This window comes from Leucoraja erinacea, unplaced genomic scaffold (genome assembly GCF_028641065.1).
Source record: "Leucoraja erinacea ecotype New England unplaced genomic scaffold, Leri_hhj_1 Leri_98S, whole genome shotgun sequence".
Taxonomy (NCBI): Eukaryota; Metazoa; Chordata; class Chondrichthyes; order Rajiformes; family Rajidae; genus Leucoraja; species Leucoraja erinaceus.
The window spans coordinates 237138-381316 of NW_026576938.1; the positions used below are offsets into that span (position 1 = coordinate 237138).

Consider the following 144179-nt stretch of genomic DNA (forward strand, 5'->3'; position numbering starts at 1 on the left):
AAAAATTTTGCAGTTTTGTATCAGCTAACATAGACACATTCCTTGAAATTAATAAAACTGAGTCCGTATCCTGCTCTTTAATTTGGGAAACTTTAAAAGCCTACTTAAGAGGTCAAATCATATCTTATACTTCATACGCCAATAAAGAACGCAAGTCGGAAATGGAAACCCTGTTAAAATCCATCTTGACTCTGGATGGGGCTAAGGGGATTACTGGTTTACCGGATTAAGGGGACTACTGAGTTGGATGATCAGCCAGGATCATATTGAATGGCGGTGCAGGCTCGAAGGGCCGAATGGCCTACTCCTGCACCTAATTTCTATGTTTCTATGTTTCTATAGGCAATATTCTGAAGCACCCACCACCCAATTATACAAAAGCCGTGCTGATTTACAAACAAAATTCAATCTTTTATCTACTAATCAAACAGAACAACTAATTCTCCGGACTCGTGGTCTTTATTATGAATATGGTGATAAGGCGAGCCGGCTTATGGCTCACCAACTGAAGCATCAATCCGCATCACGGCTTATTCCTCAGATAAGAGACATACACCAAGACATGACAAGCAATCCAAAAGAAATAAACAATACTTTCACAGCTGGAGAAACTCAGCGGGTGCAGCAGCATCTATGGAGCGAAGGAAATAGGCAACGTTTCGGGCCGAAACGTTGCCTATTTCCTTCGCTCCATAGATGACCAAAACTGTACGCAATACTCCAGGTGTGGTTCTCACCAAGACCCTGTACAACTGCAGTGGAACCTCCCTTCGCTCCACAGATGCTGCTGCACCCGCTGAGTTTCTCCAGATTTTTTGTGTAACCTTCGATTCTCCAGCATCTGCAGTTCCTTCTTAAATACTTTCACAGCCTTTTATTCTTCTCTTTACACCTCAGAATTCCCCTTGGATACTATGAATATGGAAACTTTCTTAGACGATTTGGAAATACCCACTCTGTAATTAGAAGACGCAGAAAATCTAGACCAACCCCTTGGGCAGGAAGAGATTAATAATGCCATTATGGCGATGCAGAGTGGTAAAACCCCGGGCCCTGACGGCTACCCATTAGAATTTTATAAGAAATTTAAGGATAAGCTCACACTTGTTCTTTTAGAAATGTTTCAAGAATCTTTGGAAAGGTTAATTACCCCCCACTCTTTCACAGGCTTCTATTTGACTTATTTTTAAAAAAGACAAGGACCCGACTCAATGTGGATCATACCGCCCCATCTCACTTTTGAATGTAGATGTAAAAATTTTGGCGAAGGCGCTGGCTTGCCGTTTAGAATGCCAACTTCACAAAATAATCTCAGAAGATCAAACAGGTTTCAATAAAAATCGTCATTCCTTTTCTAATATCCGCCGATTGGCCAGCGTGGTCCATTCGCCTAGTGCTTCTCCACGCCCAGAGGCTGTTATCTCTTTGGACGCGGAGAAGGCATTCGATCGAGTGGAGTGGCCATATTTGTTCAGAGTCTTGGAGAGATTTGGATTTGGCAAAATATTTGTAGCCTGGGTTAAGCTATTATATCATTCACCCTTAGCATATGTACAGACAAATTATTTGCGATCTGATTATTTTCAATTAACACATGGCACTCGTCAAGGCTGCCCATTGTCACCACTTCTTTTTGCGATTGCAATTGAGCCCCTCTCTATTACACTTAGGTCTACCACATTATTCCAGGGCATTAGGAGAGGAAGCAGGGAACATCGTGTGTCTCTATATGCCGACGACCTTCTTCTTTATGTGAGTGACCCTACAGCCAGTGGCCCTGCAATTGTGTCCTTGTTGGATCAGTTTGGGACTTTTTCCGGCTATAAACTAAACCTCCAAAAAAAAGCAAATGCTTTCCCATCAACCTAGCCCTACAGATCCAACAGGAAACCCTGCCCTTTCCCATATCTCAAGAAGGTTTTGTATATTTAGGAATGCACATCACCCGCTTTTTCACATCCCTGTTTGCAGCTAACTACATGCCTCAAGTTAGCCAAATGAAGGCTGACTGAGAGATAGCGTAGTCTGCCACTCACTATGGCTGGGAGAGTGCAGTCAGTGAAGATGACTGTACTTCCCAGATTTATTTACTTGTTCCAATGTATGCCGGTTTTTCTACCCATCATTTTTTAACTCAGTTAACCAATCTATAACCTCCTTTATATGGCGTAACAAGGTTCCAAGGGTCAATAAGTACACTCTCCAAAGAGGTTGTGATGTAGGTGGACTGGGCCTTCCTAGCTTTATTAATTATTACTGGGCATCCAATATCCAAAAGATATTATTCTGGCTCCACCGACCAGATACAGACTGGTGTCTGCTTGAATCACAATCCTGTTACTCCTCGTCTCTCCCAGCTTTAGTATATTCCTCCCTGCCATTGAAACCTTCTAGATTTACATCCAACCCTGTTGTACTATCCACCATCAAAATGTTTAACCAATTTTGTTGCCATTATAAGCTTACATCAGCTTCAGTTCTGGGTCCCATTCATAGTAACCATTTATTCCCCCCCTCTACACTTGACTCAACCTTTCGACAGTGGGGTTTGAATGGTCTTATGTCCATTAAGGATTTATTCACGAACAACATATTTGATAGTTTCGACAACCTACACAAAAAACATGGCCTCCCACATAATCATGTCTTTAAATATCTTCAGGTCCGCCACTTTGTCATGAAAATATTTCCTTCTTTTCCTGATCTCCCTCCTGTCAGTGTTGGATAAACTCCCTCTTACCGTTGCAAATAAAGGACTGATCTCTGCAGTATAGTCTCAATTGATGTATTTAGGAGATCAAAAGCTGAACAAAGTTAAAGCTAGGTGGGAGGCTGACCTTGGTATGGATCTGTCTGAGGAATGCTGGACAGAAGCGCTGAAAAAAGTCCACTCCTCGTCATCATGTGCTAGATTGGGGCTCATACAATTTAAAGTTTTACACAGGGTTCATTTAAGCAAAGCCAGGCTTGCTAACATATATCCAGGCACGGGCGCTGGCTGTGACAGGTGCTCGTTCTCTCCAGCCAATCTAGCTCATGCGTTCTGGTCTTGCCCCAAACTTGTTGACTACTGGGCAGTGGTTTTTAAAACCATCAGTGAAGTCCTTGGGATGACAGTGAGACCTTGCCCGCTTGTAGCTGTATTTGGTGTAACAGATAAAACCTTGGGTTTAAATACAACCCAGTCTGATATCATTACATTTACATCACTTTTGGCCCGTAGGAGAATCTTGCTGGTCTGGAAATCTACCACTCCTCCATCTGCCGCTGCTTGGCTGGAAGACGTCATGTTTTTTTTTAAGGCTAGAAAAGATTAAATTCACATTGTGAAAAAGTTTTATTTGGAAATGGGAACCCTTTTTATCATACTTTGAGGGTCTAAAGGAACTACCTATTGACTGAGGGCACTTGACAGTAAGTGGTGATCCGCCTTTATTCTGTTTTGTTACTTTATTATTGGTAAAAAGTGCATTTGATTTTGTGAAATTGGATTGTGAAAAAATTTGGATTGTGAAAAAATAAGCTGCCAAGGGGTGTTTAGGGAGGGTGGGTTAGGGGTATTTTGTTTATATTATTATTATTATTATTATTAATAAAAAACAAAATGGAGGAAAATGTAATGCCATACGTCAGATGTACTGTGATTTTTTTTTTTTTTCCCCTCCAATAAAAAACTATTAATGATAAAATAAAAAAACACACAAACTGTTCCCCCGCAACGCTCAATACACGGCGAGACTGAAGTCGGGTTGGGGTTACTGAAATGGCGGATAGTTACGCTCCGGTGCGCACTACACCTCAGTCCATTGTATTTCGCAGAAGTGGACCATCTTGCTCTGCTCTTAGATCTTTGTGATTGGTGGCGTTCCGACCATCCCGACCAGAGGGCTTGAACGTGGCGGCGACTACGGAGGGTCAGGGCCCCGACCATTTACCTGGCAGGGAAGCGACCGTGATCAAAAAGGCGGTTCTGCCTGGAAGAGTCTATCCCATTCGATCCAATTTGAGATACCAGCTACTAAGACAGATGTGTACTGCAATTCATTCTTCCCCCGCACAATTAAAGCATGGAATAGTCTTCACCCTACCATAGTTACCCAACCAGACGCAACTACATTTAAGGTAGCTCTTCTTCTCCAAGGACCCTTTTTTGCTTGTCCACCCTCCGCCACTTCCAGTTTAAATTCCATTTGGAATATTTTGGAAGACCAAGAACCAAGAACACGGGAGGAGGACTGTCTGAACTGTATTGCCTTCAAAGAGATTGTCCCACATATCCATTGGAGAATAAATATCTATAGCCAAATCTCCAGCAGCCATGGCTCATTGATTTTTCAGATCAGCGAGTATTAGCCCAAATATTTTGCACTGATAGTTCACCAGAATTAAACAGATGCAAATGAAACAACCAGTTGAGAACCTGTCGATTGCAATTCCACGCATGTTAAAACATAAAAAGTAGGTGCAGGAGGCAATTCGGCCCTTCGAGCCAGCACCGCCATTCATTGTGATCATGGCTGATCGTCCCCTATCAATAACCCGTGCCTGCCTTCTCCCCATATCCCTTGATTCCACTAGCCCCTAGAGCTCCATCTAACTCTCTTAAATCCATCCAGTGATTTTGGCCTTCACTGCCCTCTGTGGCAGGGAATTCTACAAATTCACAACTCTCTGGGTGAAAAAGTTTCTCACCTCAGTCTTAAATGGCCTCCCCCTTTATTCTAAGACTGTGGCCTCTGGTTCTGGACTCGCCCAACATTGGGAACATTTTTCCTGCATCTAGCTTGTCCAGTCCTTTAATAGTCACTGCCCAACATCCAGAAATGAAAACATACACAGGCCACTGAAATTGCAAAAAAAGGTTTATTCGTCAGTTAAGAAACAGGCTTGCTCGACACTTTTCAATATGAAAAAAAGGAGAATGGATTCAAAGTGGTGAAAAACATGAGAAAAGTCCACAAGACAAAGATTGAAAAGTGCTCAGCAAGTAGTGTAGAAAAAAGCTCGACAGCTTCCTGGTCAAAATTTTAAGCAGTGGAATTTTGGCTCAACAACACGAATCAGGCACCATTTGCAGTGGTTGCAACTCAAAAAATGGCCACAGATCTCGGGTGTCCTTCCGGTAACCTTGTACATCATTCACAACCAAATATCAGATCACTAAAAACAAAGATCTTTTTGCTTTTGCATTGAAGAATCAGATGTCACTCATCTTCACCTCTCACTCAACAGAAGTAATAAACCAAAACATGGAACATGGGAGGAAAAGGAGGAAAAGTACAATGTATGTACTTTGGATTTCAACCACAGGCAGTTCAAGTTAAGAGTACAAAGTTTAAGAACTGGATCGAGGTCAAAGCAAACTTTTGTTGTGTTCGAGGTGATCTGGCAAACATGTTGGACACCAGGCACAATATTACTGGAATTGCAAATATCCGTTCTCTACAAGAAACAATGAGTGAAAACAAACACGGTTAAATTCAGTAGCAAATCAGTCACCTGGCTTTCTATACCCGACATTGAATTTGTAGATGGTCCCATATAAGATTTACAAACATTCATTGGGCAAGACTGTGGGATGATTTGTGGTTAGAGTTAAGGATACAAAGCAGGTGGCATGATGAGGAAAGCAGATTGAAACATCTAAGGCAGGGGTGGGCAACCTTGTTCTGCATAGGGGCCAGGACGCATGTTTGTGAGGGGATGGCGTGCCACATCTATCACGTGTACACATGGATCCCGCACCTTCATACTCGCTTGACCCCGGCCTATTGACAAACCCCGACCAAAGATCGTACAACGGATCTTTGATCCTGACAGTGAAGCCGAGACATCGAAGGTGCGAGGCCATGCCAGCTGCTGTGCTCAGGATGAGGTACAGCCAGAGCTCGGTGCTGCTGGATGGCACCTCCGCCATCACGTCACCGCGGCCTCGTGAGCGACAGGAGACGATGGAAGTCGGCGGGTTGGATAAATTCGGCAAAAAAAAAAAACAGAAAAAAAAAACCGCCTGCAGGCCGGATGATTTCGGATTACGGGCCACATTCGGCCCAGGGGCCTAAGGTTGCCGACCCCCCCCCCATTCGAAGGTGACCTGAGCAATCAATGACTTTGTATGAAAGTGAAGTACCCCAAATGGGAAAAAAAAGCACTGCGACATATCCCAACAATCGAATGCAGGGCTGAATTTGTGAGGTTTACTGAAGGGTAGGATTTAAGTCCCAGCAACAAAGCACACAATGTTTTCTACAAGTGTAGGCCAAAATAAGACTGGTTCATTGGAATCTGAATTATCTTCCACTGAGGCTAGAGGTCGGCAAATCTTTCTGCCAAGGGGCGAGGACACATGTCCTGTGAGCGGATGGAGGGCCACATCTATCACTTGTACGCATGGATCACGCCCCGAATGGCTGGCATCAAACCACGTGTTCACATAGATCCCGCCCCTTCGAGGACACCACCCGGAGCATTGGCCCCTAGTTACGGGCGCTCGCCAACATGGCACATACACGGACCATTGTCTTGGCTGGCTACGCCCTGAAGGCGATGGCTCGAATACCCGTACTCACTCGTCCCCTGCCACTGACAACCCCGATCCCGACAGTGAAGCCCAGATACAGAATGTGCGGGGCCGTGCCGGAGGTTTTGCAGGATGCGATACAGTCAAATCACATTCCAGGTACTGGAGGTAGGAAAAAAAATGGGAGAGACTTGCTCCAGCATTTTTTTTTCCACCATCAATTTTTCCAGTATCTGTAGTACTTCCTTAAACATAGAAACATAGAAATTAGGTGCAGGAGTAGGCCATTCGGCCCTTCGAGCCTGCACCGCCATTCAATATGACCATGGCTGATCATCCAACTCAGTATCCCGTACCTGCCTTCTCTCCATACCCCCTGATCCCCTTAGCCACAAGGGCCACATATAACTCCCTCTTAAATATAGCCAATGAACTGGCCTCAACTACCCTCTGTGGCAGAGAGTTCCAGAGATTCACCACTCTCTGTGTGAAAAAAAGTTCTTCTCATCTCGGTTTTAAAGGATTTCCCCCTTATCCTTAAGCTGTGACCCCTTGTCCTGGACTTCCCCAAAATCGGGAACAATCTTCCTGCATCTAGCCTGTCCAACCCCTTAAGAATGTTGTAAGTTTCTATAAGATCCCCCCTCAATCTCCTAAATTCTAGAGAGTATAAACCAAGTCTATCCAGTCTTTTTCATAAGACAGTCCTGACATCCCAGGAATCAGTCTGGTGAACCTTCTCTGTACTCCCTTTATGGCAATAATGTCCTTCCTCAGATTTGGAGACCAAAACTTTCCACATTCCAGTTACCGGAGATGGCGGAAGTCTGCGAACCGGATGATTGAGGGAGGGAAAAAAAAAAAATGCCTGGGGTTATGAGCCGGATTCGGCCCGGGGGCCGTAGGTTGCCGGCCCCTGACCTAGGCACTAATGATTGGGCAAGGTGACTTCACATGGCCAGCAACAAAGTGACTGTGCAAATATTGATCTCACCATCTCCGTGTTTCCATTCACTAATGTCAAATTAGTATCATTGAAGTGTTTGCCCGAAACCACCGGCATATCCAATGTTTGCCAATCCCACCACACAGCTGTACTAAAGACGTGTCTATTGACCTGAAACAGGGGGGAAAATGGCTCAGAAACAGTCAAAACAAAGACTTGAGGAATACTGCAACACAGGGCTCGAGTTCACCACAGGAGTTGAGGGCCACAGTCTATTTGTACTTGCACTGCGCATGGATATTGGATTTACAGATCAGACTCAGCCCACATCTGTCTGATCTGTAGTTGGCTCCCTGCCTCCTCTGGTGGCTGGGCCGACTCATCTGAATGATTTGAGACTTAAATTTTCTAGTTGGCTCCCTCCCTCTTCCCCCCCACAATGTCAAATTTGCAACATTCTTGTCCCTTCCTCAGATTTGATCGCATCTGATGAATAAGCCACTTTCAAATCATTAAAGGGCCTGTCCCACTTGGCGTTTGTTTCTGCGACAGCCAGAATCATTGACTGACGGAGCAGGTCACGGAAAAATACGTGCGGTGTTTTTTCAAGTGTCGCAACATTTTTTTTGTAGCCGCTGGATTTTTAAATGTTCAATCATTCGGCGACACTGATATGACGTCGGCAGTCACCGAAAATAATCACCAAGTGGAACTGGCCCTTAAAGCTTCAACAACTACACAGCCAATTTCGATTTGTATGTGCGAATGTGGGGCTTGGGATAATAATTTGCTCTGACCTGGGATGGCGGCTCGGGCTTTGGCATTGATGGGGAGTTTCACATTTTATGGACGTTACTCATCAAATTGGCCAATGTTTTGTCACAGGCCGTGATTTTAAACTCGAGTCCTGCAAGAGGCTTCAAAACCCCACGAAATTTGCTCAATTACACAATTTGAAAAAAGGATGCTTTTATGTACAGGATCAAGGGATGAACATGGATTTTTATGTTTAAGCCTCATCGTGCTCGATGTCTTCCTCAAACTCCCCTTCCTCCTCTGCTGTGGCATCTTGGTACTGCTGATACTCGGAGACCAGGTCGTTCATGTTGCTCTCTGCCTCTGTGAACTCCATCTCATCCATTCCCTCTCCCGTGTACCAGTGGAGGAAGGCCTTGCGACGGAACATGGCGGTGAACTGCTCGGAGATGCGTTTGAAGAGCTCCTGGATGGCGGTGCTGTTGCCGATGAAGGTGACCGCCATCTTGAGGCCGCGGGGCGGGATGTCGCAGACGGCCGTCTTGACGTTGTTGGGGATCCACTCCACGAAGTAGCTGGAGTTCTTGTTCTGCACGCTGAGCATCTGCTCGTCCACCTCCTTCATGGACATGCGGCCCCGGAACACGGTGGCCACCGTCAGGTAGCGCCCGTGCCGCGGATCGCAGGCCGCCATCATGTTCTTGGCGTCGAACACCTGCTGGGTGAGCTCGGGCACGGTGAGAGCACGGTACAGCTGGCTGCCTCGGCTGGTCAAGGGGGCAAAGCCGGGCATGAAGAAGTGGAGGCGGGGGAAGGGAACCATGTTGACCGCCAGCTTGCGCAGGTCCGCGTTGAGTTGCCCGGGGAAGCGGAGGCAGGTGGTCACCCCGCTCATGGTGGCCGACACCAGGTGGTTGAGATCACCATAGGTGGGGGTGGTCAGCTTGAGGGTGCGGAAGCAGATGTCGTAGAGGGCCTCGTTGTCGATGCAGTAGGTCTCGTCTGTGTTTTCCACCAGTTGGTGGACCGACAGGGTGGCATTGTAGGGCTCCACCACCGTGTCCGACACCTTGGGCGAAGGCACCACGCTGAAGGTGTTCATGATCCTGTCCGGGTACTCCTCCCGGATCTTGCTGATCAGCAGCGTGCCCATGCCCGACCCAGTGCCCCCGCCCAAAGAGTGGGTGAGCTGGAACCCCTGCAGGCAGTCGCAGCTCTCTGCCTCCTTCCGCACCACATCCAGGACCGAGTCGACCAGTTCCGCACCTTCTGTGTAGTGACCTTTGGCCCAGTTGTTCCCTGCACCACTCTGCCCTGTGAAGCAAGCAAACACGCCATGTTAACAAGATCTGAACTCACCACAAGGCTAGTAACATCACCACATTAGTTTCTAAGGCGGGGTCCTTGTTCATCATTCATATAACCATATAACAATTACAGCACGGAAACAGGCCATCTCGACCCTTCTAGTCCGTGCCGAACACATAATCTCCCCTAGTCCCATATACCTGCGCTCAGACCATAACCCCCCATTCCCTTCCCATCCATATAACTATCCAATTTATTTTTAAATGATAAAAACGAACCTGCCTCCACCACCTTCACTGGAAGCTCATTCCACACAGCTACCACTCTCTGAGTAAAGAAGTTCCCCCTCATGTTACCCCTAAACTTCAGTCCCTTAATTCTCAAGTCATGTCCCCTTGTTTGAATCTTCCCTACTCTCAGTGGGAAAAGCTTTTCCACGTCAACTCTGTCTATCCCTCTCATCATTTTAAAAACCTTCAATGAAAGTAAGCATTCTGGTACAGCAGGCAGGACAGAAAGCAAATGATATGTTGAACGTCATAACAAGAGGAGGAGTATAGAACCAAAGAGGTCCTTCTGCAGCTGTACAGAGCCCTAGTGAGACCACACCAGGAGCACTGTTTGCAGTTTTGGTCCGCTAATTTGAGGAAGGACATTCTTGCTATTGAGGGAGTGCAGTGTAGGTTCACCAGGTTAATTCCCGGGATGGCCGGACTGTCATGTGCTGAGAGCATGGAGCGGCTGGGCTTGTACACTGGAATTTAGAAGGATGAGAGGGTATCTTATGGAAACATAAGATTATTAAGGGTTTGGAGACGCTAGAGGCAGGAAACTTGTTCCCGATGTTGGGGGAGTCCAGAACCAGGGGCCACACAGTTTAAGAATAAGGGGTAAGCCATTTAGAACGGAGACGAGGAAACACTTTTTCACACAGAGAGTGGTGAGTCTGTGGAATTCTCTGCCTCAGAGCGCGGTGGAGGCCGGTTCACTGGATATATTCAAGAGAGAGCTAGATAGGGCTCTTAAAGATAGCGGAGTCAGGGGATATGGGGAGAAGGCAGGAACGGGGTATTGATTGTGGATGATCAGCCATGATCACAATGAATGACGGTGCTGGCTCGAAGGGCCGAATGGCCTACTCCTGCACCTGTTGTCTACATCTATAGACACCTCACTGTCACATCGCTGGAAACAAGTTATTTTTACAAAAACCATTAGCCAACATAATAACTAAACTGCTGCTTCACAGTTCCTGTGACTTGGGATCAATGCTGCGTTCCAGTGCTCCGTGGAATGTCCGTGTGTTCTTGAATAATTTAATACGTTTATTGGCCAAGTATTCACATACAAGGAATTTGCCTTGGTGCTCTGCCCGCAAGTGGCAACATGACATAGTGACAGTTAGGAATGACACATAAAACATTAATAATAAAACATTATTGATTAAACATGTGAATTAAACAAAATACCAGAGCAAAAGGAGGCTACAGGTTTTTAGTTATTGAGTACAGGGTTTCCTTTATTGTCATTCAGACCGAAGTCTGAACGAAATTTCGTGCCTGCAGTCATACATACATACATACAATACAATAAAAAAACAATAAACACATATTAACATCCACCACAGTGAGTCCACCAAGCACCTCCTCACTGTGATGGAGGCAAAAGTCTTAGGGTCTGCAGTCTCTTCCCTCCTCTCTCCCTCTGCGCTGAGGCGATACCCCCCCTGGCGATGTTAAAACAGTCCCGCAGCTCAATCACCGCGGCCCGGGGTGGTTGAAGCTGCCGTCCACCAGTCCTGCTGCCGCAGCCGCTGGCTCGCGGCTGAACCCCGGACTCAAGTCACCGCCGCCAGATCCTTGTTCCAGCCACCGGATCACCGTTCCAGCCCCAAGCCGGATCGCCCTCACGTAAGTACCGTTCTCAGCCTCACGCCAGACCGCCCCGACATGGGCGCCGCTCCTCCCTCGGGCTGTAGAGCTCGTGGAAAAAAGCCGTTTTTATGTCTGGCTGTGGAGACATTGACAGTCCGGAGTCGCCTTCCAGAGGGAAGTGTTTCAAAGAGTTTGTGGCCAGGGTGAGAGGGGGTCAGAGATGATCTTGCCCGCTCGCTTCCGGGCCCTTGCAGTGGACAGTTCATCAATGGAGGGAAGGACAATCTCAGCTGATCGGACAATTCGCTGCAGCCTCCGGGTGTCGTGCTTGGTGGCTGAGCCAAACCAGACCATGATGGAGAAGGTGAGGACAGACTCTACAATGGCCGTGTAGAATTGGACCATCATTGCCTGTGGCAGATTGTGCTTCCTCAGCTGCCGCAGGAAGTACATCCTCTGTTGGGCCTTTTTGACTGTGGAGTCGATGGCAGCCCCTCCACTTAAGGCCATGGAGATAATGGTTCCCAGGAACTTAAAAGACTCCACAGATGTGACTGTGGTGTTGTTGATGGTGAGTGGGGTGTGGGGAGGGGGAGCTCTCCTAAAATCTACAATCAAAATTCCATTGTCATAAGAGCATTGCGAATCTTAAGAGCATTGAAAATCTTCCATCAAATATCCCCTACATGAAAAAGTAAAATGATACCCAAATCCCTCTCCTCACCCCCTCCCCACCAGCACTTGGAATAGAAGGCCGTCACATGAACATCAATGCATTTTTGGAACAGGTGCATTTGAGATATCACAGCGGCCACAGACAAAGCAAAAATGAATGCACAAGAGAGAAAGCTATAATGGACTTGCACTCACCAAACACAAAGTTATCCGGTCTGAAGATCTGCCCAAATGGACCGGAACGAACAGAGTCCATGGTGCCAGGCTCCAGGTCAACCATAATTGCACGGGGAACATATTTACCTCCTGAGCAAGAAGGAAAAAGTCGTTGAGTAAATTATCTTTAACGATTCTCGACATCTTTCGCACCCTCCCATTACCACTGGGTTAAGCAGAAAAGTCCAATAAAACCCACTGTCCCCCCTGTGTAAACCAAAAAAACCCACACACCTTTTCATGCCCATTGCTAGTGAAATAAAAATAACACCAACATATGGTGACTGTACTCCCACCGTAACTACGCAGGGAATTTTCCATGCACGAGCCACAAGTTAGAACTTTTCCAACCAGAGTTGTGAATCTGCGGAATTCTCTGCCACAGAAGGCAGTTGAGGCCAGTTCACTGGGTGTTTTCAAGAGAGTAATGACCCTGTCCCACTTAGGAAAACTGAACGGAAACCTCTGGAGACTTTGTGCCCCACCCAAGGTTTCCGTACAGTTCCCGGAGGTTTTTGTCAGTCTCCCCACCTGCTTCCACTACCTGCAACCTCCGGCAACCACCTGCAACCTCCGGGAACCGCACGGAAACCTTGGGTGGGGTGCAAAGTCTCCAGAGGTTTCCGTTCAGGTTTCCTAAGTGGGACAGGGGCATTAGATTCGGCTCTTAGGGCCTTGTAACTGGCGAAGAGTCCACCAGGGGCTATACTGGAAGTTGGACAATTTTATACATTTATCAAGCCAATTAATCAACCTGTGCATCTTTAGAATGTGGGAGGAGACTGAAGATCTCGGAGAAAACCCATGCAGGTCACGGGGAGAACGTACAAACTCCGCACAGACAGCGCATCACCCGTAGTCAGGATCGAACCTGGGTCTCTGGCGCTGCGTTTTACTGTAAGGCAGCAACTCTACCGCTGCTCCACCGTGACTGACGGATTCAAGGGAATTTGTGGGGGAAAAAAGCAGGAACTGGATACTGATTTTGGATGATCAGCCATGATCATATTGAATGGCGATACTGGCACAGTCTGTTACTGTAGGCTAAATTAGCCCTCAGGTACTGTCAATTACCCACATTTCCAAACCAATCGATGAACAGCATGTCACAGAAATTAACTTGTGCAACAGCTAGTTCTGCCTCCGAATTGCACGAGCCTTCATTCAAGCTCCTAACCACATCCTATGTGGAAGGCAACAGAATGGGCACCTGCTTGAGCTTGCAAGAAACTGCTTGAGTTTGGGGTTTACAAAGAAGAACCAAGAGAGTTCTTCGAGAAGCAAAGAAATGACCAGGCAGAGAAAAAAAAACACCTCCAAAGCATGACGAATGGAGATTATAATAATAATAATAATAATAATTTTATTTATAGAGCACTTTAAAAACAAACATAGCTGCAACAAAGTGCTGTACATCACTAATCATTGACAAAAAAGTTATTACACACCAAAAATAACAATCAAAAGAAATAGTAGGAAAAGACATGTAAAATAAAGAAACATCAAAAACACCACAAACAGAAGCAAAGCCTCAGGCATGGTCAAAAGCCAGGGAGTACAAATGTGTTTTAACACTGGATTTGAAGATTACCACAAACTATTTCCCACCCACTCCCTAAATCACCACCAGAGCTCCCAGATGAAGCTATTCCATGGTCAATAAGATGGACAAACACAGGCATGACATTCACCTCCAGAAAAAAAGTGAGAAGTATTGGCCGGGGGTCCAGGAGGCCGGTTAGGGTCCCCCAGTGGGTGTTCAGGGGGCTCCTGCATTTTCAATAAATTGAAAGTGATTTCCAAGCTTTCTGCTGGTAGTTTACATAGAAGAAGCTTCAAATTTTTCTAACACATAACCCCCAAAAGATAAATATTTCATGAAATAAATGACTTCATACAGCTAAAAAAAATCTCTGTAAAAAATGTTACCCAAAATGTCTCTTTGCAAACAGCACAGAAAAAGTGTTGGCTGCAGCCACCTTCTGCTTCAGTGAGGAAAGCTGGTCGGTGATTGGCCGCAACGCTACTTGGAGACTGCGTTGACCACCGAGTGACCGGCGCATTATGTGATTGGACACAACGCCTTTGGAGACGGCGGCTGATTGGACGGCAGGGGACCGATTTGTTGATTGGATGGGAATTTGGTCGGTGATTGGACGCAACCCCCTTAGAGACAACGGTTGATTGGCCGCCAAATAATCGGGAACAAAAAAATTGAAAAATAGGAAGAAAAAAAAAAAATTCGGAATTCCGATTTAAATGGGAAGAATACCATGCCTGCAAATATTAAGATTACCAGAGAACACAGTACACTTACAAGTTTGTCTACCATCCATAGAACAAGATGAAGCTCTCGGGAGTAATCCTGGATGCAGTGAGCATGGGATTGTACAGTAATCGCACCACCTTTCAGGCACGATATCCCCCATCATTGAACAAGCCCATACCTGTAGCCTCGTTGTAGTAGACGTTGATGCGGTCCAACTGGAGGTCACTATCTCCATGGTAGGTGCCCGTTGGGTCAATGCCATGCTCATCACTGACCACTTCCCAAAACTGTGGAGACAACAAGGGGTGGGTTAAAAAAAAAAGTTGCATAAAAACATTAGACTTGTCTTGGCGGAAAAAACAGATCAATTTCTCAAGACATGGACACCCTTGACCGAATTCTTACAAGAATAGCATGGTGCAACACAAATTTAAATTTAAATCCGATGCCGGGTTGGGTGAGGTGGGCGGGGGGGGGGGGGGGGGGGGGGATGGCAACGAGGGGCAAGGTATATCTCCATCTTTCTTTTTCTTTTTTTATTTCTTATTTATCTTTCGACCACACTACTTTGGTAGTTTAGGGGTCTTTCTTTTGTTCTTTTTCGATCTATCTTTTCACTGTTCACTTTTTCCCTTTGTTAGAAACATAGACAATAGGTGCATGAGTAGAGGCCATTCGGCCCTTCGAGCCTGCACAATTCGCCATTCAATATGATCATGGCTGATCATCCAACTCAGTATCCCATACCTGCCTTCTCTCCATACCCCCTGATCTCTTTAGCCACATCTAACTCCCTCTTAAATATAGCCAATGAACTGTGGCCTCAACTACCTTCTGTGGCAGAGAATTCCACAGATTCACCACTCTCTGTGTAAAAAATGTTTTTTCTCATCTCGGTCCGAAAAGACTTCCCTCTTATCCTTAAACTGTAACCCCTAGTTCTGGACTTCCCCAACATTGGGAATAATCTTACTGCATCTAGCCTGTCCAACCCCTTAAGAATTTTGTAAGTTTCTATAAGATCCCCTCCTCAATCTTCTAAAATCTAGCATGTACAAGCCGAGCCTATCCAGTCTTTCTTCATATGAAAGTCCTGCCATCCCAGGAATCAGTCTGGTGAACCTCTTTCTCTTTCTCTTTCCTCACTCGATCTCTAATCTGTATCTCTAAACTAAACATTTAATTCATTGCTCATGTCAAAGAAATATCAGGCCTCTCAAGAATGATCCAGGAGTCCCTCTGCACAGTTCAATAGTGCTGAATGCATGCATGAATCCGCACCATAGCAGATTTAAATGAATTAAATTGCACCTTAAAACACACACTGGCCGATCCATTTTTAAGGTTCTACCTATTGAAAGGCAACACTGAATGAGATCATTCTTGGCTGTTGTACAGTACCAGGCACACATCCAATACCAGGGAGACACTGAGAGGCTACAATGTTGGCCTTCAGCTCGTGACGGTACAAAGTTGGCATCTTATTGAAACATATAAGATTGTTAAGGGTTTGGACACGCTTGAGGCAGGAAACAAGTTCCCGATGTTGGGAGAGTCCAGAACCAGGGGCCACACAGTTTAAGAATAAGGGGTAAGCCATTTAGAAACATAGAAAATAGGTGCAGGAGTAGGCCATTCGTCCCTTCGAGCCAGCATAGCCATTCAATATGATCATGGCTGATCATCCAACTCAGTATCCCGTACCTGCCTTCTCTCCATACCTCCTGATCCCTTTAGCCACAAGGGCCACATCTAACTCCCTCTTAAATATAGCCAATGAACTGGCCTCAACTATCTTCTGTGGCAGAGAATTCCACAGATTTACCACTGTGCGAAAAATGTTTTTCTCATCTAGGTCCTAAAAGATTTCCCCCTTATCCTTAAACTGCAACTCCTTGTTCTGGAGTTCCCCAACATCGGGAATAATCTTCCTGCATCTAGCCTGTCCAACCACTTAAGAATTTTGTAAGTTTCTGTAAGATCCCCCCTCAATCTTCTAAATTCTAGCGAGTACAAGCCGAGTCTATCCAGTCTTTCTTCATATGAAAGTCCTGCCATCCCTGGAATCATTCTGGTGAACCTTCTCTGTACTCCCTCTATACTCCCTCTGTACTCCCTCTATGTCTATCCTCAGATTAGGTCATTAGAGGCCAGTGGAGGCCCGTTCTCTGGATACTTTCAAGAGAGAGCTAGATAGGGTTCTTAAAGATAGCAGTCAGGGGATATGGGGTGGGGGGGGGGGAGGGAGAGAACAAGTGTGTGTGTACATGGTCTGTAAAAATGTGCCAAATATATAATGTGGCCCTCATGCTAAAAGGTGTGTAGGCCCCTGCCCAAACCGAACTAAATCATCATCCAATGGTCTGTAGGGTTCGAACCCGAAACATTTCTCCAGGGATGATGCTCGACAGTCTGAATGCTCGCAGCATTTTGTGTCCACCAGCTAATGTGCTTAAATCCATCTACAATCAATAGTGAATAAAGGGCAGGGTCGGGGTCAAACAAGCTTGCCTGTCGCAGTTGGGTGGGTAGCGGGAAGGAGCCTGGGAAAGGCTCGCTCGTCTGAATAAGCTCCGTCCCATGGCTGCAGAATCACAGGGAAACAAAAGGCATCTGCAGCCACATTGCTGACTACAGTGTCAATGGCACAGTAAAACAGCATCGAGGACACAACGTTCCAAAAATAATAAGACAAAAGGAATGGAAACTAAAGTCCCCATTCTAATGATCCTGTGCTGTGTAACATCCTGAAGCTAGCAATAATTGAAATGGCTTCACACGACACACACTGGAACGGTCGAGGCTCAGAATTCTTGCGTTTGAACAAAGGAAAGAAGTGAAGGCAGATGGGCTTTGTTTCCTTGGCTCTCGTCCATCCACAGCTCTCCCCCCACCACCCCACCCCACCCCCTACTGCTGTGAGAAACAGATTGGACTTGTGTCGATTTTTGGCATTAGCCTCCAGTTCAGAACAGCCTTCGCAACACATCATCGTGACAAATGCTAACGCTGCTGCCAGCTCATCCACCCCCACCCAGTTGGAAGTCGATACGAGCGCAAGTCAGGGGATTATGTGGAGTAAACGCGCCCTCTTGCCAGAAGCATTGCCTTTTTATCCCAATCTCTCCAGTTATTGTACACCACATATCTCACTCTATCCAGTTGCATACCTTAACCCCATGGCAAATCTACCCATCAATTGTACACTCCAACAAAGCATATGGAAGTGAGAAGCAGGGCTGTGGAATCGATACCCAAAACACCCGACTCCGAGATTTCTTGTGTATCCGATTCCGACCCCGACCCCTAGGTATAATCATTCTAACTCTGCTATGATGGCATTACACAAGATGGCATTTCATAAGAACTACACAAATCATCTGGCTACCCTTTAAACCCTTGTCCTTAACGTTTTGAGCCTAATTGTTGTAGCTATGCTATTCTGGCGTTTTTTTAATTTTCTGTTCTGGAAAAAAAACCATAATTACATTAGCTGTTTAATTTTTTTATTCTTGAAAAAACCCCATAATTCATAATGCTAAAAGAAAAAAAAATGACATACAGGACCACGACAAAATTAAAATTTGAGAGAGTTGCGAGGCTGTGGAATTCTCTGCCTCGGAGGGCGGTGGAGGCTGGTTCTCTGGATACTTTCAAGAGAGAGCTAGATAGGGCTCTTAAAGATAGTGGAGTCAGGGGATATGGGGAGAAGGCAGGAACAGGGTACTGATTGGGGATGATCAGCCATGATCACATTGAATGGAGGTGCTGGCTCAAAGGGCCGAATGGCCTCCTCCTGCACCTATTGTCTAAAATGCCATTGAATTAAATAAAAATTCTAAAAGCATTACTCCAAAATCTATTAAACTAAGGCCACAGGTATGAGCTAAATGGCTAAATTTTGACAAAAAAATAATTCTCGTGCAATAAAAATTAAAATGCATTTTTGTTTACAATAAATTTCAGGTATGTACTTTTAGGTACAAAAATGCATTTTTGTCTACCTTTGATTTTTCCAGCATCTGCAGTTCTTAAACATGCCTGAAATGTATTAATAACTGCTGTGAGAAACAGATTGGACTCGTGTCGATTTTTGGCATTAGCCTCCAGTTCAGAACAGCCTTCGCAACACAGCATCGTGTCAAATGCTAACGCTGCTGCCAGCTCATCCAACCCCAGCCAGTTGGAAGTCGATACGAGCGCAAGTCGGGGGCTTATGTGGAGTAAACGCGCCCTCTTGCCAGAAGCTTTGCCTTTTTATCCTGATCTCTCCAGTTATTGTACACCACATATCTCATCCTATCCAGTTGCATACCTTAACCCCATGGCAAATCTACCCATCAATTGTATACTCCAACAAAGCATATGGAAGTGAGAAGCAGGGCTGTGGAATCGATACCCAAAACACCCGACTCCGAGATTTCTTGTGTATCCGACTCCAACTCCGACCCCTAGGTATAATCATTCTAACTCTGCTATGATGGCATTACACAAGATGGCATTTCATAAGAACTACACAAATCATCAGGCTACCCTTTTAAACCCATGTCCTTAAAGTTTTGAGCCTAATTGTTGTAGCTATGCTATTCTGGCTTTTTTTAAATTGTTTATTCTTGGGAAAAAAACATAATTACATTAGCTTTTTAATTTTTATATTCTTGAAAAAACCCCATAATTCATAATGCTAAAAGAAAAAAAAATTACATATAGGACCACGACAAAATTAAAATTTGAGAGAGTTGCGAATCTGGGGAATTCTCTGCCTCGGAGGGCGGTGGAGGCCGGTTCTCTGGATACTTTCAGGATAGAGCTAGATAGGGCTCTTAAAGATAGCGGAGTCAGGGGATATGGGGAGAAGGCAGGAACAGGGTACTGATTGGGGATGATCAGCCATGATCACATTGAATGGAGGTGCTGGCTCAAAGGGCCGAATGTCCTACTCCTGCACCTACTGTCTAAAATGTCATTGAATTAAATGAAAATTCTAAAAGCATTACTCCAAAATGTATTAAACTAAGGCCACAGGTTTGAGCTAAATGGCTAAATTTTGACAAAAAAAAATCCTCGTGCAATAGAAAATAAAATGCATTTTTGTTTGCAATAAATTTTAGGTATGTACTTTTAGTTACAAAAATGCATTTTTGTCTACCATTGATTTTTCCAGCATCTGCAGTTCTTAAACATGCTTGAAATTGATTACTTTTCCTTAGGAACAGATTTGCTTCTGCCTGATCCTTTCATTGGAGCCCTCAAATATGATTTAATTATTTACAGTGCGGAGAACAGTCTCTCCACGCTGACCCGAGTGGGTGGTATGGCGGTTACTATAATATGCACTGATGTGTTTTCTCATTCTCTCGGGTGGAAATAAAGTGTTTAAAAAGCGGGGTTTTTTTTCCCGATTTACGCAGTCTCTGAAATTTATGTTGAGGCCTGAGTCGGAGTCGAGACTTCTTTTACCGACTCCGACAGTACCAGAATTGCACAGCCCTGGTGAGAAGGCCACACTGCCAGGCTGGTTCTTTATTTAAATTACAGTTTTGTGTAAAGGGAAATATCAATCAATCAATCCGTTTTATTCGTCACATTGCACATAAAGTACAAGTGAAATGAATTTGTCAGCAGCTGTACAATGATAAAGAACACACAATACACAATAAAAATTTAACACAAACATCCACCACAGCATTCATCACCGTGGTGGAAGGCACAGAAATTGGCCAGTCCTCCTCCTTTTTCCCCCGTGGTCGGGACCTCAACCCTCCGCAGCTGTCCCAGCTGTCTCCGCAGGCTCGAAAGGCCGAATGGCCTACTCCTGCACCTAATTTCTATGTTTCTATGTCCCTGCGGGCGTCCAGATGATAAAGGTAAAAGTCTTTGTAAGTCCAGGATCGGCTCTTCCCCTCCTAAGACCGTGGTTCTGGCTGGTGTAGGCCGCAGGCCAGCGGTCGAAGATTTAAAATTTGCGCCGCAGCCAGAAGCACCGCAGACCGTAGGGCTGGCGGTCGAAGCTCCCCTCCAGGGGGGGAAGGTAAGTTCACGCTTGGCCCGCGGTAGAAGTTGGTCGCGGGCCGGCATTCGGAGCTTCTTCTTCCCCACGAGGTATCCCGGGCTGCAGACGCCGCGCCAGCTGGAGCTGTGCAGACCGCGGCTTCAGGCTGCCGGCTGCCGCGGGCCAGCGAAATGGAGCACTCCCCTCCAGCGAGCCCCAGCAAGGGCTCGCCCGCTGCACGCCGAGTCCGCACTGCGCTAAAAGCATGAAGCCCCAAAATGTCCTCCTGGAAAGGCCGTGCACATCCTTGCTGTCAGGCCATGGGACAACAAAAAAAATCCTCGTGCAATAGAAAAAAATGCCTCTCCGTGGAGGAGGCGACCTAAGCGGTTTCCCCCTTACCCCCCCACACACAGAGAAACATCAAAAACATACTGTAAAACATACTAAAAAAAACAAAGAAAAGTAGAAAAAAATACGGGGGTCAATGCAGGCAAGAAACTGAAAATGGTCCCCTAATTTGAGGAAGGAGAATCTTGCTATTGAGGGAATGCAGGGTAGGTTTACAAGATTAATTCCCGGGACAGTCATATGCCGAGAGAATGGAGCAGCTGGGCTTGTACACTCTGGAGTTTAGAAGGATGAGAGGGTATCTTATTGAAGCAGAAAATATTATTAAGGGTTTGGACACGCTAGAGGCAGGAATCATGTTCCCGATGTTGGGAGAGTCCAGAACCAGGGGCCACACAGTTTAAGAATAAGGGATAAGCTATTTAGAACTGAGACAAGGAAACACTTTTTCTCACAGAGAGTTGCTAGTCACATTGAATGGCGATGCTGGCTCGAAGGGCCGAATGGCCTACTCCTGCACCTATTGTCTATTGACTGCAAGATTAGGCAAGTCCAATTACCCACCTTGCTTGCACCCACAGTCCAAAGAAAGGTTTCAATGAAAGACCTTCCCACATCCACCAGCGCGAGATGGAGACCCAGTTTGAGATGGCCCATTTCCGCGTCTTCACCACACGGGCATATGGGAATCCTGGCTCAAGTCCTCGCAGTCACAGGAGGCAACTACTTCCTGGCTGCAATTACACATGCCCAAATCAGGCTGTTGATGCCCAAATGTGCAGGAAGCTATCCTTGCTATTGAGGGAGTGCAGCGTAGGTTCACAAGGTTAATTTCCGGGATGGCGGGACTGTCATATATTGAAAGAATGGAGCGTCTGGTCTTGTACACTCTGGAATTTAGAAGGATCTTATTGAAACATATAAGATTATTAAGGGTTTGAACACACTAGAGGCAAGAAACATGTTCCCGATGTTGGGGGAGTCCAGAACCAGGGGCCACACAGTTTAAGAATAAGGGGTAAGCCATTTAGAATGGAGATGAGGAAAATCTTTTTTACACAGAGAGTTGAGAGTGTGTGGAATTCACTGCCTCAGAGGGCTAGGGTGATGGAGGCTGGTTCTCTGGATGCTTTCAAGAGAGAGTTAGATAGAACTCTAAGGGATAGCGGAGTTTTAACGGGAATAGGGAAGGCAGCAATGGGGTACGGATTGTAGATGATCAGCCATGATCACACTGAATGGCAGTGCTGGCTGGAAGGGCTGAATGGCCTCCTCCTGCACCTATTGTCTATTGAAGGAACTGCAGATGCTGGTTTAAACAGAAGAGACTCAAAAAGTTGCAGTAAGTCAGCGGGACAAAAGGGCCTCAACCCAAAACGTCATCCATTCCTTTTCTGCAGAGATGCGGCCTGCCCCGCTGAGTTACTCCAGCTTTTTGCATCTACTTTTGCTTACACCCAAAGCTTTTTTTTCTCAGCACGTCCTAGCAGAAGTACCCGAGTTGCTCTTGGGCGATGCTGTATCTCAGTAATCCCATTACTCTCCACCTTATATATTAGAAACATAGAAACATAGAAATTAGGTGCAGGAGTAGGCCATTTGGCCCTTCCAGCCAGCACCGCCATTCAACGTGATCATGGCTGATCATCCAACTCAGTATCCCGTACCTGCCTTCTCTCCATACCCCCTGATCCCCTTAGCCACAAGGGCCACATCTAACTCACTCTTAAATATAGCCAATGAACTGGCCTCAACTACCCTCTGTGGCAGAGAGTTCCAGAGATTCACCACTCTCTGTGTGAAAAAAGTTCTTCTCATCTCGGTTTTAAAGGATTTTTTACCCAGAGATCCTTAAGCTGTGACCCCTTGTCCTGGACTTGCCCAACATCGGGAGCAATCTTCCTGCATCTAGCCTGTCCAACCCCTTAAGAATTTTGTAAGTTTCTATAAAATCCCATCTCAGTCTCCTAAATTCTAGAGAGTATAAACCAAGTCTATCCAGTCTTTCTTCATAAGACAGTCCTGACATCACAGGAATCAGTCTGGTGAACCTTCTCTGCACTCCCTCTATGGCAATAATGTCCTTCCTCAGATTTGGAGACCAAAACTGTACGCAATACTCCAGGTGTGGTCTCACCAAGACCCTGTACCTCTGCAGTAAAACCTCCCTGCTCCTTTACTCAAATCCTTTTGCAATGAAAGCTAACATACCATTCGCTTTCTTTACTGCCTGCTGCACTTGCATGCCTACTTTTAATGACTGGTGTACCATGACACCCAGGTCTCGCTGTATCTCCCCCTTTCCCAATCGGCCACCATTTAGATAATATTCCCCTTAACTCAGCGGTGGTCAATAATCTTTTGGCAATCAGAACCCACCCAGCGAAACCCCAGCAGAGGGAGACTGTTCCAAACGGCACACACACAGCTGACAGACGGCGATTAACCCTGGATCACAGGGTTGTCAAACAGCCGCACTACCTGCTGTGTCAATCTGCCACCTGGAATAACAGCCAGCAAGGATCTCGGAACAGGAGTCAGCTTGAACCATTGTAGCAAACACACCATATTCACATGTTATTGAGCTACATTGTTCCATTGGAGAGATCAAAGTTCAACTTGTTATGGGCCTGTCCCACTTACGCAACTTTTGGCACCTGCCATAGGTCGCTGAAAATGTTCAACATGTTGAAAATTCAGCAGCGAGCAGAAAGACGCTACGATTCTTTGGGCGATTAGGAGACTATTCACGACCACACAGGCAACATGTCACCGGGTGAGGCCTGTATGGCCGTGAGTAGTCGCCCAAAGAGTCGTACTTTGTTCTGGTTGCCGCTGGATTTTCAACATGTTAAAAATTTTCAGCGACCTGTAACGAACTATGACGGCTGCCGGCAGTCGCCGAAAAAAATCGCTGCTGTAAAACGGACCCCACGCATACCAAGACAAGTATTCCCTTTGTTCTCGCTTGCCAATAAAAACTGATTGGCAACTAAACGGGCGAGTGAGCCTTTCTCCGTTCTACTAGTCAGATTCTCTGCCTCAGAGGGCGGTGGAGGCCGGTTCTCTGGATGCTTTCAAGAGAGAGCTAGATAGGGCTCTTTAAGGATAGCAGAGTCAGGGGATATGGGGAGAAGGCAGGAACGGGGTACTGATTGGGGATGATCAGCCATGATCACATTGAATTGCTTACACCCAAAGCTTTTTTTTTCTCAGCACGTCCTAGCAGAAGTACCCGAGTGGCTCTTGGGCGATGCTGTATCTCAATAATCCCTCAGTAATCCCTCGAAGGGCCGAATGGCCTCCTCCTGCACCTGTTGTCTACTGTCTATCCCTTGTAACAGCAGGTTAGTGTAGACTTGGTGGGCCTGTTTCCGTGCGGCATCTCTCAGTCTCACATAAACATTGCCCACATACTGTGCAGTCTACTTCTCCCAAATGGACTATGACTGTGTAACTCTATTGGGCAACCAGGCATGCCAATGGCCGGCAATTCACAAGCGCTGAATTCAAGGCTTTTGCTGCCAGGTGGAACGTCCATCACTACACCAGCAGCCCTGAGTACCCACAAAGTAACGGCCTGGCTGAGCGGGCTGTGGGGAGTGCTAAGGGTCTGCTAGAGCGGTCAGATTCAGATTCAGATTCAATTTTAATTGTCATTGTCAGTGTACAGTACAGAGACAACAAAATGCATTTAGCATCTCCCTTGAAGAGCGACATAGCAAACGATTTGAATAAAAAAATAATAAGTGCGTTGTTGGTCCCGCCTGCCCCAACTGCGATTTCTACCTGGGCTTGCTTAACCTACGTAACATCTCCCGGGACCCGGCCATGGGTTCCCCTGCCCAGCGTCTGATGTCGAGGATGACAAGACCACCCATGCTAATCGCCCAACAGGCCCTGCTACCCAAAGTGCTTGAGCCTGTTACTGTCCACCAGCGGATTGAACAGAAGCATGAGGTTCAACGACGGTCGCATGACAAGTCCTGCCACCCGCTGTCGCCCCTACTGCCCGGGCAGGTCGTTCAGATGCAGATTACCACCGGCTATTCCCGCCTCGCGACGGTGGTTGGTGGGGCCGACTCTCCCAGATCTTACCTGGTAGACTACGAGGGGACTGTCCATCGTCAGAGCCGTCAACACCTGCTGGCTGTGAACGAGCCGAAGTCTGCACCTGCGGGTCCTTATGCTCCTCCGTTGCCTTTCCAGCCTGCTACTGCCGATTGCCCTGCTGTTCCCTGCATGCCCCAGACCCCTCGCCTGTTGCGTTCTCCTCCTCCTCCGCTGCCGCCAGGTGTTGGCCGGGTATCTTCCCCCCCCTACACATCCACCTTCCCCTCCTGCCTCTCCCGCTCCGACTGCGTCTCCTCCTGCTTTAACATTCTCGCCTGCTTCCTCTACGCCAATGGTTCCCAATGTGGACTGAGGTCTGGGTCCAAATTTTCGATTTTTATTTTTTAGGATTTTCCATCAGGTAAACATATGTAGTTTATGTTTCAGATGTTATTTTGAGTAAATAATTTTTTTGGGGTAAAAAAGGTCTTTATTGTGTAGTTATTACAACCAAGGTATTGGCGTTTTAAGCTTCTTCAGCTGAAATGGAGTTCACTTTTTAAATGATAAGAATTATATATCACCACATGGGGGGGGGGGGGGGGGGGGGGGGGCATCAGGATTTTAGAGGTGATTAGGTGGGGCATGGCCAAAAAAAGGTTGGGAACCACTGCTCTACGCCTTCTCTTCTTTCCGATGGGGGGGGGTGGGGGGGGGGGAAGGCGCTGTAGGGACGTGTTCGAGTCGCATTGTCAAGCCGCCTGTTCGCTACGGCGACGTTGCTTAAACTCGCATGCTTTGTGTAATCACACTGCCACGGCTCCAATTCTGTTTTTTGATTTCTAAGGGGAAGGGTGTAGATGGTTCATGTATGCAACCAATAATATAGCTACCTCAGTACCACTAACCACGCCTTAGTTATCAAGTATAATAACTCTCTCTCTCTCTCTCTCTTGGTTCCAGCACGGTTATAGACTGTATGCAGTCAATGCTGGAAAGTGTCTAACCTATGTGGTCATTAAACATTAAGTAAAGTTACAAGTGTGTCAGACTAAGCGGAGGTTGGGCGATCGTTTCGCCGAACACCTCCGCCCTGTCCGCAATAACCTACCTGAACTCCCGGTGGCTCAGCACTTCAACTCCCCCTCCCATTCCCAATCCGACATCTCTGTCCTTGGTCTCCTCCATTGCCAGAGTGAGCAACAGCACCTCATATTCCGCCTGGGTTGCTTGCGTCCTGATGGCATGAACGTTGAATTCTCCCAATTTTGCTAGCGCTGGTGTCTCCTCCCCTTCCTTGACCCTCGAGCTGTCTCCTCCCATCCCCCCGCCCTCGGGCTCCTCCTCCTCCCTTTTTCCTTCTTTCTCCCCCTCACCCCCCATCAGTCTGAAGAAGGGTTTCGGCCCGAAACGTCGCCTATTTCCTTCGCTCCATAGATGCTGCTGTGCCCGCTGAGTTTCTCCAGCAATTTTGTGTACCTTCGATCTTCCAGCATCTGCAGTTCCTTCTTGAACACAACAGTGTGTCAGACTTAACTTCTTTACATGGACCATTTCCAACTTGTCCATATGCCTCAAGTGCCACTTGATTAACGCACGCTCACAGTCCCAGGTGTACGCACATTGGCTGGAACAGTTTCCTTGGAGTTGAATGTTCGTGCTCAGGATGGGGGTGGCACAACTGCACTAACAATGGGCTTTGCATTCATGTGCATATTGCCCGACTACAACTTCGTTCAACAGCAGCATTATTAGTATGTCAACATACTGCCCAGTCACAGGAATGTGCTCACTAATGTCCTTTAGGGATTCTCGGTAGAGCTTTCACCTCCACCCCACCAACCCCCCACTCAAAGTGTGCCTCAAGCAATTATCATTTTTCAAATTGCGAATCCGACCTTTCTGTCCTGGGCCTCCTGCATGGCCAGAGTGAGTCCCACCGTAAATTGGAGGAGCAGCACCTCATATTTCCCTTGGGTAGTTTACACCCCAGCGGTATGAACATTGACTTCTCCAATTTCAGGTAGTCCCTGCTTTCTCCCTCCTTCCCCTCCCAGCTCTCGCTCAGACCACTGTCTCCGCCTCTTCCTTTCTTCTTCCCGCCCCCCCCCCCTCCCCCCCCCACATCGGTCTGAAGAAAGGTCTTGAACCGAAACATAGAAAATAGGTGCAGGAGTAGGCCATTCGGCCCTTCGAGCCTGCACCGCCATTCAATATGATCATGGCTGATCATCCAACTCAGTATCCTGCACCTGCCTTCTCTCCATACCCCCCCTGATCCCTTTAGCCACAAGGACCACATCCAACTCCCTCTTAAATATAGCCAATGAACTGGCCTCAACTACCTTCTGTGGCAGAGAATTCCACAGATTCACCACTCTGTGTGAAAAATGTTTTTCTCATCTCGGTCCTAAAAGACTTTCCCCTTATCCTTAAACTGTGACCCCTTGTTCTAGACTTCCCCAACATCGGGAACAATCTTCCTGCATCTAGCCTGTTCAACCCCTTAAAAATGTTGTAAGTTTCAATAAGATCCCCCCTCAATCTTCTAAATTCTAGCGAGTACAAGCCGAGTCTATCCAGCCTTTCTTCATATGAAAGTCCTGACATCCCAGGACTTCACCTATTCCTTCGCTCCATAGATGCTGCCGCACCCGCTGAGTTTCTCCAGCATTTTTATCTACCATCAATTTTCAAATGCAGGTTTGGTGAAACACCAAAAGACCGGTATACATTGTGTAGGAAGGAACTGCAGCTGCTGGTATAAACCAAAGATAGACACAAAAAGCTGGAGTAACTCAGTGGGCCAGGCAGCATCTCTGGAGAGACGGAATGGGTGAGACGTTTAGGGTCGAGACCTTACTTCAGACTGAAAAAAGGGTATTGACCCAAAACATCACCCCTTCCTTCTCTCCAGATATGCTGCCTGTCCCGCTGAGTTACTCCAGCTTTTTGTGCCTATCTTGGGAATTCAATGAGAAACTCAGTGGGTGAGGCAGCATCTATGGACCGAAGGAATAGGTGACGTTTCGGGTCCAGACTCTTCTTCAGACCTACCCAAAATGTCACCTACTCCTTCACTCCATAGATGCTGCCTCACCCGCTGAGTTTCTCCAGCATTTTTGTCTAACTTCAAGCAATAAGATTCATCTTTCTCCAAACTAATAACGACCAGGATTATTTATTGGAGATTAGGAGAAGGTTCAGAATTTAAATTACATTTTTTAACACACAGGGGAAATCCATATTCTCCAACTAGCTCCTTATAAATCATCCCCTAGTTCCAATGAGCAGTTGAAACAAATACAATAATAATGTTAAAAAATAAACTGGTTGTACTCCAAACAGGAAGTATATTGAAATTATACAAAAAAATTAATCTGGAGTTTAGAAGGATGAGAGGGCATCTTATTGAAACATATAAGATTATTAAGGGTTTGGACACGCTAGAGGCAGGAAACATGTTCCCGATGTTGGGGGAGTCCAGAACCAGGGGCCACAGTTTAAGAATAAGGGGTAGGGCATTTAGAGCGGAGACGAGGAAACACTTTTTCACACAGAGAGTTGTGAGTCTATGGAATTCACCGTCTCAGAGGGCGGTGGAGGCCGGTTCTCTGGATACTTTCAAGAGAGCTAGATAGGGCTCTTAAAGATAGCGGAGTCAGGGGATACGGGGAGAAGGCAGGAACGGGGTACTGATTGGGGACGATCAGCCATGGTCACAGTGAAGGGATTGAAGGCTGGCTCGAAGGGCCGAATGGTCTGCTCCTGCGTCTATAAAAACCCAGAAAAAGCGTGGGATTACAAGGATAGACACAAAAAGCTGGACTAATGCAGTGGGACAGGCAGCATCATGGAGAGAAGGAATGGGTGACGTTTCAGATCGAGACTCTAACAAGCAATGCCTTAAGAACCAGTGTGGGACACATTTGAAGGATCTGAGATGAATTGTCATCTGCCCATTTCCCTCGAGTTCCTTCGGTTTTTAACCAGTAGAGAAATGGGCCAAGAGACATGTATTACACATTCGTAGCGTAATAGATACATTACAAGCTTACTATAAAGAACGATAGTACTAGAGGTACTAATCATGGAATGAAGTGTAAATAATGGATGCTCAAATGATACAAGGAACCAGACACTAGAATTTTGAATCTCCCAAACACAAATTCCTTGCCCTGCCACCAGCAACCAGGTGCGGTCTCACCAGGCCCCTATACTAGGAGGTCCTACTGCAGTTGTACAGGGCCCTGGTGAGACTGCACCTGGAGTATTGTGTGCAGTTTTGGTCTCCTAATGAGGAAAGACATTATTGCTAGTGCAGCGCAGGTTAATTCCTGGGATGGCAGGACTGACATCTGATGAAAGAATGGGTCAACTGTGCTTGTATTCATTGGAATTTAGACGGATGAGAGAGGATCTTATGGAAACATGTAAAATTCTTAAAGGATTGGACAGGCTAGATGCAGGAAAAATGGTCCCGCTATTGGGGGAGTCCAGAACCAGGGGGTACAGTTTAAGAATAAGGGGCAGACCATTTAGGACTAAGATGATGGAAACACTTTTTCACCCAGAGTTGTGAATCTGTGGAATTCTCTGCCACACAAGGCAGTGGAGGCCAATTCACAGGACGTTTTCAAGAGAGTTAGATTTAGCTCTTAGCACTCAAGGAATCAAGAGATATGGGGAAACAGCAGGAACAGGGTACTGTTTTTAGATAATCAGCCATGATCATATTGCATCAGTCTGAAGAAGGGCCTCGACCCAAAACGTCACCTATTCCTTCGCCCCATAGATGCTGCCTCACCCGCTGAGTTTCTCCAGCATTTTTGTCTACCTATGATCACATTGAATGGCGGTGCTGGTTCAAAGGGCCGAATTGCCTTTTCCTGCACCTGTTTTTCTATGCTCTAACTAAATAATGGATGCTTAACTGATACAAGGAGCTACAGACAGTATAATTTTGAATTGCTCAAAACACAAAAAGACTGGGCAATGTTCAAGGACTCAGCAACGGACTTGAACGAATACGCCACAGTCGTTACAGACTTCATGAAGAAATGTGTGGTGGACTGCATCCCTACAAAAACCTTCCGAGTGTTTCCCAATCAGAAACCTTGGATGAACTTTGAGATCTGCACTCTCCACAAGTCCATCAGGCTATTAATTCTACCTCGGACAATACAAATCAAACATGAATCCCAGATACGACCTCGGTAAGGCCATCAAAAACCCAAAAGGGACTTCTGCTCCAAACTGGAGGAGAGACAGATGTTCGGCAGCTGTGGCAGGGCCTGAATGCAATCACCTCCTACAAGTCAAAACCAGGAGGGGGGCTTGAATGTCGGTGGTAACATCACTCCCTGACGAGCTCAATGCGGGGGGGGGGGTCGGCTTTGACAGGGGGGAATACTGATGTGCCTTCCCGATCCCAACATTCGCTGTGATGGCATTTCAGTCTCAGTCACAGAGGCCGATGTCAGGAAATCCTTCAGAGGGGTGAACGAAAAGCACCTGTCCTGCTGTTATACCCGGTCATGTTCTAAAAAACCTGTGCGGACCAACTGGGGACTGCACCCTTTCAACCTGAGGTCTGAGGTTTTAAAAGGGCATTAATTATACCGGTGCCCATGAAGAGTAAGGTGACGTGCCTCAATGACTATCGACCTGTGGCACTAACGCCAATGATGAAGTGCTTTGAGAGGTTGATCATGGAGCAAGAACTCAAATACCTGGGACAAAAACCTGGACTTTACTGGCAGTTCGCGTACCGCCACAACAGATCAACGGAGGATGCGATCTTGCTGGCCCTCCACTCCGCACTGGACAACTTGGACAACACAAACTCATATGTCAGGCTGTTATTCATTGATTACAGCTCGGCATTTAACACAATCATCCCCTCCAAACTGGTTACCAAACTCGCAGAACTGGGTCTCTGCGCATCCCTCTGCAACTGGATCCTCGACTTCCTCATCAACAGACCACAGTCTGTTCGTATTGGTGGAAATGTGGCAGCCTCGATAAAGACTCAGCAAAAAGAGCACCTCAAGGCTGCGTGCTCAGCCCCCTGACCTACTCACTCTATCCCATGGGGATTTGCGTAGCCAGTCTCAAAAAGCGAACTCCATCATCATTCGCTGACGACAACACCATTGTGGGGCGTACACTGATGGGGATGAGTCAGACCTATCAAGAGAGATCGAGCAACTGTCCATATGGTGCCAGGCAATAGCCTGGCCCTCAACACCAGCAAAACCAAACTGGTGGACAGGAATAGCTACTTCCCCACAGCCATCAAGCTATTAAACCTGGCTCAGCCAAAACTCTGATTATTAATAACCACTTTCTGTTATTTGCACTTTATCAGTTTATTTATTCATGTGTGTATATATTTATACACATATATGGACACATTTATCTGTTTTGTAGTAAATGCCTACTATTTTTCTGTGAAGCAACTAAGCAAAGCAAGAATTTCATTGTCCTATACAGGGACACATGACAATAAACTCACTTGAACTTGAACACAAATCCCTTGCCCCCGTGCCCCCACCTCTCCCGTTCCCTCTCCTCCCCCCCTCCCCTTCCACTCAGTCTAATAGGTCGTTTATCTGTTCCCTCCACAGACGCTGCATGGCCCGCCGTGTTACTCCAGCACAAAGTGCTGTATGCTTAACTGCAATGCCACCACTGTCATTGGAGAACCAACCGCACACCACCGCCCCCGAAGTTCACGTTACCTCCTTCAAGGCAATGAACTGAGCATGGTGTATACATAAGGTAGACGAAAATTCTGGAGAAACTCAGCGGGTGAGGAGGCAGCATCTATGGAGCAAAGCAATAGGTGACGTTTCGGGTCGAGACCCTTCTTCAGACTCGAATCGTCACCTATTCCTTCTCTCCATAGAAACAGAAAATAGGTGCAGGAGTAGGCCATTCGGCCCTTCGAGCCTGCACCGCCATTCAATATGACCATGGCTGATCATCCAACTCAGTATCCCATCCCTGCCTTTTCTCCATACCCCCTGATCCCTTTAGCCACAAGGGCCACATCTAACTCTCAAATATAGCCAATGAACCGTGGCCTCAACTACCTTCTGTGGCAGAGAATTCCACAGATTCACCACTCTCTGTATGAAAAATGTTTTTCTCATCTCGGTCCTAAAAGATTTCCCCCTTATCCTTAAACTGTGACCTCTTGTTCTGGACTTCCCCAACATCGGGAACAATCTTCCAGCATCTAGCCTGTCCAACCCCTTAAGAAAATGTGTAAGTTAAGGGGTTGGGCAGGCTAGATGCAGGCAGCATAGATGCTGCCTCCTCACCCGCTGAGTTTCTCCAGCATTTTTTGTCCACCTTCGATTTTTCCAGCATCTGCAGTTCTTTCTTATACATGATATGTACATCAATTTTTAAACCTTTAGCCCGGGGCCTTGGGGGGGGGGGGGGGGGGGGGGGGGGGGGCATTAATTTATGAATGTAGCAAGAAAAACGCGCGATCCGCGTACTTTGATATATTAGTTGATGCAACCCAGTGGCTTCAAGTGGGCGGAGAAATGCTCTCTTAAAAATTTAAATTGAATACGAGCAGTTTGGCGCCACATGCCGACCGTTTACTGATGGCGCGTCTCCACGGGGTGATATTTTCCCCTCCAAGTCAACGCATTCCGGCCAATGCAATGTAATGTAAATTAATTCAGAGTTACTTCCCTTCCCATTCAAAAGATGTTGAATATCGCAGATCATGCTGCAGGCATTAAATAATACCGTATAGCCCCAGGGATTTATTGTCATATCTTTGGACATTTCACCAGGGATTTTTTTCAGCCACCCCTCCCCCCCTCACACACACACACACACAATTCGACTCAAATGTCTTGCATACACATGCAACATTGAATGCTGGAAAGAATCTTGCTTTTTTGTTTCCCCTCGTGGAATTTAGCACGGTGAAGAATTTGGATCTTGCTTGGAAAAATATATTCAGGGGCCATTAGAAATATCAGGAAGTCTATATACTGCAAATCTTTCTGTAAGTCCAGCGCCACATGGAGAGAGAGAGAGAGAGACGCGTATTGAGACAAGAATTCTGCGTTGCTTTTATTTTTGCAGTTGTGTTTCAGTTAAAAATACACTGATCTTCGAAGTCGTTCCGTTCAAAGGCTGCTTAACAAAAAAAAAATCCTTCCACTAACACAATCATACCACTGCATCGCCGGATTAGATTTTCGACAGAGATTCAATTGTCGTTGGTTAAAAAGATAAAAATGTATTCCAATTCTCGACTTCTGTAAAGCATTTCGCTGTGCATAGACCCAGCGAAAATGTTACATACAATAGACAATAGGTGCAGGAGTGGGCCATTCGGACTTCGAGCCAGAACCGCCATTCAATGTGATCATGGCTGATCATCTCCAATCGGTACCCCGTTCCTTCCTTTTCCCCATATCCCCCGACTCCGCTATTTTTAAGAGACCTATCCAGCTCTCTCTTGAAAGCAAATCTTGCTTGAAAGTATTCAGATAACCTGCCTCCCCCGCCCTCTGAGGCAGAGAATTCCACAGACTCACAACTCTCTGTGAGAAAAGGCGTTTCCTCGTCTCCGTTCTAAATGGCTTACTCCTTATTCTTAAACTGTGTGGCCCCTGGTTCTGGACTCCCCCAACATCGGGAACATGTTTCCTGCCTCCAGCGCCTCCAGTGAAGAAAGCAAATGGTATGTTAGCATTCATAGCAAAATGATTTGAGTAGAAGAGCAGGTACAGGATACTGCAGTTGGATGATCAGCCATGATCACATTGACCACACGGTGCAGGCTCGAAAGGGCCGAGTATTGCGTACAGTTTTGGTCTCCAAATCTGAGGAAAGACATTCTTGCCATAGAGGGAGTACAGCGAAGGTTCACCAGACTGATTCCTGGGATGGCAGGACTTTCATATGAAGAAAGACTGGATAGACTCGGCTTGTACACGCTAGAATTCAGAAGATTGAGGGGGGATCTTATAGAAACTTACAAAATTCTTAAGGGGTTGGACAGACTAGATGCAGGAAGATTATTCCCGATGTTGGGGGTCCAGAACTAGGGGTCACAGTTCAAGGGTAAGAGGGAAATCCTTTAGGACCGAGATGAGAACATCATTTTTTATACAGAGAGTGGTGAGTCTGTGGAATTCTCTGCCACAGAAGGTAGTTGAGGCCAGTTCATTGGCTATATTTAAGAAGGAGTTAGATGTGGCCCTTGTGGCTAAAGGGATCAGGGGGTATGGAGAGAAGGCAGGAATGGGATACTGAGTTGGATGATCAGCCATGATCATATTGAATGGCCGTACAGGCTCGAAGGGCCGAATGGCTTACTCCTGCACCTATTTTCTATGTTTCTAAACCCTTAATAATTTTATGTTTTCAATATGATTCAATAAGATACTTCGATAAACCCGTTATCAAATTTAAATACGACCCAGCCAGGTTTATGCAGACCAAAGATAGATGTATACTTTCAAAGCGATTGCCCACAGATTGGACTAAAAAGCGTTTCAAATTCCTAGTGTGACCGATTCCCCCCAAGTGTAACCCGACACCTGTGATACATTTCGACACATTTCGACTCAAAAATAAATTAACAGACAAAAAGACGGCTTGCTGGAGGAATTTCCTGCGATCGGTACATACACTGAGTTTCTCCAACATTTTTGTCCACCTTCGATTTTTCCAACATCTGCAATTCTTTCTCAAACAGTACACACACACACACAGTAGGGTCATTGTAAGCTTAATATTCAACACCGCCGGGGACTTTTAAAACATTGCAACAATGGAAGTCTCGGAGACATAATTACCTTTGCTCCGATCTGGTTTCCACATTGGCCAGCTTGCATGTGTACTATCTCCCGCATGGTCAATGTGTTACTTTGGGTTTAGGGAAGGAACGAAACGACCGTGATGCTGGTTACAGAGTGTGTGCGCCGCCCTCAGCTGCCAACAAAGGCTATAAACGGGGAGGTGCCACCACAGCGAGCCACCTCGTCCTATTCGTCCGGGCAGCGCATGTGATGTAGCGGCCGCTCTTGTCATTGGACTCAAAGTGTTTAAGTAATGAACCAGGTGACATCATGAATTGAATTCCTTTATTGTCATTCAGACCTTACGATCTGAACGAAATTTCGTGCCTGCAGTCATACATACAATAATACAATAATAAACAACAATAAACACAAATTAACATCCACCACAGTGAGTCCTCCAAACACCTCCTCACTGTGGTGGAGGCAAAAATCTTAGGGCTGCAGTCTCTTCCCTCTTCTCCCTCTGCGCTGAGGCGATTCCCCACCGGGCGATGGTACAAACAGTCCCGCAGCTCACCGAACCCCGCGAACGGGCCGGTTCAAACACTGCGGCCCGGGGTGGTCGAAGCCGCCGCACCTCCAGTCCAGCACACGCAGCCGCCGGCCCGCGGCTGAACCCAGGACTCTGGACACCGCCGCCAGAACGTCGTCCCAGCCACCGGACCGCACCGTCCCAGCCCCCGTGAGTACCGTTCCACCCTCGGGCTGGGCCACTCACGTGAGTACCGTTCCTCCCTCGGGCTGGGCCACTCCAGCGGGAGTGCCGTTCCGGGCTGGGCCACTCCTGCCCTCCCTCGGGCTGGGCCACTCCAGCGGGAGTGCCGTTCCTCCCTCGGGCTGGGCCACTCCAGCGGGAGTGCCGTTCCTCCCTCGGGCTGGGCCACTCCGACGGGTACCGGGGATCTAAGATCTTTGCCGGGGAGGGAGTTTACTACATGTTTTACTCCCGACCAAAGATCTTCGCTCCCGACCCCCGGCGGTCCAAACGCGCCCCTTTCTCGAGGCTTCTGTGCACAAAGCCTTTACTCGCTAGTACTTTTCTTGGTCCTCCAAAATATTCCAAATGGAATTTAAACTGGAGGTGGTGGAGGGAGGACTTAATTCCCTTTTTTGTTTTTTTCCCTTGTTTAGTTCCCTTTGCTGCCGGCTCGGTCGAACCGAGCTCTCCCAGCGTTTCAGCTCCAGGGAAATGTTTTTCGAACGACCGAGATCTTGAGTTAACCAGACGCCATTCATTCCCCCGTTGTTCGTTCATTGTGATTGAATGTCTCGCTTATTGTTGCAATGTGGGTTGTGGCTTTTCTGTGGCATTTCGAGGCATATTCGCTCCCGTTTCCCGGATCCTGTTCAAATGCAACAATCGTTGATAATCAGAATGAGGCAGATCTGTATTGTTTAGAGATACAGCATGGAAACAGGCCATTGTGTCCACAGAGTTAACGCCTTTGACCCTTTCACACTGTCCCTCGATCCCATCCACGCCTTGCACACGGGGGGGGGGGGGGGGGGGGGGGGGGGGGGGGGGGGACATTTTACAAAGGCCAATTCACCTATTAACCCGCAAGTCTTTGGGGCGTGGATCTGACCACTCGGACATAACAATGCGGTCACGGAGAGAGCGTGTATATTTCACACAGTTTCCCCACAACCTTGTTCACGTTCATTGTGGAAAGCTCTATCTATCTTGAGGTGGAGACGCCCCTCAAAATAAGGAAAGGGATTCCACGCCAGTGGGCCACATGTGTGGGGTAAAATTGTGATTTGGGGAAACAGTATTGTATGTATAGCCTCCGAGAATGTCGGATGGAGTTTTGCCAGGATCGTGTATTGTATATATATTATTTTTCGAATAAAGTCTATTTTGAAATGTAAAAAAAACTCTAAAGCAAAGATCCTATAGCGGAGCTCTGCTATGAGATATTTGCTTGAAAGCATCCAGAGAACCAGCCCCCACCGCCCTCTGAGGCAGATAATTCCACAGACTCGCAACTCTCTGTGAGAAAAAGTGTTTCCTCTTCTCCGTTCTTATAGAAACTTACAAAATTCTTAAGGGGTTGGACAGGCTAGATGCAGCAAGATTGCTCCCGATGTTGGGGAAGTCCAGGACAAGGGGTCACAGCTTAAGGATAAGGGGGAAATCCTTTAAAACTGAGATGAGAAGAACTTTTTTCACACAGAGAGTGGTGAATCTCTGGAACTCTCTGCCACAGAGGGCGGTCGAGGCCAGTTCATTGGCTATATTTAAGAGGGAGTTAGATGTGTCCCTTGTGGCTAAGGGGATCAGGGGGTATGGAGAGAAGGCAGGTACGGGATACTGAGTTGGATGATCAGCCATGATCATATTGAATGGCGGTGCAGGCTCGAAGGGCCGAATGGCCTACTACTGCACCTAATTTCTATGTTTCTATGTTTCTATGAGAATGTCGGATGGAGTTTTGCCAGGATCGTGTATTGTATATATATTATTTTTCGAATAAAGTCTATTTTGAAATGTAAAAAAAACTCTAAAGCAAAGATCCTATAGCGGAGCTCTGCTATAAGATCTTTGCTTGAAAGCATCCAGAGAACCAGCCCCCACCGCCATCTGAGGCAGAGCATTCCACAGACTCGCAACTCTCTGTGAGAAAAAGTGTTTCCTCTTCTCCGTTCTTATAGAAACTTACAAAATTCTTAAGGGGATGGACAGGCTAGATGCAGCAAGATTGCTCCCGATGTTGGGGAAGTCCAGGACAAGGGGTCACAGCTTAAGGATAAGGGGGAAATCCTTTAAAACTGAGATGAGAAGAACTTTTTTCACACAGAGAGTGGTGAATCTCTGGAACTCTCTGCCACAGAGGGTAGTTGAAGTCAGTTCATTGGCTATATTTAAAAGGGAGTTAGATGTGGCCATTGTGGCTAAAGGGATCAGGGGGTATGGAGAGAAGGCAGGTACAGGATACTGAGTTGGATGATCAGCCATGATCATATTGAATGGCGGTGCAAGCTCGAAGGGCCGAATGGCCCTACTCCTGCACCTATTTTCTATTTTCTATGTTTCTATGTTCTAAATGGCTTACCACGTATTCTGAAACTGTGGCTCCTGGTTCTGGACTCCCACAACATCGGGTACATGATTACTGCCACTAGCGTGTCCAAACCCTTAATAATCTTATATATCCCCATGGTTCATATTAAACTGTTCCACTGTCCTAAACATGAATGAATGAATAAGTTTATTGGCCAAGTATTCACATACAAGGAATTTGCCTTGGTGCTCCACCCACAAGCGACAACATGACAAACAGCGACAGTTCAGAATGATACAGAAAACATTAAATATTAATAATAAAACATTATTGATTAAACATGTGAATTAAACAAAATACCAGAGCAAAAGAAGGCTACAGATTTTTAGTTACTACTCTAGGAAGAAAAGCTGTTTTTATGTCTGGCTCTGGCAGCTTTGACAGTCCGGAGTCGCCTTCCAGAGCGACGTGAGTTTGTGGCCCGGGTGAGAGGGGTCAGAGATGATCTTACCCGCTCGCTTCCTGGCCCTTGCAGTGTACATACGTTCTCTGCGGGTGCTCGGAAGGCCCCGACCACGTGTGTGAACATCTGTGAAGATCGGAGGGGAGGCTGGCGGGACTATGCTGCCTTCCTCACCTTGGTGCCATTGTGTTATGTTGTGTCGTGGACTTTCTGTGTTTGTGCTTTTTTTTAAATTCTATTTTATATTTGATATGTTTTGTTATTTATTATTTATTTATTTTTATGATACTGACTGTAAAGGGAAATTCATATCGTTGTCTCTAATTGAGACAATGCCAATAAATTTGAATACAATGCTTCTTGATTCCCCTAGTCTGAGTAAAACTCTCTGTGCATCTACCATATATTTTCCTGCATCTTTTGAAAGCCACAGGAGATCCTCCTGCCCTGATTGGGGATGATCAGCCATGATCACATTGAATGGCGGTGCTGGCTCAAAGGGCCGAATGTCCTACTTCTGCACCTATTGTCTATTGTCAAATACATTACTGGCTGTTGTGATGCTTCTGATGACCTGTGTATCTTCAGGTGGTGAGGTAAGGTGATAGGGTGGGAGTTGAAAATGGTGATGAAAGCCAGCGTGCTATTGGGAAATATCTCAAATGGCATAGATTTGTCAGGGGGCTCACAGAGACACTGCGTACGTGCATCTATACACATCTATCTCTACTCAAGCATTGAGCAAGCCCAACTCCCACCCCACCCCACCCCACCACCTTACCTCACCACCTGAAGATACACAGGTCATCAGAAGCATCACAACAGCCAGTAATCTATTTGACAATAGACAATAGGTGCAGAAGTAGGACATTCGGCCCTTCGAGCCAGCACCGCCATTCAATGTGATCATGGCTGATCATCCCCAATCAGTACCCCGTTCCTGCCTTCTCCCCATATCCTCTGACTCCGCTATCTTTAAGAGCCCTATCTAGCTCTCTCTTGAAAGTATCCAGAGAACTGGCCTCCACCGCCCTCTGAGGCACAGAATTCCACACACTCACCACTCTCTGTGAGAAAAAGTGTTTCATCATCTCCGTTCTAAATAGCTTATCCCTTATTCTTAAACTGTGGCCCCTGGTTCAGGACGCCCATAACATCGGGAACATGTTTCCTGCCTCCATCATGTCCAAACCCTTAATATTGTTATATTTTTCAATAGGAGCCCCTCTCTTTCCTTCTAAACTCCAGAGTGTACAAGCCCAGCCACTCCATTCTCTCAGCATACGACAGTCCCTGGAATTAACTTTGTAAACCTACGCTGCACTCCCTCAGTAGCAAGAATGTCCTTCCACAAATTAGGTGACCAAAACTGCACACAATACTCCAGGTGTGGTCTCACAACTGCAGAAGTTGTGCTCTGTACAACTGCAGAAGGACCTGTTTGCTCCTGTACTCAACTCCTCTTGTTATAAAGGCCAACGTGCCACTCGCTTTCTTCAAAGCCTATGTTTACTAGATAGTCACAGTGATTGCACTGGAGAGGGTCTAGGATACTGACAGTGTTTGTGTTGCAAGGAGCAATAGGATAGAATGTGTAGGAAAGATCTGCACATGCTGGTTTAAACCGAAGATAGACACAAAATGCTGGAGTAACTCAGCGGGTTAGGCAACATCTCTGGAGAGAAGGAATGGATGATGTTTCGGGTCGAGACCCTTCTTCAGACTGACTGCCAGAACGTCTTCACGCTGAAATCGCGCTCCAAATCCTCCCTTTAATCGCGAGAAAGCCAATTAGACATGCGGGGAAAAGCTCTCCTCCCCTCATCATTGCACTGGGCCTTTTCCTTTGTGTTATAACCCGGTAAACTCATTCAGCTGGACAAAAGGGCTGGGGCGGGAGAGGAGAGAAATGAGCCAAGGAATAGTAACACGGATAACATGCGGGGAATGGGATTATCTAGACCAGTGGTTCTCAACTTTTTTTCAGTGATGTAGCCCCTGTGAAATATTTTTTCAGCCAAGTACCCCCTAACCAGCGCAAAGCATTTTTGGTTGAAAAAAAAGACTTAAAACAGAGCACTGTGCCATCAGTGTCTGATTTATTAAACTTTGGAACTGAGAAACACATACAAAATTCAAACATTTGAAAAAAAAATTTAAATGTTAATAATCCATGACTAAATTTATTGCAAATATTTCTCATCACTAAAATGTAGTGATTCAAACTAATGTAGTGAAAACAGTGACCATATAACCATTTAAAACTATAAAATTAACCATTTAAAACTCCATAAATGTGCAAAACACTGCTCATTTGTAGTGGTCTCTCTTGAACTATTTGGAAATAAAAAGATATAACTAAAAAAAAGAAAGAAATAATTAACTTAATTATAAATAAAGATTTGTGCACATAAAAATAATTATCAACATAAAGTGTCCTCTTTTGGGATCATAGTAAAGATCTGTGCTCAAAAAGAAATCATTAACTTAATTTTAAATAAAAGCAGAAATTGCTAAAAAATAAAAAATAAAAATATTTATCATCGGTTTGCTTGATATGAACTGTTTTGGGAGAGAAAAATGCTCACGGCAGACCAAACGTGTTAAACAGAAATTGGTCAGATATTGAGCTTTACACAGTAAGAAATCATGTGAAATCATCACTGACTTTAATTTTAAATGAATGTACCTGTATGTTATACTGTTTAGTTTGGAGAAACAACCAGATAGTTACTGAGTTCGCACCGACCAGCGATTTTTGTTACAGATTTGACCATTTTATTTGGCGGCCAATCAAACGCTGTCTCTAAGGGGGTTGCATCCAATCACCAACCAGCTTGCTTTAAAATACCCGTCCAATCAACAAATAGGTCTCCTCCCGTCCAATCAGCCGCTGTCTCCAAGGGCATTGTGTCCAATCACATAATGCAGTTTAATGGTAATTAGCAGCTACGGTAAAGGTTGGAAGCCGCGGAGCTACTGACAGTCAAACGGGAGGGAGCAGGAGAGATTCACACAGTGTACAATCCATAGCACCTAGTGTACAATTTCATAATATATACTAAATAACTGGGCTGACACACCTTGGCTGGGAACCTGGGGTTCACCAAAATTGTTCCCAATTGGGCCCCGCACATCCTAAGGCCGGCCCTGTATATGTAGCCCTATATTTTAAAATCTCACGTACCCCCTGGAGTGCCTTCACGTACCCCCAGGGGTACGCGTACCCCCATTTGAGAACCACTGATCTAGGGCACTGGAATTAGATGTGAAAACAGATTGGTGAACTCAGTGAGACACAGCGCCTCCACACTGTGAATGATTTTGGAAAGGTTGGGTTGGTGCCTTGTGTATTCCACTGAGGCTAAGCCTTGCTCTCTTAAAAAGGCAATGGTCAGGTGGAATCTGTTCCATTTTCCAGCAGGTCGAGACCCATCTTCTTTGATGATGAGGGTCTTTGAGGATGCTGGCTGCCTTTTTGAGGCAGCGACTCCAATAGATCCCCTCGATGGAGGGGAGGTCGGAGCCGGTGATGGACTGGGCAGTGGTCACAACTTTCTGCAGCCTTTTCCGCTCCTGGGCATTCAAGTTGACGAACAAAGTCACGATGCAACCGGTCAACATGCTCTCTACTGTGCACCTGTAGAAGTTCAAGTGAATCCTCTTTGACATACCGAATCTCTGTAATTTTCTCAGGAAGTAGAGGCGCTGGCTGATGTGCTTTCTTTATAATTTTATCAGTGTGTTGGGTCCAGGAAGAAGGGTCAGAAATATGCACTCCCAGGAATTTGATTTTTTTTACTCTCTCCACCATCGCCATTGATATAAACAGGATTGTGGGTCCTCAAACTTCCTCTTCCAAAGTCCACAATCAGTTCCTTGGTTTTAATGCTATTGAGAGCCAGGTTGTTGTGCTGGCTAGTATGTAGAGCTAGTATAGACGCAATGGGCTGACTGGCCTCTTTTTGTGCTGTAACCATTCTTTTAGGTTTGATGTGGATACATAATCCTCTGCTTCTGAAAACTCTTGTTTAATCAATGCAGTGAATGAAAATGAATTAAATTAAAAGTTGTCTTGCTTAAGTTATGTTAGACCATCTGATCCTGAAATCCATGCCACCTCTGGAGCACGGGGGTTTTCCTTCCTGAGGAAGGACATTCTTGCCATAGAGGGAGTACAGAGAAGGTTCACCAGACTGATTCCTGTGATGTCAGGACTTTCATATGAAGAAAGACTGGATAGACTCGGCTTGTACTCGCTAGAATTCAGAAGATTGAGGGGGGATCTTATAGAAACTTACAAAATTCTTTAGGGGTTGGACAGGCTAGATGCAGGAAGATTATTCCCTATGTTGGGGAAGTCCAGAATTAGGGGTCACAGTTTAAGGATAAGAGGGAAGTCTTTTAGGACTGAGATGAGAAAATCATTTTTTACATAGAGAGTGGTGAGTCTGTGGAATTCTCTGCCACAGAAGGTAGTTGAGGCCAGTTCATTGGCCCTTGTATATTTAGGAGGGAGTTAGATGTGGCCCTTGTGACTAAGGGGATCAGGGGGTATGTAGAGAAGGCAGGGATGGGATACTGAGTTGGATGATCAGCCATGATCATATTGAATGGCAGTGCAGGCTCGAAGGGCCGAATGGCCTACTCCTGCACCTATTTTCAATGTTTCTATGTTTCCTTCACCACAATGTGGAGAGGGGGCGCTGTCCTGTACGACGGCCTGTCCTGCAGCTGCCTGCTTTTTTCCACTTTTCTTTTTATTTTTAGTACGGGCAGCAGCGCTGAGCTTTACATCGGGAACCTGGGTGGGATCTCTCGCCGAGATCACCAGTGGCGGAGCTCCATCCAGCGTAGCCTCCAGTAAGGAAGCGGCCGCTGCAGGTGCCCCAAGCCGCTGTGAGGGTTCTCCCGACGCTGGAGTACCATCGCCCGGCGAGAACGGCCTGGAACATTGGCGACTGTGGAGGCCTCAATAGGGCCGACTATGGGTGGACATGGGGATGGGGACTGGACTTTGTGCCTTCCCTCACAGTGGGAACCATTGTGGGGGGATGTTTTTAAGTTTTAATGTTTAACTTCTTCTTTAATGTTATGTTGTATTTTTATTAGTGTGCTGCAAGGACATCTGACTTTCCCCTGAAAAGGGGATTAATAAAGTATCTATTATTATTATTATTTATGTCCCCACCCGTGTGTCGTGACTACTGAAAATAAATGGCCGTTGCTTGAGAGAGGAAAGACTCTCCAATCAAACAGTTTTGCCTTGACCCAGAGTTACTCTCCACATATCAAGTGAACACAAATTACTCCAACTGAAATGAAACCATCTACTAACTTATTTTGTTCAATTGTTTAGTTTTGAGATACAGCGGGAAAAAGGCCCTTCGGCCCACCGGGTCCGTGCCGACCAGCGACCCCCGCATATTGATACTATCCCCCCTCAAGTCACGACGCCCCTTTGGCAGGCAAGCCCAAGAGCCGCCTGGGTCAAGACGAGATGGAGAGACCAGTGGAGGTCAGCGGAACCATCTAGGCTACACCATTATTACATCGATGACCCCATGGACATCCCTGGCCAGGACCTGCCCCGAAAGCAGTGGACAACCCTCAACCGCTTGAGGACAGGCGTCGGACGCTATGGGGTAGCGATGAAGAGGTGGGGCCTCGTGGACAGCGAGCTCCTCCTGCGAGTGTGCGGACCCAACACAGACAGTGGAGCACACATCATCACCAGTTGCCCCAAACACCGAATGGTGAACGAGGTCTGATTGGCCGGGACGATGACACATTGGCCTGGCTCGCCTCAACGGAGCTACAGTTCAAAAAGACACACTACAGCAGAAGAAGAAGACACTATCCTACACACACTGGGGACAATTTATACATTTACCAAGCCAATTAACCTACAAACCTGTCCGGGTTTGTGGAGTGTGGGAGGAAAGCGAAGATCTCTGAGAAAACCCACGCAGGTCATGGGGAGAACGTGCAAACTCCTTACAGACAGCGCCGGGGTCTCCGTTCCAGAGTTTACCTTGGTTCTGACCTCTATAACCATTTTCTGGGAAGTATTTAGCTACTATAGTTAATTGTCACATGTGCGGAGGTACAGTGCAAAGCCTTTCTGTTTCATGCTATCTAGTCTGCAGAAAGACAAATCAAGTTCAGTTGCCTGATAACCACTGGGAAGAAACTGTCTCTGAATCTGGAGGTGTCCGCCCCCAAACCCCTGCACCTCCTGCCCGATGGGGGAGGGGAGAAGAGGGAGCGACCGGGGTGTGACTCGTCCCCGGCCATGCTGCTGGCCTTGCCGAGGCAGCGTGAAGTGTAGATGGAGTCAATGGGAGGGAGGGTGGTTTGTGTGATGGTCTGGGCTGAGTCCACAATTCTCTGCAGTTTCTTGCGGGTCTTGAATGGAGCTGTTCCCGAAACATTATATGAACCATCCAAATTTACATTCATGAATTTTTATTTTTCCATGCAGACAAGTTGTACAACATGGTTCCAGTGCTTGTTCAAAAAACGTGCAAACAGGTTAAATTGGCATTAATGTTTTGTAAACCGCTCATCTTTAAGGAGTAAGGAGGAAAGGTGTGAAGCTGTGGGGAAGCACAAGAGATCATGGAGAGAAAATATCACCTCAACATAGAGATCAGAATCAAACTCATGTCCGTGGAGCTGAAAGATCGCAACACCTTGCCCCTCTGCAGAATGATTACTAATATCTAACCCCACAGATTATCAGGGGAGCCGAGTTTTTCCCATCTTTATTTAACCCAGGGTTAAAGAAGGGAAAGACTCTGCCCTTGAAACTTTGATTGAAGGTGTAGAGAAGGGTCATATTGTCCGCATTGTAAAATGACACCTGACCCCCCTCGTGGTCCAGGTACACGCCAATTTTACTGGGATTCACCTTGATGACGAGAGGGGTCCTTGGGGAGGTGAGGGCCACATAGGAGTTCCCGTACACAAGGCACATGATACAATAACCCATGTCGGTTTGAAGGGTGATGTGGCCTTTCCTCTCGGCAGATTCCTCGGCCACTCCCAGCTCCCACCAGGTCTTTGTCCCCACCTCGACCTCCCAGTAGTGTTTCCCCGCAGAGAACCCCTCGGAGGCCAGGACAGAGGACCTGCGATCAAACCTCCCCGGAGTGTCGGGCACCTCCTTGCCTTGGTCCCCGAGTGTCACGCTGGTCAGGTCCTCAGACAGAATGAGGTAGGGGTGGGCCGTGTTGGGATCCAGCGTCAGGGAAACAGGAGCTGGCAGAGACATGAAAATAACATTGGCAGTCACAGTTAAGGACATGGAGCCGGGGCCTAACATCGCCCGGCGTGGCTTAAACGGCCTCAGGACTTACCATCGCCCACCGGGGGCTTTAACATCGGAGCCCCAGTTCGCCTCGACACTGCAGTTGGACTGCTGGACCACGGGAGAAGGAACAAAGGGAAGAGATAAAGACTTTGCCTTCCATCACAGTGAGGAGATGTTGGAGACTCACTGTGATGGATGTTTATGTAAACTGTGTTAAGTGTGGGTCTTGTATTGTTTTGTAATGTAAAAAACTGTAGAAATGAAATTTCGTTCAAACCTAGGTTTGAATGACAATAAATTGCGTTCTATTCTATTAGAGTATTTAAAGGTGTGAAAAATGTTTTCCCCATTTCGGTCCCAAAAGATTTCCCCCTTATCCTTAAACTGTGACTCCTTGTTCTGGATTTCCCCAACATCGGGAACAATCTTCCTGCATCTAGCCTGTCCAACCCCTTAAGAATTTTGTACGGTTCTATAAGATCCCCCCTCAATCTTCTAAATTCTAGCAAGTACAAGTCATAGTACAGTGCCCATAGTACATAGTAACTCCTACTGTGCAGTGTCTACCATTCAGTGGTGGCCAGTGCTCTGTTTTTTGCTGTGGCCTGTTGGGGAGAAGGCGCCCGAATAGCGGACAAAAACAGACTGGATAAGCTGATCAGGAAGGCCGGCTCAGTGGTTGGGGCAGAGCAACTAACGGTCAAGCAGGTGGCAGAGGCCAGAACTCTGAAAAACTAGTCACAGTGACCCCCCATCAGCCCTGAAGGTGATCAGAGGCAAATCTTCAGTCAGAGACTGATTGCAATGTGCAAAACGGAGAGACATAGGAAGTCTGTATACCAGCTGCTAAAGGTATTATAATGCAGGGTATTGAAGATATCTGTTGCCTGCTGTCTCATCTGTTGTGGCACTGTAATTTCCTGTAAAGGATTATTAAAGGTTATTCTATTCAATTCTATTCTATTCTATTCTATTCTATTCTACAGAGGCAAATAAATAAATGATGGGTCTTTGTCCCAAACATTATGGAGGGCACTGTGGCTGCCTCAACTACCTTTGTGGCAGTTCCTTCCATATACCATGTGTGAAAAGTTGCTCCTCAGGTTCCAATCTTACCCCTCTCACCTTAAACCAGGGGTGGGCAACCTACAGCCCCCGGGCCGAATGCGGCCCGTAACCCGATAACATCTGGCCCGCAGGCAGATTTTTTCCCCCGTAATCATCCGGCCCACCGAGCGCAAGACCGAGCTCTGGCTGTACCGCATCCAGCGCAAAGCCGCTGACCTCCCTACCATCAAGGGGATCTACCACAGTCGCTGCCTCAAAAAGGCTGGCAGCATCATCAGCGCACGGCCCGCACCTTCTGTGAACATGTTTAAGAAAGAACTGCAGATGCTGGAAAAATCAAAGGTAGACAAAACCATGCTGGAAAAACTCAGCGGTGAGAGACGCAAGGGTTGCATGAGGCTGCCTCACCTGCTGAGTTTCTCCAGCATTTTTGTCTACCTTCCGTAAACATGTGATGTGTTGCCTGCCATTCGGGGTGGGATTGGGGACGGGATCCATGTGTACACGTGATAGATGTGGCCCGCCATCCGCTCACAGACAAGCGTCCCTGCCCCAATGCAGAACGAGGTTGTCCACCCCTGCCTTAAACCAATCTCCTCTGGTTTTCAACTCCCTTATCACCCTATCGATTCAGTGCCATCTTTAATGGTGATCCACCACTACTCTTCTGTGCCCTTTATAGTATCAGTTTTGTCATGTAAAGAACAGAAAAGTAAGAGCTTTACCTGGTTTAATAACATCAGCCATTTCTCTCCAGAGTTTGTATTGGAAAGGCCCACCGACTTTATCGATAGATAAGGCGGTGTCTACTAATGATAGAGTTTCCTCCCTAGAAATAAACCTGCAAGTTTCAAACAATTAGTTATAAATTCACCATCAATTGCTTTCTGAACTATTTTATCAATGCTTCAGTGAAGAACAATTCATACCTCCTCTCCTGACATGTTTCTGCCTGAAAGAAAATGGAAAGAAAGATGCGTTAATTAATTGAAGACGACCACCTTTATTAAACCAGATAAGGGTTTCCTTTCTTTAAGGCAACAAATCTAGCTATGAGATTTTTTTGGTTATTGCAAATTTAAGATACCAAAAATAGACACAAAAATCTGGAGTAACTCAGCGGGACAGGCAGCATGTCTGGAGAGAAGGAATGGGTGACGTTTTGGGTCGAGACCTTTTCTGATATCAAATGGCATGATGGCATGTAACATTGTTCAGCGGGGTGGGAGATTGCAACCTTCACGTGGTCCACCCTGTTTCGACGAATGCAATCAACCTGGCGTGCACAATCATATAAGATCAATTAGAACAAGTTGTCCTACAACTTTATGCTGTGCACGCCATAGGCAAGATAAATACATTGTTCAGCAATGTTGCCCAAGTGTCACAAGAAACAAATATTTGTCAATTTCGATGACTACCCACAGTGAGACTGATCTTAAGAGACAATGGATGTGTGATTGCTGCACGGAGTTTACATGGAAACATTTTTTTCCCCTGCAGACTGGTCTTTGCAGGCCAACTTTTTTTCTTCCACTTGTCAATTTCCAAAGTAACTTAAGTATTTCTCTGGTTTTTGATTGAAATCTCATTCGGACCATGTAATGTGAATAATGTTGCAGAATTTATCACTCGTTTTATGTCTAATTCGTTTTACGGAAATCAGCAGTACACCAGAACCACATGCAGAAACAACTAATTGCTGATGCTGGTTGACAGCAAAGATAGACACAAAGTGCAGGAGTAACACAGCGGGTCAGGCAGCACGTCTGCAGAACATGGATAGGTGACATAGAGATGCTGCCTGGCTCGCTGAGTTACTCCAGCACATTGTGGTCTATCTTTAGCAGAACTACTTGTGGTGTTTGGAAAGTGACTGTGACTGATTAGTACGGTAGACAAAAATGCTGGAGAACCTCAGCGGGTGAGGCAGCATCTAGGGAGCGAAGGAAATAGGCAACGTTTCAGGTCTCGACCCTATGTCCAGGGTAATTGGCAGCAGGCAGGAGAATGAGGTTGAGAGGGAAAGATAGGTCAGCTACGATCAGTCTGAGGAAGGGTCTCGCCCCCGAAATGTCACCCATCCCTTCCCTCCAGAGATGCTGCCTGTCCCGCTGAGTTACTCCATCCAACATTTTGTGTCTGATCAGCCGCGATTGAATGCCGGAGTAGACTTGTTGGGCCGAACGGCCTAATTCTGCTCCTGTAACTCACGAATGTATCTTATGAACTATGGGAGGCCACACGGTCATGGGGTGGATGGGCGGACGCCTGTGGTGGGACTCGAACCGGAGCTGCAGGAGGAGCAGTCAGGTAACGGTTATAATGGGTGACTTCAATCTACATATAGATTGGGTGAATCAAATTGGCAGGGGTGCTGAGGAAGAGGATTTCTTGGAATGTATGCGGGATAGTTATCTAAATCAACATGTAGAGGAACCAACGAGAGAGCAGGCTATTTTAGACTGGGTATTGAGTAATGAGGAAGGGTTAGTTAGCAATCTTGTTGTACGTGCCCCCTTGGGCAAGAGTGACCATAATATAATGACTCCTTCATTAGGATGGAGAGTGACATTGTTAATTCAGAAACAATGGTTCTGAACTTAAAGAAAGGTAACTTTGAGGGTATGAGATGTGAATTGGCCAAGATTGACTGGCAATTAATTCTAAAAGGGTTGACGGTGGATATGCAATGGAAGACATTTAAAGACTGCATGGATGAACTACAAAAATTGTTCATCCCAGTTTGGCAAAAGAATAAATCAGGGAAGGTAGTACATCCGTGGATAACAAGGGAAATCAGGGATAGTATCAAAGCGAAGGATGATGCGTACAAATTAGCCAGAAAAAGCAGCATACCGGAGGACTGGGAGAAATTCAAAGACCAGCAGAGGAGGACAAAGGGCTTAATTAGGAAAGGAAAAATAGATTATGAAAGAAAACTGGCAGGGAACATAAAAACTGACTGCAAAAGTTTTTATAGATATGTGAAAAGAAAGAGATTAGTTAAAACAAATGTAGGTCCCTTGCAGTCAGAAACAGGGGAGTTGATCATGGGGAACAAGGATATGGCGGACCAATTGAATAACTACTTTGGTTCCGTCTTCACTAAGGAAGACATAAATAATTTGCCGGAAATAGCAGGGGACCGCGGGTCAAAGGAGTTGGAGGAATTGAGTGAAATCCAGGTTAGCCGGGAAGTGGTGTTGTGTAAATTGAATGGATTAAAGGCCGATAAATCCCCAGGGCCAGATAGGCTGCATACCAGAGTACTTAAGGAAGTAGCTCCAGAAATAGTGGATGCATTAGTAATAATCTTTCAAAACTCTTTAGATTCTGGAGTAGTTCCTGAAGATTGGCGGGTAGCAAACGTAACCCCACTTTTTAAGAAGGGAGGGAGAGAGAAAATGGGGAATTACAGACCAGTTAGTCTAACATCGGTAGTGGGGAAACTGCTAGAGTCAGTTATTAAAGATGGGATAGCAGCACATTTGGAAAGTGGTGAAATCATTGGACAAAGTCAGCATGGATTTACGAAAGGTAAATCATGTCTGACGAATCTTATAGAATTTTTCGAGGATGTAACTAGTAGCGTGGATAGGGGAGAACCAGTGGATGTGGTGTATCTGGACTTCCAGAAGGCTTTCGACAAGGTCCCACATAAAAAATTAGTATACAAACTTAAAGCACAAGGCATTGGGGGTTCAGTATTGATGTGGATAGAGAACTGGCTGGCAAACAGGAAGCAAAGAGTAGGAGTAAACGGGTCCTTTTCACAATGGCAGGCAGTGACTAGTGGGGTACCCCAAGGCTCAGTACTGGGACCCCAGCTATTTACAATATATATTAATGATCTGGATGAGGGAATTGAAGGCAATATCTCCAAGTTTGCGGATGACACTAAGCTGGGGGGCAGTGTTAGCTGTGAGGTGGATGCTAGGAGACTGCAGGGTGACTTGGATAGGCTGGGTGAGTGGGCAAATGTTTGGCAGATGCAGTATAATGTGGATAAATGTGAGGTTATCCATTTTGGTGGCAAAAACAGGAAAGCAGACTATTATCTAAATGGTGGCCGATTGGGAAAGGGGGAGATGCAGCGAGACCTGGGTGTCATGGTACACCAGTCATTGAAGGTAGGCATGCAGGTGCAGCAGGCAGTAAAGAAAGCGAATGGTATGTTAGCTTTCATTGCAAAAGGATTTGAGTATAGGAGCAGAGAGGTTCTACTGCAGTTGTCCAGGGTCTTGGTGAGACCACACTGGAGTATTGCGTACAGTTTTTTGGTCTCCAAATCTGAGGAAGGACATTATTGCCATAGAGGGAGTGCAGAGACGGTTCACCAGACTGATTCCTGGGATGTCAGGACTGTCTTATGAAGAAAGACTGGATAGACTTGGTTTATACTCTCTAGAATTTAGAAGATTGAGAGGGGATCTTATAGAAACTTACAAAATTCTTAAGGGGTTGGACAGGCTAGATGCAGGAAGATTGTTCCCGATGTTGGGGAAGTCCAGGACAAGGGGTCACAGCTTAAGGATAAAGGGGAAATCCTTTAAAACCGAGATGAGAAGAACTTTTTTCACGCAGAGAGTGGTGAATCTCTGGAACTCTCTGCCACAGAGGGTAGTTGAGGCCACTTCATTGGCTATATTTAAGAGGGAGTTAGATGTGGCCCTTGTGGCTAAGGGGATCAGGGGGTATGGAGAGAAGGCAGGTACGGGATACTGAGTTGGATGATCAGCCATGATCATATTGAATGGCGGTGCAGGCTCGAAGGGCCGAATGGCCTACTCCTGCACCTAATTTCTATGTTTCTATATTTCTATGTAACATCGCCGCCGTGTGGAGGCCAAAAGCGGCAACTCTCCCAACATTTTTTGCGGCCTAAACTTTAAAGTCCTTCCTGTTGTAGTTGCAGCACCTCACCTTCAGAAATGTCACTCCGTCGTTTTCCCCCATTTGCTTCTGCAGCTTGGAGAGTTCTCTCCGAACGGAACTTAAATACTTGTCAATGACTGAGACATTCCCCTCCATGGCGTCTAGGATCCTCTGCTCCTGTTCCCTGACCTCTCTGTTCAAACTCTGCTCCTTCTCCCGGAGACTCTGGTAAATTTTCGTGAAATCTGCCGAGACCAGCGACTGCAAACTGCGCGACTGTTCCTGCAAAAAGCGAAGGATTAAAACGTGATAAACTGCAGGGGGATTGCGGGAACAAAACTGAAAGGCGACTTCACCGCCCACCTGCCTACCTTGACTCCAGAAATCCGCTCATTCTGCGCTAGTCTTACACTCAGCGCCGCCACTTTGTTCGCTGTGAGAGTGTCGAAGGAAGTCTTGATCCGGTCCTTGAAAACCCAAAAAAGGATTAACACCACGATATGCCGTAAAAAACACAAGAACGTAATCAGATGTTAAGTTTCAGAAGGAACTGCAGATGCTGGGAAAATCGATGGTAGACAAAATTGCTGGAGAAACTCAGCGGGTGAGGCAGCATCTGTGGAGTGAAGGAATAAAATAGGCGATGTTCTGAAGAAGGGTCTCGACCCAAAACATCACGTATTCCTTCGCTCCATAGATGCTGCCTGACCCGCTGAGTTTCACCAACTGTTAAAACCGGTTTGCTTTTAGTTACCTTGTAGAATTCCACAGCTTCTTTGACCGGAATGAAGCTGTGAGACTTGTGTTCCCTCGCATCTCTGCAGACCAGGCAGACCAGTTTCCGGTCAGTTTCGCAGAACAGCTTGAGTTCTTCCTGATGTTCCTGGCAGAGGTGTTGATTTCCCGTCGCTTTGGACTTCTCGTTCAATGTCCGGGTCTTCTGGGCCAGGTTTGCCAAGGCCCAGTTTATGCTGAAGTTTTTCTCTTCAAACTCTTGCCGACATTCTGGGCAGGATTTTTTATTCGACTCTTCCCAGAACAGCGCGATGCAGCGGCGACAGAAGGTGTGCCCGCAGTCCAGTGATACCGGCTCCGTGAAGAAATCCAAGCAGACGGAGCAATTCAAATCCTCCGTGAAGCTGTCGGTTTGAAATAGTTGGGAGGCCATACTTGCATTCGCCACTTCCTGTTGCAGCCGACTATCACTTTGCAATCAAGATTCAAGAGAATTTATTGTCACGTGTCCCAGATAGGACAATTAAATTCTTGCTTTGCTTCAGCACAACAGAACATTGTAGGCATAAATAATACAGAACAGATAAGTGTGTCCATATACCATTGAATATATATATATATATATATATATATATATATAGTGTTTAAGAAGGAACTGCAGATGCTGGAGAATCGAAGGTACACAAAAAAGCTGGAGAAACTCAGCGGGTGCAGCAGCATCTATGGAGCGAAGGAAATAGGCAACATCTATTCAGTCTGAAGAAGGGTTTCGGCCCGAAACGTTGCCTATTTCCTTCGCTCCATAGATGCTGCTGCACCCGCTGAGTTTCTCCAGCTTTTTTGTGTATATATATATATTTATACACACACATAAGTAAGCATTTAAAGTGCAGTAGGCTAATTAAAGTTCAGATTTTTTTGGAGTTGAGTTTAATAGCCGGATGGCTGTGGGGAAGTAGCTGTTCCTGAACCTGGATGTTGCAGTCTTCAGGCTCCTGTACCTTCTACCTGAAGGCAGCGGGGAGATGAGTGTGTGGCCAGGATGGTGTGGGTCCTTGATGATGCTGCCAGCCTTTTTGAAGCAGCGACTGTGGTAGATCCCCTCGATGGTAGGGAGGTCAGAGCCGATGATGGTCTTTGGCCAACACATTCATAGTAGCCGGTGGGGTTTTTTTTGTTCCTTCAGGGTAGATAAGGTGGTAAAAAAAAAAGATTTTGGCGCGTTGGCCTTTGTCATTCAGAATATTGAGTGCCTAGTACTGGGCGATGTTGTCAGGACTAGAGGGTGTGAGCTACAGGGAGAGGTTAAGTAGGCTGGGTCTCTATTCCATAAAGGATGAGGTGAGAGCTTATAGAGGTCTACAACATCGCGAGAGGAATAGATGCACAGAGTCTCTTGCCCAGAGTAGGGGAACCGAGGACCAGAGGACATATTTTCAAGGTGAAGGGGAAAATATTTGACAGGAATCCGAGGGGTAACTTTTTCACACGGAGGATGGTGGGTGTATGGAACAAGCTGCCACAGGAGGTAGTTGAGGCTGGGACTATCCCATAGTTTAAGAAACAGTAGGACAGGTTTGGAGGGTTATGGACCAAGCGCAGGCAAGTGGGACTTGGGAAGCTGGGACATTGTTGGCCGGTGTGGGCGAGTTGGGCCGAAGGGCCTGTTTCCACACTGTATCACTCTATGACTATGATTGTTTCCCTGGTCCTATCCGATCTCCCGGGCGCCAAACACTTTAACTCCCCCTCCCATTCCCACACTGAGCTTTCTGTCCTGAGCCTCCTCCACTGTCAGCGTGAGGCCAAACACAAATTGGAGGAACAGCACCTCATAATTCTCGTGGGCAGCTTACTACCCAGTGATATGAATATTGAATTCTCTAACTTCAAATAACCCTTGCAACCCCTCTCTCTCTGCCACTACCTCACACCCTAGTCGGCCTATTTACTTCACTGTGGTCCTGATGAGCTCCAATCTTTGTATCATTCATCATCACCTTCCCTACAGCCAACGTTGGCACATTGTGGGCTCCACTTCTCTTTGATTATCATTACTTTTTGCGTATCTTTCATTTATCTGTTCTATGTACCTTTCCATATCTCTCGTTTCCCTTTCCCCTGACTCTCAGTCTGAAGAAGGGTCTCGACTCGAAACATCACCTATTAGAGTCATAGAGTGATACAGTGTGGAAACAGGCCCTTCGGCCCTACAACATGTCCCAACTACATTAGTCCCACCTGCCCGCGTTTGGTTCACATCCCTTCAAACCTGTCCTATCCATGTATGTAACTAACTGTTTCTTTAAGTACCTGCCTCCCTAATTTGAGGATGGACATCCTTGTGATTGAGGCAGTGCAGCATAAACGATGGGAGTGTCCCAGCCTCAACAACCTCCTCTGCCAGTTTGTTCTATACACCCACCACCCTTTGAGTGAAAGAGTTACCCCTCAGATTCCTGTTAATTTTTTTCCCCTTCACCTTAAGCCTATGACCGCTAGTTCTCGACTCACCTACTCTGGGCAAGAGATTCCCCCATAATGTTGCTGGCTCTGGATCTGCACCTCCTGGTGTATAGGTCCTGCAGGGGGTGGGGGGTGAGTGTAGTTCCCATAGTGTGTTCGGCCAAATGCACTACTTTCCTGTCCTGGGCAGAGCTGTTCCCAAACCAGATCACGATGTTGCCGGACAAGATGCTTTCTACAGCCCCAGAGTAGAAGCACTGGATGATCCTCAGAGACACTCTGAATTTCCTCAGCTGCCTGAGGTGGTAAAGGCGCTGCCTTGCCTTACTCACCAGTGCGGCAGTGTGTGATGTCCATGTCAGATCCTCTGTGATGTGGACTCCCAGGTATTTAAAGCAGCTCACCCTATCCACAGTAGTCCCATTTATTCCCAGTGGCGTGTATGTCCTCGGTTGTTGTGCCCTTCTAAAGTCCACAATCAGTCACATTTCTACGCAACGTTTGTGAGTGCAAGGTTTTTCTCCTCTTACAAACCCTGATAAAAAGCCGACCCATGGCACCTTTCAATGATGTTCATGACTTTATTAATAGTTGCTACAATAAAGTTACATTTGGCAAACTGCTGACTAACCGAAGCTTACCCAAAGCATCACCCCACACACAAACAATTGACAGACCAGATGCAAGAGGGCGGCCCTTCGGCCCACTGACTCTGTGGTATAGTATGTAGACAAAAATGCTGGAGAAACTCAGCGGGTGAGGCAGCATCTACGGAGAGTAGGAATAGGTAGTGTTTCAGGTCGAGACCATTCTTCAGACTTATGTGGAGGTTGGGAGAGGGGCAGTAAGAAGAAAGGAAGAGGCGGAGACAGTGGGCTGTGGGAGAGCTGGGAAGGGGAGGGGGAGGAGAGAGAAAGCAGGGACTACCTGAAATTGGAGAAGTCAATGTTCATACCGCTGGGGTGTAAACTACCCAAGCAAAATATGAGGTGCTGCTCCTCCAATTAGCGGTGGGACTCACTCTGGCCATGGAGGAGGCCCAGGACAGAAAGGTTAGATTGGGAATGGGAGGGGGAGTTGGAGTGCTGAGTCACCGGGAGATCAGGTTGGTTATTGTGAACCGAGCGGAGGTGTTGGGCGAAGCGATTGCCAAACCTGCGCTTGGTCTCACCGATGTAGAGCAGCCGACACCTAGAGCAGCGGATGCAATAGATGAGGTTGGAGGAGGTGCAGGTGAACCTCTGCCTCACCTGGAAAGACTGCTCGGGTCCTTGAATGGTCCAGTGTAGCATTTCCTGCGGTTGCAAGGGAAAGCACCAGGGGAGGGGATGGTTTGAGTGGGAAGGGACGAATTGACCAAGGAGTTACGGAGGAAGCGGTCTCTGCGGAAAGCCGAAAGGGGAGGTATGGTATGGTATGATACTTTATTTGACGCATGTACCGAGGTAAACTGAAATTAATTTTTGTGTACAGTTCAGTACAAGAATCACTCTGCATAAGCACTTAGATACATCTTAGATACAGTACAAGTTTATAGAGTAGAACACTGAGACAGTGTGGAGGAAGGAACTGTAGATGATGCTTAGAGTCGCCAGTTTGAGGCCATGTCTCTCACTGTGCCGGCACTTTGAATAGAGTTGATCTTAGATCTGCCGGCACTTCGGTTACCTCCGGCCAGTGCATTATAAGTCACGATAACCATGGTGGTATTGTGCTAGGTTGTAATGTCCCTCAGTGACACAGTGACTCGTGGGGTTATTGGATGTTTGTTCCATGTTGGCGGAGTGGTAGTCAGGAACGGGGAAGGTGGGATTAGTGTAGCTGGGACAACAGTGTGGGCAAGTTGGGCCGAGGAACCTGTTTACACGCTGTATCTGTCAAGGGCCTGTCCAAACTTGGCCGTCATTTGCACGCCATTTACGCGACCTCCAAAAATGTGGTCGTCGTGTTGTGACGCACGGGTAGCGTGTGGGTAGCGCGGGACGAGGCGTGGAGGAGTGTGGAGTTGCGGATTTCGTGCTGCATTAAATCTTCGTGCGCCACCGGCGTGGCGTATCGCTTACGCACGCGGACACACTGCGGTCGGCACGCTGACGTCCTGACCTTGTACGTGTAGTGTGTGGTGATGCACGATGACGTTACCGTGCGTAACCATGCTCTGCCGCACGCCGCCCAAACGCAGTCATAGAAACATAGAAAATAGGTACAGGAGTAGAGGCCATTCGGCCCTTCGAGCCTGCACCACCATTCAATATGATCATGGCTGATCATCCAACTCAGTATCCCATCCCTGCCTTCTCTCCATACCCCCTGATCCCTTTAGCCACAAGGGCCACATCTAACTCCCTCTTATATATAGTCAATGAACTGTGGCCTCAACTACCTTCTGTGGCAGAGAATTCCACAGATTCACCACTCTCTGTGTGAAAAATGGTTTTCTCGTCTCGGTCCTAAAAAAATGTCCCCCTTATCCTTAAATTGTCACCCCTTGTTCTGGACTTCCCCAACATCGGGAGCAATCTTCCTGCATCTAGCTTGTCCAACCCCTTAAGAATTTTGTAAGTCTCTGTAAGATGTAACTAGTAGAGTGGATAGATGTAACTAGTAGAGTGGATAAGGGAGAACCAGTGGTTGTGTTATATCTGGACTTTCAGAAGGCTTTTGACAAGGTCCCACATAAGAGATCAGTATACAAACTTAAAGCACACGCTATTGTGGGTTCAGTATTGATGTGGATAGAGAACTGGCTGGCAGACAGGAAGCAAAGAGTAGGAGTAAACGGGTCCTTTTCACAAAGGCAGGCAGTGACTAGTGGGGCACCACAAGGCTCAGTTCTGGGACCCCAGCTATTTACGATATATTTTAATGATTTGGACGAGGGAATTGAATGCAACATCTCCAAGTTTGCGGATGACACGAAGCTGGGGGGCAGTGTTAGCTGTGAGGAGGATGCTAGGAGGCTGCAAGGTGACTTGGATAGGCTGGGTGAGTGGGAAAATGCATGGCAGATGCAGTATACTGTGGATAAATGTGAGGTTATCCACTTTGGTGGCAAAAACAGGAAAGTAGATTATTATCTGAATGGTGGCCGATTTGGAAAGGGGGAGATGCAACGAGACCTGGGTGTCATGGTACACCAGTCATTAAAAGTCGGCATGCAGGTCCAGCAGGCAGTGAAGAAGGCGAATGGTATGTTAGCATTCATAGCAAAAGGATTTGAGTATAGGAGCGGGGAGGTTCTACTGCAGTTGTATTGGGTCTTAGTGAGACCACACCTGGAGTATTGCGTACAGTTTTGGTCTCCTAATCTGAGGAAATACATTCTTGCCATAGAGGGAGTACAGAGAAGGTTCACCAGACTGATTCCTGGGATGTCAGGACTTTCATATGAAGAAAGACTGGATAGACTCGGTTTGTACTCGCTAGAATTTAGAAGGTTGTGGGGGGATCTTATAGAAACTTACAAAATTCTTAAGGGGTTGGACAGGCTAGATGCAGGAAGATTGTTCCCGATGTTGGGGAAGTCCAGAACAAGGGGTCACAGTTTAAGTATAAAGGGGAAATCTTTTAGGACCGAGATGAGGAAAACTTTTTTCACACAGAGTGGTGAATCTCTGGAATTCTCTGCCGCAGAAGATAGTTGAGGCCAGTTCATTGGCTATATTTAAGAGGGAGTTAGATGTGGCCCTTGTGGCTAAAGGGATCAGGGAATATGGAGAGAAGGCAGGAACAGGATACTGAGTTGGATGATCAGCCATGATCATATTGAATGGCGGTGCAGGCTCGAAAGGCCGAATGGCCTACTCCTGCACCTATTTTCTATGTTTCTATGTTTCTAAGATCCCCCCTCAATCTTCTAAATTCTAGCGAGTACAAGCCGAGTCTATCCAGTCTTTCTTCATATGAGTCCTGACATCCCAGGAATCAGTCTGGTGAACCTTCTCTGCACTCCCTCGGCCAGTCGGTCACAATGAGAAAATAATTACGCCGTCAGCATCAATCCCTTCAGAGTTACACGTTAGTAAGTATTTTTGAAACATCCTTAGTTAAGGATGTTTCAAAAGTTAACATCCAGGTACGGATTGCTGATTTTATATCCTAAAAGAACAACTAGTAACCAAATTCGTTTTTTTTAAATAACCACCAACAATTTTACTAACACCATTAAAAAAAAAATTGCAAACTAATTCTTAAGCTGGGTTCAAACCCTCAAACCCTCAAAATTTCAGAAAGTTTAAAGTAAATGAATTTTTCTAGCAAACAATAATGTTATGAATGTTTCACTTAACTTAATACGCTGACTAATTCTACTTGCAGAGCAGATGAAATATTTGAAGGCGCATGATGACGGGTGATGATGCTACCGGCCTGTCGCGTAAATGTGAGTCTTATCCGACTATATTGATCAAACAATGGGTAAGTAAGACACTGCCCGGGGCAAGACATACACTGGCCGCACTGCTCTTTGTTGGAGGCTATAGACACAAAATGCTGAAGTAACTCAGCGGGCCAGGCAGCATCGCTGGAGAGAAGGAATGGGCGACGTTTTGGGTCGAGACACTTCTTCCTTCTCTCCAGAGATGTTGCCTGTCCCACCTAGTTACTCCTGCTTTTTGTGTCTACCTTCGGTTTAACAGATTGTTATCTGAATGGTGTCAAGTTGGGAAAGGGGGAAGTACAATGGGATCTGGGTGGTCCTTGTTCATCAGTCAATAAAAGTAAACATGCAGGTATAGCAGGCAGTGAAGAAAGCGAATGGCATGTTGGCCTTCATAACAAGAGGAGTTGAGTACAGGAGCAAAGAGGCGCTGAGTTACTTCTGCAGTTGTATAGGGCCTATGTCAAGAGTCTAGAGAGTTTATTGACATGTGTCCCAGATAGGACAATACAATTCTTGCTTGCTGCAGCACAACAGAATATTGTAGGCATAAATGCAGATCAGATCAGATCAGTGTGTCCATGTACGATAGAATATATATGTACACACACATCAGTAAACAGATAATGGTCCATCAGTTTGAAGAAGGGTTTCGGCCCATAACGTTGCCTAGTTCCTTCGCTCCATAGATGCTGCTGCACCCGCTGGGTTTATCTAGCATTTTTGTGTACCTTCGATTTTCCAGCATCTGCAGTTCCTTCTTAAACGCAATAGGCTGTTATAGTTCATAGTTTGTTTGAAGTTGTGTTTAATAGTCTGATGGCTGTGGGGAAGAAGCAGATTCCTGAACCTGGATGTTGCAGATTTCAGGCTCCTGTACCTTCCACCCGATGGCAGCAGAGAGATGAGTGTGTGGCCAGGATGGTGTGGGTCCTTGATGATGCTGATTGCCTTTTTGAGGCAGCGACTGCGATAGATCCCCTCGATGGTGGGGAGGTCAGGACTGGGCAGTGGTTACGCCTTTTTGCAGCCTTAAGTGAGACCACACCTGGAGTATTGTTTGCAGTTTTGGTCCGCTAATTTGAGGAAGAACATTCTTTCTATTGGAGGTGTGCAGCGTAGGTTCATCAGGTTAATTCCCGGGATGGCGGGACTGTCATATGCTGAGAGAATGGAGCAGCTGGGCTTGTACACTCTGGAGTTTAGAAGGATAAGAGGGGATCTTATTGAAACATATAAGATTGTTAAGGGTTTGGACATGCTAGAGGCAGGAAACATGTTCCCGATGTTGGGGGAGTCCAGAACCAGGGGCCACAGTTTAAGAATAAGGGGTAAGCCATTTAGAACTGAGACGAAGAAACACCTTTTCACCCTGAGAGTTGTGAGTCTGTGGAATTCTCTGCCTCAGAGGGCGGTGGAGGCCGGTTCTCTGGATACTTTCAAGAGAGAGTTAGATAGGGCTCTTAAAGATAGCGGAGTCAGAGGATATGGGGAGAAGGCAGGAACGGGGTACTAATTGTGGATGATCAGCCATGATCACATTGAATGGTGGTGCTGGCTCGAAGGGTCGAATGGCCTACTCCTGCACCTATTGTCTATTGTCTATTGTCTAAGCCAGCATCTGCAGTTCCTTCTTACACTATGTTGGAGGGGGTCATTTGGAGGATGGCAAAGTGCATGAGGCAAGTGGTCATGGTGAGCTTGGCGGAACGGGACCCCCATATCCGCTCTCCTTAGTGAATTTTAACTCTGCGTATTCTCAGCGGCGCTGAGTTATCCCCGGCGTCGTTCCGACCCGGACTGAAAATGGGGTAGATCTTCTCGATGAAGGTGTGGGTGTAGGTGTGGAGGTGGGACATGTCGTCCGCGTTGTAGAACGTCACCTGGCCCAACTCGTGGTCGAGGAACACGCCTATCTTCCTGGGGTTGACGGCGGGGGTGAGCAGTCCCCGGGGCGGGGAGCTGAACTCCACGTACCCCTTCCCGGGGAGCAGGCAGATGGTAAAGAACCCCGTCTCCGGCTTCAGGTCGGCGCTCCCCTTGCGGTTGGCCGTCTCCTCCACCACCCCCAGCCCCCACCAAATCTTGTCTCCAACCTCCACCTCCCAGTAGTGGCGGCCCGAGGAGAAGCCCTCGGTCGCCAGCACGTAGGCTCTGCGGTCGAAGCGGGCCGGGGTGTCGGGCAGCTCCTGCCGCCTGTCCCCGCACCTCACGCTGGTCTGGTCCTTGGAGACCACGAGCCAAGGGTTGGCCGTCTTCGGATCCAGAGTCAGAGGGGCCGGAGCTGAGGAGCGTTGAAAGAAAAAATAACACACCGTCAATGCTACGCTGCACTCCCTCAATAGCAAGAATGTCCTTCCTCAAATTTGGGGACCAAAACTGCACACAATACTCCAGGTGTGGTCTCACTAGGGCTCTGAACAACTGCAGAAGGACCTCTTTGCTTCTATGCTCACCTCCTCTTGTTACAAATGCCAACATTTTGGCTTTCTCCATTGCCTGCTGTACCTGCATGCTCACTTTCATTGACACATGAACAAGGACCCCCCAGATCCCGTTGTACTTCCCCCTTTCCCAACTTGACACCATTTAGAAAGTAATCTGCCTAGTTGAAGGGCCTGTTTCCACTCAGTATGTCTCCGTGACACTGCGACACCAACCCAGAAATACGTAACTACACTGCAGCCGATTTGTACCGAGGATTCTCTCCCTGGAATGCAACCTAATCTGGAAACATGTGGAGAATGTTTAGAGTCAGAAGGAACTGCAGATGCTGGTTTAAATCGAAGGTAGATACAAAATGCTGGAGTAACTCAGCGGGACGGGCAGCATCCCTGGGGAGAGGGAATGGGTGACGTTTCGGGTCGAGAGTCAAGTCAAATCAATATATAATGTTATTTCTATAGCACATTTAAAAAACAACTCTCGTTGACCAAAGCGCTTTGCATTAGTGCAGTGGGCGGCGCGACTCACGTCGCAGCGGCCTCTACAGTCCGTCTGTCTTTTTATTATTTTTTGTCTATTTTGAATGTCGTTTTTATTTTATTTTTTTTTGTGTATGTGTGTGGGTATGTGTGTGGGGGGCGGGGGGTGGGGGAAACTTTTAAAATCTTTTCCCTGTAAGGAGAACCCGACCTTTTCTCTGTCGGGTCTCCGTTGTCGTTGGGGCCGAGCACCGTGGAGCGGCCTCCAGCAGGAACGACCTGGGGCTCCAGTCGCGGAGCTGCGGACCTACTCACCATCGTAGAGCTGGCTGAGTCCGGAGTGGGAGGAGCTGTGGTGGCGCTCGGCTGCGACCCGACCCCGGGGATTCGGAGGCTCCAACCGCAGTTCTGGTGGACAGTAACGCCGGGAGCCCGCGGGTCCCTGCTGGGAGACTGGTTTTCGGGACTTCCGCAACGGCGACTTCTCCCGCCCGAGTTGCGGGGTTGAAGATGACCTGGAGCGGGGCTTTACATCGCCCAGCGCGGCTTTGAATGGCCGCGGGACACTTACCATCACCCGCCGGGGGCTTTGACTCTGACATCGGGAGGGGAATGGGGAGTGCAGGGGAGAGATAAGTCTTTGCCTTCCATCACAGCGAGGAGGAGATGCGCTGTGATGGAGGTCTGTGTAAATTGTGTTGTGTCTTGGGTCTTTTTCTTGTGTGTATGACTCCAGAAACAACATTTTGTTTGAACCTCAATGAGGTTCAAATGACAAATAAATTGTATTGTATAGTATTGTATTGTATTGTGGTAACACGCTACATACAGTGGTACATAGATCTAACTATACATACATACATACATACATACATACATACATACATACATACATACATACATACATACATACATACATACATACATACATACATACAGTGCTCCCTCAGAGGACCTCAAGAAAGGCTTGAGAGTAAAAATAAGTTTTAAGCCTGGACTTAAAGGAGTCGATGGAGGGGGCAGTTCTGATGGGAAGACGGATGCTGTTCCATAGTCTAGGAGCTGCAACCGCAAAGGCACGGTCGCCCCTGAGCTTATGCCTAGACCGCGGGATGTTCAGCAACCCCAAGTCGGCCGATCTGAGGGGCCTGGAGGTGGTGTGGTGGGTGAGCAGACTTTTGATGTAGCGTGGGGACAAGCCCGTTAAGGGCTTTGTAGACATAGAGGAGGACCTTGAAATGTATTCAGAACCGCACAGGGAGCCAGTGGCGAGAGGCCAGGATGGGGGTGATGTGGGCCCTTTTTCGGGTGCCCGTCAGGAGTCTCGCTGCGGCGTTTTGGACCAGTTGCAGGCGGGACGGGGAATATTGGCTGATGCTAGTGTAAAGGGAGTTGCAGTAATCGAGGTGGGAGGAGATGAATTAGTGGATGATCTTTTCGAGGTCGTCAAATTGGAGGAATGGTTTTATTTTAGCTATCGTCCGAAGCTGCAAGAAGCTAGCTGTCACCACGGCAACCACGTTTACCGAGAGTGTGGAGTCAGAATCAGGTACGTTACCGGAGCTAATATAATTGATCATGTCCTTCCATGTGATGTAGAGTATGGGACCATTAAATTTGTCAATGGCCAGGCTGGCGTCCTCCACTGTTGGTTGGCCATCATCATCGTTAATCCTGCAAAGGACAAACAGCTGGTGAATTAATTGACATCAGGACTTTTCTACTGAGCAGATATGAGGCCCCTTCTACTGCTTTCTGTGAACCAGAATCTTTGGAGCGCAGTAGGTTGAAGGGGCGATCGCAGTCAAAAAGGCACAACAGAGGATGTACTTCCTGCGGCAGCTGAGGAAGCACAATCTGCCACAGGCAATGATGGTCGAATTCTACTCGGCCATCGTAGAGTCTGTTCTCACCTTCTCCATCATGGTCTGGTTTGGCTCAGCCACCAAGCACGACACCTGGAGGCTGCAGCGAATCGTCCGATCAGCAGAGAAGGTTATTGGCTGCAACCTTCCCTCCATTGATGAACTGTACACTGCAAGGGGCAGGAAGCGAGCGGGCAAGATCATCTCTGACCCCTCTCACCCTGGCCACAAACTCTTTGAATCACTTCCCCCTGGAAGGCGACTCCGGACTGTCAAAGCTGCCACAGCCAGACATAAAAACAGTTTCTATCCACGAGTAGTTGCTCTACTCAACAGCCAAAAATCTGTAGCCTCCCTTTGATCTGGTATTTTGTTGGTTCACTGGCTTGATCAATGGTGTTTTATCATTAATGTCTTATTATTATTAATGTTTAGTGTTATCCGAGTCATTCGTAACTGTCACTGTATGTCATGTTGTTACTTGTGGGCGGAGCATCAAGGCAAATTCCTTGTATGTGAATACTTGGCCAATAAACTTACTTATTTACTTATCTTGCGGTGTGTAAAATCATGAGGGGAATAGGAAGGGTGGAAGCACAGTTCCCCCCCAGGGTAGCAGGAATTAGCAACTAGAGGGCACTGCTTTAACGTGCGAGGGGAAAGATTTAATAGGGACCTGAGGGGCAATTGTTTTCACATTGAGGGTGGTGGGTATGTGGAAGTAACTGTCGGAGAAAATCAATGTGGCAGCTACAATAACAACATTTAAACAATAGACAATAGGTGCAGGAGTAGGCCATTCGGCCCTTCGAGCCAGCATTGCCATTCAATGTGATCATGGCTGATCATCCACAATCAATACCCCGTTCCTACCTTCTCCCCATATCCCCTGACTCCGCTATCTTTAAGAGCCCTATCTAGCTCTCTCTTGAAAGTATAGTGGAATCAAGCGATATGGGGAGAAGGCAGGCACGGGTTATTGATTGGGGACGATCAGCCGTGATCACAATGAATGGCGGTGCTGGTTTGAAGGGCTGAATGGCCTCCTCCTGCACCTATTTTCTATGTTTCTATTGAAAGCATCAAGAGAACCGGCCTCTGAGGCAGAGAATTCCACACTCACAACTCTCTGTGTGAAGAAGCGTTTCCTCATCTCCGTTCTAAATGAATTAAATGGTTTAAACCAGCATCTGCAATTCACTCTTGCACACACATCACTAAGGTCTGGTCTAAAGACTTTAAACTTGACAGAGGTTCAATGAACAGTTTGTCTTACCTCCTCTTCTGAGTTTCCTCCTATAATAAATAAAAAAAACACACAAATAATACATGGAGGGAGATGTTTAGCAAATTGCAGCGGGAACTATTTTTCACTTTCTTCAGGAGAAGGGTCCCGACCCAAAACATCACCTTTCCATGTTCTCCACGGATGCTGCCTGACCTGCTGAGTCATTCCAGCATCTTCAGCTCCAACTGCATTATTAAGCTCCAACTCCATCATCAAGCATGCTGATGACACTGTGGTGGTGGGCCTGATCTCCAATAACGATGTGAAGACCTACCGGGAGGAGGTGGCTGATCTGGAACTCTGGTGTCAGGTCAACAGCCTCCTCTTGAATGTCACTAAAACTAAGGAACTGATTGTGGACTTTAGAAGGGCACAACAACCGAGGACGTACACTCCACTGGAGATAAATGGGACTACTGTGGATAGGGTGAGCTGCTTTAAATACCTGGGAGTCCACATCACAGAGGATCTGACATGGACAACACACACTGCAGCACTGGTGAGTAAGGCAAGGCAGCGCCTTTACCACCTCAGGCAGCTGAGGAAATTCAGAGTCTCACTGAGGATCCTCCAGTGCTTCTACTCTGGGACTGTATAAAGCATCTTGTCCGGCAACATCACAATCTGGTTTGGGAACAGCTCTGCCCAGGACAGGAAGGCTCTGCAGAGAGTAGTGTGTTCGGCCGAACACACTATGGGAACTACACTCGCTCCCCTGCAGGACCTATACACCAGATGGAGCAGATCCAGAGCCAACAACATTATGGGGGACCCCTACCCCCCCCAGCAACGGACTGTTCCAGCTGCTATGGTCAGGCAAACTCCTCCGGTGTCACGCAGAGAAAACAGAGAGGATGAGACATGAGTTTCTTCCCACAGGCCGTCAGGACTGTAAACTCTGATCTCACCAGGGACTCATTTACTGCTGTGTTGTGTCTTTTTAAAAGTGCTGGGGTTTTTTTCTATTAAGTACATACTGATTCTGTTCTATTTTCTGTAACTTTTTGCACAATCCGCAAACATTGCCACTTCCATTTCACTGCACATCTTGTATGTGTATGTGACAAATAAAGTTGCCTTGACTTGACTAGTTTACTTTCGTGATGAACCAGCATCCGCAGTTCCTTGTTTCTACCCAGTGCAATAGTATGCTTTGATTGCATGGCACGCAAACACATTTTAAAATTATATCTTGGTACACGTGACAGCAATAAAACAAAACTGATAAATCTCAAGAGTATAACAACTCACTTCCGCGTTAGATGCAAATATTCTTGCTTGATATCGCAGAGATAATTTGTTTTAAGTATGAACCCCTGATTGCTCTGGGAGCAGCGGTAGAGTCGCTGTCTCACAGCGCAAGAGACCCGGGTTCCATCGTGACTACAGGCGTTAGAAACATAGAAACATAGAAATTAGGTGCATGAGTAGGCCATTCGGCCCTTCGAGCCTGCACCGCCATTCAATATGATCATGGCTGATCATCCAACTCAGTATCCCGTACCTGCCTTCTCTCCATACCCCCTGATCCCTTTAGCCACAAGGGCCACATCTAACTCCCTCTTAAATATAGCCAATGAACTGGCCTCAACTACCTTCTGTGGCAGAGAGCTCCAGAGATTCACCACTCTCTGTGTTGTCTGTACGGAGGTTGTAACGTTCTCCCCGTGACCTTGTGGGTTTCCACCGGGTGGCCCAGTTTCCTCCCACATCCCAAGACGTGCAGGTCCGCGTCCAACTTCTTAGAGGGACAAGTGGCGTATAGCCACACGAGATTGAGCAATAACATTAGCAATAATAATAGGCTTTGGTAAATTGCCCCAAGTGTGTAGGATAGAACAAGTGTACAGTGAACGATGGTCGGGGCGGAATCAGTGGGCCGAAGGGCCTGTTTCCACGCCATAATCTCTTAACGAAACGGATGAGCAATCTATTGGTTCCGTTTATTTTTGACTTGTTGCATTCATCTCAAAGTTCATTTAATAGACAATAGGTGCAGGAGTAGGCCATTCGGCCCTTCGAGCCAGCACCGTCATTCAATGTGATCATGGCTGATCATCCCCAGTCACTAACCCGTTCCTGCCTTCTCCCCATATCCCCCAGACTCCGCCATGTTTAAGAGCCCTATCGAGCTCTCTCTTGTAAACGTGCACTGTTTTACTCTAAGACTAAAACTGAATCCTCACCCTCAGAAGTGCAAAACTGTCCTTCAGATACATTCTTTGTTGCATCTTTAACAATCTTTTATCGACAAAACCTAAGTAGGTCTGGATTCCGTGAAGATTCTGTCCGATTGTATCCAGCGCATTCTCCTCGTGTTTCTTCAGCTCCTTGATTAAACGGTGCTCTTTCTCCGAGAGAATTCTATGCATCCTTGCATATTCACTGCTGATGTTGTTCTGCATGCTCGTGGACAGATCCTGTGGATTGAAATGTAGGAATTTATAAACACAATGGTGACAGGGGTCTGGGGCAGGGGAAATCTAGAAACAACTCGGCAGTAATTATCATGTAGACTTAGACAATAGACAATAGGTGCAGTAGTAGGCCATTAGGCCATTCGAGCCAGCACCGCCATTCAATGTAATCATGGCTGATCATCCCCAATCAGTACCCTGTTCCTGCCTTCTCCCCATATCCCCTGACTGCTATCTTTAAGAGCCCCATCGAGCTCTCTCAAAGTATCCAGAGAACCGCCCTCCGCCCTGAGGCAGAGAATTCCACAGACTCACAACTCTCTGTGTGAAAAAGTGTTTCCTCGTCTCCGTTCTAAATGGCTTACCCCTTATTCTTAAACTGTGTGTGTGGCCCCTGGTTCTGGACTCCCCCAACATCGGGAACATGTTTCCTGCCTCTAGTGTGTCCAAACCTTTAATAATCCTATATGTTTCAGTAAGATCTCCTCTCATCCTTCAAAATTCCAGTGTATACAAGCCCGGCCGCTCCATTCTCTCAGCATATGGCAGTCCCGCCATCCCGGGAAGTAACCTTGTAAACCTACGCTGCACTCCCTCAATAGCAAGAATGTCCTTCCTCAAATTAGGGGACTTTCAGACATTAGAGATACAGTGTGGAAACAGGCCCTTCAGCCCACCGAGTCCGCGCCGACCAGTGATCACGCTGTGCATTAGTGTAGGAAGGAACTGCAGATGCTGCGTTAAACGGAAGATAGACACAAAATGATGGAATAACTCAGCGGGACAGGCAGCATCTTTAGAAGGAAGGAATGGGTGATATTTCCGGTCGAGATCAGTATGAAGAAAGGATCTCGATCGAAAACATTACCCATGCCTTCACTCCAGAGAGGCTGCCTGTCCCGCTGAGTTACTCAGGCCTTTTGTGTCTATCTTCGATTTACTCCAGCAATTTTTGTTTACCCTGTGCACCAGCACTATCCAACACATTAGGGACAACTTACAATCTTTACCAATTAGTCAATTAGCCAGCAAACCTGCACATCATTGGAGTGTCGGAGAAAACCGGAGCACCCGGGGGAAACCCACGCAGTCACAGGGAGAATGTGCAAACTCCACACAGACAGCACCCAAGGTCAGGATCAAACCCGGGGCTCTGGCGCTGTAAAGGGCCTGTCCCACTTACGCAACTTTCTTTAGGCGACTGCCGGCGACTAGGCTGTTGCCGCATGGTCACCGGAGTGTCGCCTGTATGGTCGTGAGTAGTCTCCTCAGTCGCCCAATGGGTCATAACGTTTTTCTGGTCACCGATGGATTTTGAAATGTTCTAAACTTTTCGGCGACCGTGGGCTTGTCGTAGCTTGTCTTCTCCTGACGTGGGTGCTGTTGTAGGTTGTCGCCAGCTTGTCATCAAGAGAAGTCAAGTAACGACTTTGGAAAAACACGTGATCAGTGAAAAATAAAGTGGTCTCTCTGCCTCAGTGGAGGCAGGTTCTCTGGAAACTTTCAAGTCAAGTCAAGTCAAGTTACATTTATTGATAAAGCACATTTAAATAAAACAACTCTCATTGGCCAAAGTGCTTTACATTTGTTATAAGAATAGTATAAACAAACAAACGACATACATATATACATATAGCCCTCGCTCAGTGGACGTCAGGAAAGGCTTGGGAGTATAGATAAGTCTTTAGTCTCGACTTAAAGGACATGTCAAGAGAGAGCTAGATAGGGCTCTTAAAGATAGCTAAGTCAGGGGATATGGGGTGAAGGCAGGAACGGGGTACTGATTGGGGATGATCAGCCATGATCACATTGAATGACGGTGTTGGCTCGAAGGGCCGAATGGCCTACTCTTGCACCTATTGTCTACTGTCTATTGTCTAAAGTGCGTCGACTTCCTGATTTTTTTTAAAGCAGCCTCATCTTTTTTCTGGAGCTCAGTCATCAGGTTTTCATACTGGCCCAACCTGGGTCTCTTCAGGGACAAGGCCTTCAACAACACAGGCCTCTTCTTCACCATTCCTCGTCCTTCTGTTGTGCAGATCTTTAAGCAAGAGGGCTGCGGCAAGCAGCAGGGCTTCAGCTTGTAACATGTGCAATGCCCTCGGATGTTGCAGAATGATTCGAAACCGCACCCTACAGCCCATTTTATAGGAATGGGCTGATTCCATTGTTTTGGAGGTCAAAATGACATCACCTGTCTTTGGCAGACAAAAATGCTGGAGAAACTCAGCGGGTGAGGCAGCATCTAGGGAGCGAAGGAAATAGGCAATGTTTTGGGTCGAGACCCGTTTTCGGACGGATGTGAGGGTGGGGAGGGGGATGAAGAAAGGAAGAGGCAGAACCAGAGGGCTGAGGAAGTGCTGAGAAGGGGAGGAGAAAGTAAGGACTATCTGGATGTCTTCAATTGCCCTCAGTTGTCGCCGCCAGTCGTAGCTTGACGCGGGTGGACAATACAATACAATACAATACCATTTATTTGTTATTTGAACCTCACATGAAGTTCAAACAAAATTTGTTTTCTGCAGTCATACAAGAAAAGAACCAAGACACACACCAACACAATTTACACAAACACCCTTCACAGTAAATCTCCTCCTCACTGTGATGGAAGGCAAAGTCTTGTCTCTCCCCTGCTCTCCATTCTTCTCCCGATGTCAAAGTCAAAGCCCCCGGCGGGCGCTAGCAAGTCCGCGGCCATTTAAAGCCGCGCCGGGCGATGTAAGGCCCTGCTCCAGGTCACTTTCAACCCCGCAATTCGGGCGGGAGAAGTCGCCGTTGCCGGTGCCCCGCAAAGCGGTCTCCCAACGGTGTCACCCTCCACCGGAGTCGGGTCGCAGCAGCGCGCCACCGCAGCTCTCCACGCTCCGAAGCTGGCCAGCTCCACGATGGTAGGTCCGCAGCTCCGCCGGCTCCGTGACTTGAGCCCCCAGGTCGTTCTGGTTGGAGGCCGCTCCACGGTGCTAGGCCCCAACTACAACGGAGACCCGACAGGGAAAAGATCGGGTCCCCGTGCAGGGAAGAGATTTAAAAGTTTCCCCCACCCACCCCCCACCCCCCACACATACACATTTAAAATCCCACTACAAACTATACCCTCAACTGGACAAAAAAAAAAGACAGACAGACTGCAGAGGCCGCTGCGACGTCGGTCGCGCCGCCCACCCATGGACCTGGACGTAGGTTATCGTAGGTTGTCGTCGTAGGTGGGCGTCCTAAGTCACGCTGATTGTGTTGCCGGTGTTCGGTAGCTTGACGTCGATTAGGTTGTTGTAGCTTGTCGTAGACATTGTCGTAGGGGGGTCCAGTCGCCGGTTTTTCGGCAACCTGCTACAGCCATGACAGTCGCCGGAAGTTGGCAGAAAAATCGCCAAAGTGGGACAGGCCCTTTAAAACGCAACAACTCTACTGCTGCGCCATTCTGCCATCCCCACATGAAGTACAGCATGTTCAGTTCAAGGTTGCAACACAACAATACATTTCTCACATAACTTTGAAAACAGCAGACTATTAAATAAAAGGAGGAAGTTTTTAACTTATTGACCATATATTTTAGATATTAAGAGAAGAGGCCATTTATTTTTAAACGACAATCTTTAGTTGAAACAATATTAATAGACAATAGACAATAGGTGCAGGAGTAGGCCATTCGGCCCTTCGAGCCAGCACCGCAATTCACTGTGATCATGGCTGATCATCCCCAATCAGTACCCCATTCCTGCCTTCTCCCCATATCCCTTGACTCCGCTATCTGTAAGAGGTCTATCCAATTGCTCTTGAAAGCATCCAGAGAATTGGCCTCCATTGCCTTCTGCGGCAGAGAATTCTACAGATTCACAACTCTCGGGGTGAAAAAGGTTTTCCTCATCTCCGTTCTAAATGGCTTACTCCTTATTCTTAACACGTGACAATAAATTAAACCAACCTAAGGGGGAAGTCACTATTTTGGAATATTTCCAGGATGCTAGTGTACACTAGTGTAGGAAGGAACTGCAGATGCTGGTTTAAACCTAAGATAGACCCAAAATGCTGGAGTAACTCAGTGGGACAGGCTGCATCTCTGGAGAGAAGGGATGGGTGACGTTTCGCAAGAGGGAACATCTTCTGCACATTGACATTGTCAGACTCCAAAAAGGATGAGGGTGGATCTTATTGCAACATATAAGATTATTAAGAGATTGGACACGCTAGGGGCAGGAAACATGTTCCCGATGTTGGGGGAGTCCAGAACCAGGGGCCACACAGTTTAAGAATAAGGGGTGAGCCATTTAGAACAGAGATGAGGAAACACTTTTTCTCACAGAGATTTGTGAGTCTGTGGAATTCTCTGCCTCAGGCCGGTTCTCTGGATACTTTCAAGAGAGAGATAGATAGGGCACTTAAGGATAGTGGAGTCATTGGATATGGGGAGGTCAGGGACGGGGTACTGATTGGGGATGATCAGCCATGATCACATTGAATGGTGGTGCTGGCTCGAAGGGCCACATGGCCTACTACTGCACCTATTGTATTTTGTCTATTGCCTCTAAGACTAACATGTGCCTCAATCAAGTCTCCTCACACTCTTCTGGGAATATTTACAACGATATCACCAGGACTCGAGGGCCTGACATTGCCCAACCACTGCCCAAAAGCTCCGATCCTCAAGTCTTGGGAGATTTATAAGAAGCCTGAGGTGTAACTTTTCCACACAATTTCTGTGGGTGTATGGAACGTCCTGCCGGAGGAGGTAGTTGAGGCAGGTACTATCGCAACGTTTAAGAAACATTTTGTTGGGCAGGTATGTGGATAGGACAGGTTGGGAGGGATATGGGCCACATGCAGGCAGGTGGGACTAGTGTAGATGGGGCATGCTGTGTGTGTGTGTGTGGGGGGGGGGGGGGGGGGGGGGGGGGGGTTGGCAGAAGGGCAGAAGGGCCTGTCTTCACGCTGTATCACTCTATGGCTTACAAGCTGTGAGCACATTGAGAGCTTACCGTAATCTTGGTCATCTTCAGTCGCTGCTGCCGCTCCAAGTCAATAACCATCGCTTGCTTCTCTGTGAGAGTGTTGTACGATTTTTTCAGCCGATCCTAGGAATGGCACAAAAACAGAAGTCCGGCTTAGCACCGGTAACTTGTATTACGCGGCAGCGGTAGAGTTGTTGCAGGCTCACAGCACCACAGACCGCACGGGAGTTGCACCCCCTCCCCGTGTAGGCCCCCCTCGGTCATGACTGACCATGGGTGATGCATCCTAGTTGTTGCCTGCTTGTCCTTGTGGCTCAAGAGACCAATGCGGGAGTGGCAGTCTCTGCGGCAAAGGTCACATTTGTGTGTGTGGTCTCTGGTTTGTTGAAGTTGCTGTGTCCTTTCTGCAGTTTCTCTTCCCCCCCGGTTGGAGATAGAAACATAGCAACATAGAAACATAGAAATTAGGTGCAGGAGTAGGCCATTCGGCCCTTCGAGCCTGCACCGCCATTCAATATGATCATGGCTGATCATCCAACTCAGTATCCCGTACCTGCTTACTCTCCATACCCCCTGATCCCCTTAGCCACAAGGGCCACATCTAACTCCCTATTAAATATAGCCAATGAACTTTGGCCTCAACTACCCTCTGTGGCAGAGAGTTCTAGAGATTCACCACTCTCTGTGTGAAAAAAGTTCTCCTCATCTCGGTTTTAAAGGATTTCCCCCTTATCCTTAAGCTGTGACCCCTTGTCCTGGACTTCCCCAACATCAGGAACAATCTTCCTGCATCTAGCCTGTCCAACCCCTTAAGAATTTTGTAAGTTTCTATAAGATCCCCTCTCAATCTCCTAAATACTAGAGAGTATAAACCAAGTCTATCCAGTCTTTCTTCATAAGACAGTCCTGACATCCCAGGAATCAGTCTGGTGAACCTTCTCTGCACTCCCTCTATGGCAATAATGGCCTTCCTCAGATTTGGAGACCAAAACTGTACGCAATACTCCAGGTGTGGTCTCACCAAGACCCTGTACAACTGCAGTAGAACCTCCCTGCTCCTATACTCAAATCATCTTGCTATGAAAGCCAACATACCATTCGCTTTCTTTACTGCCTGCTGCACCTGCATGCCTACCTTCAATGACTGATGTACCATGACACCCAGGTCTCGCTGCATCTCCCCCTTTCCCAATCGGCCACCATTTAGATAATAATCTGCTTTCCCGTTTTTGCCAGATGTTGGTTCAGGGTACCTCTCCACCTCGTGCAGTCAGCTGCAAGGATCTCCCAGGACTCCACATCGATGTCGAGCGCCTCAGAGGATTGTGGAGGCCGGTTCTCTGCATGCTTTCAAGACAGAGCTAGACAGGGCTCTTAAAGATAGCGGAGTCAGGGAATATGGGGAGAAGGCAGGAACGCGGTACTGATTGGGGATGATCAGCCATGATCACATTGAATGGCGGTGCTGGCTCGAAGTGCCAAATGACCTACTCAATAGGCAATAGGCGCAGGAGCAAGCCATTTGGCTCTCCCCATATCCTTTGATTCCACTAGCCCCTAGAGCTCTATCTAACACTCTCTTAAATCCATCCAGTGATTTGGCCTCCACTGCCCTCTGTGGCAGGGAATTCCACAAATTCACAACTCTCTGGGTGAAATAGTTTTTTCTCACCTCAGTCTTAAATGACCTCCCCTTTATTCTAAGACTGTGGCCCCTGGTTCTGGACTCATCCAACATTGGGAACATTTTTCCTGCATCTAGCTTGTCCAGTCCTTTTATAATTTTAGAAGTTTCCATCAGATATCCCCTCATCCTTCTAAACTCCAGTGAATACAAGCCTAGTCTTTTCAATCTTTCCACATATGACAGTTCCGCCATTCCAGGGATCAATCTCGTGAACCTACGCCGCACTGCCTCAATCACAAGGATGTCCTTCCTCAAAATAGGAGACCAAATCTGTACACAATACTCCAGATGTGGTCTCACCAGAGACCTTATACAATTGCAGAAAAACCTCTTTACTCCGATACTGAAATCCTCTTGTTATGAAGGCCAAAATGGTGGAGTAACTCAGCGGGCCAGGCAGCATCCCTGGAGAGAAGGAATAGGTGATGTTTCTGGCCCGGGCCCTTCTTCAGACTGTTTGCAGTGGGGTGGATGGGCAGTTTACAGCCCAGCTGTATGAACATCGATTTCTCTAATTTCAAGTAAACCTTTCATTCAGAGGGCGGTGAATCTGTGGAATTATTTGCCACAGTGGGCTGTGGAGGTAAACTCAAGTGGACATATTTAAGGCAGGGATAGATAGATTCTTGATTGGTACGTGGTGTCAGAGGTTATGCGGTGAAGGCAGGAGAATGGGATTCGGAGGGAGAGATACATCAGCCATGATTGAATGGCGAGAGTAGACTTGATGTATCGAATGGCCCTATTCTACTCCTATTAATTCGTCTTCTTCTTGCGTATGACGTGCACAGCCTAAAGTTGGACAACTTGTTCTATTTGATCTTCGTCGAAACAGGACGGGCCATGTGAAGGTTGCAATCTCCCACACCGTCCATTCCCTCCCCCCCTCCCCCCCCCCCCCCCCCCCCCCCCCCCCTGGACGCCCCACTTAGTTTCATTGTTGGCATCCTTTGTATCGCTTCGTCATCACCCCTTCCCCAGCCAACAATGGACCATTATGAGCTCCACACTTCCTATGTCATCTGTTGCCTGCCTTCATTTGTTGTGGCCTTTGCCACCCCATTTCCACCCCCCCCCATCTCTGGAGGACATGGATGGGTGACCTTTCAAGTTGAGACCCTTCCTCGGGGGGTCTGTTTCCCCGCTGTATCTCCAAACAATCGTCAGTAGGTGCAGGAGTAGGCCATTCGGCCCTTCAGACTTCTGTGAACAGGCACCTGCTGTTCCTTGTTTCTAAGTTTAGGTCTCGGCGGTGGAGGCCGGTTCTCTGGATGCTTTCAAGAGAGAGTTAGATAGGGCTCTTAGGGATAACGGAATCAAGGGATATGGGGAGAAGGCAGGAACGGGGTACTGTTTGTGGATGATCAGCCACGATCACATTGAATGACGGTGATCGCTCGAAGGGCCGAATGGCCTACTCCTGCACCTGTTGTTTATTGTTTGGAGATACAGAGCGGAAACAGACCCTTCGGCCCATCGAGTCCGCGCCGCCAAGCGACCCCCGCACACTTAACACCACTAACGGAGTAGACAATTTTTAGCGAAGCCAATTAGCCCACAAACCTCCACGTTTTTCATTGGAGCGTAGAGGGAAACCGGAGCACACGGAGAAAACCCACGCAGGTCACGGGGAGAACGTGTAAAACTCCGTACAGGCAGCGCCCGTGGTCAGGATCGAACCCGGGTCTCTGGCGCTGTGAGGCAGCAACTCTACCGCTGCACCACCGGTGACAGGTCGATATGCGTAGGAAGGAACTACAGAAGCTGGTTTACACCGAAGATAGATGGACACAAAATGCCGGAGTAACTCAACTCAAGGCAGCACCTCTGGAGAGGAATGGGTGACGTCTCGGGTCGAGACCCTTCTTCAGATGGATAGTTCGACACAGGGTAGGGGGTGGGGGGGGGGGGGGGGGGGGGGCAGATGGGTGACAAAGGCTAGAGATCAAAAAGCTGTACAGTTCAGTCTGAAGAAGCATCTCGACACGAAACGTCACCTATTCCTTTTCTCCAGAGACGCTGCCTGACCCGTCGTTTAAGAAGGAACTGCAGATGCTGGAAAAATCGAAGGCAGACAAAAATGCTGGAGGAACTCAGCGGGTGAGGCAGCATCTATGGAGCGAAGGAATAGGTGACGCGGGTCGAGACCCTGACTGATGTGTGTGTGTGTATTAAGTATGATGTGTATTAAGAAATCCACGCACCCAGGGCAGCGAACACTTGTGAAGTACACAAAAATGCTGGAGAAACTCAGCGGGTGCGGCAGCATCTATGGAGCGAAGGAAATAGGTAACGTTTCGGGCCGAAACCCTTCTTCAGACTGATAGGGGGTGGCGGGGAGAAGGAAGGAAAAAGGAGGAGGAGGAGCCCGAGGGCTGAGGAAGGGAAGGAGACAGCAAAGAGAGGAGGTTGTGAACGACCTCCCCCCCCCCCCCCCCCCACCCCCCCCCCTCACAATTACATCAGTCTGAAGAAGGGTTTCGGCTCGAAACGTTGCCTATTTCCTTCGCTCCATAGATGCTGCTGCACCCGCTGAGTTTCTCCAGCATTTTGTGCCTACTTGTAAACTTAAAGCAGGTATCGCTGGAGATCAGGATCAAAGCCCTGCCCGCTGGAGCTGCCTTCATTCCCAAACCCTTTCATGTGTTCGAAGATAAGACACAAAATGCTGCAGTAACTCACAACGGGACTGGATGCTGCTGCCTCCCCCGCTGAGTTCCTCCAGCATTTTGAGTCTATCTTCGGTTTTAAACCAGCATCTGCAGTTCCTTCGTTTAAGAAATGACTGCAGATGCTGGAGGAAAAAAAAATCGAAGTTGGACAAAAATGCTGGAGGAATTCAGCGGGTGAGGCAGCATCGATGGAGCGAAGTCTGAAGAAGGGTCTCGACCCGAAACGTCGCCTAGTCCGTCGCTCCATAGATGCTGCCTCGCCCGCTGAGTTTCTCCAGCATTTTTGTCCACCTGCCTGACCCGTTGCGTGTCCATTTTCGGTTTCACTCAGCATCTGCAGTTAAACATAGAAAATAGGTGCAGGAGTTGGCCATTCGGCCCTTCGAGCTAGCACCGCCATTCAATGTGATCATGGCTGATCGTCCCCAGTCAATACCCCGTGCCTGCCTTCTCCCCATATCCCTTGACTCCACTACCCCATAGAGCTCTATCTAACTCTCTCTTAAATCCATCCAGTGACTTGGCCTCCACTGCGCTCTGTGGCAGGGAATTCCACAAATTCACAACTCTCTGGGTGAAAAAGTTTTTTCTCACCTCAGTCTTAAATGGCCTCCCCTTTATTCTAAGACTGTGTGGCCCCTGGTTCTGGACTCGCCCAACATTGGGAACATTTTTCCTGCATCAAGCTTGTCCAGTCCTTTTATAATTTTATATGTTTCTATAAGAGAGCCCCTCATCCTTCTAAACTCCAGTGAATACAAGCCCAGTCTTTTCAATCTTTCCTCATATGACAGTCCCGCCATCCCAGGGATCGATCTCGTGAACCTACGCTACACTGCCTCAGAACAGGGGCATCCGATGACAAGGGTGGGGGCTGACATTTACCTTGTAGGTCTCGGCGGCCTCGTTAATGGACATAAAGCGATGGTCGCCATGCTCCGGTGCAGCCACGCATTTCAGACAGATCACCTCCTTATCGTTCTCACAAAAGAGCATCGCTTCTTCCTGATGTTCCTTGCAATGAGCCTTGCTCCCTCTCGGAGTGAAATCCACTTTGAAGCTCCGCGCCTTCTCGGCGGCGGCCCGATTCACCCCGAAGTTTGTGCCCGAAGAGGCCTCGCCGCACTCGGGACAAGAGTTCGACCCCTTCTTGCCCCACGTCGCCGCGATGCAGGGCTTGCAGAAGGTGTGGCCGCACTCCAGCGAAACCGGGTCGGTGAACGACTTCTGGCAAACCGGACAATTCAACACCTCCGTCTGTTCCCCAGAGGCCATGTTAAGGCAGCTTCTCTAATGCGCCGCAGTTAGACTGCGCTCGCTTACGCCAGAGTTCCCAGGCGGAATGATGACGAAAATGGAGTGGAGAGGGGGAGGGGAGGGGGGAGGGGGAGGGGAAGGGGGGGAAGGGGAGGGGATGGGGGGGAGGGGATGGAGAGGGGGGAGGACAAGGCAAAGCAGGGGTGGGGAGGGAGGTAGGGCTGGGGGAGATTTAAGTTTCCACTTCGTTTCACTCTGTCTCTTGGCTCCTGCATCAGCACCTCGACTCAAGACCCACCACGCCAAGGGTCATGTTTTAATCTGCTACAAAACGCCAAGCATAGCAGCAAATAGCCGAGCCGCTCGCTGCCTCTCAGATTCGAGGGACTGAAATATAGACACAAAAGAACCGCAGGCGACGGTTTACACCAACGATAGGCACAGAGTGCTGGAGTAACTCAGCGGGTCAGGCAGCATCTGTGGAGAACATGGATAGGCAGGTGACGTTTCACAGAGTGCTGGAGTAACTCAGCGGGTCAGGCAGCATCTGTGGAGAACGTGGATAGGTGATGTTTTGGGTCGGGACCCTTCTTCAGACTCATCCTCTCTCTTCTACCTTCGTGGGACCTACTAGGTTCGATATTGACTTCCGGTGCTGTCAGCGTGGAGTTTGCACGTTCTCCCTGTGACCCGCGTGGGTTTCCACCGGTTGCACAGGACTTTCTTCCAAGGTGAGTTACATGGCCACGAGACCCCCCCCCCCCCCCCCTCGTGTGTACGCGAGTTGTGAAGCCTGGGGGAGTTTGATGGGATGATGATATTCCATAGAGTACCAGAGGCAGCCTGACAGGTACTGAACTACCCACCCATCGATGGGATCGGCGGAAAGCGCTGTACAACAAGGTACACTATGGCGGAGTAGAATTGATGGACCGAGCGGCCTAATTCTCCCCCGACAGGAGTCTGAAAACCAGAGACCACCAGGAAGGGCTTCCTCCCAACAACCATAAGGCCATTGAACACTGCATGACGCTTACCTCAGCAACTATGAACTTCTACGGGCTGTGTGTCTATCGTTCCGTTTCTCTCCACCCCCCCCCCCACCCCCACCCTAGTCGTCCTGCTAGTTTTGCTGTTTGTATCGCCTCGTTGTCACTTCCTCCACAGCCAACAATGGACCATTGTGGGCTCTTTGGTCATCGGTGCGGCCTGTGATCTGTTCTGTACCTTTCCACACCTCTAGTTTCCCTCTCCCCTGAATCTCAGTCTGAAGAAGGGTCTCGACCCGAAAGTCCACCTATTGCTTTTCTCCAGAGATGCTGCCTGGCCCATTTAGTTGCCCCAGCACCATGAACAGTGCTGTTTGCACCGTGATGGTCATGTGGAATGATTGAATAGGTTTATTGGCCAAGTATTCACATACAAGGAATTTGCCTTGGTGCTCCGCCAACAACATGACATACAGTGAAAGTTAGGAATGACACATAAAATATTAACAATAAAACATTATTGATTAAACACGTGAATTCAATAAAATACCAAAAAAAGGAGACTACAGATTTTGGGGGTATAGAGTAGTGCTATTACTCGTAGATAAAAACTATTTTTATGTCTGGCTGTGGCAGCTTTGACAGTCCCAAGTGGCCTTCCAGAGGGAAGTAATTCAAAGAGTTTGTGGCCACGGTGAGAGGGGTCAGAGATGATCTTGGCCGCTTGCTTCCTGGCCCTTGCAGTGTGGCTGTGATCAATATATATATATGTATGTTATTGCGTTTACAGGCCTCTTAAGCTGCAGCAAAGGAGATTTCATTGTTAGTTTTTGCTACATATGACAATTAAATACTCTTAACTCTTGACTCTTGAATGTAGGACGAGGAAGGCAGAACTGCTTTCGTGGGTAAAAGTGGGTGTTTGGTGTTTGGTATCGATCTTGATTGGAGGACTGTACTGGGTAAGAAAGGTTTTCAGAAGTGTTTGAGTAATGTGAAATGGTAACTGCATTGTATATTCTTATTTATAAATGGTAAGTTTCTCCAGCAAATACTGGAGTTAATAGACAATAAACAATAGACAATAGGTGCAGGAGGAGGCCATTCGGCCCTTCGAACCAGCACCGCCATTCAATGTGATCATGGCTGATCATCCCCAATCAGTACCCCGTTCCTGCCTTCTCCCCCATATCCCCTGACTCCGCTATTTTAAGAGCCCTATCTAGCTCTCCCTTGAAAGCATCCAGAGAACCTGCCTCCACGGAGGCAGAGAATTCCACAGGCTCACCACTCTCTGTAAGAAAAAGTGTTTCCTCGTCTCCGTTCTAAATGGCTTACTCCTTATTCTTAAACTGTGGCCCCTGGTTCTGGACTCCCCCAACATCGGCAACATGTTTCCTGCTTCTAGTGTCTCCAAGCCATTAACAATCTTATATGTTTCAATGAGATGCCCTCTCATCCTTCTAAACTCCAGAGTGTACAAGCCCATCTGCTCCATTCTCTCAGCATATGACAGTCCTGCCATCCCGGCACTTAACCTTGTAAACCTTGTAGAACGTGCAAACTCCGTACAGACAGCACCCCCAGCCAGGATCGAACTCGGGACCCTGGCGTTTGATCTATCGGCCGTGCGTTGGTTGAAACTGTGCTATTGTGTCAATGTAGAAAATTATTTTTGAATGGGGTTAAAAGCCACTGTCAGACATTATTGGCTTTGGTATTGGTTTATTGTTGGCAATTGAAAACGGTATTTTTTTTCTATCCAGTCTATTATGTGAGTATAATCAACCCATACTCAAGTACAGCAGATAGTGCAAGGGGTTAAACACCAGCGGGCAGAATGCTGCGTTACAGAATGAAAGTGTTACAGATACAGAGAAAGTGGAGATAACAAAGTCCAAGGTCTGCATAGTTATAATATTAATGTCAAACCAAAACAGTGTAGTGAGGGACAGTTAGTTCATTACATTCACTTGGAACACATTGTGTTCTTGCTCTGAACAACTTCAACTCGTTGCATTTGATAACTGTTTGGGAAGGAACTGCAGACGCTGGTTTAAACAGAAGGTTGACATAAGAAGCTGGAGTAACTCAGCGGGACGGGCAGCATCTCTGGAGGGAAGGAATGGGTGACGTTTCGGGTCGAGACCCTTCTTCAGACTCCTCCCCCCCCCCTCTTCAGTCTGAAGAAGGATCTTGTAGTAGTCTTTCCAGGTGAGGCAGAGGTTCACCTGCACCTCCTCCAACCTCATCTATTGCATCCGCTGCTCTCGGTGTCAGCTGCTCTACATCGGTGAGATCAAGCGATCGTTTCGCCCAAGTTCGCAATGTAAACCAGCATCCGCAGTGAAGGGTTTTGGCCTGAAACGTTGCTATTTCCTTCGCTCCATAGATGCTGCTGCACCCGCTGAGTTTCTCCAGAATTTTTGTGTACCTTCGATTTTCCAGCATCTGCAGTTCCTTCTTAAACAGTCTGAAGAAGGGTCTCGACCCGAAACGTCGCCTATTTCCTTCGCTGCATAGATGCTGCCTCACCCGCTGAGTTTCTCCAGCATTTTTATCTACCTTTGTAGAGTAACCACATTAGTCTGCCTTCACTATATAGATATGACCACACATATTATGCATGCTGCACATTCCACGTGTCCACAGTCCGGATCTTCATCCCTACCATATAACCATATAACCATATAACAATTACAGCACGGAAACATGCCATCTCGACTCTTCTAGTCCGTGCCGAACACATAATCTCCCCTAGTCCCATATACCTGCGCTCAGACCATAACCCTCCATTCCCTTCCCATCCATATAACTATCCAATTTATTTTTAAATGATAAAAACGAACCTGCCTCCACCACCTTCACTGGAAGCTCATTCCACACAGCTACCACTCTCTGAGTAAAGAAGTTCCCCCTCATGTTACCCCTAAACTTCAGTCCCTTAATTCTCATGTCATGCCCCCTTGTTTGAATCTTCCCTACTCTCAGTGGGAAAAGCTTTTCCACGTCAACTCTGTCTATCCCTCTCATCATTTAAAAAACCTCTATCAAGTCCCCCCTTAACCTTCGGCGCTCCAAAGAATAAAGCCCTAACTTGTTCAACCTTTCTCTGTAACTTAGTTGCTGAAACCCAGGCAACATTCTAGTAAATCTCCTCTGTACTCTCTCTATTTTGTTGACATCCTTCCTACCCTGGACTATTAATACAGCACCTCACAATCTCACGATCAGACTAGATGCTGACCACGGAGACGATATCATGTAATGTTTCCTCCGCGTGTGTTACAATAAAAACTACGAGTTATTACTCCTGTGTATGGGTCTCATTGCACTACAAGTCTCGGCCCGAGACGACACCCGACATTTCTTTCCGAAATGCTGGTGTAAACCGAAGATACTCGCCCCAGCGCCTGGATGAAGTGAGATTTAGAGCCTGAATCACACGATTTGAACGTCACCCACGCGGCCAGAGTTCATTGCCTCCCCACAAATAACCGTGTTAATCACGTTCACATCATTGTTAAAGTTAACTTTTACATCCAAGTATTATGTAAAGGCCTCTCACAAACAAGGAGAAAAGGGTCCACGCGGGAGCATCCCAGCTACAAGTTGCCAGAACTTTCATTCCTCATCCACGCCCACCACAGTGAAGAATGCTGTGGTGGATGTTTGTGTTAAATTCTATTGTGCATTGTGTGTTCTTTTTAAGTGTATCGCTGCTGGCAAATTCACTTCACTGCACCTTTGGACTTTGACTTTGATTGCTGGGCACCGAGGGTCACGTGATCCGGCGGGGACATCGGGTCATGTGATAGGGGCAAAATTAGGCCGTTCGGCCCATCAAGTATACTCTGCCAACCAATCGTGGCTGATCTATTTCTCCCATGCTCTGGCATCTCAACTAATCAAAAATCAATCTGTCTCTGCCTTAAAAATATCCACTGACTTGGCCTCCACAGCATTCTGTAGCAAAGAATTCCACTGCCTAAATACATTTCTCCTCATCTCCTTCCTAAAAGAACGTCCTTTAATGCTAAGGCTATTACCTCTAGTCCTAGACTCTCCCACCGGTGGAAATATCCTCTCCACATTCACTCTATCCAAGCCTTTCACAATTCTGTATGTATCAATTACCCCCCCCCCTCCCCTCTCTCCCCACTCCCACATTCTTCTGAACTCCAGCGAGTACAGGCCCAGTGCCGACAAACGCTCATCATAGGTTAACCCACTCGATCCTGGGCTCATTCTTGTAAACCTCCTCTGGACCCTCGCCAGCACATCCTTTCTGAGATATTGTGGCCAGAATGGCTCCCACTGTTCCAAATGCAGCCTTACCAGCGCCTCATTTGAGGAAGGACATTCTTGCTATTGAGGGAGTGCAGCATAGGTTTACAAGGTTAATTCCCGGGATGGCAGGACTGTCATATGCTGAGAGAATGGAGCACCTGGGCTTGTACACTCTGGAGTTTACAAGGATGAGAGGATATCTCATTGAAACATATAAGATTGTCAAGGGATTGGACCGGCTAGAGGCAGGAAACATGTTCCTGATGTTGGGGGAGTCCAGAACCAGGGGCCACAGAACAGATGAGGAAACACTTTTTCACATAGAGTTGTCAGTTTGTGGAATACTCTGACTCAGAGGGCAGTGGAGGCCGGTTGTCTGGATACTTTCAAGAGAGAGCTAGATAGGGCTCTTAAAGATAGCGGAGTCAGGGGATATGGGGAAAAGGGGGGAACAGGGTACTGGTTGGGGATGATCAGCCATGATCACATTGAATGAAGCTGCTGGCTCGAAGGGCCAAATGGCCTATTCCTGCACCTATTGTCTATCGTCGAAACCAGCATCTGCAGTTCCTTCCAACACACTACACAGCCCATCTATGTAACTCCCATTCCAACATTTAGCATTATTTCTATCTCCACAACTTACACGGCCGGTTTCAGGACCCGGGGGAGCCCGGAGCTCAGGACCCGTCGCCCGCGGCTGCTGCTGAACCCGCGGGAAGGGAGATTGTTTCAATCTTTATATTTTCACAAAAGTGATTTCTGTTCCGTTGCCGGACGCGGTTAACGCATTGAAATGAATGGATCGACAGACAGACAGCTCTGATTTCAGGTGCTGTTTATTTCACTCTTCCCACATTTACATTCCCCCTGGTTTTATTTCCGCGCTCACTGGGGTTTCACGACGCGGAATTTGGGGATTAAATGGGAGCCGTTCATTCAGCGCCGACCTGTTGTCCACCGGGGTTTCTGCCCCACAGCCCCTGAGCCCCGCTCCTGACGCCGGTCCCGGGACCCGACCCTTCTACACGCGCGAGCGGAACTGGGGCAGATTATCAGCCACTGGTTTTCATCCCAAACCCAGAAGAAAGGATAAAGTTTCTCCGTGAATTTATTCCCAGTGAAGGTGTGGAGATGGGACTTGGTTCGCGCGTCGTAAAATGACACTATCCCGGACTCGTAACTGAGATAAATTCCCACCTTCCTGGGGGTGGGACGGTGGGGGAGTGGGGATAGAGGTTCGGTATTTGCATTAAACCATTCACCCTGCCGCCCGATGCTCCAGACTCCAGACTCCGGGGTCAACTCTATCGCATCACCCCTCTCCACAGACTCTGCGGCGACCCCCAGACTCCAGCCACGACACTCCGCCACCTCCACCTCCCAGTAATATCTCCCCGATGTGAATCCCTCCGATCCCAGCACACACTCCAGGGATGTAAACCTCTTCTCGGTTTCAGGGAGATTCCTGCAGTACTCGGCCAGTCTCACCCTCTTTCGATCCTCAGACACCTCAAGCTGCAGACCCGATGTTTCCTCATCCAGGGTGATGGAGACTGGGGGGGGGGGGGGGGGGGGGGGGAAGGGAAAGAAGCAGAGAATCAGAGAGTCCCCGGGGGTCGGGGGGGAGACTAAGGCACAGGCGAGCGGACAACTGAAAACTTGCTCGAGGTTTCACCCCAACCACAAGTATCTGGTGCAGTTCAGCAAATTGGGATGTGACCTGTGAATCATTTTTTACACAGAGAGTGGTGAATCTGTGGAATTCTCTGCCACAGAAGGTAATAAAAAATAGGTGCAGGAGTAGGTCATTCGGCCCTTCGAGCCTACACCACCATTTGATATGATCATGGCTGATCATCCAACTCAGTATCCCATCCGTACCTTCTCTCCATACCCCCTGATCCCTCCAGCCACAAGGGCCACATCTAACCACCTCTTAAAAATAGCCAATGAACTGGCCTCAACTACCTTCTCTGGCAGAGAATTCCACAGATTCACCACTCTCTGTGTAAAAAATGATTTCCTCGGTAGTTGAGGCCAGTTCATTGGCTATATTTAAGAGGGGGTTAGATGTGGCCCTTGTGGCTGGAGGGATCAGGGGGTATGGAGAGAAGGCAGGGATGGGATACTGAGTTGGGTGATCAGCCATGATCGTATTGAATGGTGGTGCAGGCTCGAAGGGCCGAATGGCCTACTCCTGCACCTATTTTCTATGTTTCTGTGGATGGATAACAGATACCTTTCCCCGAATGTCCGTACCGGGCAGGTAAGGGAACATTCCGTGGGTTATCGGGAACGGGAGGGGTCGGGGACGTGCGGACGGGGAAAATGAATGCGTAAAGTGAGGATGAACGAGAGATTGCGGGTGAAGATCGAGAAATAAGGCGGGTATTTAAATATCTTGCCAGTAGATGGCGAGGAGAGGCAGATTGGAAGACAAGGAGACTGGTGTGATTGGGATGAGTTATAATTAGAGGTTGGTAAAGAGGATGTAGAGATGTGGGGTGGAGTTGCCGTGATCATATTGAACGGGAGTGGACTGGACGGGCGAAGCAATCTGCTACTGTTTACTTGCTTTCTATAGTGGAGCGTGGGTTTGATGCGTCTGTACAACCAAGAACACTCTGATCTCATTGTGAAACAACATGTGAACTTGTAATGTTAAAATTGTACAAGGCATTGGTGAGGCCAATTCTGGAGTATGGTGTACAATTTTGGTCGCCTAATTATAGGAAGGACATCAACAAAATAGAGAGAGTACAGAGGAGATTTACTAGAATGTTGCCTGGGTTTCAGCAACTAAGTTACAGAGAAAGGTTGAACAAGTTAGGGCTTTATTCTTTGGAGCGCAGAAGGTTAAGGGGGGGGGGGGACTTGATAGAGTTCTTTAAAATGATGAGAGGGATAGACAGAGTTGACGTGGATAAGCTTTTCCCACTGAGAGTAGGGAAGATTGAAACAAGGGGACATGACTTGAGAATTAAGGGACAGAAGTTTAGGGGTAACATGAGGGGGAACCTCTTTACTCAGAGAGTGGTAGCAGTGTGGAATGAGCTTCCAGTGGATTTGTTTTTATCATTTAAAAATAAATTGGATAGTTATATGGATCGGAAAGGAATGGAGGGTTATGGTCTGAGCACAGGTATATGGGACTAGGGGAGAATACGTGTTCGGCACGGACTAGAAGGGTCGAGATGGCCTGTTTCCGTGCTGTAATTGTTATATGGTTATATCTTCACTGAGGGACTTGACAATGTTTTGCAAGTAAGGCTGGTCCAGAAATCAAAAGCAGGTGGGACAGGGAGTTAAATATAGAGGGGTACTCGACAATTAGGAAAGATAGACAGGAAAGAAAGGGAGGAGGGGTGGCCCTTTTAATAAGGGAGGGAATAACGGCAATAGAGAGGAAGGATATTGCGTTGAAGGATCAGGATAGTGAAACAGCTTGGGTACAGATAGAGAATAATAAGGGGAAAAAAACACTAGTGGGTGTAATTTATAGACCTCCAAATAGCTGTGACGCTGTTAGTCAGAACATAAATCTGCAAATAGTTGACGCATGTTTAAAGGGAACTGCTGTAATCATGGGGGACTTCAATTTTCATATTAATTGGGCAAACCAAACTGGGCAGGGTAGACTAGAGGAAGAGTTTATAGAATGTATTAGAGACGGGTTCCTAGAACAGTATGTCACAGAACCGACAAGGGGGGAGGCAATCTTGGATCTGGTCCTGTGTAATGAAGCAGGATTAATTAAAAATGTCATAGTTAGGGACTCGTTGGGAACAAGTGACCACAATATGGTCGAATTCCATATTCAAATAGAAGGGGAGCAGGTTGAAACTCAGGCTAGGGTGCTTAGTCTAAATAAGGGGGATTATGAAGGTATGAGGACTGAGCTGATCAAAGTTGACTGGGATAGCAGACTCAAGAATAAGATGGTACATGAGCAGTGGTGTACGTTTAAGGGTATACTGTATAATCTTCAAGAAAAATTTATTCCTATGAAGAAAAAAAGGGGTAAGGGTAAGAACAGTCAGCCATGGCTCAGTAAAACTATAAAGGATAGTATTCGGCTGAAAGCAAGGGCATATAAGGTAGCCAGAGATAGTGGGAGGGTAGAGGATTGGGAAGCATTTAAAGGTCAGCAAAAAATAACTAAGAGATTAATTAAGACGGGGAAAATAGACTATGAAAGGAATTTAGCGAACAACATAAAAACTAATAGTAAGAGTTTTTATAGCTATATAAAAAGAAAAAGGGTGGCTAAGGTGAACGTTGGTCCATTGGAGGGTGAGACTGGAGAGTTGTTGGTGGGGAACATGGAAATGGCAAAGGCATTAAACGAGTATTTTGTATCAGTCTTCACCATAGAAGACACAAAAAATATTCCAACGCTGGATAAACAGGGGGCGGTAGGAATGGAGGAGCTAAATACTATTAAGATCACCAAGGAGGTGGTATTAGGGAAATTAATGAGACTGAAGGAGGATAAATCCCCTGGGCCTGATGGATTACATCCAAGGGTCTCGAGGGAGATAGCGGTGGGGATTGTGGATGCATTGGTGATAATTTTCCAAAACTCCCTGGAGGCAGGAACGGTCCCAGTGGATTGGAAAATGGCCAATGTAACACCTATATTTAAAAAAGGAAGTAAACAGAAGGCGGGTAACTATAGACCGGTTAGTCTAACATCGGTGGTGGGTAAAATGTTAGAGACAATTATTAAAGAAACACTAACGGGGCACTTGGATAAACATGACTTCATCGGACAGAACCAGCATGGTTTTGTGAAGGGGAAGTCCTGTTTAACGAATCTGCTCGAATTCTTTGAGGAAGTAACAACCCGGGTGGATAAAGGGGAACCGGTGGATGTGGTATACTTGGACTTCCAAAAGGCTTTTGACAAGGTGCCACATAAGAGACTATTGCTAAAAATAAAAAATTATGGGATTGGGGGTAATATATTAGCATGGGTAGAAGATTGGCTAACAAATAGGAAGCAGAGAGTGGGGATAAATGGTTCATACTCGGGATGGTAACCGGTAACTAGCGGGGTTCCGCAAGGGTCGGTGCTGGGACCCCAGTTGTTCACAATTTATATAAATGATTTGGAGGAGGGAACCAAGTGTAATATATCAAAATTTGCGGACGATACAAAAATGGGAGGAAAAGTAGGGAATGAGGAGGATAGGAAGAGTCTGCAAAAGGATATAGATAAGCTAGGTGACTGGGCAACAACGTGGCAGATGAAATTTAATACTAATAAATGTGAAGTCATTCACTTTGGGAAAAAAAATTATAGGGCAAGTTATTTTCTAAATGAGGAGGAGCTGCGTTGTAATGCAACGCAAAGGGATCTAGGGGTATTAGTACATGAATCACTGAAAGTTAGTATGCAGGTGCAGCAAGCAATCAGGAAGGCCAATGGAGTTTTGGCCTTTATTGCTAGGGGGATTGAGTATAAAAACACGGAGGTCTTGCTGCAGCTGTACACAGTATTAGTGAGACCACATTTGGAATACTGTGTACAGTTCTGGGGTCCATACTTAAGAAAGGATGTACTAGCCCTGGAGGCAGTGCAGCGAAGGTTTACAAGATTAATTCCTGCAATGAGGGGATTGACATATGAGGAAAGGTTAAGTAGGCTGGAACTCTACTCTTTGGAGTTTAGAAGAATGAGAGGCGATCTCATTGAAACATATAAGATAGTGAGGGGCCTTGATCGGGTGGATGCACCGAGGATGTTCCCAATGATCGGGGAAACTAGAACTAGGGGACATAGTTGCAGAATAAGAGGGGGCTCTTTTAAAACTGAGATGAGGAAGAACTTCTTCACCCAGAGGGTGGTTAATTTATGGAATTCACTGCCCCAGGGAGCAGTGGAAGCAGAAACTTTAAATATATTTAAGACTAAAATAGATGGTTTTTTAGCTGCCAAGGGGATAAGGGGCTACGGGGAGAGGGCAGGGATATGGACCTAGGTATGGTTAGTATAGTAAGACCTGAGTGATCTCCTGGACAAGTGTCGATCGCCTGGATTGGGGTCGGAGAGGAATTTCCCGGATTTCTTTCCCGAATTGGACCTGGGTTTTTATCCGTTTTTTTGCCTCCCCCAGGAGATCACGAGGTTCTTGGGGTGGAGAGGGGTGATAGCGGTATAAGGGGGAGGGTAGTGTCTTGTGTTCTGTGTCTTGTGTCTACTGTTTGTGGGTAAGTGTGTCTGTTTAGTGTTCAGCCATGAGCGAATGGCGGTGCGGGCTCGACGGACCTGGTGGTCTACTCTCGCACCTACTTTCTATGTTTCTATGTCTATGTTTCTATGGGACCCGAGACGAGTTGGTAAAATTGATCACAATTGACTTGGTGGTTGGAGGTGGAAGATAGTGGTAGACGGATGTTCAGCTTGGAGGTCTGTGACTGGTGGTGTGCAGCAGAGATCGGTGCTGCAACCTTTGCTGTTTATGTTATATTTTCCTGGCTTGGGTGTGAATGTAGGAGGTGTGAAAAGTACTTTTGTGGAGAATGGGAAATGTGGGTAGCGAGGAAGTCTGCCAATGTTCGCAACAAGGTATAGGCTAGATCATCGAAACCTTATTGTCATGCAGGGATATCAATACTGGAGGACGTAGTTTTCTTCACACAAAGAGTTGTTAATAGGTATCAGTTTTACCTCGGTTGATGATATCAGATGTTTCTCTCAATACCATGTTGTGGAAATAAGTGAGATCAAACTTGTCAATCGGCATCACACCTTCTATCACACCCAGTGAGTAGGTTTCTTCTCTAACCCTGCAAATATTTAACAGCTGGTTAGAAACTGAGCATTCGCTGTTATTTTGAGCTGTACTATAAAAAACATACATTGTTTCAGTCAAAAGCATGTCCTACCTGCTCTTGTGACCAGCTTGCTCCTGAAATAAATAAAACACAAATCTCAATAGACTGAGATGGATCATCATGATCCCGACGGCGGGTATTTCACCAAATTGCTACAAAAAACCCTCTGATAATTCCCATTTCCCAACTCTTTGCCACTGTCACACAGACAGAAAGTGGATATTGTCGTAGAGACATCGAACACGGGGGAAAGCATTAGGAATGTGGATGAAAATAACTGCGAGTATGCAACTTACGAGTAAGACCGGGCAGGTCGTGGGATTTTATCTGGAGAAGATGTCAGAGATAATAGGATGGAATATTTTAAGGTCAGCGGTGGATTTAAATGGGTGGAGGTTGGAAATATTATCACTACTTGTGGGGAAAAGAGAGATAATGCCTGGAATGTATGATGGCCTTCAATAAATTCCACAAGATATGTAGTAAAGAGAATGTGGAACTCACAGGGTGGCCTGAAGACAACATTGCAGTTAAATTTAAGTTGAAGTGGGATAAATTCATGAGGATTCCTGGAATTTGGGGCATTATTGTCGGATGTGGTGAGTAGATGGAACAGACGGAACATTGACCCAGTACTGAATTACTGGTAAATGCAGCATTTATTTCAGAAATTTAACCCACCATTTTGTGACTGTGCACTTTCACTTCACCAAACTGTAGTGTAACCCCTCACCTTCAGAAATATCGCACCGTCCTTGTCTATCTGTTCCTGTAACTTTGATAGTTCCTCGTGAATGGAATTTAATTTCTCTTGTATCTCTTGAAGATTTTCTTCCATGTCTTTTACAATCTTCGCCTCTTCTTCCTGGATATCTCCCAGTATGCGCTGCTCTTTCTCCACGAGAATCTGGTGTAGATCAGCAAACTGGGATGTGACCTGTGACTGAAAGTTGCGTGACTCTTCCTATCAGAGAAAGATAAGATTCACCAATTTCACCCATTTCACCATTTAAATTCCCAGCAACCTAAACTATTTTTATATGTCCATTAGCCCTCACTGGACAGAACTAGGTCACCAGAACTAGCAGACATCAGCACCACTTAGAATGACAGACTTCATAGAGTCATACAGCAAGGGGTGCTAGATACCGACCAACATGTCCCATCTGCGCTAATTCCACATGCCCGCATTTGGACCAGATAACTCTAAAACCTTTCTCTCTACGAATTTGTTCAAATACTTAGGAACTGTTGTACCCACTATCAAAGTTGTCCTTCATGTTCGATTTAAATATTTTCCCTCTCACCTAAAACATATAGCCTCACATTCTCGACCCCCCTACTAAGGGTAAAAGACTGACCATCCAACGTATCATTCCGTTTCTTGATATTATTCACCTGCCACAGACCATTCTTCAGATTGCTGCTCTCCAGGGAGTAAAGTCCTTGGTTGCTCAACCTCTCCCAAGAGTTCTGGCCCTCGACTACTGAGCTCTATTGAGGTGCCAAACTATTGCACACATCACAGGGATCAAATCCACACCAGAACATTAAAATGATAGCACAAACCTGAACAACAGGAATGTTCCATTTCTGTACTTCCTCAATTCGCTGGGTCTGTGATTTCTGTCGTGTGAGGGATTCGAATGTAGATTTCACCTGAGGCTGGGGTTGGGTTTCAGATCAGAGAATAAAAATGTCAGAAAATCAACACGACACTACACGACACAATGAAGTGATCAGAATCGGTTTGCTTTTACCTTGTAGATTTTAACAGCTTCCTCTACCGGCATGAAGCTTGTGACAGATTGGCAAACAGGATTTGGCACTGGTGCATTGAGAAAGATATTTGGCTTTCTGCAGTTTAACTCCTGGGTAAATTCAACATAATTGCAGATACCAGATCAAGAAATTTCAATGACAACACAGACTGGATGTTAAATCGTGACGTTTTCTGAAAGATTGTTAAAACATTTGGGAAACCAGAAATTGATTTGCATCCAGATTGAATCACCAGTTACCTCAATATGTTTTTGGGAGCCAGATCCAGGTGCGACAGGGGTAGATGCGTTTACGCTAAATTGGGGTGGAATATTTTGTATGCCCTTTTGTCTCATCAATAGGTGTCTACAGAAGATCAAACAAGATTATGCTTCAGGATTGTTGGTGGTTCCAGATTGGCCCACACAAACATGGTATCCATTAGGGTTAAAATGGTGACTGAACCCATTATGGATGTCTTTAGACAAGAAAACCTACTTGTGCGCCCTGTAACTGGCGAATTTCATCCTTTACATCATCGTGTTGATTTATTGATTTGCAGATACAAAAAGTATCTAGAAGCAGTACATGTTCTTACATTAAGAAATGGGAACAGCTTCTTCAACACAATCTTCTTACCACACTGCAGGCGCTTCAGATGTTGTAGAAATTACATTTTGATGATAATTTAAGCCATAGTGTGATCAACACAGCAAGGAATGCTTTGTCTGCATACTTATCGAGACCATCGGAACATCAAGTTCTAGGATGTAAATTGATTTTCTGCTTATCCTGCAGATCAAAGACTTTGTGTAGTTACATATTTAAAATAGTACATTGAGACTACCAAACATCTTACAGGTGTAGAAACTGGATTATTCATCAGCCATAAAGCCACACCAAAAAGTGACAACACAAACAATTTCAAGATGGCTGAAGAAGGTGCTATTGGATGCAGGAATTGATACTGACAAATTTAAATCTCATTCCACCAGGGCTGCGGCAACAGTGGCGGCCAAGGATTTGGACATTCCAATAGACCATATCCTTGCGGCCGCAGGTTGGGAAAATGAAATGAAAGGATGTTGCACAAGTATTATCACAAAGAAATTGCAGACCCTGGTATATTTGGTGGTACTATTTTGTATTCAGTATTAAATTGGACACGTACTGTTTTACCATAAAATAAATCATTAATTAATTAAACAAGTATGGTGGTTTGCATGTCATTGACTGTTTTTCACTCATAGAGTCAAGCAAAATGCAGTGATACGCCGGAACCCAATCTACAGCCTGAAATCACAGAAGCTTTAAAATCTTCACATAGTCGCTCGCGTGACTCCGAAGTAAAATAGTAAGATTAAACGAGAACTTACCAGTTTGAAGTTTGATCTTTATTTTATGAGGAGTTGCGTCGAGGGACTACGTGCCCTCCGCTCCCACCCTAATAAGATCCAAGGTAAGTTAGGTTTGTATCACGTAGCTTACTATTGTGCTTCGGAGTAGATCATCTGTGATTTCACACGGCTGCTTTGAAGTTTGATGCGCATGTGCCTGGACGGCCTTCTTCACGTAGTCCCTCGCAATGGCAGGCAGTGACCAATGAGGTACCACAAGGCTCAGTGCTGGGACCCCAGCTATATACAATATATATTAATGATCTGAATGAGGGAATTGAATGCAACATCTCCAAGTTTGCGGATGACACAAAGCTGAGGGGCAGTGTTAGCTGTGAGGAGGATTCCAGGAGGCTGCGATGTGACTTGGATAGGCGGGGTGAGTGGGCAAATGCATGGCAGATGCAGCATAATGTGGATAAATGTGAGGTTATGCACTTTGGTGCCCAACACAGGAAAGTAGACTGTTATCTGAATGGTGGCCGATTAGGAAAAGGGGAGATGCAACGAGACCTGGGTGTCATGGTATACCAGACATTGAAAGTAGACATGCAGGTGCAGCAGGCAGTGAAGAAAGCGAATGGTATGTTAGCATTCATAGCAAAATGATTTGAGTATAGGAGCAGGGAGGTTCTACTGCACTTGTACAGGGTCTTGGTGAGACCACACCTGGAGTATTGCGTACAGTTTTGGTCTCCTAATCTGAGGAAGGACATTCTTGCCATAGAGGGAGTACAGAGAAGGTTCTCCAGACTGATTCCTGGGATGTCAGGACTTTCATATGAAGAAAGACTGGATAGACTCAGCTTGTACTCGCTAGAATTTCGAAGATTGAGGAGGGGATTCTTAAGGGGTTGGACAGGCTGGATGCAGGAAGATTATTCCCGATGTTGGGGAAGTCCAGAACAAGGAGTCGCAGTTTAAGGATAAGGGGGAAATCTTTTAGGACCGAGATGAGAAAAACATTTTTCACACAGAGTGGTGAATCTGTGGAATTCTCTGCCACAGAAGGCAGTTGAGGCCAGTTCATTGGCTATATTTAAGAGGGAGCTAGATGTGGCCCTTGTGGCTAAAGGGATCGGGGGATATGGAGAGAAGGCAGGTACATGATACTGAGTTGGATGATCAGCCATGATCATATTGAATGGCGGTGCAGGCTCGAAGGGCCGAATGGCCTACTCCTGCACCTAATTTCTATGTTTCTATGTTTCTATGATGACGTATCTATGGTGACATTTTGGAGAGTTAATCCATTAATCTGGGATGGAACTGGGCCAATGAGCGAATTAAAGGCTGATTTATTTAACTCGGATAAGTGTGATGCAAGTTGGTAAACAGGCCAGGGCAGATTATACACATTATAAAGTTACACCCTGTGTTATATTTTAGCAGACTAGAGATATTGGAATGCAAACATACAGCTCCATGAAAATTGCACCAGGGATGGGCAGGGCGGTGATTTTCTGCTAACTGGGTCTGCACGGAACAAGAGCTTTTCACTGTAGCTTGGTACACGTGACAAAAACTAAACTGAACACTTGAACAAACTGAACCTTCCCCTCCCCTCCATCCAGGGATCACAGCCGTTCTTCCAAATGAGACAGAGGTTCACGGTCACCTCATCTACTGCATCCTGTATTCCTGGTGACGCCTGGTGCACATTCGTGTGAAAGTCCAGAGTCGCCGACCATTTGGCTGAACACTTGCACTCGGTCCGCCAAGGGCTGCCGGATGCCAACCATTTTAACTCGTCTTCCCATTCCCACGTTGACCTTTCTGTCCTGGGCCTTCTCCGTTGCCAGAGTGAGGACATACACAAACTGGAGGAACAGTGCCTCGTATTCCCAACAACATCAATAACAGTATTATTTTATGTGCAGCAGGACTGACAGGGTCAGGGCAAATTTCGACCAGAGACTCGGGATGCGAACTCATGTCCTCTCTCCACAGATCCTGCCCGACCAAATGCGGACCCATCCCAAGCCCACTTGACTATCTCAACTTTGTCCACCCACACAACAGAGGTCTGGGCTCAGGCAAAATACTCTGAGTCTGAGATTTTGCAACCCGCTTACTTGGAGTTGGGAAAGCTGATTACAAATCTGGAAGATTACGGACATGGGGGATGGAATGGCAGCATTCCTTGAATGAGGATCGAGGGTTATTTACTAACATTGGAGTCGGGAACAGAAGTGTGTCCCGCAGTTTAAGGAAGGAAAGTTGTGAGGACTGATATAGATGCAAACTCAGATTAAGGACAAGTAAGAATGTCATTACTCCGCCCCGGTACATATGACAATTAACAACTCATGACTATTTCTCTCTCTTGGGCTGAGGGCGGCGATTAAAGTTTCACCTGATGGATTGGGTGAAAAAAGGGAAGAAACAGAGGCAGATAATCAGAGGAAAATATGTAAAAGGTGTTGGTTCATTGGAATCAAACCCACTTACAATATTGTAGGTCAGTAGATTAATACAACAGATACATTTAATACCCTGTTGTAGTTGGATAATTCACACGACCAGTAACATTCATAAGAACCGAATAGAAAGATTGTGTTTATTTGAATGATGTGCTTGGTGCTTCTAATACTCCAATTGAAATAAACACAACTCGCTTTGGACAGTATAGCTTGCTTTTAAACTCTGTTTGTGAATGTCCCTGTCTGTAAATTGACTCCTGCATTTCAGTTGCCATTCCTGGCTGCACTTCAAAGAGAATTCCACCAGTAAAGCACTTTGTGGTCTAAAAGAGATGCGAGGACATTGTGTAAATGTAAGCGGGATGTTGCTGTACGCACTCGATCTTGGAGGGAATATTCCATTTCGATGCGCAAACAGGGGTAGTGGATAGACGAAGTAGCCGATGGCGTCCGCGGGCTTGGAATGGACTTTGGTCACTCGGGTTTTCTCTGAAACGGCGAGAAAGTGAAGGGAAGAGTCAGGGCTCGAGCAGAGGAAAGCGGGAGCTGGTTGGAAACTGGCAGTGAGGGAGATGAAGCGTTAAAGCGGTGAACGAGAGCAGGAAACAGCACCGATACCGACATGATGTACCTGAGAGAGAGGTGAGGGAGGGGTCTGGCGGTGACTGAAACAAGGAATGATCTACGTCTCCTACAGAGAGACAGGCAGAGCCTGAGCACAACGTGATCCCACCTGGAACCGGGAATTCGGTTTGAACCCATTCTTCCAAAGATCCATTAGAAGAAAACTAATCTGTTGTGTGGAGAGCAAATGCTGCAAACACGCAGTTAATTCTATGCGTCGACGGACTTTAGGACCCGGGGGAGCCCGGAGCTCAGGACCCGCCGCCCGCGGCTGCTGCTGAACCCGCGGGAAGGGAGATTGTTTCAATCTTTATATTTTCACAAAAGTAATTTCTGTTCCGTTGCCGGACGCGGTTAACGCGTTAAAATGAACGGATCGACAGACAGACAGACAGACAGCTCTGATTTCAGTTGCTGTTTATTTCACTCTTCCCACATTTACATTCCCCCTGGTTTTATTTCCGCGCTCACTGGGGTTTGTTTCACGACGCGGAATTTGGGGACTAAATGGGAGCCGTTCGTTCAGCGCCGACCTGTTGTCCACCGGGTTTCTGCCCCACAGCCCCTGAGCCCCGCTCCTGACGCCGGTCCCGGGACCCGACCCTTTTACACACCCGGAGCGGAACCGGAGCAGATACTCAGCCAATTTTCATCCACAGTACTGATCAAAGGATAAAGTTTCTCCGTGAATTTATTCCCAGTGAAGGTGTGGAGATGGGACTTGGTGTCCGCGTCGTAAAATGAAACTGTCCCGGACTCGTAACTGAGATAAACTCCCACCCTCCCGGGGATGGGAAGACCAGGGAGAGGGGATGGAGGGGAGGTGACTGCATCAAACCCGTCACCCCGCCGCTCGATGCTCCAGACTCCAGTCTCCGGGGTCGGTGTGACCAGTCTCTTCCTCTCCACAGACTCCGTGGCGACCCCCAGTCTCCAGCTCCGACTCCCCACCACCTCCACCTCCCAGTAATGTCTCCCCGATGTGAATCCCTCCGATCCCAGCACACACGCCCGGACTGTAAACCTCTTCCCGGTGTCAGGGAGACTCCTCTTGGTCCTGGTCCATCTCACCCTCTTCCGATCCTCAGACACCTCGAGCAGCGGATACGCTGTTTCCACATCCAGGGTGACGGAGACTGGGGGGAGAAGCAGAGAATCAGAGAGTCCCCGGGGGTCGGGGGGAGACTCGGGCACGGGCGGGCGGACAACTGACACCTTGCCTAGGGTTTCACCGCAACAACATCCGATGGACAACAGACATCTTTGCCGGTGATTTTCTCCCGTTTGGAGAGGTGAATGTCATGGCCATTGGGGAACCGAAAGGGGCAATATCGTGCGATTGGTGGGTGTGTTACGAAACTTACCTTCAGCGGCGCTGCAATTCTGCCACTGGCGCGATTTAGGCGCGTTTGAGTTGGGGGGGGGGGGGGCAGGAGGGTTTTGTTTGTTTAAAAAAACCCAGATAATTGAATATTTTTACCGTAAGGTGAAAAGCCACTCCGCTTAATGGCATCAGATATTTCTGATGTCATTGTGCTCAACACAAAGGGCCGATAGATCGTTTCAAAGGCCGGGGCAGCGTCTGTCACTGACAATGATTCAGTATCAACACTCGCACTGCAAACAGTAAACACATGGTGATACATTGAGCATGTCATTGCTGTTACATTACACATCCACACAGAGTTTCAGTCAAGAGCATGTCCTACCTGCTCTCCCGACCAGCTTCATCCTGAAATAAATAAAACACAAAGCTCAATTCATTGAGATACAAGAAATGCAAAATGCCATCTTATATAAAACACAAAGTGCTGGAACACGGCGTAGCAGGCAGCGTTTCACGAGGATGTGGATTGGTGACGCTTCGGTTCAGCCCCCTCCTGTACATCATCGAGACCAAGCGTAGACTAAGTGACCCAGATCTGCGGAACATCCCGGTTACTAAACATTCCAACTACACTTCTCATTTCCATATTGTTCTTCCAGTCCCGGGCCTCCTCCATTAACAGAGTGAGGTCACACGCAAAATGGAGGATCGGCACCTCATATTCCGCTCGGGTAGTTTACAACACAGCAGAATGAACATTGACATCTCCAATGTTAGGTAACACCATCTCTCTCCCCATTACCCCATTTCTTCCATGTGCCCAGCTTAATGAGCTTCCACTTTTCACACTAACCCGCTCTCTTACCCATTCCCCCAGATCCCTTTCCCCTCTAATCCTCCATCTGGCAACATATCCCTCCTCTTTTCTTATCTGACCCCCTTTTCTACACTTTTCATCTCTAGCCGATGTCCACACAACTGCCAGGCAACCGTCCCTCACCTGTATTCTTTGCCAGTCATGAGGCTTTGTCAAACTCCATCGCTTTTCCAGCTCCCCACCCCTCACACCAACAATCTGAAGAAGCGTCCCGACCCGAAACGTCACCCATCCAAATCCCCCACAGATGTTGCCGAACCCGCAGAGTTGCTCCAACACTTGATTTTGGACCTGAATTTATTAGGACTGATGGTTCACATCACAACAGAAACCATTCCATAGAACTTTAGGAGCTGCTGAAAATTCCCATTTGCCAACTCTAACTCCAGCTGACACAGCTTGAGGGTATTACACAAATGAACAAAGAACCAAGAATGTGCAAGGAGTGTTAGTGAAAAATCTGCAATTGATCTGAGGATCAAACTTACAGGAAAGACTGCACACTTCGTGAGTTTCTTTGGCGAATTAAAGGAAAATTAATGAAATTTAATATTATCTTGATTAGTACTGGTGTCAGGGGTATGGGGAGAAGGCAGTAGAATGGGGTTAAGATAAGTACATCAGCCACGCTTGAATGGCGGAGTAGACTTGTAGTCCTGTAATTCTGCTCCTGTCACTTCTGAATGAATGAACTTGTTATCGTCACATGTACTGAGGTACGGTGAAAAGCGTTTGTTTGGATGCTGTCCTGTCAAAGATAAAACTGTGCATGTGTAAAAACAAGCCGTCCACAGTGTGGAGATAAAGGATAAAGGGTACAACATTTAGTGCAAGATTAAACATTGAAACATAGAAACAGAACATAGAAATTAGGTGCAGGAGTAGGCCATTCGGCCCTTCGAGCCTGCACCGCCATTCAATATGATCATGGCTGATCAACCAACTCAGTATCCCGTACCTGCCTTCTCTCCATACCCCCTAATCCCCTTAGCCACAAGGGCCACATCTAACTCCCTCTTAAATATAGCCAATGAACTGGCCTCAACTACCCTCTGCGGCCGAGATTTCCAGAGATTCACCACTCTCTGTGTGAAAAAAGTTCTTCTCATCTCGGTTTTAACGGATTTCCCCCTCATCCTTAAGCTGTGACCCCTTGTCCTGGACTTCCCCAACATCGGGAACAATCTTCCTGCATCTAGCCTGTCCAACCCCTTAAGAATTTTGTAAGTTTCTATAAGATCCCCTCTCAATCTCCTAAATTCTAGAGAGTAAAAACCAAGTCTATCCAGTCTTTCTTCATAAGACAGTCCTGACATCCCAGGAATCAGTCTGGTGAACCTTCTCTGCACTCCCTCTATGGCAATAATGTCCTTCCTCAGATTTGGAGACCAAAACTGTATGCAATACTCCAGGTGTGGTCTCACCAAGACCCTGTAGAACTGCAGTAGAACCTCCCTGCTCCTATACTCAAATCCTTTTGCAATGAAAGTTAACATACCATTCGCTTTCTTTACTACCTGCTGCACCTGCATGCCTACCTTCAATGATTGGTGTACCATGACACCCAGGTCTCGCTGCATCCCCCCCTTTCCCAATCGGCCACCATTTAGATAATAAGTATCAGATCATAATAAGAAAGTGAATTGAAGATGAAATATCGGGTGGTCTTTCAAAATTTCCACTAGAGATTCAGTCACGATAATATAGAACCCTCTACCACAGGAGTGGTAATTTCATGGGGAGGTGGATAAACACGAGAGATGTGGCAACTGTGGGCACTTGGTGGATCCACAAAGGTGGATGTTGTGAGTAGGTGGGCAGAGGCTTGTGCGGAGCAGAAAAACTGACAGTAGTGGATGGGCCGAATGTCCATGATGTGGAGAGGGGAATTTGGGGCATTATTGTCGGATGTGGAGAGTAGATGGAACAGACGGAACATTGACCCAGTACTGAATTACTGGTAAATGCAGCATTTATTTCAGAAATTTAACCCACCATTTTGTGACTGTGCACTTTCACTTATCCAAACTGTAGTGTAACTCCTCACCTTAAGAAATATCACATCGGCCTTGTGGTCGATCTGTTCCTGTAACTTTGAGAGTTCCTCTTCAATGGAATTTAAATTCTCTTGAATCTCCTGAAGATTTTTCTCCATTTTTCGTACGATCTTTTTCTCTTCCTCCTGGATATCTCCAAGGAAGCGCTGCTCTTTCTCAGTGAATATCTGGTGCAGTTCAGCAAACTGGGATGTGATCTGTGACTGAAGGTTGTGTGACTCTTCCTGTCAGATGAAAGATTAAAATCAGTATATATAATGTCACTGCTGTTTCTTCATGACATGGATGGTGCCATTTAGCAAGTGAATCCGAGTCCTGAAGTGCAGAAATAGTCCCTTCGGATCAACATGTCTATGCTGGGCTCTGTATGTATCTACATGAATTCTATTTACCCATATGTAATCCATAGCTATCATTACCTTGGCAATTCAAGAGCTCATCTTGATAATTCTGAAATATCTGGTGAAAGTAATGCAACTGAGCAAGACCTTATCAAATCTAGTTAATTGTGTAATGCACCAGATTTGATAAAGGGAACTTGAGGTTAAGAAGTCATTAGGAGATAGTGACTATAATATGGTAAGTTTTAATCTACAATTTGAGAGGGAGAAGGGTAAATCGGAAGTGTCAGTGTTACAGTTGAACAAAGGGGACTATGCATGTTCGTCCGAAGGGGGGGGGGGGGGGGGGGGGGGGGGGGGGGGTGGGGGTTGCGTTGGTCTCCCCTAAGAAAAAAGTCACCCACATTTTTTTTTAAATCGGTAAAAATAAATAGATAAATGGAAAATAAAATGGACGTTTCCAGTTCTCTGTTCTCCCGTCCCCGGGTGGGAGTGGCTGAATCTGAACCCAACGGCTGTAACCCCAACACCAGACACTGCTGCGGCGGAGCCCGCTCCCCTCGCCGCCGGGGCCCAAGTCATCTTCCCCCTACACCACCCCCACGGACCCCCGCTGGGCGCATGTCACCCCCGCTGGGCCCATGCCACCCCCACTGGGCTCATGCCACTCCCGCTGGGCCCACACCACCCCCGCTGGGCCCACGCCACCCCCACTGGGCCATGCCACTCCCGCTGGCCCCATGCCCCCCCTGCTCGGTCCACGCCACCCTCGCTGAAACCTGCTGGGCCCACGCCACCCCAGCTGGGCCAACGCCACCACTGCTGGGCCCACGCCACCCCTGCTCACTGACACCCACTGGGCCCACGCCACCACTGCTGGGCCCACGCCACCACTGCTGGGCCCACGCCACCCCCACTGACACCCACTGGGCCCACGCCACCTTCATCCCCCCCACCCGCTGGGCCCGCGCCACCTTCATCTTCCTCCCCCCCCCTCCAAGAAAGATGGGGGATGTGAGAGAGGGGGAGGAGAGAGAGAGAGGGAGAGGAGAGAGAGATGGGGGAGGGGAGAGAGGAAAGGGGGATTATCTTGAGTGAGATTGCAAAATTAAGGTAGGTTTTAGAGCTATTATATTTTCTCCTCCATATGAATAATATCAAACAATTGGAACAATTGGAACTGCTTTCTTTTCCTTGATAACAATACTGAAAAATATGAATTCCATAGTTTGTGACATAAATACACATTTTAATGGGATCATTATATACAGATGTAACATTTCCATTTTGAGATTGGGGGGGAGGGGAGGGTGTTGGGGGAAAGATATGCGTCAAGCCGATAGCCTAATCGTTAAAGAGTTAAAAGATAGCCTAATCGATAAAGAGCTGAGACGAGGAATGGGAGCTGCCAAGGAAAGGTACTCTGAGAAGTTGAGGAGCAACTTCTCAGCTAATGACTCATCTTCAGTTTGGAAGGGCATGCAAGAAATCACCAGCTATAAGAGGAAAGCCCCCCGCTCTTTGGACAATCGTCAGCTGACGAACGACCTGAATGAGTTTTACTGCACGTTTGAAAATCAGAAATGTAACACTGGTACCCCCTCCCCAACAAACACAGCCAGACCCCAGTCTGCAAAGAATGGACCCTGCACCCTCTCCTTCCCATTCACCACTTCACACCTACTTAAGGCAAGACTCCAGTATGAAAAGAGTAGACCCTTTCCCACCCCAACCAACACCTCACACTCACTCACAGCCTAACCTCAGTCTGCAAAGACTGGGCCCTTCTACACCAACCCCACTCCAAACACCACTTCACACCCAATGACTGCACCTCCACAGCCACCTCTGTCAAGTTTCTCAAGTTTCTCAAGACACAACCCTGATTGGTCTGATCCAGGATGGAGATCTCTGTACTCTTTTGAATTTGACGGCTTTCCTATAACATGGTGCCCAGAAATGAACACAATATTCCAAATGCAGTCTCACCAACGTCTTATACAACTGCAACATGACCTCACAACTTCTATACTCAATACTCTGACTGATGAGGGCCAAAGTGCCAAATACTTTTTGACCACCTGATATACCTGCGACACGACCTTCAAGGAACCATGCAACCATCAACCATTCCTCTGCCCACCTGGCTAATTGATCCAGATCCTGCTGCAATCTTTCACAACCATCTTCACAATCTGCAAAACCACTCACTTCTGTATCATCAGCAAACTTGCTAATCTTGCCCTGTTCTGTGATGTTTCACAGAAGCTGGTGTAACTCAGCGGGTCAGGCTGAGTATAGAAGTTGGGAGGTCATGTTGCAGTTGCATAAGAAGGTGATGAGGCTGCATTCAGAGTATTGTGTTCCGTTCTGGGCACCATGTTATAGGAAAAATGTCATCAAACTGGAAAGGGTACAGTGAAGATTTATGAGGATGTTGCCAGGACTAGAGGGCCAGAGCTATAGGGAGAGGTTGAGTAGGCTGGGACTCTATTTCATGGAGCGCAGGAGGATGAGGGATGATCTAATAGAGGTGTATAAAATCATGATTTGAATAGATATGGTTGAGTCTTTTGCCCAGAGTAAGTGAATCGAGGAGCAGAGGACATAAGTTTAAGGTGAAGGGCAAAAGATTTAATAGGAATCTGTGGGGTATGTTTTTCACACAAAGGGTGGTAGGTGTATGGAACAAGCTGCCAAAAGAGGTAGTTGAGGCAGTGACTATCGCAACATTTAAGAAACAGACAGGTACATGGATAGGACAGGTTTGGGGGGATATGGATCAAACGTGGGCAGGTTGGACTAGTGCAGATGGGACATGCTGGGCTGAAGGGTCTGTTTCCACACTGTATCACTCTGTGACTATCTATCTTTTCCTCTCAAACCCATTCTGCTGCCTGCTCCCTTTACCTCTGACACCCGTATCAATCAAGAATCTATCAATCTCTTCCTGAAAAATGTCCATTGACTTGACCTCCACAGCTGTCTGTGGCAATGTATGCCAAGTTCACCACCCTCTGACTTAAAAAATTCCTGCTCATCTCCGTCCGAAAGGTCTTTTAATTCTGAGGCTGTGGCCACTAGTTCTAGACTCTCCCACTAGTGGGAACACCCACTATCAAAGTTGCCCTTAATGTTCGTGTTAAATCTGTTCCCTCTCACCTTAAACCTATGCCCTTGCATGCTCGACCCCCATCTTACGGTGAAAGACTGAGTATTCACCCTGACATTTTGTTTTGTGATATTATACACCTGCAACAGATCATTCTTCAGACTCCTGCGCTCCAGTGAGTGAAGTCCTTGGCTGCCCAACCGCTCCCAAGATCTCGGGTCCTCGACTACTGAGCTCTACAGAGGTGCCCATAATTACAGGCATCACAGGGATCAAATCTACACAAAATAATGAAATCGACAGTACAAAGCCTCACCTGAACTCCAGAAATGCTCTCTTTCTGTTGCTGCTCCATTTTCTCGATCACTGATTTCTTTTCTGTGAGAGATTCGAAAGAAGATTTCACCTGTTCCTGGGGTTGGATTTCAGATCAGAGAATAAAAATGTCAGACAATAAAGAAAATATTACACATTGATCAAAATCGATTTGGTTTTACCTTGTAGAATTCAATTGCTTCTTCTATCAGCATGAAGCTGTGAGTCTTGTGTTCCTGCGCAGCTGCACAATTCAAACAGATCAGTTTCTTGTCCGTTTCACAAAACAGCTTCAGTTCTTCCTGATGTTTCTCGCAGTGAAGTTTACTTTCCTTCTCTTTGAGATTCAGGCTCAGTGCTCGAGCTTTCTCAGCCAGTCTAACCAAGGTCCGATTCACCTTGAGGGTGCGGTCTGTAGATTCCTCTCTACATTCCGGGCAGGAGTTTCTCTCCTCCCTGTCCCAACTCTGTGTGATACAGGAGCGGCAGAAGTTGTGCCCACACTCCAGTATCACCGGATCGGTGAAGAAATCCAGGCAGATGGGACAAACTGCCTCCTCGGTCCAACTCTCGACCTGGTGTTTCGAAGCCATTTTATCGCCACTTCCTGGTTCAAAAGGATTTCACTGACGTGGAGCTGCTGAATATGGGAGGTCACGTGACCGTCACGGTGACGCAGCGGTAGAGTTGCTGCCTTACAGCGAATGCAGCGCTGGAGACGCGGGTTCGATCCTAACTACGGGTGCTGTCTGTACGGAATTTGTACGTTCTCCCCGTGATCTGCGTGGGGTTTCTCCGAGATCTTCGGTTCCTTCCACACTCCAAGGCTTGGGAAATGTAAACAATTGGCTTGGTAAATGTAATAAACTGTCCCTAGTGGGTGTAGGATAGTGTTAATGTCCGGGGATCACTGATCGGCGCGGACCCAGTGGGCCGAAGGGCCTGTTTGCGCGCTGTATCTCTCAACTAAATTAAACACAACCCCTGCAGTACCGTGTCGCTGCGCCCGCTGCCGTCCCGGGCAATGAGTGCTATTTGGCTGCAAGTGTTCAGTGTGAAGATGGCCTGGCCGCTTCCAGGTCATCTCACACGAGGGAGGGGTAGATTGGTCATTAAACTGGCCTGAACATGCACGAGAAAGACTAAGGCAGGACAGAAAGGGACGGGGCCCGGCGCTAAGGAAGCCTCGGGTGTAACCTGAGGAGACGTTGCACCTGTTGGGCAGTGGAACCCGCCGCCCGCATCTCCGTTCACAGCCCGGGATCAGGATGGACGGAGACCTCCCTCCGCCCTTATTTTATTCCACAACAGTGCACCTGTCTCTCATGCAGCAGTCTTCGGGGCAATCTATGTTTGCGTGTATTGTTTAAATGATATTATATGACCCTATAACATTCATTGCAGTTTACAAAGGTTCACTGTGTCTGTCTGAAGCTAATGCTTCCGAGATGGCTCCCAAACAAGGCTACTGTTTGCGTCCCGCTGAGTTACTCCAACATGCTGTGTCTATCTTCGGTTTAAATTCTGTAATTCCATCCTACACTCCGAGCCATACCATTAAAACCGAGATGAGAAGAACTTTTTTCACACAGAGAGTGGTAAATCTCTGGAACTCTCTGCCGCAGAGGGTAGTTGAGGCCAGTTCATTCGCTATATTTAAGAGGGAGTTGGATGTGGCCCTTGTGGCTAAGGGGATCAGAGGGTATGGAGAGAAGGCAGGTACGGGATACTGAGTTGGATGATCAGCCATGATCATATTGAATGGCGGTGCAGGCTCGAAGGGCCGAATGGCCTACTCCTGCACCTAATTTCTGTTTCTATATTACACTTGTTGCTTCTCTCTCTCAAATCTGTGCCCATTTGAACCTCGCTCTCATGAGAAAGACCCCGACCCCATGCTCCCCATTCCCCCTCTCCACTCCAAATGCACTTCTCCACAAAGAACCTGCACCCGCTTCTCCAGAGGTGCAACTCCAGAACCTTTCCACCCCTGCAACGGACTGTTCCAGCTGCTACGTTCAGGCAAACGCCTCTGTTGCCATGCTGTGAGAACAGAGAGATTGAGAAGGAGTTTCTTCCCAGATGCCATTAAGACTAATTTTTTTTATTTAAATTGCAGTTTCCCCCCCCTTTTTTCTTCTGCCCACAATATTTAATATGTAAAAGAATATGTGATTCTGTTTGTAGTTAGTTTGTTTGTCTTTTTGCACAAAGTCCGCGAGCATTGCCTTTTCATTTCACTGCACATCTCGTATGTGTATGTGACGAATAAACTTGACTTGACTTGACTTCGTGAGGGTGGGTGCCGGGGGTTGGGGGGCGGGTTGTGGAGGAACATGGATGTTTTACGGTAGACAAAAGTTCTGGATAAACTCAGCGGGCGCCGCAGCATCTATGGAGCGAAGGAAATAGGCAACGTCTCGGCCCGAAATGTTCCCTATTTCCTTCGCTCCATAGATGCTGCTGAACCCGCTGAGTTTCTCCAGCACTTTTGTCTACCTTCCATTTTCCAGCATCTGCAGCTCCTTCTTAAAAACTGGATGTTTTACGGTTCGACTCGTGATCCTCAGACTTGATGGACGTTTGGCTTCTTGTATTTTAAATCATGCGTAAAAAAGATCAAGCCTTTACAGAATTTACACAGGGGTAGTGGATGGACAACTACCCGAGAGAGAGGCGAGGGAGGGGTCTGGCGGCGACTGAAACAAGGAATGATCTACATATCGTACAGAGAGACAGGCAGAGCCTGAGCACAACGGACTCCCACCTGGAACCGGGAATTTGGTTTGAACCCATTCTTCCAAAAGACCCGTTCCGAAGAAAACTAATCTGTTGTGTGGAGAGCAAATGCTGCAAACACGCTATAAATTATTCGAATCAGTGGACTTTAGGACCGGAGCTCAGGACCCGCCGCCCGCGGCTGCTGCTGAACCCGCGGGAAGGGAGATTGTTTCAATCTTTATATTTTCACAAAAGTGATTTCTGTTCCGTTGCCGGACGCGGTTAACGCGTTAAAATGAACGGATCGACAGACAGACAGACAGCTCTGATTTCAGTTGCTGTTTATTTCACTCTTCCCACATTTACATTCCCCCTGGTTTTATTTCCGCGCTCACTGGGGTTTGTTTCACGACGCGGAATTTGGGGATTAAATGGGAGCCGTTCGTTCAGCGCCGACCTGTTGTCCACCGGGTTTCTGCCCCACAGCCCCTGAGCCCCGCTCCTGACGCAGGACCCGGGATCCGACCCTTTTAACACCCGGAGCCGAACCGGAGCAGATTCTCAGCCACTGGTTTTCATCCCAAGTCCAGAAGTAAGGATAAAGTATCTCCGTGAATTTATTCCCAGTGAAGGTGTGGAGATGGGACTTGGTGGCCGCGTCGGAAAATGAAACTGTCCCGGACTCGTAACTGAGATAAACTCCCACCCTCCCGGGGATGGGACGGGCGGGGAGACGGGAAGGTGGGGAGGTGAAAGCTTGAAACTCGCCATCCCACCGCCCGATGCTCCAGACTCCAGTCTCCGGGGTCAGGTCATCCTCTCCTTTCCTCTCCACAGACTCTGCGGCGACTCCCAGACTCCACCACCGACTCCCCGCCACCTCCACCTCCCAGTAATGTCTCCCCGATGTGAATCCCTCCGATCCCAGCACACACGTACTGTCTGTAAACCTCTTCCTGGTGTCAGGGAGACTCCTCCGGGTCCCGGTACATCTCACCCTTTTCCGATTCTCAGACACCTCGAGCAGCGGATGCGCTGTTTCCACATCCAGGGTGACGGAGACTGGGGGGAGAAGCAGAGAATCAGAGAGTCCCCGGGGGTCGGGGGGAGACTCGGGCAGCGCGGCCCTGGGACCGGATTATCGGGAACGAGAGAAGATGGTCCGTGTAGACGGGGAAAAACGAATGCGGAAAGTGAGGATGAGAAATATGGTATTCAAATATCTTGCCAGTAGATGGCGAGGGAGAGGCAGATTGGATGGATATAAGTGATAATTAGATGTGGTTAAAGAGGATGTGGAGATGTGGGGCGGAGTTGCCGTGATCATACTGATATGAGTGGACTGGACCGCAATCTGTTACTGTTTAGTTGAGGAAGGACATTATTGCCGTAGAGGGAGTGCAGAGACGGTTCACCAGACTGATTCCTGGGATGTCAGGACTGTCTTATGAAGAAAGACTGGATAGACTTGGTTTATACTCTCAAGAATTTAGAAGATTGAGAGGGGATCTTATAGAAACTTACAAAATTCTTAAGGGGTTGGACAGGCTAGATGCAGGAAGATTGTTCCCGAAGTTGGGGAAGTCCAGGACAAGGGGTCACAGCTTAAGGATAAGGGGGAAATCCTTTAAAAACCGAGATGAGAAGAACTTTTTTCACACAGAGAGGGGTGAATCTCTGGAACTCTCTGCCACAGAGGGTAGTTGAGGCCAGTTCATTGGCTATATTTAAGAGGGAATTAGATGTGGCCCTTGTGGCTAAGGGGATCAGGGGGTATGGAGAGAAGGCAGGTACGGGATACTGAGTTGGATGATCAGCCATGATCATATTGAATGGCGGTGCTGGCTCGAAGGGCCGAATGGCCTACTCCTGCACCTAATTTCTATGTTCTATGTTTTCTATAAAGTGCAGATAAAAAATGCAGGGGCCACAATGGAACGTCACCATTTTTTTTTTTAGCGCATGAGCGGTCTGTTTGAAAGTTTGACAATATCTGGGATGTGAATAATCCTTGATTATATTGTCTGCTTTCCAGAGATAGCGTGAAGTATAAATGAATTTGAAGGAAGAGGAGGCTGGTTCACGCAATGCACTAGGCTACGTTCACAACTTCTTGCCATCTTGGGCAAAGCTAATGCTAAACTGTGCTGCCAAGAATTCAGATTGTGTGGTGCAACTTTAGAAATTGGTGAGTCATTATACACGTTAAACTTATTCATAGAGTCATACAGCACGGAAACAGCCTTCGGCTCAACTTCCCGTGCCTCCCAAGATGCCTCATCTATACCACATTTTCCCATATCCCTATAAACCTTGTCTTTTAAATGTTGTTATCATACTTGTCTCAACTACTTGCTCTGGCAGCTCATTCCAAATAACCACCACCTTCTGTGTGGAAAGGTTCCTATTAAAGCATTCCCCTTAGACTTTAAACCATCTCTCTGTTTCTCGATTCCCCAACTGTGGGTAAAGGTCACTGTGCATTCACCTTATTTATTCCCTTCATGATCTAATACATCTCTATAAGATTACCCCTCATTCTCCTGCAGTACAAGGAATAGAACCTTAACCTGCCCAACATCTCCTTATAGCTCAGGCCCTCTAGTCCTGGCAACACCCTTATAAATGTTCACTGCACTCATTTGAGGCCAGTTCATTGGCTATATTTAAGAGGGAGTTAGATGTGGCCCTTGTGGCTAAGGGGATCAGGGGGTATGGAGAGAAGGCAGGTGCAGGATACTGAGTTGGATGATCAGCCATGATCATATTGAATGGCGGTGCAGACTCGAAGGGCCGAATGGCCTACTCCTGCACCTAATTTCTATGTTTCTATGTTTACTTGCTGTCTTTAGAGGAGAGTAGATTTGATGGTTCTTTGCAACTGAGAACTTCACTGAGGGAGTTGACAAAGTTCCGGGTGCAAGTTTGGTCCAGAAAGCGGAGGAAAGTGGGATCCAAGCAAGTTGGTTAATTGGATCCACTATTGGATTGGTGGTTTGAGGTAGATGTTAGCGGTGGAAGGATGATTGTTCTGCTTGGAGGTCTGGTGATGGGTGGTGTGCAGCAGGGATCGGTGCAGCCACTGTTGCTGTTCATTTTATGCTTTCATGGCTTGGATGTGAATGTTGGAGGTGTGACTAGTCAGGAACTGAAGGAAATCCACATTAGGCAGGAAATGGTGTTGGGTAGACTGATGGGACTGAAGGCGGATAAATCTCCAGGGCCTGATGGTCTGCATCCCAGGGTACCTAAGGAAGTGGCTCTAGAAATCGTGGATGCATTGGTGATAATTTCCCAATATTCTACAGATTCAGGGTCAGTTCCTGTGGATTGGAGGGTAGCTAATGTTATCCCACTTTTTAAGAAAGGCGGGAGAGAGAAAACAGGGAATTATAGACCAGTTAGCCCGACATCGGTGGTGGGGAAGATGCTGGTCAACTATAAAAGAGGAAATAGCGGCACATTTGGATAGCAGTAACAGGATCGGTCCGAGTCAACATGGATTTACAAAGGGGAAATCATGCAGATGTAACTAGGAAAATGGACAAGGGAGAGCCAGTGGATGTAGTGTACCTGGACATTTAAAAAGCATTTGATAAGGTCTCACATAGGAGGTTAGTGGGCAAAATTAGGGCACATGGTATTGGGGGTAGAGTGTTCACATGGATAGAAAATTGGTTGGCAGACAGGAAACAAAGAGTAGGGATTAACGGGTCCCTTTCAGAATGGCAGGCGGTGATTAGTGGGGTACCGCAAGGCTCGGAGCTGGGACCGCAGCTATTTACAATATACATCAATGATTTGGATGAAGAGATTCAAAGTAACATTAGCAAATTTGCAGATGACACAAAGCTGGGTGGCAGTGTGAACTGTGAGGAGGATGCTATGTGAATGCAGAGTGACTTGGACAGGTTGGGGGCGTGGGCAGATGCATGGCAGATGAAGTTTAATGTGGATAAATGTGAGGTTATCGCTGGGCCTTTCATCGCCCGGCTCGGCTTACAATCAATCTGCTGCGTCGAGGCGATCAAGGCTCCCGATGTTAAAGCCCCCACTGGCCGATTTGAAGCCGCGCAATTCGGGGTGGACGAAGGTGCTGTTACTGGAGTTCAGAGTCGGTCACCAACCAGGTCAGCTCCCGATGTTACCGTCCACAGGCCCCACGGCCGAAGCCTCTGAAGCCTCTCGTTGTGTGTGTGGGTGCGTGCCCACCAAGAAATTGTGTCCCCCCCTCATGTTTTGACAGCCATTTCCGCCCCTGAAAGATCTTTGGAACCTTATGTACATACAGGGAAATGAAAACTGGAGGGCGCGGGTTTAACACAAGAGGATGGAGTTTTAAAGTAGATCTGAGTGGCGAGTTTTCTTCACACACGGATAGTGCTTGATATCTGGAATATTTTGCCAGAGAAGGTGGTGGAATCAGATGTAATCACCACATCTAAGAGGCGTTGCAATTTAACAAATAGCGTGAAGAATAATACGGTTCTAATGTGGGCGAATGGGATTTGTGTGGCTGGGCAAAAAGGTGGACATGGACGCAATGGGTCGAAGGGCCTGACTCTGTAATGTACAACCACGGCTCTCTGGCTTCAAGAGCAGTGAATGACTGATTATCCACAGCCATGGGTGCAGGGAATTCCAAAGGTTGCCCAGTCTCTACGTGCAGTAATGTCTCCTTGTCTCTGTCCTAAATGGTTCAGCCCACATTCTGAGAGGGTTTCCGCTGACTCCAGGCCCCTCAGACAGGGGAAACATCCTCCCTGCATCCAGCCCACAGAGCCCTGTAAGGACTTTGTGTTTCACTGCGATCTCCTTGATTTGAAACATATAAGATTGGTCAGGGTTTGGACACGCTAGAGGCAGGAAACATGTTCCCGATGTTGGGGGGAGTCCAGAACCAGGAGCCACACACAGTTTCAGAATAAGGGGTAAGCCATTTAGAACGGAGACGAGGAAACACTTTTTCTCACAGAGAGTGGTGAGTCTGTGGAATTCTCTGCCTCAGAGGGCGGTGGAGGCAGAGAATTCCATGGATGCTTTCTAGAGAGAGCTAGATAGGGTTCTTAAAAATTGCGGAATCAGGGGATATGGGGAGAAGGCAGGAATGGGGTACTGATTGGGGATTATCAGCCATGATCACATTGAATGGCGATGTTGGCTCGAAGGGCCGAACGGCCTACTCCTGCACCTTTTGTCTATTGTCCTTTAATACACCTGAACTCTCGACTACACAGGCCTAGTCTACGCAATTTCACCCAGCACAGTAAACCCATTCTCCCACGAGCAAGGATTTGCTCAAGTGCAAACAAACTTCACTCTCCGTCTCTGTGATGCTTCCTCCAGAGTCCATTAATACCATTAATCTTCACATTAAGTGTTGCATAAAGATGACTTAAAAAATGAACAATGGAAAAGGTATCAGTTTTACCTCGGTTGATGATATCAGATGTTTCTCTCAATGCCATGTTGTGGAAAAAGGTGCGATCATATTTTCCAGTGGGCAACGCGCCACCTACCACCAACATTGGTTTGGTTTCATCACTAACCCTGCAAATATTTAACAGCTGGTTAGAAACTGAGCATTAGCTGTTTATTTTGAGCTGTACTATAAAAACATACATTGTTTCAGTCAAAAGCATGTCCTACCTGATCTTGCGACCAGCTTGCTCCTGAAATAAATAAAACACAAATCTCAATAGACTGAGATGGATCGTCATGATCCCGACGGCGGGTATTTCACCAAATTGCTACAAAAAAACCCTCTGATAATTCCCATTTCCCAACTCTTTGCCGCTGTCACACAGACAGAAAGTGGATATTGTCGTAGAGACATCGAACACGGGGGAAAGCATTAGGAACATGGATGAAAATAACTGCGAGTATGCAACTTACGAGTAAGACCGGGCAGGTCGTGGCATTTTATTTGGAGCAGGGAGGAGACAAAATGGAGATATAGGGGAAAGAGAGTATAAAAAAAGCTAAAACGGGGCAGAAAGCACAGGCCATGTGATATGGGTATCAATGTGAAAGGTGAGGGGAGAAATGGATTAAAAGTAAAATATATGAATGCACGAAGTATAAGAAGTAAAGTGGATGAGCTTGAGGTTAGAAATTGACAAGTATGATGTTGTGGGAATTATAGAGCCATGGCTGCAAGAGGACCAGGGCTGGGAACTGAATGTTCAAGGGTATACGTCCTATCGATAAGACAGACACGTGGGCAAAGGGGGTGGGGTAGCTCTGTTGGTGAGGAATGAAATTCAGTCCCTGGTGAGAAGTGATATAGAATCAGGAGATGTATAGTCAGTATGGATAGGACTAAGGAACTGTAAAGGTAAAACAACCCTAATGGGAGTTATCCACAGGCCCCCAAACAGTAGCCTGGATATAGGACGCAAGATGAATCAAGACTTAAAATTGGCATGAGGCAAAGGTAATTCTACGGTTGTTATGGGAGTTTTCAACATGCAGGTAGACTGGGAAAATCAGGTTGGTACTGGACCCCAAGAAAGGGAGTTTGTGGGCTGCCTCCATGATGGATTCTTAGAGCATCTTGTTCTGGAGCCTACCTGGGAGAAGGCAATTCTGGATTTAATGTTGTGTAACATTGATAAGGGGACTTGAGGCAAAGGAGCCATTAGGAGATACTGACCATAATATGATAAGTTTTAATCTACAATTTGAGAGTGAGAAGGGAAAATTTGAAGTGTCGGTATTACAGTTGAACAAAGGGGACTATGGAGCCATGAGGGAGGAGATGGCCAAAGTTGACTGGAAAGATACCCTAGCAGGGATGACAGTGGAGCAACAATGGCAGGTATTTCTGGGAATAATACAGAAGGTGCAGGATCAGTTCATTCCAAGGAGGAAGAAAGATTCCAAAGGGAGTAAGGGGCGACCGTGGCTGACAAGGAACAAGTATAAAAATAAAAGAGAAGTACAACGTAGCAAAGATGAGCGGGTAGCAAGAGGATTGGGAAACATTTAAAGGGCAACAGAAGATAACTAGAAAGGTAATACGGGGGGGAAGATGAGATCCAAAGGTAAGGTAGCCAAGAATGCAGACTGAAACAGGTGAATTTATAATGGGGAACAAGGAAATGGCAGATGAGTTGAACAAGTACTTTGGATCCGTCTTGTCTAAGGAAGACACAAACAATCTCCTTGATGTACTAGTGGCCAGAACACCTAGGGTGATGGAGGAACTGAAGGAAATTCACATTGGGTAGGAAATGGTGTTGGATAGACTGATGGGACTGAAGGCTGATAAATCCCCAGGGCTGGATGGTCTGCATCCCAGGGTACATAAGGAAGTGGCTCTGGAAATTGTGGATGCATTGGTGATAATTTTCCAATGTGCTATCGATTCAGAATGTTCCTGTGGATTGGAGGGTAGTTAATGTTATCCCGCTTTTTAAGAAAGGCGGGAGAGAGAAAACAGGGAATTATAGACCAGTTAGCCTGACATCGGTGGTGGGGAAGATGCTGGAGTCAATTATAAAAGATGAAATAGCGGCACATTTGGATAGCAGCAACAGGATCGGTCCGAGTCAGCATGGATTTAGAAAGAGGAAATCATGCTTGACTAATTTTCTGGAATTTTCTGAGGATGTAACTAGGAAAATGGACAGGGAGAGCCAGTGGATGTAGTCTACCAGGACCTGGACCAGAAAGCATTTGATAAGGTCCCACATAGGTGATTAGTGGGCACAATTAGAGCACATGGTATTGGGGGTAGGGTACTGACATGGATAGAACATTAGTTGGCAGACAGGAAACAAAGAGTAGGGATTAACGCATACCTTTCAGAATGGCAGACAGTGACTAATGGGGTACCGCAAGGCTCAGTGCTGGGTGTAGTGGTCATTTGGTCTGTTTTGCATGTCATTGATGATGGCATGTGCCTTTAAATTTTAGACTGCCCGTTATAATGTGGGTGGGATTTATGGCGTGTTTTTGGGCGTGGTTGGAGCTTGGATGCTTACGCAGAAGTTTAGTTTTTAGATTAGTTTGGAGAGACGATGGGGAAGGTGAACCCTTCCATCATGTAGGATCATGCGGGCCATGCAGGGTCCATGCGAGATCTAAAAGAGATCATTCCAGTGTTACGGAGACACGAGGAGTTTTCTAATGTCTAAAGTAATAAGCTGGAGTTTGATGAAGATTGTAGTAACGAGTCGTAAGAAACTTGGATGTATCTTACTGTTTTCTATCAACAGTAAAGCATTTATTCATCAAAAGACTGTGTTTTGAAGCCATATCTGTGAAGAAGTTCTGAAGGTCTCTGTGAGTGAGCTCGCATGTGTTTCAAAGACACCCCCTTCAACCATTCTCATCCACTTAGTGGCTAGGGTGCTAATTACCTGAAAGATATTCAAATCTGCCGCTACTCTGGGACCGCAGCTATTTACAATATATATTAATGATTTGGATGAAGGGATTCAAAGTAACATTTGCAAATTTGCAGATGACACAAAGCAGGGTGGCAGTGTGAATTGTGAGGAAGATGCTATGAGGATGCAGGGTGACTTGGACAGGTTGGGTAAGTGGGCAGATGCATGGCAGATGCAGTTTAATGTGGATAAATGTGAGGTTATTCACTTTGGTAGCAAAAACAGGAAGGCAGATTATTATCTAAATAGCGTCGTTGGGAAAAGGGGAATTTCAACGGGATCTGGGGGCCACTGAAAGTAAGCATGCAGGTACAACAGGCAGTGAAGAAAGGGAATAGCATGTTGGCGTTCATAACAAGAGGAGTTGAGTATAGGGAGGTTGCACGGCAGTCGGGTCACGACCCATGACCCGTACTGTTGCTATGCTACGCCAACTGGAGTATACGCGGTGAACTGCAGGTAGGCACTTACCATTGTTTCCAGCGTAGCGGGCCCGTTAAACATAGAAACATAGAAATTAGGTGCAGGAGTAGGCCATTCGGCCCTTCGAGCCTGCACCGCCATTCAATATGATCATGGCTGATCATCCAACTCAGTATCCCGTACCTGCCTTCTCTCCGTACCCTCTGATCCCCTTAGCCACAAGGGCCACATTAACTCCCTCTTAAATATAGCCAATGAACTGGCCTCGACTACCCTCTGCGGCAGAGAATTCCAGAGATTCACCACTCGCTGTGTGAAAAAAGTTCTTCTCATCTCGGTTTTAAAGGATTTCCCCCTTATCCTTAAGCTGTGACCCCTTCTCCTGGACTTCCCCAACATCGGGAGCAATCTTCCTGCATCTAGCCTGTCCAACCCCTTAAGAATTTTGTAAGTTTCTATAAGATCCCCTCTCAATCTCCTAAATTCTAGAGAGTATAAACCAAGTCTATCCAGTCTTTCTTCATAAGACAGTCCTGACATCCTAGGAATCAGTCTGGTGAACCTTCTCTGCACTCCCTCTATGGCAATAATGTCCTTCCTCAGATTTGGAGACCAAAACTGTATGCAATACTCCAGGTGTGGTCTCACCAAGACCCTGTACAACTGCAGTAGAACATCCCTGCTCCTATACTCAAATCCTTTTGCTATGAAAGCTAACATACCATTTGCTTTCTTCACTGCCTGCTGCACCTACATGCCTACTTTCAATGACTGGTGTACCATGACACCCAGGTCTCGCTGCATCTCCCCTTTTCCTAGTCGACCACCATTTAGATAATAGTCTGCTTTCCTGTTTTTGCCACCAAAATGGATAACCTCACATTTATCCACATTATACTGCATCTGCCAAACATTTGCCCACTCACCCAGCCTATCCAAGTCACCTTGCAGTCTCCTAGCATCCTCCTCACAGCTAACACTGCCCCCCAGCTTAGTGTCATCCACAAACTTGGAGATATTGCCTTCAATTTCCTCATCCAGGTCATTAATATATATTGTAAATAGCTGGGGTCCCAGCCAAAAGGTCGCCGAAATTGTCAATTTTTGTGCTGTAAATAAGTATGGAAATCGGTGTAAGTGTGAGAGACATTTAGCCTACTTCAGAATTCCAAATGTGAGGAGAAATAATGGTAGTTAGAAGCGAGAGCTGAAGGGACAACAACAGCCAAAAGTGCTTGGCGAACATTGATATCGAATTGAAAATATTGGGAATTATCGTGTTTGCTCACTGCATTTCATCAACAGTAAGACATTATTTGTGTTTTTTCTTGATTCCTTTGGCAATTAAAAAGTTTCAGAAGTGATAAATCTGGCTGTAAAATTTTAAAATCGCACATGGTTCTCAAGTGGGTATTTACATACAAAATGAAAACACTTTGGAAGCAAAATTTATTTAAAAATAATCGCAAACCATACGTGGGTTTTGAATTACATTTTACTCAGATGCAAGCCAAGGAATGGCATAATTGGACATAATCAACCTCAGCAAATTGACAATATCCTATTGAAAGGGAGTGGGTGTTTAAGCTGTCAAGACATTTTATTATTTGCCAAAATATACATCTCAATAGCATAATGATAGAAAACTTACTTTTCCACACCCCACTAGTCTGGAGAATGTTTTAATTATAAATTTAGTTCAGAAGCGTTTTCTTTTTGTATGTAAAACCCACTTCCGAACCATGGACCCGATGTTGGGGAAGTCCAGGACACGGGGTCACAGCTTAAGGATAAGGGGCAAATCCTTTAAAACCGAGATGAGAAGAACTTTTTTCACACAGAGAGTGGTGAATCTCTGGAACTCTCTGCCACAGAGGGTAGTTGAGGCCAGTTCATTGGCTATATTTAAGAGGGAGTTAGATGTGGCCCTTGTGGCTAAGGGGATCAGGGGGTATGGAGAGAAGGCAGGTACGGGATACTGAGTTGGATGATCAGCCATGATCATATTGAATGGCGGTGCAGGCTCGAAGGGCCGAATGACCTACTCCTGCACCTAATTTCTATGTTTCTATGGGCGATTTTAACATTTTACAGCCAGATTTATCACTTCCGAAACTTTTTAGATACCAATCAAGAAAAAACACAAATAATGCCTTACTGTTGATGAATTGCAGTAAGCAAATGCGAAAATATTCGTCAAGCATTTTAGCTGTTGTCCCTTCAGCTCTCGCTTCTCTTTACATTCATTTCGCTTCACTTTTGGAATTCTGAAGTAGGATAGATGTCTCTCACGGTTACTCCGACTTTTTTACAGCGCAAAAATTCACCATTTTGGCGTTTTATAACAGGTAGGAAAGTGCGTGTTTCGTGGATAAACAACATATACTGGAAGCTGCGATGTCCTCCAGATGGATTGAGCGGCTCCATGCGCCAAGACCTATGACCCGGTGACCTTACGTGCAACCCCCCTATAGGAGCAAAGAGGTCCTTTTGCAGTTGTACAGGTTCCCAAGTGGGATGACACCTGGAGTATTGTGTGCAGTTTTGGTCTCCAAATTTGAAGAAGGACATTCTTACTATTGAGGGAGTGCAGCATATGTTCACGAGGTTAATTCCCACTATGGCGGGACTGTCATATGTTGAGAGAATGGAGCGGCTGGGCTTGTACACCCTTGAAATCGGAAGGATGAGAGGCCACCTTATTCAAACATTTTAGATTATTAAGGGTTTGGACACGCTAGAGGCAGGAAACATGTTCCCGATGTTGGGGTAGTCCAAGACCAGGGGCCACAGTTTAAGAATAAGGGATAAGCCATTTAGAATGGAGACGAGTAAACAATGAGAGTTGTGAGTCTGTGGAATTCTCTGCCTCAGAGGGCGGTGGAGGCCGGTTCTCTGGATGCTTTCAAGAGAGAGCTAGATAGGGCTCTTAAAGATAGCGGAGTCAGGGGATATGGGGGAAGGCAGGAACAGGGGTACCGATTGGGGATGATCAGCCATGATCACATTGAATGGCGGTGCTGGTTCGAAGTGCTGAATGGCCTACTCCTGCACCTATTGTCTATTATTGTAAAATGTCAGAGATAATAGGATGGAATATTTTAAGGTCAGTGGCGGATTTAAATGGGTGGGGGTTGGAAATATTATCATTACTTGTGGGGAGACCAAAAATAAAATCTGAAATGTATGACGGCCTGTAATAAGTTCCACAAGAAATGCAGTAAACAGAATGTGGAACTCACAGGGTGGCCTGAAGACAATATTGCAGATAAATTTAAGTTGAAGTAGGATAAATACATGAGGTTTCCTGGAATTTGGGGCATTATTGTCGGATGTGGTGGTAGAGTAGATGGAACATTGACCCAGAACTGAATTCCTGGTAAATGCAGCATTTATTTCAGAAATTTAACCCACCATTTTGTGACTGTGCACTTTCACTTCATCAAACTGTAGTGTAACCCCTCACCTTCAGAAATATCACGCCGTCCTTGTGGTCTATCTGTTGCTGCAACTTTGAGAGTTCCTCCTGAATGGAATTTAAATTCTCTTGAATCTCTTGAAGATTTTTCTCCATTGTTTTTACAATCTTCTCCTCTTCTTCCCGGACATCTCCGAGTAAGCGCTGCTCTTTCTCAGTGAGAATCTGGTGCAGTTCAGCAAACTGCGATGTGATCAGTGACTGAAGGTTGTGTGACTGTTCCTGTCAGATGAAAGATGAGAATCAATATATATTGTCACTCTTGAATGAGATATGCCATTCGGCCCAACATGTCCATGCTGGGCTCTGTACGTATCTACACTAATCCCATTTACATGTACCCACTACCAAAGTTGTCCTTCATGTTCGTTTTAAATCTTTTCCCTCTCATCTAAAACCTATACCCTCACATTCTCGATCACCCTACTTAGGGTAAAAGACTGACCATCCAACGTATCATTCCGTTTCATGATATTATACACCTGCCACAGACCATTCTTCAGATTGCTGTGCTCCAGGGAGTAAAATCCTTGGCTGCTCAACCCCTCCCAAGAGTTCTAGTCCTTGCCTACTGAGCTCTATAGAGGTGCCAAATTATTGCACACTTCACAGGAATGAAATCCACACTAAAACATTAAATCGATAGTACAAAGCCTCACCCGAACTCTAGAAATCCTCTCTTTCTGTTTCTGCACCGTTTTCTGGATCTCTGATTCCTTTTCTGTGAGAGATTCGAAAGAACATTCCACCTGTTCCTGGGGTTGGGTTTCAGATCAGAGAATAAAAATGTCAGACAATACAGAAAAGATTAGACAATGATGTGATCAAAAGTGATTTGGTTTTACCTTGTAGAATTCAATTGCTTCTTCTATCAGCATCAAGCTGTGAGATTTGTGTTCCCGCGCAGTTGCACAATTCAAACAGATCAGTTTCTTGTCAGTTTCACAAAACAGCTTCAGTTCTTCCTGATGTTCCTCGCACTGAAGTTTACTTTTCTTCGCTTTGAGATTCAGGCTCAGTGTTCGAGCTTTCTCAGACAGTCTAACCAAGGCCCGATTCACCCTGAGGCTGCGGTCTGCAGACTCCTCTCTACATTCTGGGCAGGAGTTTCTCCCCGCGCCGCCCCAACTCCGTGTGATGCAGGAGCGGCAGTAGTTGTGCCCGCAGTCCAGCGCCACCGGATCGGTGAAGAAATCCTGGCAGATGGGACAAACTACCTCCTCGGTCCAACTCTCGACCGGGCATTTCGCAGCCATTTTCACACCGGAACATAATCAAGGAATTTGCTTCCTGGTTCAAGATGTTTTCATTCACGTCGAGCTGTTGAAACCCCTGCAGTACCGCGAGTGCTCACTGCTCACGCTGCCGTTCCGGGCAATGAATGCTATTTGGCTGCAAGTGCTCAGTGTGAAGGGGTCCTGGCCACTTCCAACCAAAGATCTTAGAGCTGGAGTAACTCACAGGTCAGAAGAAGGGTCTCGACCCGAAACGTCACCTGTTCCCTATCTCCAGAGACGACTTCTGACCCGCTGAGTTGCTCCACCTTTTTGTGTCTATCTTCGGTTTAAACCAGCATCTGCATTTCCTTCCGACGCCTTAATGTCAATGCGTTACCGAATTTATTGAGTACAATGTTATCTATTCCCATTTTTTGTATCAAAGCTTCTCAGCGTGTAATGACCAAATTGCAGACAATTTTGCCGAATTTCAGGCTACCATTGTGTTGTGAATTTACGACTGTCAGGAAATGGGCTGGGATTGTCTAACATTTATCTTTCAGGATCCGATTAGTATTGGTTGCGAGGGATGGCGTGAGAGACGGCAGTTCAGTTCAGTGCAGTTTAGTTTATTGTCATGTGGACTGGCGTACAATGAAAAGCCTTAGTTGCGTGCTGTCAATACATGTACACTATGCATACATGATAAGTGAATAACATTTAGCGCAAGGTAAAGCCAGCGATCAAGGATCGTTCGAGGGTCTCCAGAGAGGTAGACAGCACAGCACTGCTCTCTGGTACTCTGGCACTATCGTAAAGAAAGTTGGTGAATCTGCGGAATTCTTTGCCACGGAAGGCTGTGGTGGCCGTCAATGTACATCATTTGTAAAGCGGCGATAGGTAGATTCTTGGCCAGCATGGGTGTCAGGGGTTATGGGGAGAAGGCAGGAGAATGGGGTTGAGGAGGAGAGATAGATCAGCCATGAATGAATGGCGGAGTGGACTTAATGGGGTGAATGGCCTAATTCTGCTCCTATCACTTACGAACTCATGTACGTTGCTTGTAAGACTCCCTTTTATATTATTGCATCTGACCTTTCCACTGGGCAGAGCAAGCATGTTAGAAGATTGTAAGTTCAACCTCTGCTCCCAAACTTGAACCCAGGCTGACACTTCCTCGGGGTGTGGCTAGAGAGGGCATTGCTCTTCAGACAGAGTCCACAGCGTGCCAACAGGCCCCTCAGCCCACGGCCGGATTCACCACTAGGCTTCATAGAAGGCACTCATCCATGCCTTCATCTCCTCCCGACTGGACTATTGCAACTCACTTCTCCTTGGCATCAACTCCACCTACATCAACCGACTACAAACTGGTCCAGAACGCAGCCGCCCGACTCATCACCCACACCAAATCCTGGCATCACATCACTCCAGTCCTCAAACAACTTCACTGGCTTCCCATCTCCCACCGGATCACCTACAAAATCCTGATCCTCACCTACAAAGCCCTCCACCATCTGCCCCCCACCCCCCATATCTCACTGACCTCCTCTCCCCCTATCAACCCTCACGGTCCCTCAGATCAACACCAGCCGGTCTCCTCTCCACCCACAAGTCCAAGTTTTGGGGGCAGAGCCTTCTCCAGGGCAGCTCCCAGGCTCTGGAACTCCCTCCCCCAACTGATCCGCAATTCCGTGTCCCTCACCATCTTCCAGTCCCGCCTCAAGACCCATCTCTTCACCTCTGCCTATCCTTAGCCCCACGTCCCCCTCCCTTTTCATCCGTGCATTAATTGCCTCATATTGTGTTTTGAATTGAATTCTGTCTTTACTTTGTGTACTAGTCTTGTCTCTACTATTTATTTCATTTCCCTTACAGGTTTTTCCTCTACCTGCTAAATGTTTGTAAGGAGTCCTTGAGACTCTTGAAAGGCGCCCATAAATAAAATGTATTATTATTATTGTTATTATAGGCTCAAGCCTATGGCCTCGAGATCTAGGGGGCCTCCGGCCAAGGCAGGACACCTGCATTTCAACTCTGGGCGGGCCCCTCTCTATCTCTCTCTCTTTGTCACTCTCCGTCTCCGCCATCCGTATGCGTGTCGGGGCCGCCAGGCTCCACTCGCTCATCATCCGCCGGCACGGCCGGCCGCCTTGCACATGCGCACTACTACGGCCAACACATCCTCCCCTGCACATGCGCACAACCACGGCCAGCACATAATCGGCCGTCCTGCACATGCGCACTGCCACGGCAACTGGTCGACGCTGGGCACTTTCTCGCTCGCTTTGAATTGTGGGAGATCTGGCCGCCATTGCTGTCCGGCGCTACCTCGGCGCAACCGCTGAAAACCAACGCAGAATCACTCCCTGACCCTGGATCTGGAATAACTCCTTGGATCTGGAGTAACTCCTTGCTTCTGGTTTCCTGGTCCTCCAAAAATATTCTAAATGGAATTTAAACTGGAGGTGATGGAGGGCTGAACAATAACAGCCTATTGCATTGTATCTGTTTATTTATTGTGTATATATAAATATGGTCAATGGTATATAAACACACTAAACTTTTATCTCCTGTTCTGTATTATGTTTACATATTCTGTTGTGATGCAGCAAGCAAGAATTTCATTGTTCTATCTGGGACACATAACAATAAAACTCTTGGCTCTTGACTTGGACTTAAGCAAAAAAGGGTCCTTAGAGGAAAAAGAGCTACCATAAATTTAGTTTCGTCTGGTTGGGTAACTATGGTAGGGTGAAGACTATTCCATGCTTTAATTGTGGGGGGGCTCCATGGTGCAGCCAGCAACTCTGGATAGAATAAATTGGGTGACGTTTTGGGTAGAGACCCTCTGGTTTTAGTGTTTTAGTTTAATTTAAAGATACAGCGTGGAAACAGGCCCTTCGGCCCACCGAGTCTACGCCGACCACCGATCACCTGTACACTAGTTCTATCCCACACATTAGCGGAGTAAGTCAAGAGTCAAGAGTGTTTTATTCTCTCACGTCGCAGTTAGAACAATGAAATCCTTACTTGCAGCAGCACAACGGAATAAGTAAACAATGTTATAAACGAGAAAACAAAACGATGTATATGTATATATGAATACTAAACTAAGTGTTCACACGGAAGGGCTGGTCCCCCGTCGCAATATTCTACCTCTCCACCAAATCCAAGATTGGTGGCCAGTGGGGGGGGGGGAGCGCTGGTACGGGTGTTGTTGGCTGCAGGGACTACTGGTCTCCAGAGGGCTAGTATGGACATTGTGGGCCAAATGGATTCTTGGGGTGGCAGCTCAGTCCCTCAAGCCTGATGTGCTGGCAGCTCATTCACGGCTGGTGGGCTGGCAGTTGACTCACGGCTATTCCTTGAAATTCCATTTCAAGCAGAATGCAAGGCCACCAAATTCAAATCCATTTTCCTACCATTTCAAGCAGGGTGCAAGGCCACCAAATTCAAGTGCGGTTTCGTACCTCTTCGAGCAGGGTGCAAGGCCACAAAATTCAGGTTCAGTGGGTGAAGAAAGTGGGATAACAGAAAGTGGGATAACAGAACTTGTGTGAATGGGTAGACAAAAATGCTGGAGCAATTCAGCCGGTGAGGCAGCATCTATGGAGTGAAGGAAACAGGCGATGTTTGGGGTCGAGGCCCTTCTCCAGCCTAATGTGAGGGTGGGGGGGATTGGAAGAAGAAAGGAAGATGCGGAGACAGTGGGCTGAGGAAGAGCTGGGAAGGGGAGGAGAAAGCAGGGACTACCTGAAATTGAAGTAGTCAATTTTCATACCGCTGGGGTGAAAACTGCCCAAGTGAAATATGAGGTGCTTCTCCTCCGATTTATGGTGGGCCTCACTCTGGCCATGGAAGAGGCCCGCCATAAATTGGACAGAAAGGTTGGATTCGGAATGGGAGGGGGAGTTGAAGTGCTGAGCCACCGGGAGATCAGGGGGGAGTGGGGGCTGTCCCGAGAGATGCGATTCTTCGGCCGCTTACACCTTGGTGCTCGGGCTCAGAGCAAAGATACCAGAGCATTTGGTTCTGAGCGCTCAGTCACCCAAAAAAAAATAACCCCACAATATTGCACTCAAATTGCTCTGGCTTTGAGTTCGCTTTTTTATCGCAAAGGATTATCGAAATGGTGCTGTCTCGACACGACAATGAATGTGGCTATTAGTCGCGGATGGTAAAAGACACTACACCATGTGATGAGGTGGACAAAAATGCTGGAGAAACACAGTGGGTGCAGTAGCATCTATGGAGCGAAGGAAAAAGGCAACGTTTTGGGCCGAAACCCTTCTTCAGACCAAAGATCCTAGAGCACAGGATCTTTGCTTCAGACTGATGTAAGGGTGGGGGCGGGAAGAAGAAAGGAAGAGGAGGAGCCTGAGGGCTGAGGGAGAGCTGAGAAGGGAAGGAGACTGTAAGGACTACCTGAAATTAGAGAAGCCAATGTTCATACCGCTGGGTACAAACTGCCCAAGCGAAATATGAGGTGCTGCTCCTGCAATATGCGGTGGGACTCACTCTGGCCATGGAGGAGGCCCAGGGCAGAAAGGTTGGATTCGGAATGAATGACTATAACTGCATTGCCCAGATAAATAAGTTCAATAATGCCCAATGTGTAAATACACATTCACTGGTCAGGTATGTTTCCACAGCTTCCATCAAAAATACCCAGATTATAGATTTTTCCACAATCGCACGGAGCGACCGCAGGCAGTGGGACTGGGCCCGCACCTGTCCTCCACTATCACCCTGAGCACCGGCACACCACGGGGCCGTGTACTAAGCCCCATGCTCTACTCCCTCTTCACACACGACTGTGTTCCTGCATTCGACTCCAACACCATTGTGAAGTTTGCAGACGACACAACAGTGATTGGGCTGATCACCAACGGCGATGAAACAAAATACAGAGCGGAGGTGCAGAACCTGGCGGACTGGTGCACACATAACAACTTGTCACTAAACACCTCCAAGACCAAGGAGCTGATTATTAACTTCAGGAGGTCCCATAATGGTGAATACGCCCCAATCTCAATCTACGGGGCAAGTGTGGAGAGAGTGTCCAGCTTTAAGTTTCTGGGCACTCACATTTCAGAGAACCTCACATGGTCCACCAACACCGCTGCGCTGGTCAAGAAGGCACAGCAACGACTGTTCTTCCTGAGAACATTAAAAAAGACTGGTCTGCCCCAACAGCTGCTGACAACGTTCTACCGCTGCACCACAGAGATCATATTAACATATGGCATCTCTGTGTGGTATCTCAGCTGCACGGAGGCGGAGAGGAGAGTTCTTCAGCGCGTCGTCCACAGAGCGCAGAGGATCATTGGGTCATCGGTACCAGCCTTGGAGGGCATCTACCACACACGGTGCCTCAGGACGGCTGTCAGCATCCACAAGGACTCATCACACGGACTGTTTGAACTACTTCCCTCCGGCAGACGTTACAAGGCCTTCTACGCCCGAACCTCCAGACTCAGAAACAGCTTTATTCCAAGAGCTATAGCGGCTCTGAACCGGCCCTGCTGAGTGCCCCCCCCCGGACTGTCCCCTCGGATGGTCACGTCACACAGATTATTTATTTATTTAACTTATCTTTTACATCGGTTGGAGCTGCATACTAAATCTCGTTGCACTAACGTGCAATGACAATAAAATATATGATTATTATTATTATTATTATTATTATTATTATTATTATTATTATTATTATTATTATTATTATTATTTAGACCCTGAATCACGAGGCTAAGATACAGGAAAAGAGGCATCTGGGGGGAAATTACGTGATCGTGGGGAAAATGAACAACCACCATACGGGAAGAACCGGAAGGTCAGGATGGAACCCATGTCGCTGGAGCTGGCAGGCGGCAGCTGTAACCACTGGAACACTCTGCGAGCCACAGCAACGCTTGTCTTGGGAGCAGTGCAGCAAATTTACCAATTAAATATCATGCACGATACCCAGGAAAGTCATACTTGCATTTTATTCCAGATATCTTACTTTCATCACAGATTTTCCAAAGGCCTGCGTGATGTTGTTGATTGCAAGGTTTCTAATCGCAGCTATTCCTTGAAATCCTTGTGCAATTGACAATTAATTCGGCTTGGTTTAATTCTAACTGTATTTTTACAAGTACTACAAGTAAGTAAGTTTATTGGCCAAGTATTCACATACAAGGAATTTGCCTTGATGCTCCGCCCACAAGTAACAACATGACATACAGTGACAGTTACAAATGACTCAGAAAACACTAAACATTAATAATAATAAAACATTAATGATAAAACACCATTGATCAAGCATGTGAACCAACAAAATACCAGATCAAAGGGAGGCTACAGATTTTTGGCTGTTGAGTAGAGCTACTACTCGTGGATACAAACTGTTTTTATGTCTGGCTGTGGCAGCTTTGACAGTCCGGAGTCGCCTTCCAGAGGGAAGTGATTCAAAGAGTTTGTGGCCAGGGTGAGAGGGGTCAGAGATGATCTTGCCCGCTCGCTTCCTGGCCCTTGCAGTGTACACTTCATCAATGGGGGATAGGTTGCAGCCAATAACGGGAAAGCAGATTATTATCTAAATGGTGGCCGATTGGGAAAGGGGGAGATGCAGCGAGACCTGGGTGTCATGGTACACCACTCATTGAAGGTAGGCATGCAGGTGCAGCAGGCAGTAAAGAAAGCGAATGGTATGTTGGCTTTCATAGCAAGAGGATTTGAGTATAGGAGCAGGGAGGTTCTACTGCAGTTGTACAGGGTCTTGGTGAGACCACACCTGGAGTATTGCGTGCAGTTTTGGTCTCCAAATCTGAGGAAGGACATTATTGCCATAGAGGGAGTGCAGAGAAGGTTCACCAGACTGATTCCTGGGATGTGAGGACTGTCTTATGAAGAAAGACTGGATAGACTTGGTTTATACTCTCTAGAATTTAGGAGACTGAGAGGGGATCTTATAGAAACTTACAAAATTCTTAAGGGGTTGGACAGGCTAGATGCAGGAAGATTGTTCCCGATGTCGGGGAAGTCCAGGACAAGGGGTCACAGCTTAAGGATAAGGGGGAAATCCTTTAAAACCGAGATGAGGAGAACTTTTTTCACACAGAGAGTGGTGAATCTCTGGAACTCTCTGCCACAGAGGGTAGTTGAGGCCAGTTCATTGGCTATATTTAAGAGGGAGTTAGATGTGGCCCTTGTGGCCAAGGGGATCAGAGGGTATGGAGAGAAGGCAGGTACGGGATACTGGGTTGGATGATCAGCCATGATCATATTGAATGGCGGTGCAGGCTCGAAGGGCCGAATGGCCTACTCCTGCACCTAATTTCCATGTTTCTATGTTTCTATAACCTTCTCTGCTGATCGGACGATTCGCTGCAGCCTCCAGGTGTCGTGCTTGGTGGCTGAGCCAAACCAGACCATGATGGAGAAGGTGAGGACAGACTCTACGATGGCCGTGTAGAATTGGACCATCATTGCCTGTGGCAGATTGTGCTTCCTCAGCTGCCGCAGGAAGTACATCCTCTGTTGTGCCTTTTTGACTGTGGAGTCGATGGTGGCCTCCCACTTAGGTCCTTGGAGATAATAGTTCCCAGGAACTTAAAATACTCCACAGATGTGAATGTGGTGTTGTTGATGGTGAATGGGGTGAGGGGAAGGGGAGCTCTCCTAAAGTCTACAATCAATTCCACTGTCTTAAGAGCACAGTGTTGCGATGGCACAAGGACGCCAGCTGTGACACTTCCTGTCTGTAGGCAGATTCCTCCCCATCCTCGATCAGTCCAATCAGGGTTGTGTCATCCTCAAACTTGAGACGCTTGACAGAGGTGTCTGTGGAGGTGCAGTCGTTCGTGTAAAGAGAGTGGGGGAGAGGGGAGAGTACGCAGCCTTACAGTGCTCCTATGCTGAGCTTTTGCAGGTTCGAGATGTGCTTTCCCAGCCTCACATGCTGCTTCCTGTCTGTCAGGAAGTTGGTGAACCACCGACAGAGGGGTTCAGGCACAGTGAACTCGGAAAGTTTGGAGTGTAGTTCTGGCACAATGGTGTTGAATGCAGAGCTGAAATCAACAAACAGGATCCTCGCATAGTTCCCCTGGCGGCCTAGGTGCTGTAGGATGAAATGCAGGCCCAGGTTGACTGCATCATCCACAGATCTATTGTCCCGATGTGCAAACTGCATTGGGTCCAGCAGGGATATTGTATAATTTTTCAGCTTGGCCAGCACAAGGGTTTTCATGACTACAGAGGTCAGTGCGACAGGCCTGAAGTCATTAAGACCAGTTTTAACCATCATTTTACACCCCAGCCAGTCTCCTTATAGGTCTGGTCCTTCTTTGCCCCGCTTCAGACTGTCTTCAACGCATTCTCTGCGGTCCCATTTACATTCCGGTCTGTTTAATCTCTCACTCACCCCACTGTAGTGTTTGAGGCCAGTCCACCTCAACGTTCAATACTAGCAGCGGAATCCCTTAGACAGTAGCGTGCGCAGTGGACAGTCGTGGTATTGCAGGGGTTTAGCATCTGAAGAGAGGAGGGGTTGTGAAACCGTCTCCGGAGAGAGGAGGGGTTGTGAAACTGTCTCCATCGCAGGGAACAGACTCCCTCCATCGCAGGGGACAGACTCCTGACCAACATACATTACAAACCCACTGACTCACATGGTTATCTGGACTACACGTCTTCCCACCCTGCCCCCTGTAAAGACTCCATCCCCTACTCCCGATTCCTCCGCCTACGCCACATCTGCTCCCAGGATGAGACATTCCATACCAGGGCATCGGAAATGTCCTCGTTCTTCAGGGAACGGGGGTTCCCCTCCGCCACCATAGATGAGGCTCGCACCAGGGTCTCGTCCATACCCCGCAACACTGCTCTCTCTCCCCATCCCCGCACTCGCAACAAGGGCATAGTCCCTCTGGTCCTCACCTTTCACCCCACCAGCCGGCAAATACAACACATAATCCTCCGCCATTTCCGCCACCTCCAACGTGACCCCACCACTCGCCACATCTTCCAATCTCCCCCCATGTCTGCCTTCCACAAAGACCGCTCCCTCCACAACTCCCTTGTCAATTCTTCCCTTCCCTCCCGCACCACCCCCTCCCCGGGCACTTTCCGTTGCAACCGCAAGAAATGCAACACCTGTCCCTTCACCTCCCCCCTCGACTCCATTCAAGGACCCAAGCAATCGTTCCAGGTGCGACAAAGGTTCACCTGCATCTCCTCCAACCTCATCTACTGCATCCGCTGCTCTAGGTGTCAGCTGTTCTACATCGGGGAGACCAAGCGTAGGTTGGGCGATCGTTTCGCCGAACACCTCTGCTCAGTCGGCAATAACCAACCTGACCTCCCGGTGGCTCAGCACTTCAACTCCCCCTCCCATTCCCAATCCGACCTCTCTGTCCTGGGTCTCCTCCATTGCCAGAGTGAGCAACAGCGGAAATTGGAGGAACAGCACCTCATATTCCGCCTGGGGACCTTGCGTCCGGATGGCAATAACATTGAATTCTCCCAATTTTGCTAGCCCTTGCTGTCTCCTCCCCTTCCATAACCCGCTAGCTGTCTCCTCCCACCCTCCTATCCGCCCGCCCTCGGGCTCCTCCTCCTCCCATTTTCCTTCCTTCTTCCCCCCCCCCCCCCCCTCCACGCCCCATCATCTGAAGAAGGGTTTCGGCCCGAAACGTCGCCTATCTCCTTCGCTCCACAGATGCTGCTGCACCCGCTGAGTTTCTCCAGCAATTTTGTGTACCTTCAGCATCTGAAGGATGCATTTGAACCAGGAAGGGCCGGGAGTTAACATGGCTTTCTGAACGCCAGGTCGAGAGTTGGACTGAGGAGACGCGTTGTTCCATCTGCCTGGATTTCTTCGCCGATCCGGCTATACTGGGGTGTGGGCACAACTTCTGCCGCTCCTGTATCACACAGAGTTGGGACAGGGAGGCGAGAAATTCCTGCCTGTAGAGAGTAGTTTACAGACCGCAACCTCAGGGTGAACCGGGCCTTGGTTAGACTGTTTGAGAAAGCTCGAACACTGAGCCTGAATACGGAAGAGAAGGAAAGTAAACTTCACTGCGAGGATGATCAGGAAGAATTGAAGTTGGTTTGTCGAGATACGCGGGAACACAAGTCTCACAGCTTCATACCGATTAAAGAAGCTGTTGAAACCTACAAGGTAAAAGCAAACCGACTACGATCACTTGCTTGAATGTATAGTTGAATGTTTATTGTCTAACCCCCTTTCTCTCTGATTCCCAGGATCAGGTTAAATCATCCATACAATCTCTGACTACAAGTAAATCAGCCATCCAGGAAATGGAAGAGCAACAGAAGCAGAAGATTTCCCAAGTGCGGGTGAGACCTTGTTGTGTGGCATTTCTGATCGTGTTGTGTAGTTTTGTATTTTGGTTAATGCACTACAGCGTAGCGCGGCAGCAGTTAGTTGCGCTGTTTCACCGTGGTTCGACCTTGAGCTCTGCTACTCTCTGCGTGAAACCGCCATGTTCTCGCTGTGACGAGGATGGGCTCCGCCCTCATCTACATAACACGTCCATTTAATTTGTGTAGGAAACAAATGTAGATGCTGGTTTAAATCGGAGGTAGAACCAAAATACTGGAGTAACTCAGTCTGAAGAACGGTCTCGACTCCAAACATCAACCATTACTTCTCTCCAGAGATGCTGCCTGACCCGCTGAGTTACTCCAGCATTTGTCGATTTAATTGTCTGCTGTAATTAATCCATTGAAGGCGGGATCTGGGTATCGGTTCTTCTTGCGTGTGGCGTGCACAGCCCTAAGTTGTGGGTCAACTTGTTCTCTTTGATCTATTTGTTTGTGCGTGTCGGGTTGATTGCATTAGTCGATACAGAGTGGACCACGTGAAGTTTGCAATCTGCCACCGGTGGGAGTTAATGCAAACGTGAGGACGAATATATTTCATGGAAAGGGGATTCGGACAATCTTCACCAAATTCGACAGGAACAGTCACAAAGCCTTGAATCTCACATCATATCTCAGTTTGCTGAACTGCACAGGATTCTTGAGGATTAGGTGTGGATGGAGAACGTATCTCCAGTTCTCCAAAACACAAATGGATTCCCCCAATCAATCATGATTAACACCTTCTTGTGGGTTAACATATGGTAAGCGATTTTCGACACTGGGCCTATACTCGCTGGAGTTTAGAAAAAAATTGGGAGGGGGGAGGGGATGGGGAGGGGGATGGGGAGGGACAGAACCTAATTGAAATTACTGAATAGTGAAAGGCTTGGATAGAGTGGAAGTGGAGAGGATGTTTCCACTAGCGAGAGAGTCTAGGACTAGAGGTCACAGCGTCAGAATTAAAGGACGTTCCTTTAGGACGGAGAAGAAAAGGAATTTTAGTCAGGGGGTGGCGAATCTGAGGATATCTTTACCAAAGAGGCCCAGTCAGTGGATATTTTTTAAGGCATAGATAGATAGATTCTTGATTAGTACGGGTGTCAAAGGTTATGGGGAGAAGGCAGGAGAATGGGGTTAGCAGGGAGAGATAGATTCGCCGTGATTCACGGCGGTGTAGACTTGATGGGCCGAATGGCCTAATTCTGCTCCCCTCACTTATGTCCCGTTGACATTATTTAGCAGAAAATTTACAACACGTCCAGACTTTCCTGCACATTGCCTCCTTTGAGTTATAGCACCATTTTCACAAACATTTATCATACCTCCTGTGGTGTTCTCTGCGTGTGAATAGGTGAGGGAGTCAGTAAATGGGAATTTGCAACTCTGTTAAATAACTTGGGTGAAATTGCTGTTCCCTCAGTCAATTTCTGCTTTATTTGTTTCAGGAGGAAGCTGGTCACAAGCGGAGGTAGGACATGCTCTTCAGTTAAACTCTGCACGGATCTGTAAAGTCACATATTCTAAATATGTCGATGCGCAGGTTATAACAGGCTGTTTAATTTCTGCAGGATTAGTGATGATACCCATGTATTGTCACTGGCAGAAAGATCCTATCACCCGTTCTGGTTGAACGAAGTGTTGGGAGAACCCAGTGTTGTGATTAATCAAGGTAAAACATTTGGAATCCTCACTTCTTATGTGGGTGATATATTTAAGTTGTAAATAGATGTAAATATTGACCGTAATGATGAACTCAAGGGGAACTAAAGTTTTATTCCAGCACCAATCTCACCTGTTGGGAAGCTTCACAGTCAAGTGGTCATCTGGAGATGTCTGAACCCTGAACACATCCAACACAGGAGCACAATACAACCAAGACACAGACTGCTAGATGAACTAAAGCATCTTAACCCCACCCGCACCGCAGAAACACGCACACGATACGGGTTTGAATTCTACCAGGTAGCCAGCAAAGTAAACTTGACCAGAGATATTGAAAAATGATAGGATTTTGCCTAAATTTCATTCATTGGTCCTTATTTCTCTGCATCATAGTTTGAATCTCTTGTTTCCCGTATCCCTAACCAATCTGAAGAAGTGTCTCGACCCGAAACGTCACCAGTTCCTTCTTTCCTGAGACGCTGCCTGCCCCGCTGAGTTAGTGCAGCTTTTTGTGTCTGATCTGTCGGACCTGTCAGTGACTGTAGTTTCTGGTGACTAGGTTGTCCCCCATTGGAATCGCGAGGTTCATTGCTATTAACATTCCATCATGTTAATCCCGTATGAATTAGATTCGTCAGGGAAACCAGCATTCACCTCAGTCTAGGCCTTCGTCTGGGTGGAAAACACTCAGCCACTTACACACATACAGCTGAAAACATGAGATTTTGCGCCGGACCTCTCCCCATAACGAAAGTCTACCAACAGAAGCAATATCCCAACAAATCTCCTCAGTTCCCTCTCCAGCAAAAACACATCTTGCCGCCGAGAGTGTGTCGACCTGCACACAATGCACCAAGTGAGGCTGGCCAGCATTTTGTAAAATTGCATCATTATGTACCAACTCTTATATTTTACACCCCCATATTCAAGTCATGCACCTTCCTAACTTTATGCAGTTGTTGCAACTTTCATGGAACTATGGCCTCAAACCCCGAGGCCACTCTGTTTATCAACATGCCTCAGTGTCCACATGTCCTGTCACTATTTGACTCTCATGTATCACCCTGCACTTATCGATATTAAATAACATCTGCACATGCTCTGCTTGCTTTCTATCTGACTCGGACCATGCGGCGGTCTTAGATAGCCTTCCACAGTACCCGGAGCACCATTAGTTTTCATGTCAGTACAAGTATGTGTTTGAAAGGTTGTGTCGTCCTTCTCATGCCTGTTGCACAGAAAATGGAGTTATTAATATATACCGTAAACGATGTCATGTCGTATATATGTATATATATATATATGATCCCAGCTCAGATCCCTGCAGAACAATGCTGTTCACACATATCTTCACAATCACAAAACTATACTTGCGCAATACCCTCTGCCTCCTATCAACAAGCCGATTTGAGATCCAATTAGCCACCTTACCTGGGATCACCTGCACATTCTTCCCCACTCGCCCACCACGAGGGAACTTATCCAATGCCCCACAAATTGGAGGACCACCACCTCATTTTTCGTCTGTGCAGCCTACAACCTAACGGTATGAATATATATTTCTCCAACATCAAGTAACCCTTGCATTCCCCCTCTCTCCGCCATTCCCCAACTCCACTCATTGTACTAGTTTCAAATTCGTTCAAATTTATTTTCTCCAGAGATCCGCAGAGTTGCTCCAGCTTTTTGTTTCCATCTAGTGCACGTGGCTGAGCGGCTTCTCCCCCCGTCCCGGGGCCGCGCTGCCCGAGTCTCTTCCCGACCCCCGGGGACTCTCTGATTCTCTGCTTCTCCCCCCCCCCCCCCCCCCCCCCCAGTCTCCGTCACCCTGGATGTGGAAACAGCGCATCCACAGCTGAAAGTGTCTGAGGATCGGAAGAGGGTGAGATGTACCGCGACCTGGAGGACGGACCCCTCCACCGGGAAGAGGTTTACATACCGGGCGTGTGTGCTGGGATCGGAGGGATTCACATCGGGGAGACATTACTGGGAGGTGGAGGTGGCTGGCAGTCACAGCTGGAGTCTGGGAGTCGCCGCAGAGTCTGTGGCGAGGAATAGACGGGTCGACCTGACCCCGGAGACTGGATTCTGGTGCATCAGGCGTTACGGGGGTGACGGGGGTGACATGTTTGATGCACTCACCTCCCCTCGAACCCGTCTCCCCGCCCGTCCCATCCCCTGGAAGGTGGGAGTTTATCTCAGTTACGAGTCCGGGACAGTTTCATTTTACGACGCGGACACCAAGTCCCATCTCCACACCTTCACTGGGAATAAATTCACAGAGAAACTTTATCCTTTCTTCAATACTTGGAATGTAAACCAGTGTCTGAGAATCTGCTCCGGTTCCGCTCCGGGTGTGTAAAAGGGTCGGGTCCCGGGACCGGCGTCAGGAGCGGGGCTCAGGGGCTGTGGGGCAGAAACCCGGTGGACAACAGGTCGGCGCTGAACGAACGGCTCCCATTTAATCCCCAAATTCCGCGTCGTGACACCCCAGTGAGCGCGGAAATAAAACCAGGGGGAATGTAAATGTGGGAGAAGAGTGAAATAAACATAAACTGAAATCAGAGCTGTCTGTCGATCCGTTCATTTTAACGCGTTAACCGCGAAAATATAAAGATTGAAACAATCTCCCTTCCCGCGGGTTCAGCAGCTGCCGCGGGCGGCGGGTCCTGAGCTCCGGGCTCCCCCGGGTCCTAAAGTCCGTCAACTTAGTGTCTACATTATGTTTGAGGCTTTTCCACTTTCAACACCAGATACATTTTCCTTGGAACGGATGTTTCAGAGAATGGGTGCGTTAGAAATTCCAGATTCCAGGTGAAAGCCCGCAGGGATCAGGCTCCGCCTTCCTGTCTGTAGGATAAGTGGAGCTGATCATGGACTTTAGGAGGGCACATCATCCGAGGACGTACACTCCATTGAGGATAAATGGGGATCCAGTGGATAGGGTGAACTGTTTTAAATATCTGGGAGTCCACATCTCCGAGGATATGACATGGGCATCACACGCCTCAGCACTCGTGAGTAAGGCAAGGCAGCGCCTTTACCACCTCAGGCAATTGAGGAAATTCATAGTGTCTCCGAGGATCCTCCAGTGCTTCTACGCAGCGGCGGTGGAAAACATCTTGTCCGGGAACATTACCATCTGGTTTGTGAATTGCTCTGCCAAGGACAAGAAGGCTCTGAAGAGAGTAGTGCGTTTGGCCGAACGCACTATGGGAACTTCACTCGCTCCCCTGCAGGAACTATACATCAGGAGGTGCAACTCCAGAGCCAACAATATCATGAGAGACCCCTTCCACCCTTGCAACGGACTGTTCCAGCTGCTACGGTCAGGCAAACACCTCTGTTGCCGTGCGGTGAGAACGGAGAAGTTGAGAAGGAGTTTCTTCCCAGAGGCCATTCGGACTGTAAACGCCTATCTCACCAGGGACTAACTTTACTGAACGTGTTTCCTTCCATTATTTATTATGTAAAAGAATATGTGTGTTATGATTGTGTTTATAGTTTGTTTGGTTGTTTGGTTGTTTGTCTTTTTGCACAAAAGTCCGCGAGCATTGCCACTTTCATTTCACTGCACATCTCGTATGTGTATGTGACAAATAAACTTGACTTGACTTGACTTGGCATTGCTTATTCCAGTCGCAGCCAGACCGCTCCCTCGCCTCTCTCTCTCGGCTACATCATGTCTGTGTCTGTGATGCTTCCTGCTCTCGTTCACCACTTTAATGTCTCATCTTCCTCACTGCAAGTTTCCAACCGGCTCCCACTTTCACCACTTGAGCTCCGACTCTTCCCTTCCCTTCCTCCGCTTCTCTGAATCCATGTCAGGGAAAAGGCGAGTGTCCAGAGTCCATTCCCAGCCAGCGGACTCCACCGGCTGTGTTGACTGCGCTTCCTCCCAACCTGCTTCCCGTCAAATTCCCTTCCCATTCTCCTTGTGTGTCTGTGCCCGTTGTATCTTTCCTCAGCGCCCACAGATATTGCGTGACCCATTAATTTGTTTTAAAGATACAGCGTGGAACCAGGCCCTTCGGCCCACCTAGTCCATGCCGAACAGCGATCATCCATACATAGACACAAGAAGCTGCAGTGACTCAGCGGGACAGCCAGCATCAGAGAAAAGGAACGGCTGACGTTTCGGGTCGAGACCTTCTGGAGCCGAAACGTCACCCCTTTCTTCTCCAGAGATGCTGCCCGGCCCGCTGAATTACTCCAGCATTTTGCGTCTCTCTTCGGTTTAAACCAGCATCTGCAGTTCCTTCTTACACTGCGATCATCCATACACTAGTTGTACCCTACACATGAGGGACATTATAGAGACAAATAACCCACAAGCCGCTACGTCTTTGGAATGTGGGAGGAAACCGCAGCTCCCGGAGAAAACCCACGCGGCCACATTGAGAACGTATCAACTCCGTACAGACAGCAGCCGCAGTCAGCATCGCACCCGGGTGTCTGGTGCTGTAAGGCGGGAACTCTACCGCTACGCCACCGTGCCACCCAATTGGACTAGAACTTTTTAGGAATGAACTGCAGATGCTGATTTAAACCGAAGATAAACACAAAATGCTGGAGTAACTCAGAGGGACGGGCAGCAATTCTGGAGAGAGGGAATGGGTGACGTTTCGGGTCGAGGTTTCTGAAGACTGGTCTCGGCCAGAAATGTCACCCATTCCCTCTCTCGGGAGATGCTGCCTGTCCCGCTGAGTTACTCCAGCATTTTGTGTCTATCTTTGGACTAGAAGTTTGTTTTTCTTGACGCATTAGGGCCTCCGCCATTCCAACTGAGGCATGTGATGAAATTTCGTTCATTGTGGTGCTGGTTCCCATCACCAGAGTGATGTCGAGCGGGCTGAAGAATTGTGCAGTTTCGCGGCGTTTACTACCCCAATGATGGTGAGTTTCTGCAACGCGCTGCCAGGGATGGTGGTGGAGACTGATACGGTGAAGAGATGTTTGGATTGGCAACTGTTCATCGCAGTTCTTGTTCAAATGACGATTCTTACTTGACTTCACTCTAAGTTTATATTTAACCATCGTTTTACACCCCAGTTAGTTTCTTTTTTCTGTCCTGCTCTAAACTGTCCCATAACATTCCCTGCGTTTACATTTATATACCGGTCTGTTTAACATCTCACTAAACCCTCCATGGGTATTTGAGGTCAGGACACGGTCACCTAGAACACGTTCACCCTGAAACCCTACAGCAAATGTGCTGGAGACGGCAGCGTGCGCGGTAGACACTCGCGGTACAGAGGGATCACAAGGGATCAGCAGCTTCCAATCAGTGAAAGCAGTTTCAAACCAGGAAGTGGCAGGAGTTAAAATGGCTTCTAAAGAGCAGGTCGTGAATTTAACAGAGGAGGCAATTTGTCCCATCTGCCTGGATTTCTTCACCGATCCGGTTATACTGGAGTGTGGGCACAACTTCTGCCGCTCCTGTATCACACAGAGTTGGGACAGGGAGGAGAGAAACTCCTGCCCGGAATGTAGAGAGGAGTTTACAGACCGCACCCTCAAAGTTAATCGGGCCTTGGCGAGACTGTCTGAGAAAGCTCGAACACTGAGCCTGAATACGGAAGAGAAGGAAAGTAAACATCACTGCGAGGAACATCAGGAAGAACTGAAGCTGTTTTGTGAAACGGACAAGAAACTGATCTGTGTGATTTGTGCAGTTGGGCGGGAACACAAGTCTCACAGTTTCATGCCGATTAAAGAAGCTGTTGAAACCTACAAGGTAAAAGCAAACCGACTACGATCACTTGCTTGAATGTATAGTTGAATGTTTATTGTCTAACCCCCTTTCTCTCTGATTCCCAGGATCAGGTTAAATCATCCATACAATCTCTGACAACAAATAAATCAGCCATCCAGGAAATGGAAGAGCAACAGAAGCAGAAGATTTCCCAAGTCCGGGTGAGGCCTTGTTGTGTGGCATTTCTGATCGTGTTGTGTAGTTTTGTATTTTGGTTAATGCACTACAGCGTAGCGCGGCAGCAGTTAGTTGCGCTGTTTCACTGCTCCGGTGAATTCGGTTCGACCCTGACTTCTGGTATTGTCTACGTGACGCTTCCATGTCCCCTTCCCCCCGCTCTCTACCCCTCCCCCAGTACAACACTCCCCCACCCGCCCAACTCCCTCCACAACTCTCCCCTTACCCCCCCCCCCCCCCCCCCCCCCCCCCCCGGTACAACTCTCCCCTTAACCCCAACTCCCCCCCCCCCCCCCCCCCCCCCCCCGTCTTACTCCTGGAATTACACTCCCCTACCCCACCCCCCCGTCAGTACAACTCTGTCCACTCCTCACCACCAAACCTTTCACCTCCCCTGGCACAACTCCCCACTACCCCTCCCCTGGAACAAGTCTGTCCTCCCACCACCACCACCCACTCCCCAGGCATAACCCTGCCCTCCCTCTCTCACACAACTCTGCCCACCCCCCATGCTTCTTACAGTATAATTTAAGGGTAAACAAGCAAGGAAATTGTATCATTTCAAGGTATAATTATCAACAATTCTCTGCATGGGGGGCGCTGCCTCGTTTTACCACCACCAGGGGCGCTGCCCCCTGGACCCCCATCTCTCTCCCTCTTTTTTCAGTTTTTCCCTGTCTCATGCCTGATCACGGGATATGGGGAGAAAGCAGGAACGGGGTACTGATTCTGGTTGATCATATTGAATGGCGGTGCTGGCTCGAAGGGCTGAATGGCCTACTCCTGCACCTATTGTCTATGTTTCTATATTCTCCCCGTGACCAGGGTGGGTTCCGCCCACATCCCCCAGACATGTTGGTTTAATTGTTTGCTGTAATGAAGCTGCTGAAGGCGGGTGATCTGTGAGTCGGTGGGAGTTAATGTGGACGTGAGGGCCATTGTGTTTCAGGGAAACGGGAGGACATGAGATTAATGGGATTATTCTCAGGAACAGCATAGATATCGATGTGCCAAATGGTCACCTTCTACTGAACAACGAAATAGAATACAGAAATATATTCGATCAATCTTCACCTTTCATTTGACAGGAGCAGTCACAAAGCCTCAAGTCTCACGTCACATCTCAGTTTGCTGAACTGCACCAGATTCTCGTGAAGAAAGAGCAGCGCATTCTCGGAGAGATCAAGGAGGATGAGGAGAAGATTCTAAGTCCAATGGAGAAAAATCTTCAAGACATTCAAGAGAATTTAAACACTATTGAGGAGGAACTCTCAAAGCTGCAGGGGCGAATGGAACAAACAGACATCGTGTTATTTCTGAAGGTCAGGGGTTATGTTTCAATCTCGTTCAATGAAACTTCAGTCACAACATTGGGAGCGATATATTTGTGCAAATGCAACTTTTATCAATTCCTATATTTATCCAACATCCCCCATACAAACACGCTCTGCTATCTCATAATTCATAGTAGACGAATTAGACCATTCGGCCCATCAAGTCTACTCCGCCATTCAATCATGGCTGATCTTGTTCACATTTTCAACTCCATTCTCCTGCCATCTCCCCAGGGCCTGATGGTCTGCATCCCAGGGTACTTAAGGACGTGGCTCTAGAAATAGTGGACGCATTGGTGATAATTTTCCAATATTCTATAGTTTCAGCATCAGTTGCTGTAAATAGGAGGGTAGCTCATGTTATCCCACTTTTTAAGAAAGGAGGGAGAGAGAAAACAGGGAATTATAGACCAGTTACCCTGACATCAGTTGTGGGGAAGATGCTGGAGTCAATTATAAAAGATGAAATAGCGGCACATTTGGATAGCAGTAACAGGATCTGTCCGAGTCAGCATGGATATTTACGAAGGGGAAATCATGCTTGACTAATCTTCTGGAATTTTTTGAGGATGTAACTAGGAAAATGGAGATGGGAGAGTCAGTGGATGTAGTGTACCTGCACTTTCAGAAAGCCTTTAAGGTCCCACATGGGAGATTAGTGGGCAAAATTAGAGCACATGGTATTGGGAGTAGTGTACTGACATGGACAGTGAATGTGAGTGGAGGGCGAATGAGTGGGAATTAATGGGCACGTGAAATAGAATAGGGTACAAGGAATTGGATTGTGGGAATAGAAAGGAGGGTAATGCAGATTACTTTCACAACATTCCAGTAGCTTTCAGTCAGCCCTTGAATTGCCAGGATAATGAAAGCTACGGATTAAATGCAAGCAAATGGGAGCGGTGTAGGTAGGCACAGTGGCAAGCATGGGCATTGTGGGCCGAAGGGCCTTTGTCTACACTCCATGTCTCGAGATTGGGTTGCCTATGCGACCTTCCATTTCATGTGAAGAGAAAAAGATTAGTTAAAACAAATGTAGGTCCCTTGCAGTCAGAAACGGGGGAATTGATCATGGGGAACAAGGACTTGGCAGACCAATTGAATAACTACATTGGTCCTGTCTTCACTAAGGAAGACATAAATAATCTGCCGGAAACAACAGGGGACCGGGGGTCAAATGAGATGGGGGAACTGAGTCAAATCCAGGTTAACCGGGAAGTGGTGTTAGGTAAATTGAATGGATTAAAGGCCGATAAATCCCCAGGGCCAGACAGGCTGCATCCCAGAGTACTTAAGGAAGTATCCCCAGAAATAGTGGATGCATTAGTGATAATTTTTCAAAACTCTTTAGATTCTGGAGTAGTTCCTGAGGATTGGAGGGTAGCTAATGTAACCCCACTTTTTAAAAAGGGAGGGAGAGAGAAATCGGGGAATTACAGACCAGTTAGTTAACATCACTAGTGGGGAAACTGCTAGAATCAGTTATTATAGATGGGATAGCAGCACATTTGGAAAGTGGTGAAATCATTAGACAAAGTCAGCATGGATTCATGAAAGGTAAATCATGTCTGACGAATCTTATAGAATTTTTCGCGGATGTAACTAGTAGAGTGGATAAGGGAGAACCAGTGGATGTGGTATATCTGGACTTCCAGAAGGCTTTCGACAAGGTCCCACATAAGAGATTAGCATACAAACTTAAAGCACACGGTATTGGGGGTTCAGTATTGATGTGGATAGAGAACTGGTTGGCAGACAGGAAGCAAAGAGTAGGAGTGAACGGGTCCTTTTCACAATTGCAGGCAGTGACTAGTGGGGTACCGCAAGGCTCAGTTCTGGGACCCCAGCTATTTACGATATATATTAATGATTTGGACGAGGGAATTGAATGCAACATCTCCAAGTTTGTGGATGACACGAAGCTGGGGGGCAGTGTTAGCTGTGAGGAGGATGCTAGGAGGCTGCAAGGTGACTTGGATAGGCTGGGTGAGTGGGCAAATGCATGGCAGATGCAGTATAATGTGGATAAATGTGAGGTTATCCACTTTGGTGGTAAAAACAGGAAAGTAGATTATTATCTGAATGGTGGCCGATTAGGAAAGGGGGAGATGCAACGAGACCTGGGTGTCATGGTACACCAGTTATTAAAAGTAGGCATGCAGGTGCAGCAGGCAGTGAAGAAAGCAAATGGTATGTTAGCATTCATAGCAAAAGGATTTGAGTATAGGAGCAGGGAGGTTCTACTGCAGTTGTACAGGGTCTTGGTGAGACCACATCTGGAGTATTGCGTACAGTTTTGGTCTCCTAATCTGAGGAAATACATTATTGCCATAGAGGGAGTACAGAGAAGGTTCACCAGACTGATTCCTGGGATGTCAGGACTTTCATATGAAGAATGACTGGATAGACTCGGTTTGTACTCGCTAGAATTTAGAAGATTGAGAGGGGATCTTATAGAAACTTACAAAATTCTTAAGGGGTTGAACAGGCTAGGTGCAGGAAGATTGTTCCCGATGTTGGGGAAGTCCAGAACAAGGGGTCACAGTTTAAGGATAAGGGGGAAATCTTTTAGGACCGAGATGAGGAAAACTTTTTTCACACACAGAGAGTGGTGAATCTCTGGAATTCTCTGCCGCCAGCCCTGAGATAGTTGAGGCCAGTTCATGCAAGCTATATTTAAGAGGGAGTTAGATGTGGCCCTTGTGGCTAAGGGGATTCAGGGGGAATGGAGAGAAGGCAGGAACAGGATACTGAGTTGGATGACCAGCCATGAAGCGCCGAATGGCCTACTCCTGCACCTATTTTCTATGTTTCTATATTTCATCTGACAGGATCAGTCACACAACAACTTTCAGTCACAGATCACAACCCAGTTTGCTGAACTGCACCAGATTCTCACTAAGAAAGAGCAGCGTTTACTCGTTCCTTCTCTCCAGAGATGCTGCCTGACCCGCTGATTTACTCCAGCATTTTGTGTCTACCTTTGATTTAAACCAGCATCTGCAGTTCTTTCCTCCACACATATTCTCTCTCTAGTTGTCCCTTTGACCTCAGAGGGAACCATTCTCTCCCGAGTTATTCTTTAGCTATTAATATACTTGTTGTATCTCTGGGGATTCTCTTGTTTGTCGTGACTCGTGACTCTGTTTTGTTCTGCTGATTTTCTTTTAATTTACTCCTGCAAGTTTTTATACTGCAAAACAAATTGCTTGATGGACAACAACCTGTACCCGACCAGTGCCTCACACCCTTTGTGGTTCCCTCATTCTGATACGTGATCTTATGTTACATTACCATCTGCATCGACCAGACCCGTGGGCCCGAATTCCACATTCTAATCACTGAATTTCTGACAGGATTTGCTCCAGGCCACTTTGAATTTTACATTTGTGTTTTGGTATCTGCAGAACCGGTGATACATTCTCCATCCACACCCAATCTAATCCATCGTTAATCTTAAATCCCTCCAACCAATCATGATTAACAGCTTATTGTTGGGTAACATATGATAAGCATTTTTCGACACTGGGCCTGTACTCGCTGGAGTTTAGAGAAATGAGTGGGGACGTCATTGAAACTGACTGAAGAATGAAAGGCTTGGATAGAGTGGATGTGGAGAGGATGTTTCCACTAGTGGGAGAGTCTAGGACAAGAGGTCATTGCCTCAGAATTAAAGGACATTCCTCGAAGAAGATAAGGAGGAATTTTAGTCAGAGGATGGTGAATCTGTGGAATTCTTTGCAACAGATGGCAATGGAGGCCAAGTCAGTGGATATTTTTAAGGCAGATATATTTCGATTCTTGAATACTACGCGTGTCAGAGGTTATGGGGACACGGCAGGAGAATGGGGATAGGAGGAGGTGGAGGTGGGTCAGCCATGATTTAATAGTGGAGTTGTCTTAATGGGATGAATGGTATAATACTGTTCCTATCACTTATGACCTCATGACATTATTCAGCAGAAAGTTCACAACACGTCCAGACTTTCCTGCACATTTCAACCTCTGAGTTATAGCATAAATGTCACAAAGATTCATCATACCTCCTGCATTGGTTCCATCAGTGTAATGTCCTCTGTGTGACAACTTGAGCGCGAGTCAGAAAATGGTAATTTTC

General features: G+C 47.1%; 5 protein-coding genes across 5 annotated transcripts in view; 2 read left to right on the plus strand and 3 right to left on the minus strand.

Moving 5' to 3' along the window:
* Positions 1 to 4844: 4844 nt before the first annotated feature.
* On the minus strand, positions 4845 to 34955 carry LOC129695212 (tubulin beta-4B chain-like). Its single transcript, XM_055631987.1, has 4 exons — positions 34800 to 34955; positions 14743 to 14851; positions 12275 to 12385; positions 4845 to 9536 (listed from the first exon to the last, which is right to left on the minus strand). Exons 1-4 carry the CDS (start codon positions 34854 to 34856, stop codon positions 8476 to 8478), a joined length of 1338 nt encoding a protein of 445 aa, XP_055487962.1. The 5' UTR covers positions 34857 to 34955; the 3' UTR covers positions 4845 to 8475.
* Positions 34956 to 44724: 9769 nt separating this feature from the next.
* LOC129695203 (uncharacterized) lies at positions 44725 to 105159 on the minus strand. The gene is made up of 19 exons (XM_055631979.1): positions 104737 to 105159; positions 92052 to 92080; positions 91861 to 91956; positions 91025 to 91255; positions 90343 to 90365; positions 90125 to 90243; positions 84391 to 85004; positions 77798 to 78139; positions 72581 to 72676; positions 67377 to 67610; positions 65179 to 65198; positions 63596 to 63711; positions 60862 to 61397; positions 52289 to 52747; positions 51906 to 52001; positions 51583 to 51816; positions 47586 to 47608; positions 47382 to 47497; positions 44725 to 45536 (listed from the first exon to the last, which is right to left on the minus strand). Exons 1-19 carry the CDS (start codon positions 105116 to 105118, stop codon positions 44992 to 44994), a joined length of 4311 nt encoding a protein of 1436 aa, XP_055487954.1. The 5' UTR covers positions 105119 to 105159; the 3' UTR covers positions 44725 to 44991.
* A 2413-nt stretch (positions 105160 to 107572) lies between these two features.
* LOC129695221 (zinc-binding protein A33-like) lies at positions 107573 to 120851 on the minus strand. The gene is made up of 6 exons (XM_055631997.1): positions 120389 to 120851; positions 120203 to 120298; positions 119532 to 119765; positions 112896 to 112918; positions 112678 to 112796; positions 107573 to 108308 (listed from the first exon to the last, which is right to left on the minus strand). Exons 1-6 carry the CDS (start codon positions 120797 to 120799, stop codon positions 107674 to 107676), a joined length of 1518 nt encoding a protein of 505 aa, XP_055487972.1. The 5' UTR covers positions 120800 to 120851; the 3' UTR covers positions 107573 to 107673.
* A 9771-nt stretch (positions 120852 to 130622) lies between these two features.
* Positions 130623 to 135360, plus strand: LOC129695216 (E3 ubiquitin-protein ligase TRIM39-like). Its single transcript, XM_055631992.1, has 5 exons — positions 130623 to 130928; positions 131012 to 131107; positions 132580 to 132602; positions 132703 to 132803; positions 134614 to 135360. Exons 2-5 carry the CDS (start codon positions 131069 to 131071, stop codon positions 135156 to 135158), a joined length of 708 nt encoding a protein of 235 aa, XP_055487967.1. The 5' UTR covers positions 130623 to 130928; positions 131012 to 131068; the 3' UTR covers positions 135159 to 135360.
* Positions 135361 to 138068: 2708 nt separating this feature from the next.
* LOC129695214 (nuclear factor 7, brain-like) overlaps positions 138069 to 144179 on the plus strand; it is a 6672-nt gene continuing 561 nt past the window's right edge. The window contains exons 1-3 of the mRNA XM_055631990.1: positions 138069 to 138533; positions 138617 to 138712; positions 139817 to 140050. Coding sequence (XP_055487965.1) covers positions 138123 to 138533; positions 138617 to 138712; positions 139817 to 140050 — 741 coding nt within the window. The 5' untranslated portion in view covers positions 138069 to 138122. The remainder of the gene's footprint in view (positions 138534 to 138616; positions 138713 to 139816; positions 140051 to 144179) is intronic.

Bases quoted from the DNA above. Each gene is read 5' to 3' on its own strand.
- LOC129695212 (XM_055631987.1), bottom strand. From the start codon at position 34,856: ATGCGGGAGATAGTACACATGCAAGCTGGCCAATGTGGAAACCAGATC. The intron at 14,852-34,799 runs GTAATTATGTCT...TTGTCTCCACAG, and splicing joins GAAACCAGATCGGAGCAAAG to TTTTGGGAAGTGGTCAGTGA. The intron at 9,537-12,274 runs GTGAGTGCAAGT...CTTGCTTCACAG, and splicing joins ACCGGATAACTTTGTGTTTG to GGCAGAGTGGTGCAGGGAAC.
- LOC129695221 (XM_055631997.1), bottom strand. From the start codon at position 120,799: ATGGCTGCGAAATGCCCGGTCGAGAGTTGGACCGAGGAGGTAGTTTGT. The intron at 120,299-120,388 runs GTAAAACCAAAT...ACCCAACCCCAG, and splicing joins AAGCAATTGAATTCTACAAG to GAACAGGTGGAATGTTCTTT. The intron at 112,919-119,531 runs GTGAGGGGTTAC...TATTTATTTCAG, and splicing joins ACGGCGTGATATTTCTGAAG to GAGCAAGCTGGTCGCAAGAT.
- LOC129695203 (XM_055631979.1), bottom strand. From the start codon at position 105,118: ATGGCTTCGAAACACCAGGTCGAGAGTTGGACCGAGGAGGCAGTTTGT. The intron at 92,081-104,736 runs TGATAGAAGAAG...CAAGCTTCATGC, and splicing joins CAAGACTCACAGCTTCATGC to CGGTAGAGGAAGCTGTTAAA. The intron at 85,005-90,124 runs GTAAAACTGATA...CCCCCCCCCCAG, and splicing joins ATCTGATATCATCAACCGAG to TCTCCATCACCCTGGATGAG.
- LOC129695216 (XM_055631992.1), top strand. From the start codon at position 131,069: ATGGAAGAGCAACAGAAGCAGAAGATTTCCCAAGTGCGG. The intron at 131,108-132,579 runs GTGAGACCTTGT...TATTTGTTTCAG, and splicing joins AGAAGATTTCCCAAGTGCGG to GAGGAAGCTGGTCACAAGCG. The intron at 132,603-132,702 runs GTAGGACATGCT...TAATTTCTGCAG, and splicing joins GAAGCTGGTCACAAGCGGAG to GATTAGTGATGATACCCATG.